At 38.6% G+C, this 144179-nt stretch overlaps 1 protein-coding gene across 2 annotated transcripts; it reads right to left on the bottom strand.

The window, feature by feature from the left end:
* Nucleotides 1-23657: 23657 nt before the first annotated feature.
* Nucleotides 23658-119619, bottom strand: HHIP (hedgehog interacting protein). 2 transcript variants are annotated; one of them, XM_060115801.1, is made up of 14 exons: nt 119334-119619; nt 113418-113610; nt 107362-107518; nt 106458-106659; nt 61657-61808; nt 61105-61278; nt 60133-60276; nt 56020-56141; nt 53619-53742; nt 52536-52666; nt 48295-48376; nt 34130-34278; nt 30176-30304; nt 23658-29357 (listed from the first exon to the last, which is right to left on the bottom strand). In XM_060115801.1, exons 1-14 carry the CDS (start codon nt 119610-119612, stop codon nt 29347-29349), a joined length of 2049 nt encoding a protein of 682 aa, XP_059971784.1. In that variant the 5' UTR covers nt 119613-119619; the 3' UTR covers nt 23658-29346. The 2 variants fall into 2 exon arrangements, with proteins under 2 accessions (XP_059971784.1, XP_059971775.1); XM_060115792.1 differs by lacking the exon at nt 23658-29357 and having other exon boundaries at nt 29437-30304.
* Nucleotides 119620-144179: the final 24560 nt, after the last annotated feature.

The following is a 144179-nucleotide window of genomic DNA, read 5'->3' as shown; positions in this document are numbered from 1 at the left end:
ACATAATTCTTGAATATTGAGTGGTAGGATTGTCTTTCATAACTCCTTTCAAAGTGTTTTATACATAGTAATTTAAACCTCACAAGTGGTCACTGGTAGATCATTTATCTACAAGTGTTGGCCAGTAAATTATTTATCCCAGAGATAGGAGATGGAATCGAAGATAAAACTAATGAAGTCTGGAGTCATAATTTTCTTACCAGAAGCAAATGTTTCTTCCCTCCAAATAGCCCTGGACGTTTAGAAAGAACTAGTAGGCATTTTCCTAATAGCATTTCCATTTAATCACAGACAAAGTAGAATCTAGAGTAGGCCTTGGCACGTGGAAAGTGTGTTTGGTGGCCTTACATCATAGAAACACATCTATCTGTAGTGTGCTGTAATCACACACTATTTCTGAGCCTGTGCATCACAGCTCTCATGTTTCCTCGGCCAAGTAGGCAGAGGGCAAGCCTACCCCTTCAAGTCACTGAGGAACTGATTGCTGTCATGACACATCCTTTGCTATCACTGGGGCCAAGCATGCATTGTAGAGCTTACTTGAGAATAGTACTTTGCTCCAAGCCTTTCTGGAGTGTTCCTTCTCAGCATGACTCATCAGGAAGTTTTCTCAGAAACTTAGGGGCTATCTGGGAGGTCCGGCCACTAATGATCTACCTGCTTATTCAGACAGGATATTTTCCCTTAGCCAACTAAAGAAATCCCTTTCATAAAGAGCCCTCCTGCTGAGCCTTTGCAGGATTAAGTGCCTAGTTGAGTGCCCTCTACCAGGGAAAGGTGGAATGGATTTGGTTTATTTCTTAGTTCTGTGGAATCCATTTTGAAAACTGTCAACCAAAGCAGATTAACAGAGCGATTACCATAAGCTATTTTGTGGATTTCGCCCATAGTTCTGAGGGCTTGAACTCAAGTCTTTCTTAGCTTGAATATCATGCATTTGAACAGTGAGGAGTAAAATGACCCATTTTGGTGCATCTTGACACTTTATTAAAATCAGGTCTAACGCTAACATAGTATGATTTTTTTTAAGGGAAGACTTATTGATAGAGGAGTTATTTTTTTCCCAAGGTCTCTCCATCTAGCAGGTTACCTGAGGTCTGTTTTATTTAATTCTTCCACTAAGTAGTGGTAGGACTTTTTTAAAAAATAAATAAATAATTACTTTTTGGCTGCGTTGGGTCTTCGCTGCTGCATGTGGGCTTTCTCTAGTTGTGGCGAGCGGGGGCTGCTCTTCGTTGCAGTGCATGGGCTTCTGATTGTGGTGGCTTCTCTTATTGCAGAGCATGGGCTCTAGGGGCACGAGCTTCAGTAGTTGTAGCATGCAGGCTTCAGTAGTTGTGGCCCACGGGCTTTGTTGCTCTGCGGCATGTGGGATCTTCCTGGACCAGGGCTCAAACCTGTGTCCCCTGCATTGGCAGGTGGATTCTCAACCACTGCACCACTAGGGAAGCCCTAAGTGACAGGACTTTTAAGCACTGTTGCAAATGTGTCCCAGAAAATTCTCTTGGAACAGAGAAATTAGAATTGTCAACATCCGATGCAGGTCAAGGGATTTAACTGGATTATGCCTCTGGGTTCCCATGATTACCTTGCTCTACATTTCTCCCTGTTATGCAGTTTATTTTTCCAGGCAAACAATGCGTTAAGAATGTTTTTCTTTTGGCATCATGTCTCAATTGCGGAATGATTTAGTCACAGATCATCGACTGAACCATCTGTGGTTTCCTGTTTTGGGGAAGAAAGAGGAATGCACTTTGGACTTTGAAATGACAAAGGATAGAATCTTTCATTGCCATCTAAAATGGCAAGGGAGGAGGATGCAGTGCTGGGACTGGTGGAAGAAAGTTGGGGTGTTGGAGCCTGAATAGAATGAAAATGCATGAAAGGAAATGAAAGGAATGATACTAGGATGTAGCAAACACTACAGTTGTAAGAGAAAGTCCATTGCTTATATGAATTAGAACCTTGTGGAATATTGGGTTCAAATTATGTTTTGCTTTAATTTTAACACTGAATAAGGGCCTTTTGGGCCCATGATTCATTGTAAGTGGCATTTGGGGTGATCCTGGCTAATTAAGCTAGTCAACATGCTTTAGAAATCATGTCATCAAATAGAAGTGGAAAATATTTTCCCAGCTATCTGAAAAATAAACCAGTGAAAAATGAAAAGGTCAAATTGCTATAATTTGACCTTTGGCTTTTGTTATGGGCAGTTGCGAATAGCATCACTTACTCTCAGATAACTGGAGCTTGAGTTACATGCAATAAGCCTTTGGAATTAAGTTGATGGGTGGTCTTTAGTGTGCTACTCTAGCACTTGGGTACCAATACTTAATATTCATGATTAAATCCAAGGAGAAAAATTCTTGAAATTGCAACCTCCTTTGGTGTTTGGCGAAGAATCTAGTTTCAGCCAAACTTTTCATTTAACCAACATGTTTTAACCTTCCTTAACAGAGAAGGAGTAAAGTTCCAAGTACAATGAAATGTTTACCTTTGGTTCACTTGCTGGAGAATGTGACAGGTTTGCAGATGTGTTTCTAATACTAAGATAAGGAACCTGTTTCTCTCTTTCTCCTGTAACACAAAACCTCACAAAAGCCTCTGTAGTGCAGATCCAGCTGTTGGGAAAGTTCAGGCACAGAAACTCCCCAAACATGTAATCTATTGTCTCCTTGCTCTGCCTATGAATGTCTGGCTTTCACAGACAGGTGCCCTTATTTATAAACTCCTCCTGTGAAGACAGCCAAAGGTCTGAGGTGTGCCTGTCAGGGTGAGTGATGGGTGCAGTACTGAGGGGACAATGGGTGGGACAGTCCCGAGTTGAAACCTGAGCTCTTCTAATCCCTCGGGGCAGGACACCTGGAAGCTCCTCCTGCCAGGTCCCCCTAACAGCCTTGGGTTTTGTCAGATATGGGAGGTGGTGAGAAGTAAACAAATAGAGGGGGGATGGGATGAAGGATGCTTGGGGAGTTTAATCCCAACCAGTGAACTTCAAAATGCCTCTCACAACTGAAAACAAAGCTCTCAGGGGTGGTTCTTTGATTTTCACTCGGGTGGCCCCTCCATGCTACAAGGCATGCCTTTGACCTACTACCCTGCCAGCCATGCTGCTCTTTCCTGCTTCTTTTACCCCTTGAAACTCTCCGGGCTGAATCCAGGGTGAGGTAGGGAAATACTTGAAAGAACGGCCAGTGTAAAGTCTTCTCAGTCTGCTGGGTAATCCCTTGGGTGGCTTTGGAAACATCTGTTGGATCTTTCACAAGGGCGATCCATCACCCATTGGTTTTTGTGCTTGTAAAATATGAAATACTCTTTTCTCTTTTATTTTGAATTTATGTTAGTACTCCTGGAATCCAAGAAGTGGTGCCTGATGGTTTAAGTAAAACATTATAATGACATGACTCAGTCTGCAGTTTGTCTTAAGAAAGGAAACTTAACTTAGGTACCATTAATAAACTAATCTTTTTTAAAATTTTTCTTTTAAAATTAAAAAAAATTTTAATTTTCAAATTAAAAAAAATTGAAATATAGTTGATTTACAATGTTTCAGGTTTACAGCAAGACGATTCAGTTTTATATATATGTGTGCATATATATATTCTTTTTCAGGTTCTTTTTTTTTTCAGGTTCTTTTCTATTATAGATTATTATAAGATATTGAATATAGTTCCCTGTGCTGTACAGTAGGTCCTTGTAAGCTAATCTTTTCTAAGTGGCAAAGCACTGTGTAAACAAGCTCATATGTTGTAGAAGAAAGGTTTGATAATTAGACACATTTGGTTTAAATTTCTGTTCCAGCATCTATTACATATAAATGACTTTGGACAAGTTGTTATACTTTGTGCGTTAGTTTCCTACCTCTGTAAGATGGGGTATACCCCACTGTCTCTCTTTAAGTGCTCTGATAGATGAGTCCATGAACAGTTACCCACGGAGCACTCATTCTGACACAGAGGGTGCCTCAGTGCATGCTAGCTCCCTCCTCTAACAATTTGCCATAGCACCTGTTTTAAAACAAGGATTAACTGTGAAGCAATGACTCCAAAAGGTTATCTCCTTGGTTGATTTTTTAATCACTGTAGAAGAAACTTCCCTGGATGCACCTGAGTTTTCTGCTCTTTTCACTGTCTCCTGGAAGAAATGTTGAGTACAGAAAGCAACAGTTAAAGACAGTGTTTGGTGAATGGGAAATGGATAGAAACAGAAGTGTCCTAATCAGGAAGACTTTTTTCCCCTGTTCTTAGAACTTTGGTTTTCCTCATTAAACCCATCTCTAGAGATATAATCATGGCTTTTCTCCACCCATGTGTCAGCCATTTATGAAGATATTTTTGCCTGTGTGATAGAAATCTAATTTCAGGGATAATAAAATAAGAATATTAGAGCTGGAAGAAATTATCCCTGTTATGAAAACAGAATGTCGATGGACCCAGAAGGGATTTGGGAACCTAGAGATGCCACACAGTGAGTTCGCGGCAGAGAAAGGATTAAAATCCAGATTATTGGATTTTTAATCCAAAGCCTTATATTTCCGGGCTTCATCATAACTGTTTTTTCTCTCAGTTGCTGCTCTTGGTTAACTGGAAAGAAGCAAGCCGATATTAAGAAAGTGGGGGCTTCCCTTCCCTGGTGGCGCAGTGGTTGAGAGTCCGCCTGCCGATGCAGGGGAGGCGGGTTCGTGCCCCGGTCCGGGAAGATCCCATATACCGCGGAGCGGATGGGCCCGTGAGCTATGGCCGCTGAGCCTGCGCGTCCAGAGCCTGTGCTCCGCAACGGGAGAGGCCACAGCAGTGAGAGGCCTGTGTACCGCAAAAAAAAAAAAAAAAAAAAAAAAAGGTGAACTTTTTTACTCGCCTTCAAATGATCTTCTAAGTGATTTGAAAGAGAAAAGGCAGGTGGATTCAAGTTGGAAAAAAGGAAAGAATCAAGAATGGCCTTTCCAGGTTGGAATCCCCACAGCAGTTTCGGTTTGGGGCAAATATTGGAATGTTGAACCTTGAGTTTATCATTTATTCTACTCATTAATGATCAGCACACTCACTGATTTGAAGAGCAACGAATTTATATGATTTGTGGGAAATCAGAGGAGTGTTTCTTAAAGCTGTGTAAGGAACCATCTTATACGGATTTGTTTTGATTGTTGAATGAAACTAAATCATAGTGAGATTTCTCAGGCTTTACAACCATGAATTAAAAATTAACAACCAGTCTCTCTGGCCAAAATCTTCTCCCTAACCTGTGTTCTGCATCTTGTTCCAAGAGCGGCACACCCTGCCAAGCATACCGGATACAGCATCCGCAGCGAGGATTGGAAAGGAGCATTTTGCCCTGAGTTTGAAGGTGTTATTTTTCCCATGGTTTGATTTGCCTGGCATTCTTTGCCTGACATTTTTTTTTTTCCTTTCCTTAGTTGCTGACGAAGTCTAGAGGGCGCTGAGGCTGGCTGGGTTTATTACTTTTGGCAGATGAATGGTGTGATGTGGCTTTACTTCCTATTTGCAGAGCCTTTCTAGAAACCTGGGCTCTGTTCTCTGGTGAGTCCTCCTTGTGGGCTTATATATATTAAAAAAAGAGAGAATGAAAATGCGAAAGGAGGAAAGGAATTTTAAAAAGCGGATTCTTAAAGAGAATGTGACCCCATGGGAAAGCAGGGGCAACAGAAGGGATGGAGCAGAAGCCGATCGTCAGCAGGTAGAAACTGCCTTTCTTTCCAGCACCTAATTTGTAGAATGTGCATGTGTCCAGTCTAACTCGTAGCCCGTTGTAGCTAATAATGACAATAACAAAAGCATCAATTACAAATGACACATGTGTGGCACGCCCCAGCTTACAGATGACTTTTTGCACACGTTATTTCATTTAAACAAAGAAAGTATGGAACACAAAGCAAAAGTTTTGAAGATTCGTAGTAAAACCCCGAGAGCTTGGGCCCCAGGATGATGAGCCAGCGAAGCACAGAGGAGGAAACGGTGGACCTGGCATCCGGTGTATGGTTTTTGCTCAGCTGAGACATTAAAGCCTTGGATAAGGCATGAGTCCCCGGGCCTGTTTTTCTCATCTTTAATATGATAAAATTATAGTAGATGATGTCTAGGAATCCTCCCAGCACTAATATTCTAATTCTACGAGCCATTTCTCTGGGTGGGGAGAAAATTTCATCTTAAACAAGGCACCATTTGAATGTTCCAAGGCTCCCTCTGCTCTTTGAGGAAGTCCCTTACTGCAGCCAGCAGTCTGTCCAAAGGTTTACACGTGGTTTACAAAACCATGATCTTTTTAAGCATGCAGCTAGCTTAAAAAAAAAAAAAAATTAGAGCTTTCATCACCACCATTTCTATTCTGAACTGAAAAATTCTCCCTGAAAAAAATGTAAATGGGAGTGTGTCCTGTACATATTGGGTAATGACCTCACAGTGTCGCAAGTCTAACAAAAGCAAGAATCCCTTATTGGATGCCATAAGCCAGCTCTTTTTTTAAAGTATCTTAATACAGTTCTTTTTTTGTTCAATTTTTTTATTGAAGTGTAGTTGATTTACAATATTGTGTTAGTTTCAGGTGTATAGCACAGTGATTCAGTCATACATATAGAGATATTTAACTATTCTTTCTCAGATTCTTTTCCCCTATAAGTAATTACAAAATATTGAGTAGAGTTCCCTGTGCTATACAGTAGGTCCTTGTTGGTTATCTGTTTTATATATAGTAGTGTGTATATGTTGATCCCAAACTCCTAATTTACCCTCCCCCCATCTTTGCCCTTTAAGCCAACTCTTCCTGAATGTAATTCTAAGTCAGAAAGATCTTCAGTCTGCACATATGAATCCTTGTTGTGTTACTTAAAAGGAAGTTTCTATACAGCCAGGCAAATACAGGAAAATGAAGAGCGAGCATGCAGACAAGGAAAGGAAAGGACACGTTAGCTGTTTTCAGCAATGATCTGGAGTGTGTGTGTGTGTGTGAATTAGGGAAGGTGGTAATGATTGAAAGAATGAGTGTTATAAATTCAGAGGGTTTAAACTTAAAATGATAGGAATCTTGCCTCCTTAACTTGGGACATATGATTCTTCTTCTGCACACTTGTCCTTTTCACATACGCCTTCAAAGGAGATCTTAAAACCAGTGAGAGCACACTCACTGTAGCATGAGAGAAAGAAGAGAAAATCCAATGAGAATATTGTCTTTAGTAGAATACCAGTTTCTGAGTTGGGCGTTTCTAGATTTATTTCTCCTTAGTTTCAAGAAAAATTTGTAGCTTGTCATTGGGAGCTGTATCTTTTTTTCCCGCACCTATTATGTTTTTTTTTTTTTTTTTTGCAAAAGTAGCTTTTTTGTTGTTCATTTTAAGGATTCTGTTTCATAAGCAAACATTTTTCAAGTAAACTTTTTATTTCGGAGTAGTTTTAGAATTATAGAAAAGATTTCTAAATATTTCGAAAACACAGAGATTTCCTAAATATCCCTCACCCTGTTTCCCTAGTGTTAATGTCTACATTGCCATGGTATGTTAGACAAAACTAAGAAATCAATATTGGGATATTAATATTAACTAAATTCCAGACTCTATAGATTCCACCTGTTTTTCCACTCATGTCCTATTTCTGTTTCAGAATCCAATCCAGAATCCCACAAGGCATTTAGCCCTCCATGTTTTATAGAGACAAACAGAAGGGTCTGGGGAAGACCCACAATGTGTTTAAGAGGTATTGCCTTTTATTCGGATTTTCCCCATTGTTCTGGAGGTGCTGTTGTACAGTGATTAGCTAGACTCTGCTTTTTTTTTTTAAAAAAAAATTAATTTTATTGAAGTAGAGTTGATTTACAATGTTGTGTTAATTTCTGCTGTACAGCAAAGTGATTCAGTTATACATACATATATACATTCTTTTTCGTATTCTTTACCATTATGGTTTATCACAGGCTATTAAATATAGTTCCCTGTGCTATACAATAGGCCCCTGTGGTTTATCCATTCCGTATATAATAGTTTGCACCTGCTAATCTCAAACTCCCACTCCATCTCTCCCTCACCCCTCTCCCCCTTGGCAACCACAAGCCTGTCCTCTATGTCTATGTAGACTCTGCTTTTCTGACCAAGCACTGATTGATCCCGAGGTGGCTTTGGTTGTTCTTCCTTGATAGTGCCACTTGCAAACCTCTATCAGAGCACTCATCAGGCTGGACTGCAATCTCACTGGCAGATACCGGGAGTTATTTAGCATTAAAACTACACCTGGGGCTGAGAAGAAATGCTGCCTGTTCAGATAATGTAGTTTGTTTCACATGGCTTTGGTGGCATTGAGTAAAGGAGTCTTGAGACCTTTGCTTATGGCTAGAACCTCAAACTATAAGCCCCATGAAGCAAGGGACTGTTTCTGTTTTGGTTACTACAGGCTTTCCAGGTCCATCTGGTGCCTGACCCAAAGTAAGCTCTTAATAAATACTTGTTGAATGAACAAATGCATGAGAAGGTAAGAAGCTGCAGAACTGAAGGAACACCAGCAGAGACAGGGAACACCACAGTTGGCAAAGGAAGCGCATTTGGCCCTCTGGGTCCCCACCCAGGCAGCCTTGGCAGTGAGGAGGAAGGAATCCTCCCGTGTGGGGGGCAGCTCCGAGTTCTTCAGCGGCTCTGAGTTGGAAGCCTCACTTCACTACATCATCCCTGGCTATATTTCAAAGATTAATGAACAGCGTCTTGTCAGGTTTAATATATTGCACTTGGGCAGTTTACTTTGACGACGTAATCATAAATTCCCTGAGCTGCGAATTACACCTTAAGGACTTAAATGAAGTTCTAGTGAGAACCAAAGAAACAGGAATCACCGTAAAATGTAAAAAGTGCCAGTTTTGAGAGAAAACTGTAAATTTTCTAGGACATTAGGTTTCAAAAGAAGGATTACACACAGACTAAACAAAGTAGAAGTCATAAAAATTTAAAGACACCACAAAACATAACAAAAATAAGATCCTTTTTAGTTATGACAGAATCCTAAAAGGAAACTTACACCAAATTATGCCACCCAAGCAGAGCCATTAATTAACCTAATGAGAAAATATCTTCCATTTCCATGGCCAAAGCATGTCAGGAAGACTTTGACATTTTAAAATAGGAAAAAAGAAAGAAAGAGAGAGAGAAAGAGAGAGAGAGGAGGGAGAGAAAGAGAAAGAAAGAGAGAGAGAGAGAGAGAGAGAGAGAAAGAAAAGGAAAGAAAGAGGGAAAAGAAGGAAGAAAGAAAGGAAGGAAGAAAGAAAGAAAAAAGGCAGTTGTGCCATTCTAAAAAAGCTTTAAATATTCACTTAACGGTTCAGGAAATCTGAGATACTTTGATAATATTCTCAATGACCCCTTTGGGAAATTTTTGCAATTGTTGCATAAATAAAATGTGGATTACAAAAACAGTATTGGGAAAAAGAAGTTGGAGTCAAGGGAACAATCAGGAAACTAAGGATCAGCGTCTTAAGTGGAAGCTTAGCCACTGACCTTTGGGCAGAGCTTCAGAAGATGAACTTGAGTAATGTGGAGAGAGATAGAGCAACGACCTCCCTTCAGCACTGCCCCTCCCAAACCTACATTGACCCGAGGAAAGACTCAAGCAAAGCATGGAGATAGAAAAGTATGTATTGTGAAACAAAACAATGACAACATAAAATTCCCCAAGCCACCCCCCTTTCTGTTTCCTAGTACATTTATTGGTTCTATGATTCATGTTGCTTACTTTACAACCAAAGTTGTTTTCTTTCTGGATTGCCATATTCCACCCCCTTTCTTCCTGGACCCCTCAATGCCCCAAATCTCTCTAACGGCTCTCAGTCTTGAGCCTAGTTATGAGCTCAGAGTGAGACCTGGGTAACTCACTGATGCCCTCTTTTTTCTGCCTGAGAAATGGAGACAATAATATTTCCCATATATTTCTCAGACGTTATTTTAAGGATTAGTGAGGTCACGTGGGTAGTGCTTTGAGGTCTTCAGATGAAAAGGGCTATAGGAGGCCAACATATTATTAGTCAGCTTTCTTCAATTGCTGTACATTCTTGTACTAGCATAGTTACAGTCGAGAAGGTATTAGTCTGGGCTTTATGTATTTCTCCCCAAGATTACTCTTAAAACTGAAATTGCAAAGTGGTCCCAGTTGTGAAAGTTGAAACCAGAGCAGGTATCGAAGGCTCTAGGCCTGATTCACAGGCATCCCGGGCAGTGCTTTGTGGCCTGGACAGGCTCCAGGTTCTACCTTCTCTGGTGACCTGAGGGGCAGCCTGCCTGCCCTTTGGCCCTTTCAGAAGTGATAGACAGTTAACAGAGTCCTGGCAGCCCTGGAAATTTTGCCTCAAGGTCTGAGGTCATAGATGTTTTTCCAGCCTATTCTGGGAAGGTAGTCTAATTCCTACCGCCAATCATTTCAGGAGGTCCTCCATTTGGCTGACTGCGTTCACATAGAAGAAATGAATCTTGAGTCCACCCTTTTCCAGTCTGACATATTACCGAGCCATCCACCCTCCTCACTTTAGGGATAACCCCAAGGCCACTGGAAATGTTCAAAGACGTGCTTAGGGCTTCCCTGGTGGCGCAGTGGTTGAGAGTCCGCCTGCCGATGCAGGGGACACGGGTTTGTGCCCCTCCAGGAAGATCCCACGTGCCGCAGAGCGGCTGGGCCCGTGAGCCATGGCCGCTGAGCCTGCGTGTCCGGAGGCTGTGCTCTGCAACAGGAGAGGCCACAACAGTGAGAGGCCCACGTATGCAAAAAAAAAAAAAAAAAAAGACGTGCCTAGACTTCAGGAACTCCGGTGCTCCTGGGCCTGGTGTCCATACCAGGGTATTAAGAGCTTGACTTTCAGGGTTTTGAACTTGGCCAAAGATCATATTATTGAAACAGAAGATCTTTAAATGAAGGTTGAAAGGATTAATCTTTTTAAATGTGAAAAAAGGCTGAGGATTTTTATATGGCAGTTGCAACTTGATGATAAGAGTGAAACATATTTGAAATGAATTTAAGTGCTAAAGTCTAGATTTGTGTTAAATACATCAAACTTATTGATTCTAGACTTGCTGATTGTTAGATCTAGTTTTGGAGACAGTGGCTAAAATTCTTTAGTTCACCTAAGTGAATCTTGAGAGTGCCTTCCTTCTCAGACTTCAGGATGCATCTGAATTTCCTGGAGGAAATTAAGACATTTAGTGCGGAGCATGACTGCAGAAATTTCTGATCTAGTAGGTCTGGGGTGAGAGCTGAGAATTTGCATTTTTCACAAGTTCCCAGGTGATGCTGGGTGCCGCTGGTCTGGGGACTATGCTTTGGGCATGAGCTATAGAATCTGGAGTCTAAACTAGACTCTTACTACACTATGTATGGTCTTGGACCAGGGTGTCAACATCACATAGAAGCTTGTTAGAAATGCAGAGTCTCAGGTCCCATTCCAGACCTATTGTATCTGAATCTGCATTTTATAAGATGTCCAGGTAATTAGTATGGACATGAAAGTTTGAGAAGCGCCACTCTCAAGCTCCCCATATATATTTGTTACTAGCCAGTAACCTGTGAATTGTTCTGCATTCTCAGGACACAAATCTCTCTGAGCCACATAACTTTCCATTTGAATACAGCTCTGCTTGAACATGACCAAGGACTTTAGGAGAATCAGCTTAGCACAATAGAAAGAAAACTCATCTCGCGCTCATGTTACATTAAAGAATTAATTGGGACCTATAAAAATGGCCAATGAACAAATTCTAATGGCTTCAGTACACAGACAAGCTTGCTTTTGCTGCAGGCACCAAAGCCCAAGGAGAGACTCTGTACTTCTGAAATCATCAATGGGGTGACTCCTTTTGAGCCAGACTCCCCTGAACCAGATGGGAGCTCATGAGTGTTCACCTTTTAGCTCTGTCGCACAATTCTATAGAGAAGAAATGTCAATGCCTCTCTTGGCCGGTCTAGCCGCAGCTCTCCCTGTGTGAAGACAGGTGTTCAACATCAAATAACACTGCCCCGGACCTGAGCAACCCAGAGAGAAATGTAAATGAAACTAAACAGTTATGATAAGAGCCAGTCGACCACCCGGTCCACCCTGCCCCCAACTCATCCCCTCCAACCCCCACCTCCCTTCTTTGCTCACAGAGCTGAAATGACAGGAGTGTCTTCATAATTTCAAATGCTGTTTGAAAAAACAAACTTCACAAACCTCAGAAATCAGGGCAGATAAATTGAAGGTCCTGGGCACAAAGGACTTCAGGCAGAAGAACCCATCAAACTATCCAGTGAAGGACACAGTTGGCAGATTACAGTTTACTAAATGGGAAGATTGGGCTACTCAGTCAAACATTTGGTGCATATTTCATGGGTTTGTTCTAGCAAGTCATTCACTCGAGAAGTATATACTCAGTGGTAGGGCCTATGGGGAAATATGAAAATGTAGCTCCTTGTAGGGGAAATAAATGTGAAGATAAAAAAGTAGAATGCAAGGTTGAGAGGGTTCAGGAAACCCAGCAGAGAATCTCACGGGGTGGGAGAGAATCATAGGGTACAAATCTCTGAGATAAGGAGACGTGGGCCATGGCAGTATGAGCAGAAATTGGTGACTTTGGTTGTGGCTGTACTGTCTCTTGAGGTCACTCCATTTTGATTTCCAATGGAAACCAAATTTCCAGCCACCATGTAAGCAGTTGGACAACCCTGGGGCCAATATGCTGTGAAAAAGCTAAAACTAGCCTCTGTGGAGAGACCACAAGGAATACAGGAAAAAGAGTGATGTTTAGCCAGGCCTGCTGGGGAAGCTCCAGTCACCTCCTGATTGCAACTGTACAAGAGCCTCTGAGCAGAAATCACACAGCTAAGCCTTTCCTCATTTCCTGTCCTAAAGAAACTTAGAGATATAATAAAATGTTTGCTTTTGCTTTATACCACTAAGCTTTGGAGTGATTTGTTGCCTAGTCATTGATAAACAGAAGTTAAGAAGGAAATGAACAGGTTGATGGCATAGAGAGTGACTGGGAACAAGAGCTACTTTAAACAGGGTGGGGAGGGGCACAGAAATTCCATCTCAGGAGGAAGATGTGAAGAGTTTGGAAGAGGGCAACACAGACAGAAGAAAACACCAAGACCTGAATGGGGGAAAGGTCTGGTCATGGTCACGGAGGCCAGATGGGCTGGAGTATTGGAAACAAAGTGAGGAATGAGGTTGGAAATGTAGGCAGGAGACAGTTATACAAGGTCTTGGAGGCACTGATAAGGAATTTGGGTTTTATGTTAAGTGCATTGGAAAGTCCTGGGGTGACTTAAGGCCACTAGCTAACCCCAATCCATACCCATTACTCCAGCTGCCTTGGTTCCAAGGCTTTCTCTCCACAGGCCACAGCTCCCTTCATGCATGATCATTAATCCAAATAATAAGCTTCCGCGTCCATTGGAAACCAAAATTCAGTGACTTCTAGAGACCATACATCCACAACCCCAATCATGAGTGTCTGTTCATACTGCCACAGCCCACGCATCCTCTTCTCTACAGGGTCTGGTTATTCTTGTACCACTAGCCCAAAGTGGGTGTGCATTCATTGTTTAGCTGAAAGTTGAATGAATGCCCAAATGTCAGGATAAATGGATGCTTCAACTCAACCCTTTTGTGAAACTAAAACACGTCCTTTGTGAAATGGTCTTTCCCCTTTGACCCACCCACTTTCTAAAGGATGTAGTAGTAACTACACAGCAGCAGTAGGAAGTCTCCCCTACCCGTTCTTCCTTTTAAGCTGACATTTCTCCCATGCTATTTAGTTCTCGTTTGAAAGACACAGACATTCTGAGCTCTACCTGTGTTCCCAACAGGGCCTGGACAAGTCTTCAGTAATTACTTATCAATGGATTGGTGGATTGTTGTGTTCTCAACACTATCCATGACACATCAGTGTCTCCTGGTCCTAATGTTAGGTTTTATTGTGTAATGAAAAGAGAGAATGTGTATGAAGGAAACCTCTCGATTTGTCCCCCCTCTCTCCCTTCCTCCCTCCTTCCATCTTCATTCTTTGATTTGTCTCCCATTATAGAAATGTAGGGCTAGGTTTATTTTGTTTTTGTTTTTTCTCAGACTCTGGTGATCAGACTTCCCTATCTCCCCTTCCACTTGCAGTCAGTATAGTACCTTGATATGTATCTTTTTTTGAAATCTAATATTGTAGGGGAATCAACAGGGGAAGCACATCACTATGAGCTCCTAAGTCAAAACAAGCAGAGGTGAACTACTACTTTGAAACAAACTTCTAAGAAACAAATCAAGTCATTTCTCACAGTAAAACAATGGACTAGAGAGGCCAGTCTTCACATATATCCATGCTGGGACAGAAAGTGGTAAAAAAATGTGAGTTCATGTCCAAAATGATATCACAATGCTTTTTATGAGGTAAATGCATAGACCCTCCACACCTGCTGTGTTGGATATTCAGCATGCCTTTGAAAAACCCTGTGGACTTTCTTTTTACCAAAGTTGGTAACGTAGTGAGTCAAGCTAGATAATGAGCAAACTTACCAACAAAGCACGATTGCACTGTAGTGTATTAAACTTATCATCAGAAATAAATGTTTGAAAACAAGATGAAAATAAATATTATTATTAACTTGGTAGTCACATTGTGGGAGGCAACCCAAATACCTAGAAGTGTGGAGTGATTAGGTCATAGGAATCTTAGTTTGTTTTCAAAAAAAGCAGATAGACAAATGGCAATAAACTCCATGTCCTCCTTCCCCTTTTCTCTTTACTAGAAACCACCAATGTGGTCTATTATTCCAAAGAGATACCAGGCCAGTGTGGTCTATCAGCTTGCTAGTAAGTTGTATTTACATCCATGAAACACCGTTTCCAAAGCACTTTCGCTATGTTATCTCTGATGTTTGCAAAAATGTGGCAGTTATCCCTATGCTCATTTTATCAGATATGAAATATTTATAGATGATAATTTCTTCCAAATGTTAGCCTTCCGGTGTCTGTTGAATATGACATTGGAAAGACCACTGATCAGTGACTGCTGAGTGTTGGACTCAGTTTTCACTGCTGGTCCTGCAACCCAACCAACATGCTATTATCCAGTCCAAATTATCTTGGGCCTCAAACTATGAACACAGATTAATTTACATAGTCATTGTGAATTCATAGTTGTCTAGTTAGGATAGCACACGACCTTGAGTTACATTATGAGGTCAAAGGGATATAAGAATGGCCGTATTGGCCCATCTTTCCCATATTCTTTGGCTGAGGCTCTTCCTGGAAGAATGCTGTTGCTCTCTTTGAGGCCATCCTTCAAGCTCAGGTATATTTCAACCTCAGTATCCATTTAGGGCTTTTCCTCTTGCTCATGCCCACCGGGAAAAGAAGACAACATTTAGCTTATCCTGTAATTTCTTATTCTACCCATTTGGAGGTTACTTTGGGAGGAGTTGGAATGATAAATAGAATTTCCTAAAATTTTGCTACTCAAAGAGGGGTCTGTGGGGGCAGTAACTTTGGAGTGACCTGGGGAGCTGATTAGAAATGCAGACTCTCAGGCTACACTTCATACTTAGTGAATCATAAACTGATTTTGCCAAGATTCCCCAGATACCTGGTAAGAAAGGACATTAAAGGTTTGAGAAGCACTGGCCCGAAAGACAGGGTACTACTTAACAGTGCTGGGGATTGGCGATCTGGGTCAGACACAGCATCTGAGTTAGAAGAAGTAAGCACATCCTCCATTCAGATATTCGGTGTTCTGGTGGTTTCGGTCGGTGATGCCTGATGTTCAAGGTTTTGGGCACTAGAGGGTGACATTGGGCTGCATGGCTAAGTGAGCAGGGCCTCTCTCCAGGAAGAATCTTGAAATGGGTATCTTGAAATGATGTACAATTAAATTTTTTTTTTTGGTCTCTCATATTAAATTTGGTCCAGTTACCAAATAATGACTGACATTTATTTAGCATGAACTATGTGCCCAGCACTCTGTCAGGGCGTTTACATGAATGGCCTCATTGAATCCTCAGAGGTACTATTATTGACCTACTTTAAAGATGAAGAAATTAGGGTTTCAGGAGGTCACGTTCATGGTCACAGAGCTGAGAAGTGACACGAAGTGATGGAGCATGCATCAGGCTGGGTCTGTCTGTCTGACCGTGAGCCTGAGGTCTGATCCTCCACCCTGCACTGCCTTCTCTTTACTCCTCTCAACAGCCCTCCAGGGCAGGCATCACAGTAACCAATGGTGATCCCTTTAAACAACTGAAATAGAAGAACAATGAATTAAATAAAAATTCTGTACATTTGTAATGCACTTTCTTTGTGAGGCAGGAGAGCACAAAGGTTATTGCACAGGCTCTAAAGTTATTCAGTCCGTTATGAAAGCCACTGGCTAGGGATGGTTATTGAGCACTTGAAATGTGGCTGCTGTGATGGAAGAAATGAATATTTAATTTGCTTACTTTTCATTAGCTTACCTTTAAAATCCGATACTTGATTACTGGAAAGCTTTTAAGTATGTTTGGAACACCTTGGGTGTGTGAATCTACTTTTTCAACTATCAAGTTTTTTCGTTAAAAATTTTGTATCTCAGATAAATTAGGAGGTTGGGATTAACATATACACACTACTATACATAAAACAGATAAGCAACCACTGTATAAGGACATAATTTATAGCACAGGGAACTATATTCAATATCTTGTAATAACCTATAATGGAAAAGAATCTGAAAAAGAATATACATATATAAAAAATGTATGGGCCTCCCTGGTGGCGCAGTGGTTAAGAGTCCGCCTGCCGATGCAGGGGATACGGGTTCGTGCCCCGGTCTGGGAGGATCCCATATGCCGCGGAGCGGCTGGGCCCGTGAGCCATGGCCGCTGGGCCTGCGCATCCGGAGCCTGTGCTCCGCAACGGGAGAGGCCACAACAGTGAGAGGCCCACATACCGCAAAAAAAGAAAAAAAAAAAAAAAAAAAAAAAGGTATAACTGTACAATGCTGTACACCTGAAACTAACACAATGTTGTAAATTAACTATACTTCAATAAAAAGAGAAAAAAAGATTAAAACAAATTTGTGTCTGAATGAAGATGTGCTGTAAGTGTAGTATACACACTGGTTTTCAAAGACAGTATACAAAAGGAATGTATTTATTAATATTTCATTAATAATTCATATACTGATTACACATTGAAATGACCATATTCTGGGTATGTGGAGATATATAAAATATATTATTAAAGTTAGTTTCACTTGTTTCTTTTCACTTTTTTAACGTGGCTACTAGAACGTTTGAAACGATGCATGTGGCTCACATAATCTTTCTATTGGACACTGATGCTCCAGAGCCAGATTATTGGGTTCAAACCTTACTCTACTGCTTAATAGCTGTGGGAACTCTGTGGCTTCCCATTTCATTTGTAAAATGGTGTAAAAGTACCTACCTTACATGGTCGTTGAGATGGTTATGACTCAGTATGTAAAGTGCTCACTGAGTGACAATTCTCCATGGGCCTTTTGTGTTTCTGCACCCCTGGTAAGAAGAAGCCCTGAAGGCCTTTGTTCTAAACTATCTTATCAAGGATGCTTGCATAGCAAACGGCCTTGGAAAATAGATGTAGCTTCTCCCTCTAGCTCAAAGTTCAGGTGCGTTTGCCTGCTGTCTATGATAAAAGATTTGGTCACCCTAAGCGCAAAGTTCCTCTTCTGAAACTCAACCCACTGCACGAGCAGGTACCATCTGGGCCTTTCTGCGTCACCCTGTGGGAACTGGAGCTCAGAGAACCAGTTACTGATCATGGCTATTGCTGTGAATAATAAACTGTGCATTGTCTGAACCAGGAGCCTCCTGTCTTCTGCCGGCATTCATGAAATTGTTGCAGGCTGACTTGTCTACTTCACCAAGTAGAGTGAAATTAACACCTGAAACTAACATAACATTGTTAGTCACCTATACTCCACTAAGTAGAGTGAAACTAACACAACATTGTTAATGGACTATACTCCAATATGAAATAAAAATTTAAAAAAACAAAATAAAACTCAGACCCTTCACAGTTTTGGACAGTACTTGGAATAGGTGCCGGGCACACAGCACCATGTAAGTGTTAGATTTTATTACTATTTTACTATTACTATTTTATTACCCCCTCTTACTTCCATTTAGTTTAGTTGAATCACTACCATCTTCTGCCTTTTATGTCTGCTTCCACTTAGGGAGAGAGATTTCCTCACTCTCCCTTTGGACCTCTGGCATTCCCATTGACTGTACCTTATCACTTACCCCTCATGGTGATGTCAGGTTGCATGTGGTCAAATTGTTAGAGCTGGAGTCTTATAGATCAGCCTAATGAATTTGATTTTCTCTCTCCAAATATTGTTTCTTATTTCTCCAAAATTCTTCTCTTCCAGGAGAGCTTTCTAGAACTAAGTATTAAGGCACAGAGTGGCAATTTATGCCCTCTGTTCCTCTGACTGTACTTCCTCTAATACAGAGGACAGTTTGGCACATGACAAGTGTCAGCCACCACCACTTCTCTCTACCAAAAATTTCATGTGTCTTGTGCTACTTCTTCACTTGTTTACACTCAGAGACGTGCAGACACACGAACACAGTGTGTAGTTTCCACATAGACATAATAGATTTTGACTGTACTATAAAAATACACCTAGAGTTAACAATTTTATTGGTTTCTGTCAAAGGCCAATGTAAAAAATTTTAGAGCAGAGTATGTATGTTATGCTATTTGGAATAAGCTACAGGATCAAAACAGAACAAAGTTAAAGGGAATGTGAAACATTTCATTGTGAATTATGTACAACGGATTATCACACAAACGCATTGCTAAAACGTTTTAACTGAACTCTCTGAATTGCCTTTAGCTCTGGTTTTTAAAGTAGACACCTACTTTGTATAATATAAAAAGACACCTTATTTTTATATTGGCAACAGAAATTTAAATTTAACTAAAATTAAATAAAATTAAACATTCAGTTGCTCAGCTTGATAGCTGTATGTGGCTCATGGCTACCATATTGGACAGTGCGGATATAGTACATTTCCATCACAGAAAGTTCCATTGAGGATTCCTGCTCTCAAATTACATGAATGTTGGAATCAGATGGTAAGTATTGTTCTTTAGCGAACAGCATTAAAAGTTGCATCCAAGGTATTTTGGACATAATTCTAGATATGTTTACAACTCTAAGTAACGTGATTATATCCTGGTTTTAAGATAAAGGCTCGAAACTTTAGCTATGAAAAAATTCAACACAACACAGAATTCATTTGCTATTGTGTCGAGGGTTATATCTTCATTTAAATCTATTTGCTCATAGTGATATTTTCCTTTTTAAATGTTTTCTCTTGCCCGAAATCTTCCACAGTTTTGTTATGACTACATACCATCTTGGCACAATTTACACAGCTTAAAACTAGCATGTATTTTATTTATGGTGCATACTGCTTTAGCAATCCAATTTAAGTTTACTCTGAACAGATAAATGAATTGCAGTGTACTTAAAAATATTGTGCTTGTTTGTGTGATTACGACGCTACTGCTGAAAATCACAGCAGCTGAGTAACAACAAGCAAGCAGCCCCAGCATCACAAGAATAACTGACTGCCAGGTACAAGTATTTACCCTGTGTTGTGTACATTCTACTCAACTAAGCACAAGCCTGATATGAAGGTATGGGACGTATCAGTTTTTCCTTTTTGGTGACAGAAAGCCATTATTTCCATCAAGTTTTTCCAATATTACTGTTCTGTCCTTAAAGTGAGAACAGCCTATAAACCATCCTTTAGATCTTTGCTCTTCAAAATGTGGCCCAGGAACCAGCATTAGCACCACTTGGGAGTTTGTTAGAGATATGGAATCTCAGGCACCCCCAGACCTACTGAATCAGATTCTGGGTTTTAGCAAATTCCCCAGGTGTTGGGAGGTACACTGAAGTTTGAAAAGCACTGCTTTAGACACCGAAAATGAGACCTCAGTACATTTGATGCCATTTCTGAGGCACAGTGTTATGGATTGAATTGTGCCCCCCCTCAAAATGCCTGTGTTGGAGTCCTAACCCCCTGTACCTCAGAATGTGTTCTTAGTTGGAGACAAGGTCTTTACAGAGGTAATGGAGTTAAAATTAGGTCGTTAGGGTGAGTTCTAATCCAATATGACTGGTGTCCTTATATGAGGTAATTGAGTTAAAATGAGGTCATTAGGGTGAGTCCTAATCCAATATGAATGGTGTCCTTATATAAAAGGGGGAACTTGGACACAGAAACATGTATGAAAAGAAGACTATGTGAAGACACAGGGAGAAGACGGCCGTCTACAAGCCAAGGAGAGAGGTCTTGGAAGGGGTCCTTCCCTCCCAGCCCTCGGAAGGAACCAACTCTGCCAGCACCTTGATTTCAGACTTCTAGCCTCCAGGATTATGAGACAATAAATTTCTGTTGTTTAAGCCACCCAGTCTGTGGTAATTTGTAAGGGCAATCCTAGTGGACACATGGTTACTCCTTCTTTTGTATCATGAATTGTCTGCCTTTTAGATGACATCTACCAGGCATTTGCCCTCTTGTATCTGCCCAGAATGTGGTATCTATCAGTCAAGTAGGGTGCCTACAACAGTCCTCTTGGGAACACAGATCATGGAAGGGACAATTATGTTTCTAACAGTTGCAAAACTAGATATTAAGGGCCCTGGAAGGAATGGCAGCCTCCCTTTAACCCTTTAACAGTGCGCTTCTTCAGCATGAAGAAAATAATGGCCATAGATCAGAGAGTGCTTTAGATATTTAGAGCAAGAGCTGCAGGAGACATGAAAGGATTATTCAAGAATGAACCATACTGGGATGGGAGGAACAGAAAAAGGTGATTTGGAGAACACATCAGGGCAAGCAACAAACCACCACAGAGGGCAGGAGGAGAGGAGGCTGGGAGACTGGAAAAAAAATGAGTAAGAGTGTCTTTTCTAATCATTTAGACACCTCAAATTCATGCAATGGAGTAGTTAATGGAGTCCTATCTAAGATTTGCAATTTCCAATCTGCAACTCACATGGATCCTGGGATTAGGAATATCTAATAACAATACCTATTACAGCTGGAAAGAACCTGTCTCTCATTTTACACATAAGGAAACTGAGTCCAGCTAATTAGTTGGAGAAACAAGCCCAGGATCCACATCTCACAGCCGTAGCCCAGGGCTCCTGCCGGCACACCTGGCGTACATGACATTTGGTAGCTGTAGATCATAGAACAGGGCATCTATGATCATCTAAATTGCTTTACACGAAGCACATGGATTTTGCATCAAGTAGTTTTCATTATAAGGCTACAAGTATGTCAGAGGGATCTGATGACATCTTATTAAATTACAAGAGTGAGCTCAAGTAGTTTCTAATGTGGGCATAGTCCCAAGAAGAATGAGTTTTATAGTCAAGGGCTACCCAGGCTTCTCTCTGCCTCTCCTGGCCTCCTCCTTTCCCCTTTTAAATTCTGTTTGTTTTAATCATAGAAAATGTTAGAGAGAAATCAAGCATAAATCAAATTATGAAAATATAGAAGAAGTATTGCATCCAAATTGTTTTTCTTTCTTTGATCCTTTCATTCCTTTGAATGATGGCAGAATTTAATCTCCAGAGAGAACTTTTCAGACCTCCATATAGAAAAAAATGTATTTTTTTCTGATGAGATACTCAATGTAGCTGCCATTTTAAGTTGTTCTTCCATTGGAAATAATACATTATACAATTCTAAAAAAGAAAAAAATGAGTGTAAAGAAGCAAGTTCATAGACTTCTCTCTCATATTAGCCGTCAGACTCCTGGACAAACTGGAAGCTGATAGGTTTAATAGTACAAATGTGCATTACGAAAATTCTTAGTGACAACAGTGGGAATAATGGCCTTTTCCATTGGTAGCTGCCTAAGTAATTGAAGGGTTATATATCAGGTTTGGCAGTGGGATCCCTCTGACTACATCTTGCTGTAATCACGTTGTGATTCTAGGCAGTGGTTCCTTAAGGTGTTCTCCTAAAGGAGATCTCCTCAAGTCCCTTTGTAATGCCACTCTGTTCTCTCTCTTCTCATCTGTGTCTAAGTCACTCATTAACATATGTATCAATCAGAATCTAAAAAAAGAAAACAGAAACCACTTTCGTGTTTACAACAAAGGGAATTTAATGCAGGGGATTGATCGTACTGGTGATGGCAGAGCTGAGAAGCCAATCAAGGGACAGTGAAGAAACCCAGAGAGATTATTAGCATCAGGAAAAAAACCCACTTCCATCTCTAGGCTGTTATATACATATTATTATTTTCCTTATGGCAAGTAGGCAGGAGCTGTTCTAAATCTGTCAGGGATTCTAAGCAGAAGGTATGTTCTCAGGAGATTTATAATCTGGTCGGAGACACTAGGCACGCACAGAAAACAGATTGTGATTAAGGGCTAAACCACAGGGACAGAGTCTCAGAACTGGAAAGGCAGTCGCTGAGGGAGAGAGACCTTTGGTGCTTCCTGGGCCATTGAGGAATGTGCTAAGGGACACTTTTCATGGTGTCACTTTGCTTAACACTCCAGAGAGTAACTTGAGTTTAGGGACTCTGTGAATTAGCATCTGTAACACGTTTTATTCTCTTAGAACAATCATCTCTTCTAGGGAAACAGCTTTTCCTCTCAATGAGTCAAAGAGATGTATTTGTTCAGGAAGGAAGGAGATCTAGATGAAAGCGTTTTGCTCTTCTAAAGAATGTTGGCAGATTTAAAATGCATGTTCAGGGGGCTTCCCTGGTGGCGCAGTGGTTGAGAGTCTGCCTGCTGATGCAGGGGACGCAGGTTCGTGCCCCGGTCCGGGAAGATCCCACATGCCACGGAGCGGCTGGGCCCATTAGCCATGGCCGCTGAGCCTGCACGTCGGGAGCCTGTGCTCCGCAACGGGAGAGGCCACAACAGTGAGAGGCCCGCGTACCGCAAAAAAAAAAAAAAAAAATTTACGTTCAAAATAACATAGTTGACCTTGTACAAATACTCTTGATACAGTTAACTGGAAGCAAAATGGCAAGGTCAACCAGGTTTTGTGGTATCTGCGATCACTTTTTTCATGTCTCTCCCCTTCTACGTGCCTCTTTCCTTCAATGTGGGCACTTAGGACTCTCAACCGCTCTTTTGCATTCTTCACTTATTAATTCTTACTTACTTGAAAGGATCAGATTTAAGTCATTTACAACTTGGAATACATTTAAGTCAATATTTGTACACAGTTAAGCTGACCCTTAACATTGGCCTGTATTTTGGGGAGTAATTTTAAAAATTAGAACATGAAAAATGACAAAAGGCAAGAATAGTTTGAACAAGTAGTTTGGGTACGGAATATTTAAAAATTAGTGTTTATATAGTCAGTATGGATACTTAGGGAAAACTTTAAAAAATTCCAAAATAAAAAAGAATTTTAAAATAGCACATGTACATCAGGTCATAAGATAAAGTTTAATACATTTGATCATGTTAAAGGACACAAAACACAGCCAATCTAACCAAATTTCAGGCATGCATATACATAAATATATTAAATTAAGAAAAGAAATTATACACTTAAACATCCTTTTCACCTAAAAATCATTAAATCCACAGATCAACAATAAAAACCAATTCTCTGCATTTATCACTTCAAGATACAATTGTTCTATTTTAAAGATAACACAAATACACTTGTTAGAATTTATATGCATTATACATATATTATATATTACATTGATAGTGTGTATACATATGTAGTGTTTGTACAGATAGATAAATATATATACATGGGTGTGTGCACACATACAGATACACACAGATGTACTTTAGGCCATCTGTACTATTATTGCTGGATTTTGATGTTAAACTGAATTGGAGCTGGATGGGTGTGATTATTATCTTTTGCTTCAAATGTGTTCATCATACCCATGGGGCTCACAATCCCCCATTATAAACATCCTTGCCTTTTCCATAGTACATAACCGTGCTGGGCACTTCAATAAATCTTTGTTGAATTATTGAATGGATGGATGGCTGAATAATAGATCAAGCAAAGAGTACTGAATATTATAATAACTTGGTTAAGTAAGTCAGATTAATTCAAATTTAGAAGGATTATCTGAGCCAATGACTTTGCATGTTACTTTTCAGAAGAACATTTACAGAAATTCCAACTAGTACATATATTAACTCTGCTCCCTTAAACGTGTACCTGCTTTAATTACTTGTGCCTCTTACTAATAGAAATCCAAGCAAGGTATCCCCTGTGAATAAGGTTATGGACAAATTGCCCAAACTGTCAACAATCTAAAGGAAAATGAACAACTGGGAAAAGCAAAACGTGTTAGAAGAATGAACAAGTTAACCATACTTTAAAACTGGATAAAATTAATCACAGATAAAGCCAGGAAAGACACAGGGGTTTCTGTACTGATTTGTTTTCTGCTTATTAATTATAATGATTTGATATTTTTTTCATTTTAATTAGGTGGGTTTCTTTTAAATAGTCTTCTTTAGCATGTCCTAGCGACATGCTAAAGTCACTCCAATTAAGCTCCCAAAATTCCATAGTACCTCTGTATCATTTATCTTGTTACTACATGGTTCTTGGTGAGATGCACGTCCAAAAATCTCCTATGAATATAATGAGATGTGGGAAATACCTGATACCTTATAAGGTTGTCAATTTGATTTCTCAATAATAGTATTATGAACAGAATGTATTAATGTGTTAATAGTATTAGGTTCTACAGTACATGAACTCCTAATTTATTCTATGAAAATCATGCTTCTGATTTTAAGAATATGAAGTAAAGAAATAGCCAACATACATTTGGGGCACAGACTACCAAATCTGATCACACGGTGTTCATGTGAATGGAAACTTTTGGCTAGTTATTTTTTAGTGCAAAGGGAAACGTACAACAATTAGTTTCTAACTGTGAAGATGAACCGTATTTTCTATTTAGCCATTATGAATTTCCCATTACTGTTAATGTTCCATTTTTTCTATCCTATGTGCTAAAAATGATTTTTTTAACTTAAAAGATTATAGTCAATTGAGATAACTCACCAAACATGTTTGTTAATTTGCTTGCATATGTACATATGTATTTTAAGTAATACATAATCTACATATGCAAAAAAAAAATCCTGACTGAAATGTGAGGTCTGTGTTTGTGATATACATGAGCTGTAACTTTAGAATTCATGTTGAGTTGGTACCTTTTTTTTTTCTTTTGGTATGTTTCTCTGTATTCTGACTTAAAAAAGCAGTGATAAGATTTAGGCCTAAGGCTTTATGTTAATACAAGGGATCATTATTTATTTTTTATTTTTTTTCAACCAACTTATAGATGACCTACACAAAAGAAAGCAAGGTAAATGATGGGTGTATCTTGGGCTCTCACTAATGAAGAATTGAAGAAAAGAGCTAACCTGATAAGTGAGTAAGTCTCTTCATAGCCACTAGGGAAACAACAACTATGATTGAAAAGAAAACAACACAACACCTTCTTACACTCTCATGAGTACATCATACTCCCTGAAATAGTTATTTTAAGACAATTTTCAAAACTTATATATGAGTAGCTATTTAAGAGAAAGAAGTGTTGAAGTTGGCTAGGATTAGTGTTTGGCAGGTTTTACGGTTTTGTTTTTAATATTTTTAATATCAAAATGCTTCTATTCTTAGGTTTCCCACCTTCTTTGTCATCATATTAATTATTAGAGGTATGACTGATTTGTGTTGGTGTGATGATGAGAAAGAAAGTAAGAGAGCAAACATCTATTTCTTTAGGATATTCTAATGAAGAACTTTCTAAACGTATTGCCAGTAGTCACATTAACAGGCCCACTAACTTCCTGTGGGTAATAAAGAAATAGGTACATTTTCTGGGCATGGAACTTTGGTCTGAGTTCTCTGCAAGTTCAAGTCTCAAGGGTGGGGAAAGAAGATTCTGAAGTCTCCATTGAGGAACTACTTATTTTTTCCTCATCAATTTCAGATAATCTTATTTAAAATAGACTCCACCGAGATGGTGGTTGCTTGAATAGGAAATAGCTACTAACTTTCCCTACTGTTAACTTGTGCTCTTGACTGGGGATATTCTTTTCAGCATCCAAGATGGAACCCCAGCTGAGCTGGGACATCCAGGCTGGGAGTCATTTACGCTTTTTGTTACTTCTTTCAACGATTTTAATAGGTCAGTCTAGTATGTTCATATTTGTCTATTGTTCTTTATGATATAGCATCTGAGCAAATGTGGTACTAGGAGAAGGTGTTTTCAGGAAAATAAAGAAAAGATCATAACCAGCAAAATCAATAGCAACCTGCCCCAGGGTATCTTTATTATGGGTGTACTGAAGACATGTCTGTTTAGTCAGAACCAATAGAAATAGAGAAGAGAGAAGTTAAGAGGCAGAGGGATACATGGGGGTGGGGAGGTAAAAAGACAGAGAAACAGAGAAAAAGAAATGTAGATATATCAGATAACGTTCTATAGAGACACCCAGAAACTCTAATTTATTGATCAGCTAACTACAAATGCCTATGATATACCTTAGTTTCCTCTTAAAAATTTAGGTTTGGTTTCTCTTTTATGTTTCCAAGCTAAAAAAGTTTAAATTAATGTGTTCTTTAAAAGTCCCTAGATGTAGCATCTAACCTTAAGTCCTAAACCTAGTAGGCTTCTTGTATAGTTTATGATTTGGAGATAAAAACAACATCACAACAATGTTAAAAATTATTAGTACATTATCATGTAATTATTTTCAAAGAAATAAATAGAGAAGAAGTGACTGCTCTGAAGTATGTAAATGAAAAGAGAATGTTTTCTCTTTAGGTTGTATGTATATGTTGCATGTGTAGGTAGGTTTCTTTGCTCTTTCTTTATGAGATAGTCTGTTAACCTGAGAAAACTTCTGAGTGTTCTTTGTGATAAAATACAAGGTATATTTTACAATAGCCACATTGAAAGGAAATTCCAAGAAGAAAGGTATGAATGGAAGCACTTTTTATCGTCACTCAAGTTTCTTAAATCTTCCCTTCCCACTTTAATGATGTGCCAATTCAGTTATCTTCTCATTACCTTAAATAACTAGCAAGAAAATGAAGTTCTATTAACCAGAACAAGAGTTTGCCAGAAGCAGTGGCAGAAAGTTTTTTCCCAACTCTTTACAACTACCGTAACTGCATTTCACATTAAATTGATACCCAAAGCTTAAGCTCTAGAATGGAAAAAGGGATAATAATCTACATTTTTCTGTTTCTTTATTTTATCTTTATCTCACACATTTGTATCCATACCAAGGACATTTACTTCCATTTTCTTCCATTTTGATTATGTGCTTTTTGAACTGAGTAGATGTTACCATTCGTGTGATGAAACAATCATTTTTCCCTAGCTCATACTTCTTAACCAATGCTTACTTGCCTCTCATCATGAATTAAGATCATTCTCCAGCCACATATTTTAAAAATCTACTTGAAGGGAAAGGTCACAGGATTTTTTGAAATGACCACTGAGTTTTAAAAAGGTAGCTATTAATTAGCCATTACTATTTACTTCTCTCCTAAGAACAGAGAGAAATGACTCCAATGACTGTCTTTGCTGGGGTTTAATATCCCTGGATCTTGTGATTTTCTTTTTAAAAGATTTTGATCTGTTATTCTAATGACTCACAATAGAAAAGGCAATGATACCTGGGGTACATATGTTTTTCTAAGTCATTTGAAACTCTTTCACTTGTGAAAGGTCTGTATAAAAAAAGCTGGGTCTGATCAATTTAATCTAGATATTTTTAAATAGGAGAACAAATGGCAATAGAACACCATTTCTTTTGGAAAAGATGGAAAGATTAAAGATGTAAGAAGAAATGCTGGGCGTTTTCAGATTTGGCTGAATATATAGCAGTATCCTTATTGTTTTCAGTGAAACTATGTACAGGAGAATGTGTAATAAAACTGCACAATTTGACAGATTTAGACAGCTGGCTCCCTCACAAGAAGTTCACATTTTGTGAATGTCACCCACGTTGAATAAGAGACGATGAGATGGTTAAGGTCCATTTACAAAAATGGTTGTCAGGACATTTTTTTTTTTTAATTGTAAAACTTTCTGTGATGGAATTCAGTAAAAGGGCTACGAAGAGAAAGCAAAGAGGACAAAAGACTGCTATTAACCTACAGATGTGGGCTAGTACAGGGTTCACTGCAAGATTTGTCACACTGTTGGGCCAATGAAGTGTTCGTGTGACTAGAAGGGACCACCCCTTTTCTGGGGTAAGAGGGCAATTTGGTCTCCATGCTCATTTAATCCTGAGACTTCTTTGAATAGACTGTCAATTGAAATCTAAATTGTGCAAAATTATGCATGCACTTTTTAATGCAGGCTATTGTTCACTAAGCACTGCACCAAGATTTGTCAACCCATTTCCATTGGGCATGAGGTCACTTGAAACTTAAGTAATCATATATGGAAGACAAGAGCAGAGTACTTAACCAACCTTTCTATGTTGTGGGTTTTCACTGTGCTTTATTTGCAGATCTCTCGCTTTAAAACAATAGACAGATATTAGTTACAAGATTTTGTTTATTTTTGAAATGGAGGCTCCTTTTCATAAAGCTAAGGAGCAGGTTTGGGAAGTCAGTCTGTGCTGTATAATCTGTCCTACTCTACAATTTAGATTCTGGAGGAACAGATGTTTAGAGAAGGGCAACCTATAGTAGGTGCCCACATGTCATGAGTCGATGTTTTTTCAGTGGGGCAAAGAGGCCTGATAATTTTGCTATCATCCAAACGTGGCAGGATGGCCTCAAAAACCATGAAGAAACACGTGTACCAGACTTTTAGCAGTTTAAGTTAGAATGTGGCATTTCTTGAAAAACCCGAACAGAACATTTGCAGGAAATTTATTCATAAATGAACCAGAGAGGATTTTCACTGAGTTCCGAAGGAACGTATACATTAAAAGTCATCTTTGGCAAGAATGATCATATTAAAAATTGGTACAAGTGACAGCTGACACAGGCAAGATTTGTTAAAAACGAGTGAACTCTTTTCCAGTGAGGCGATTCAGTGTGAAACCTGCAACATTCTCATCACATATACTCTGACAGTCTTGCTATGGTGGAAAGCACTTTACAAATGTTTAATGCTGGAATTTTGTAAGGAGTGGCTGTTTTCTTGCTTTCTCATCCGTCGGTAAGGATTACATGTTGGCACAAGGATACTTTGCTAGATTAGATCCTCAGCACATTAAAGACTGTTTGCTTTCTCACTTCCCTTCTTTCCAATTAAGTTGGTGAAAAATGTAACTTTAGTATTTTACAGGACAGGGCAAAGGTGTTTCATCTAGGTGATGTCTATATTATAAAAATAAAATAAAAAATATAAATATGTAACACAAACCCAGTGCCTATTGTTAAATAAACTATACAATAAAAGCAGACCTTTTAGGAAGATTGGTTTTAGACTTTGCCATTATGATTTAATTTGAAAACCATCTTGAAATTAAGCTAGAGTCACCAGATTTCTCTGCCAATAAAAAGATAAGTGCGTTGACATTCTGCAATTGGATACATTGATAAAAATGAAGATTACAATTTTATATCAAGTTGCCCTCTTAGAAATTCATCAGGGAGCTCTGAAACATTCTCTCATATTATAGTCCTTTAATATAAAAATATGGCCTTTAAAAATTCAATCCATCAGATTGCACAGTAATGTTTTAAAACTCCATTGAACTTGACTTTAGTGATTACAGACAGAAAATTCCTGGGAAGGCAAATAATCTCTTCCGGTGACATAAAAATTCTGTTATCAATTTACAATGGAATTTCTGGGGAAATTACTCTGCACAAGGAAATATATAGTTTAAAAACCCATCTGTTACGCAACCACGCTCATGGGGGTTGTGAGCATGTGTGCGTATGTGCATATGTGAACAAACATGCCTATATACACACACAGGGTCTGCACATTTCTGGAAATGACTTTTAAATTAGTCAAAGAAAATGAAATCACAGGAGTGTGTAGCAGGATAACAGTCGTTCTTTTTAATGACAGGATAAAAAATAAATGCCCATTGGAAAGGAATAGTCAAACAGTCCCAGAAACTATACAATGTAACTTGTTAGATCCAGCAAATAAGATGTCATGTCAATGATCTGATCAAGAATACCTGCCCTGGTCTCTCTGCGGAGGTTTCTGTCCACTTGTTCACACTGAGGACCAAGATATCCTTTTTTACAGAGGCACTTGTTGGGTCTAACACAGACACCACCGTGGCGACACACTGGCTCACATTTCGCTGGGAGAAAAAAAAGAGCAATAAAATCACACTCCATTCTGTAAGTCGGAAACAGCACTGAGTATGAGGCCAATAAATATCTGACGAGTAAGGGAACGGAGGGAAAGGAGGAGGAAGCCAGTCCCCAAATGATCCCAAAGTTAATAAGTACAAAGAGAGAAGGCTTTCAGACTTCTAGTTATTTGGGGGCCAGAATGCAACAGACAGTGGGAGACATTTTGAGAGAAGCGGATCATCCAGATCATGGGAAACAATTTCAATCCCTTGCAGAAATGACTTTATGGAAAACGAGGGTTTCAGTTCTTTAAAACCTCTGCTTCCCCAGGGCATCTCCAACACAGGGCCTGCCAAGTACCGCTCTGTTTCCATCCCTCTGGGGTAGGACCTCACAGTGGGAAGGGCGTGGCCAGAGAGAAAGGCCCAGTGGCTGGAGCATCACCAATGTAACATCAAGAAATGGACAGTTTTTTGGGCTGCCCTTGTGGTGCAGTGGTTAAGAATCCGCCTGCCAATGTAGGGAACATGGGTTCGAGCCCTGGTCCGGGAGGATCCCACATGCTGTGGAGCAGCTGGGCCCATGCGCCACAGCTGCTGAGCCTGCACTCTGGAGTCTGCGAGCCACAGCTGCTAAGCCCACGTGGCACAACTGCTGAGGCCTGCGCGCCTGGAGCCTGTGCTCCGCAATGGGAGAGGCCACCGCGATGGGAGGCCCGTGCACCGCGGCAGGGAGTGACCCCCACTTGCCGCAACTGGAGAAGGCCAGCCTGCAGCAGCGAAGATCCAACAGAGCCAAAAATAAATAAGTAAATTAATTAATTAAAAACAAAACAAAACTAGAGTTTAAAAAAAAAGAAAAGAAATGGTCAGTTTTTGATTTTGGCTGGAGGGAGGATCCACCACGTGGATTCCCTTGGATTCCTCCCTTTCCTTGTTCCCAGGGGGTGTAGTGCATATGCCCCTTTCTGATTACACCCTGAAGCCCCTTCTTGGGGTCAGTGCAGTTGCCCAGTGAAAGACATTCTGAGCAATCCTTTACAGGGCTGCTCTACAGAGCAGGATTGCTTCAGAAAAGAATGTTTACCACTATAATATAGGTAGGGAATGTAAAGATTTATTGCTAAAATGAGATGGAGACATAAAATTGGGTATATAACTTTTTTTTTTTTTTTTTTTTTTTTTTGGTGGTACGCGGGCCTCTCACTGTTGTGGCCTCTCCCGTTGTGGAGCACAGGCTCCGGACGCGCAGGCCCAGCTGCCATGGCTCACGGGCCCAGATGCTCTGTGGCATGTGGGCTCCTCCCGGACTGGGGCACGAACCCGTGTCCCCTGCATCGGCAGGCGGACTCCCAACCACTACGCCACCAGGGAAGCCCGGGTATATAACTTAATTGTCTCTTACTGATAGGATGAATCTGAGGTGTGCAGCCACTGTAGACAGAATCAAATTTCTTGAATACATGTCCTTATACTTTTAGGGGACAGAGTTATTTTAACCTTTTCCGGGGCGTTAATCAAAATCCAGGGGTCTGTGGCTGATATATGGGAAAGAAAGAACAGGGAGAAAATAGACCAAAATAGTCTTTTAAATTTGTGGGAGATGAGCAAACTATGTGAGTATATGAATAAAGTTCTTACTTGGGTCAAAAGTTCTTACTTGGGTCAAAAATACCACAAATATATTACTTTAATAAAATGGTTCTGGTTTCTCTTATATATTCAAAGTATTTAGTTGATTGAGTGGAAAGATTAAAGTACTTTATGACAGCCGTCCCAACATTTTTGGCACCAGGGACCAGTTTCGTGGAAGGCAATTTTTCCACAGACCGGGGGTGGGGTGGGTGGGGGATGTTTTCGGGATGATTCAAGTGCCTTACATTTATTGTGCACTTTATTTCTATTATTATTACATTGTAATACATAATGAAATAATTATATAACTCACCATGATGCAGAATCAGTGGGAGCCCTGAGCTTGTTTTCATTTGCCACTCACTGATAGGGTTTTGATATGAGTCTGCAAGCAATTGATTTCTTACGGTCTCCGTGCAGTCAGACCTCTCTGCTGATGATCATCTGTATTTGCAGCCGCTCCCCAGCACTAGCATCACCCCCTCAGGTCCACCTCAGATCATCAGGCATTAGATTCCCATAAGGAGCATGCAGCCTACATCCCTCGCATGCACAGTTAGTTCACAGTAGGGTTCATGCTCCTATGAGAATCTAATGCTGCCGCTGATCTGACAGGAGGCAGAGCTCAGGCGGTAACGCGAGTGATGCGGAGCGGCTGTAAATACAGATGAAGCTTCACTTGCTCACCCGCTGCTCACCTCCTACTGTGTGGCCCGGTCCCTAACAGGCCACAGACCGGTACTGGTACCGGTCTGTGGCCCGGGGATTGGGGACCCCTGCTTATAAACTTTCATTTATATCATATATCATTATTAATATCTATTATGGTATGTATTAAGCCACCTAGATTCAAAATTATGTTTACCCTCAGTTTAACATACTGTTACTAGCAGACACTCAATAAATATTTGTTATCTGATGATTTGAGGTGACTTAAAAGGTTAGGCAAAATATAAGTAAGGAATAAGACAGAATGGACACCACGTAAAAGCAGAGAGAATAGATATTGTCAAGCATAGAAGGAAGCAGAGGGAAGATATATCATCAGGAATTAGAATATTATTGCATTTAAACACTGATTCTCATTTTTTGGCCAACTAATGAAAAAGGAGACAGAATGGGTCAATAGAATGTAAGCATTTTTTTTTAAATAATGTAATTACTTAATTTCTGTTGAGTTTCAGTTATGATAGCTTTTTCCTAGATATGTAACCATGATATCAATCAATCACGTAATATTATTAGTGCTGAAGCAATTTAAGCTTAATTTAAAATGGATACTGTCTCTGTGACTTTAAATGTCTACTTTATTTGACAATATATGATGTAAACAAGGTATGGTTATAATTTTTTGAAACAAATACATGTTTAGAATAAAGAAAGAAGGCATTTATGAATTAAGGATACTGTTAAATATTAATATGGGACTTGAATTTTCTTTGGCAAGAGATACGTTAATATTTGAAATAGCAGAGATCAAAATCTTTTGCAAGTAATATGTATATGCTGGTTGTTGAAAATGTACTTTCAATATACACATCTTAAACTCTAGGTATCTAAATTAATCTAATTGTCTTACTTCACACCAAGTAGAATTTAAACACAATTACATGTATCTGTGGAAGTCGCAAGTTAAAGGATAGAATAACCTTGGGACGAATCTCATTTGCTTGCTGAGCAGCTGCACACACACCTGATGGTCCATAAGGCAGTGGCAAAAAGAATGGAAAAATCTCATCATATGCCTCTAGATAACTGCATTTTCCCCTTTTCTATAAATACACCCACTGAAAACCCCTGTTTTTAGCAGCTGCAGCAAGAAAGCAAGCAGCAAATTTAGGGAGGGCCTTTACGGAGTGTCTGGAAAGTGCTGGCACTCGGAAACGGCCTTTGCAAGCACCAGGTCATTGGCTGGTGTGAAAGCTCAAACCCAGGACTGAGAGTCCACAGGGATGATCTAGTTGGGCTGTTTTCATGTGTGACTTTGTGAAAGAACTCGATTATGTTTATGATTAACTTATATACGTGAACTGTTTCCATTAGTAAAATGGCAACGATTTCAGGTGCAAGTTCAGAAACAGACTGAGCATTACTATTGTAAACGGCTACAGTTTTGAACACTAGGTCATTCTAGAAGAAGTAACTAACGTTAAGTTCTTGCAGGCCCAATCTCCCCGGAACAGAAGGAACACTAACCGACTCTACACCAGTCCCCTTCCCATCCTGGACTGCAGCAGCACTTTCCTGTGGGCGCGCAGTAGCCGTTCCGACACAGCCGGGAGCACTCAGAGGTCAGGGTCTGGGCAGGCTGGACCGTGGCCCTGCATTCCTCAGGCATCAGAGGTCTGCATCAAAAGACAACCGTCAAAAGTGCATTTTGGTTGCAAGTCAATATTGAAATGAAATCTAGTGATTTCGTAGCTTGCAAAGCACGTCTCTTGCTTTCCAAAGAGAACTTTCTTTTATGCTACTCAGAGAGAAAGGTCGACAACTTTCTAAGAGGAGAAAATACACACCCATGAGGAAACAAACTAACAAACTAACCAGTTTTGAACCAAAGGGAACAGATCAAACATGGTAAGAAACTTTATCATGATCAAAATTCATTGATTAAAAATGTAATTACGTTACATAAATATTTTGGTAGCTAAGAATACCTAGCAATTACAGTTTAAAAAATAAAGATGAATAGATATTTTAAAGCTTTTTTTTCCCCTCAATATGCCAAAAGTTTTTAGGAATAGCACCTGAGATAGGTTTCACTTGTTATTGGCATATTTGGCAACATCACGAGGCTGAAGGCACTCATCAGAATGAACAGTTGTAGCCTAAAAAGCTTGGGAATCATTTTTTATTTCATTTTTACATTTCTTTTGAAATACTTTTTCCAGAATGACTGTTCTTAAAAGGACGTCATAACACATGTGTGTGTTTACTACTGACTCAAAGTTTAAACTCTATGCAAGGAATGATCTACATAGAGAGATTTTATATACATACATGTATATATGCACATATATATTTTTATAATTTGATTTTGTCCTGCTATGAAGAAAAAGAATGCTAATAGTGGCACACAAAAACATCTTATCTGTCATGTTAAAAGTCATAGACTTTGTTTTAATTGCTCTACAATTGCCATCATTTAGAGAGGGACCAAGATGCCTTCAGAAGATGGTTGTTATAGTTCTAAATGGTTTTGAATAAGAGGGTGTCTTTCAAGTTGTTTCATGCTGGAATCATGATCACACCTGCTCATTACCTAACCTTTGGGAAAAAATGTGCAGTGGTACTTTGCTATCAGTCACTGCTACCTGTGCCTTAGTGTGGTGAGAAAGCTCTTTTCAGTGAAGGAATGTAAGTAAACACTTCATCACCAGTCAAATCACCACCAGGAGGATGGGCAAATCAGTTGGAGTCCTTAAGTACCATAACAAAGAAGGTGATAATTATAGGTCAGAACCACCACAGAGGTAAATGATATAGCTTTCCAAGAGAAGCAAATAATTAGGCCCTGCAGACTCAGTTTTCTTGAGACAGGTTATCTTGTTATGCCCCTGTAGCAATATGAACAGTGATAATAATTTGGAGCTTGACCTCAGGCTGTTTCTACAATGACTCAAAACCATATTTAAAATATCTAATGACTTCTTTAGCTCCTCTCTCCAATAACATCCCATTCTCTGTTGAAAGCATTGTTTGGGGTTGACATATACACACTATTACATTTGAAATAGATAACCAACAAGGACCTACTGTATAGCACAGGGAACTCGGCTCAATATCCTATAATAACATAAATAGGAAAATAATTTGAAAAAAAATAGATACACGTATATGCATAACTGAATCCCTTTGCTGTACACCTGAAACTAACATAACATTGTTGATCAACCATACTCCAATATAAAATAAAAACTGAAAGAAATAAAATAAAAGAAAGTATTGTTTTGCAACTAACATGACAATTCAGAAAACTCCCTTAAATCTATTCAACCTCTTATTTAAATCTAGAAATGGTCAGCTTATGTGAAAGGTACTTAAGGCATTCCATATTTTCACTCAGAACACACCATCAATTATTTCCTATGTGCCCCCCAAGGGAGTCTTTCTGAGAGTAATGGCAGAGCGTGATAAGGTGAAGATGTTAAATGGATATGCCAAGGAAAGTGAGGGCATTACCTTGTCCTTCTTATTGTTGAATAGCCCAAGTCTGCCTATTTCTTCCACATATACAATTCTTATTTTGTTTGTGAGACGATGGTGGCATTTGTGACCATCAGAAGAGCAGTTTCTCAGTAGCCATGACGTTCTTCTGAGTCACAGGCCACCATCACTTACTGAGTGATAATCGGTAAACAGGTATTGTTTCCATTTTACAGGTAACTGAGATTCTGTTTACCCAATTCTATTTGTTACTCACTCGTTCACGCTCTTTCTGATTCATTCAAGAAAAGAGGCCCAGAAACAGAGTGTGTCAAGAATATGTTATGTGTTATATGCAATGCAAAAAAGGCAGGCACATAACTCACGTGCTACTTGATGATATGATTCATGCCTGAGCAGATGAATCTAAAGAGGAGAAGACACCATGTGGATTAAGAACGTAGGTGACTTCGATCAAACAACTACCATTGGAAGATGTTGCCTCTTTGAGGCAAAGTGTAGGGACATTGATTCATGTGCACTGGGAACAGATAAGGGGGGTGTGATGACACTGGGAACAGATAAGGGGGTATGACAAATAGAGATTCTCTGTGGAAGTTCAGTTCTTCAGGGCAGGGTATCTGATCCTTTTTAACCAGATGATCCTCCAATTAGACACTTTGTCTGATTTTCACCAAACATTCAAATGTGTGGAAACTCAGATTATGCAGGGAATTCTAAGTTGTTTTTTTTTTTTTTTTTTTGCCTAGGGTTGAGCAAATGCTTATCTATCGGTGGATGTGACTGCTTCATGCTTGGGCTTGTTTAGCTTATATAAAACTGTGTGGCTGTCGTATATAAACATTATGATGCCCTTAAATTTTTATTTAATTACCTAGGAAAATAATTTTTTTTTCTTTTATGAAGTGGACAACTAACATTCCTCACTTAGCATGTTAAATAAATCCTCTCTCTCTCTGTTATTCTATTGGGGAGCCTTGAACATGAAAATGTACATAAAACAGAGCCCATCACCTATAGGACTTCACTTCTCTTAAGGAATGAGCAATCTTATTTCTCCTTTCCCTTCCCCATTGAAATAAAAGCTTTCTGAGGGTGAAAACTATATAGTCAATCCTCTTCAAGTCTAGTCATTGACTCTGCCAGGTACTGTGCTCTTCATGGGGATAAGACAGAAACAAAACAGGGTCCTGATCTTCATGGAGACCACTGTGGGGAAGACAGACAAGCAGACACAAAAGTATGATCTTTGCTATGATACAGGTGCATATGAAGTATCACAGGAATACAGATGAAGGTGCAATTAATTTAGGATTGAGGGATGTTATAGAAAGATGATATTTAAACTACCGAAGTATTTTATCTCCTCAACTACTTATAGTCATAGGAGAGAGGAAAATACCATAGGCATTCAATAAATGTTTATTGAATTGAATGCATATAGTAGAAACTTTTTTCAAATCTGGAATATAACTTCCATGAAGACAAATATTTCCCTCTCTTCTCTTGTGTCTTTCCAGGACCCAGAAGAGTGTACAGCACATGGAAGATCCTTATTAAAAATCTGTTGAATGAATGAATGAATGAAACGAGTGGAATTTTAAAAGGGTGTTTGTTTCCTTAAAATGATACTGAGTGACAATATTAGGAATATATGGACTATTTAGGGGAGGAATATCATTAAAATCGAATCACTATACTTTTATATCACAAGCATAAAACTAAAAACACTCACTGTATTTCTATTGGCTAAACTAACTTGTATTAATTACAAGTATTTGTAATTACAAATTTGTAATATTGTATTACAAAATTCTTCCAAGGCATAGTTAAATTCATTTTAAATAAAGCATTTTTACACTAATTATAATCATAATAAATAAACAACAGGCTAAGAAGTAAGCATGACATAAAGAGATGGGGTTACTTTCTCCTCCAGCTGGGAATTAAGTCAACATATCAACATTCATTTTTCTCGTAATACATTTGTTAAAGTTTGACAAAGATTTTTGGTGATCCCAACCATCTCTTTCCTCGCCACTCATTCTTTGTTCTAGGGACATTTTTCTTTCCACTGAAAAGAGTAAGGTTCCTTTACATGGAATGAGGAGAAAGAAAAGGGAATAAAACAAGTAAAATTGAACTTTATTAATATTGTCACCTTGAAATAAACCATCTTGTATATTCCTAATTACTACATATACACACCTAGATGGGATCTAAACAAAAATCGAGGGTATATACTTGTGATAGATAAACTCATTTTTTATTCTTATTTTTATTACACTGGGAAATTGAGCATCTTAATGTAGGCCTAATAAAAATTACTTAAATGGTCTTGCTCTCCTTTTAAACAATTACTTTTTAAACTTTTGGACTCTTAGGTCTACTGAATGAAGTCTGAGATAGCTTTCAAAATAGAAAACTTACCCAAGAGGATATTCAGGTTTTTAATAAAGAATATATGGTGCCCATTTGTTGACAGTTATCCCCATAGTTCTCAAACTTAGTTTAAATTAGAAAAACACATTTTCTAACCCCTTTACATATGACAAATAATGAAACACTAAAGGGATAGTGTAGAAAACTGCCCAACATTTTTTAATGTATAAAGCATTGTTTTCAGAAATGTAAGACATTCTCTTAGAACCCTACGTTCGCTGGTTCTGTGTAGTAGCATAAAGCTTTAGATACTTTCTTGAAATAAAGGAGGAAGTTGAGAAGCCTGAGTAATTTATAACACACATTATACTGTGATGACTTTTTGTGAATAGCTAAGGCCAACAGTGAATGTCTCTGGGTAGTGGGATTAAAGAATGGTTTTAATTTTATGATACTTAGTGAATGAATCAGTCAATAAATGAGAAGTCTTCTGTGCATTTGCACGGAAGCACAAGGATAAATTCTGTCTTAGCAGGCCTGATCTTTGGAGTGAGTGTTACATAACTCGATCTATTGTGTCCTTTATGAAAAGTAAAGGGGTTCATTCTGAAATTTTTGTTAGGGGTTCAGATTTTAAATTCATGTTATTGTAAAACAAGGTACATCGATCATGAGTAATAATCTTTTTTTTTTTTTTTTTTTTTTTTTTTTTTAGTAACACTCTTTTATAAAACTCCTGACTCATTGGAAATTTCAGAAGATGTGCTAATTCTATAGCTTCTCATAGACAACAGTCTGCTTGAGGTGATTAAGGACATGATGTAAGAACTGTCTTATTCTTTTTTTTTTTTTGTCTTGTGGGATCTTAGTTCCCTGACCAGGGATTGAACCCAGGCCCTCAGCAGTGAGAGCTTGGAGTCCTAACCACTGCACCACCAGGATATTCCCTTATTCCTTTATCCATAGTCACATTGGGACACATGGAAAAGTGTTCCCTTGCAACTGTAACCTTTGCAAAACGATTCTTCTTCCATGCTTTTCCCTATTGTCATGAGGTAAGAAAAACTGATAAATCGAAATCCTCATCACTCAGTGTGGTCCCAGAGCAGCAGCCCCAGCAGGAGGTCATCTGAAATGCAGACTCTCAGGCCCTCCCCAGACGTACAGAATCAGAATCTGCACTTCAGTCAGTTTGTCAAGTGACTCACATGCATGTTCAAGTCTGAGAGGCCCCTTTCTTAATGAGGGCCATGCCCAGCCAAAAGTGGTTAATGGGGCCATGAATAAGTGTGGTCAGGAGCTTCCAAGTACAGAATATTCTGGGATCTTGTGATTGGATGGAGTACGGCCTCTACATGAGGGGGCAGCCTTCCTGTGCCACCACAGATTCTGTGGTTTCATGGATTTCCTCACTCGGTAAGCATTCGATATACAAGCCATAACCCATAACCACTCATTGCTCCTAAACCATTACTCAGCACTTTTGCCTCAAAAAAGTAAGAAAATGGGAAATTTCCCCCATTTGTATAGCTTGAGGCATAGGAATGAGCACTAGTGTATTAGTGCTATGTCATCTTTTAAACAATTCATTTTAGTGCCTTTCTCCAAGGTCAACATACAAACTATTTTTTCATTTAGTCTGGATAATTTTCTTCATTCTGGGTGTTCACTAAATGCTTCTTACTTATGTTGACAGTTCTCTTTTCAGGGTCAGTTTACCCATGAGGAGTAGAATTTTGGATTCTGACTACATATAACCATTTTTTAGTACCTGGTAAAACGATAAAACATCATACAAATTCAATTTTGCTCTGAGGAATCTTATACATTCATAATACAACCCTATTCCAGGTTGGAGAACAGAGAAAATGGAATCTGCTTCTGTGTAACCATGCAATATCAGTCTCACAGGACTTCGTGGCTGCAGAGATAGCAACACACATTTCCTAAGAATATTTTTCAAGTACCATTTGAGATATACCAAAAAATTAAACGTTTTAAGAGCTACTTGCTTTCATTTCATTCTTAAGGAATGCCTTCTTTGACATTATATCATATGTAAGCTGCTTAGAAAATTTTTTTTACATATGTCCTCAGTAACATATATAGAGTGAAGGAAAAGAAAACAAATTCAAGAATACCTCTGAACTTGTATACATTATGGGTCATATTAAACATTTTAAATTTGTACTGTATATTTCTAGAATTCAAATTTAGAATGGGAAAGGCAGTGCTTTATCTTATTTCTCAAATCACTGCATTTCTCTGTTCTGAAATACGCTGAACAGTGGGGCTGGGCCTCGGCTCTTTTCTCTGTGACCAAGGTTGCCTTCATTTTGAGGTCTCTGATTTAAATGCTGAGCACATGCTCACTCAGAAATAGTGTCGACTGGCTTTAATATGGCAGTTTGGGGTTGAGTAGGTGCTAAACTCAAAGAGGACAAAGGCAGTGGCAATTTGGTGGAGCTGTGAGTTGGACTGCCTAGTGTTAATGAAATTATTAGAACTTTCACAAATACCTGCTCAATTTTGTTCTATGGTTAAAGATGCAACCAGAATGAAAGCAGATAATGAAACCACTTACACTTTCCAGTAATTTCATATTAAACTTTATTCTCACGAGACGGGGCCAACCTTGGTATTCCCAAATTTAGAAGATCAGAACATGGACGAAGATATGAAATAGTTTTCATACAGCTAATTCCAGATGATCTGGAACTCTTTTCTAGCATAGCTTTCTTCTCAACTGGTCATTTTTCAGAAAAAGGGAGCCAGGCACCTGTGTTTCAGGCCTTATTAATCTCCCTATCCAAACATCACTACCACTGTACACAAGTATCTAAAAGGGTGTGTGCATCGCCTTCATTCAGCTTTATCAGCTTACCTCAGTTTATACATTGCCAGGCGAAGATTAGGAAATGAAAAGTTATGTATTTCCTTAAAAGGAAAACCTAGGAGAAATGACTAATGAAACCGGATGATGAGGTTGTCTGCTTTTAGGGAAAAAAGGACAAAGTCCAATTTTATTAAATTGCCTTAGGTGTTTCTTGTATTATGTTTGCAATGTCCTTAATTCAGAAACTGGTCCACTACAATTATTAGAAAAATAGGCATTTGCACTTTAATTCAGTGGACTTGTTCCTGAAAAATCTTGTATTCTAGAAAATCGCATACTAAAAATAATGCTTATGGGAAAAACAGAGTTGGGACAGACCCCTCGAGATCCATGCAACTCTGTAACTAAAGCACTAGCAAAAGTAAAACTTGGTACCTTGGGAGAGGGCAGCCCAGGGAGCAGGTGGGCAGTAGCTGGAGGAGAGATTTGCTCAGGGGAGATTGAAGCACACAAAACCAAAATGGTGATGGATGTGAGGCTTTGAACTCAGGAGGGAGTGAAACCTGCAGAGAACCACGCAAAGCTGGAGGAATGTCTCCTGGGGGAGGGAAACTCATTGTGGGCACTTATTTCTCATTTTAACAGTCAACTGAGAAGGTTCCTTCTGCCTGTACAGCAGCCAGGCTGAGGCCTTGTTCCCCCGTGGTAGAGCAGACTGGACCAAGAAGCCAACTCATGGTGAGTTTTACCCATTGCCTTCTGGACCATTATCTGGCAATTTGTAATGTACAATGTTCTGGCATAATTTTGTTGTCCCAAAGTGGCAATATTTATCTCAGATAATATTGTTCATGTTTTAGGTAATGTGTGCAATCTCCTGATTTAAGATAAAAATAAGCTCCTTAGAGGAAAGGACTAAATTCTCATGTATATTCTCCCTCCATAGCACATAATACAATATCTTGAACACAGGAGACAAGCCAAAGATACCTGCAGACTGATTAAATCTCATGACTTAATCTTGTATAACTGTACTTTGATATGATAGAAAAATAAAAACTGAAAAATTAGGGTACAATAAAAAGCCAATGCCATTGTTTCCTAATATAAAGAAGGAACCACATTCTGTTCAGAATTTTATGTCTAAAACCATTTTTTTAACTTAAAAACTTGATTCATAAGCCATAATTGATAAAAATGTTAGACACTAAATAAGAAATGTCTGCGACTGGGAAAATAGACATTTTAAGTAACACTTTGATTACAACATAATTCAGAATTCTTAAAGCCTATAGTATTTTTCTTTTAGAAGCCATCTAAAAAATAAATCTTTTTCCCACTTAAAAAACTGTAGATCTACTAGTGTTTTAATTTTATATTCTATGAAGGCAGAAATTTTAAATATCACTAAATGTTTTAAATGGGAAGTAAAATTTGAAATCATTTTCTGTCCTCTAAAATAGCACAAAAATGTCAGTTTAAATTCTCTTTAAAGACTATTAGGATGACAAATTCCCAAATTTTGATGTTACACCTTTTGATTCATTTGTCAATGTTGACAAAAACGAGTCATTTAAGCAACAGATTTTTTTAGCTCAACTAAAATGAATTAGTAAAAAAGTGATGCTAAGGTAGTTTTTTTTTTCTTTAAAAAGTATATCTTCCTCTAGAAACCATCTTTTTGCAAATTTGTGTGGCTGTTTTATGCAAGATTAAATCTGCCTTTATCTCGAGAACTGTAACATCTGATGATACACTGTCACAATAAAAGTAGACGATATTCAGAAGGTCTAATAATATCAGATTTCCACCATGTCCCAGGTGGGGGAGAAACATGGGTATTGAAAAGAAATGCTTTTAAGAGGCTCTTAACAAAATGAGGCTCTTTTTGAAGAATATATTTTTAATTATTCATATTCTCCATTTTATGCCTTTTTAACAAATGCCATTTATAAGTGGCAATTCAATCAAGTTTTCATAGCAATCTGTACAATTACTCTAGGAACTGATATTCCAACATTTAAAACTGATAATTTAAGAAAGACTATAATTAGTATAAAGCAGAAAATTCCCTTGAATGCTGTGGTCATATGTCACATCTTCAGAAAATAGGATATAAGCGTAAGAAGCTTTATAGTATAGACTTTTAAAATAGCATGGTCGTTTAGAGAAAATTTTTTCATAAATTATGGTATAATAATTTTGTGTATATTTTGAAATAGGTGATGGCTCTACATAGCCTTGTATGGAATACCTGAGTATGTTTAAGGGTGTTTGTGTGCGTATATACAGAAACACACAAATCTTGGTAAAATATGAATAAAATTCCAGTTACACTTAGGCCATTACCATATATTATGTATGCATGCTCATCCAGTCATTAGAAGTTTTGACTTTGATCTTATCTCATTCTTTTGCAATATATCTTTAAAATTTCAGATGGTATCTGACAGCATAGGGAGGATTTGTTCCCTAAAAATATTGTACACTACCACGTAAACTATAGCATATTAAGAATAAAATATAAGCTGGCACCTAAGTGTATACTCTTTATAGTTATTGGAAGTGTAGAAAAGTTATAGCAAAAGTGTGGACATGCTTCCTTGTCTTTTAGACTTCAAATCCACCATGCTGAATGAATTTTTATAGGGCATATACTTGTTCATGACCTCTAGTGTTAAGAAATTCTGTCATGTTTGAAAACTAGTCCCTCGTCGAGCCTGTGTCCCTGTTAATAGCTGAAAGGTCAATGGAGCTGCTAAACAGTTTGTATTACTGTCAGGGTGGCCATGAAAACACCGCCTGCAGCAAGAGGACTTGGCAGCTGGGTCAACAGGCACTGTGGGGATTTATCAACCTAGGGAGGCCACTTGCATAAAACTTTGACTGATGAATTGGGACTAGACTGGCTTATTGGGCTAAACCTTCTCCATTATGCATGGCTTTCTTTAGGATGGCAGAGCTGCCTGCTGGCTCCCTGAGACATATGCAAAGGATAAACAGAACCAATTTCCTCTCATGAAGTGATTTTTGAGAAGAAAAAAAAAAAAAAAGCACACTCCGGCATCCAGTAGACTAAGGAGTAGGATGAAGATATTAAATAAACAAATAAATAAACAAAGAGCAGTAAGTGGGGTCATCACAGGAGGGGCAGGGAGGAGACAGGAGGGCAGTTTTTGATGTTGGTCACACAAGAGTATGGGGACAGGACATTTCTGCAAGATGACCTCTGAAGCTGGGAATTTGCACTGTTAATTTATAGACCTCTTAAGGGAACGGGTTGTGTGACTTAGGGGGTTAACAGATAAGCAACGTGTTAAAATAGAGTAAGACTGGGTACACAGGAATTAAATTGACATGTTTAAGGATGATTCTATTTTACGAATTCCTGGAGAAATAACCCTGGAAACATTTCCAGGTCAGAAAAGGTCATTTAGTTTAAGTCCATCTGAAACAAAAATTAAAGAATCTTTTTCAGTAGTGTGAAAATATTTGTGTTCTATAAAACTAAAGCTTGGAAAGTTCAAAACTCTGTTAGAATTCTTTCATCTCCATCCCTCAGGAGCGTTTGTGTGATTCTGAAAAGATTTAACAAAGAGCAAGCCTCTAAGACATGACTTGGATATTCGAAAACTAGGTACTCAGGGCTCTTTAAAACTCCGTGGACACCTTAACCCCAATTTTGAAACTAACACTACCTCAAAAGTTGAGAGATCACCTGAAAATAATTCTTGAATGCATGGAATGAACACCAATGGTACTAAAGAATTGCATATGCTTTAAATACAATATTTACTTATCTTCACAGTGCTCTACAGAAATGAAGCAGAAGCAGAATGATTACCTGTACTTTACTGACAGGCGAAGGAGCACAGTATGGTGACACAATGCAGCATCCACACTAAGGAAGATTCAGAGACAAGACCGTGTGACGGCCTATGCTGCCAGGATAGACTTCCTCATCTTGACAGGCTTCAGATGGCTCTACTAAGTGAGACTGAAATGAGTGTCCAGCTCTTGTCCTCAATGCCTTGACATCTGCTGGCTGAAGGAGCATCCCAGACCAGGGCATGCAGAACCCAGTACTTGAGGCTTTGGGGGACCCAGCAAAGTGGCCCAGCAAGCTGAATGATTGACTGTACTGATTCGCCTAACTCCACTCTGCCATGAAACGAGACTCTTCCACTTCTGAAGGTATCCCTGTTCTAACAGGGAGGCAAAATTCCTCCCTTTTCTGCTTTTCCTTTAAAAACTCCTGAGTTCTAGTGAAGCCATAGAGAAAGCTGGTTGTATTCTCACAGAATTTTCATTTTTTTTGATTGCAAACAACGGCATTTGTTTTTTATAACAGGTTATCTTGCCATCCTTTTCTGAGAAGGATGCCCACCATAAATGATTTTAAACTTATGTAAATGATTAGGTAACATATGGCCTGAGACCAGATTGCCCTTACAGACTGAGCTGGTAATGCTGGGACCTCGCCTGCCTTTGTCAAAATGACCAAAGAATATTACATATCGTTTCAAAACTCCCTCATTTTTCTTATATGTGAGTGTGTGTGTGTAGGAAAAAAAGAGAAAAAACATAAATCTTATGGTGTATAGGAATGTAACTTCTATGATACATAATACAGAATATAAAAATTTTATGATTTGTAGTTATTCTCTTTTAGAGTCATGAGTCAACTGAATGTTTGAAATTCATTCTGAAGACATTATTCTAACAAGTCTGGGGCTCTTTCACAAGAATACAGTTAATCTAAGATTTTAATTTGAGTTAGTTTTTTTGATGTAACAAGAAATGTCTGTGTATTATTTTTTTTCCGTTGATGAGGCTCTTTCTTCAATCTCTCCCTCAAACATTTTAGGAAAACAGTTGTGCTCTGAAGCAGACATCCTGAACACAGCTAGGTTAGTAATTAGCTCGTGTTTCCAAAATAATCCCGTTCACATATACTAAAAAGTGTCTGCTTATATAGAACTTCCACTCATCTGGGCAGAACTACTATAATAACAAACGTTGGCATCCAAATCGAAACAGCATGAGGCTTCCAACAAATGTTTATGAAAACATTTGTTTTCTTATACTCAGTTTAATTTTGAAATGTATGCCTGGGCCTGTGTACAAGGACTGTGTCTCTGGGACTCTGTTAATCCCCCCACCTTCTGAAAACCAAACACACATCTTAACCCTGGCCGCACGCATGGCACGACTCACCAGAAACAGGCACCATAATGAGAAGTCAGGCCTTTCAGGTATGTCACTCTGAGACCACCCTACGAGAGGAGGCCCCATGATCACAAAGCCAAGGTCCCTTATGGCAGTCCTGGTAATTAGACACTAATAATGGACTGAAGGTGTAAAATTCACCTCAACTCACCACCAACAGACTAAACAATCCAGAGGAAGAGAGAAACATTTCTGTGAGAAGCAGTGAGAATTAATAACACGACCAGAAAGCTTGCAAAAGCACATCAACTTTGACAAATATAATGGAATAACAATGGCTATTTTGAAACTAATGGCAATAGATCTGAGTGAAATCATAGACCTCATTCTGAATCGTTAGAATGCTATTTTATGAATTAACACTGGTTTGATTTTTGTTCTTAATATTGCCACCTTCAACAATCACCGAAGTGTCTGATATTTTGTTTTTCATTCATTACTTTGCTTCTCACAGAAGAACACTGGTTTCACACTCAAGGAAGAAAAGAACCCTTACAGTGTGTAGATGGGTACTTCTCTTACTGTGAAAGAAAATGTGGACTGTTAAATAGAGAAGGAAAACTGTCATTATCACTGTGTGATAATTGGGTGTATGTGATGCCTTCTATCACAGAGAGATCATTTTTGGTCTCTTCTGGTTCTGCAGCACCAATGTCAACCTATATTTTTCTCAGGACAGATAGTGTTTTAGGGTATGGAAAAAAGACAAAAATCTCCATTTGTTAGTCAGTGAATTTTTCAGAAAAACATACACCATTTATAACCTACAAATATTTTTAAAGTGGAATTAAATGAATGCTCTTAGTAAACTTTTCAGATTATTGGAATTTTTTCTCCTAAAAGGGACTTGAAGTTTGGGAATTTAAATTTGCAAATGGGCTCATGAAGCTAAGTTAGCATAGAAAGAATTAGAACTTCACAGCATGGCGAAGCTAGGGTCTGACTACTACTGCCATTCCACAGTAGTCGTATTTGTGAGGATACTTAAGTCCTATAATAATTGTTTCTAAAATTATGGCTAATATCTATTTGACAGTATATAATTTTAGCAGCTTCTGAGAGTTCTGATTTTATCCATGAAGTTAACAACTGACTAGTGATGACTCAAGATAATTTGAAAGTTGTGTGTGTGTTGAAGTTGGGTGGGTGGGTAGAGAAGAGCAGGAGAGGGATAATTATATTCTTTAAAGGATTAAAACATTCACATCTTCCTTTTGCTGAAATAAATAACAAAGTATTTCTTCAGTTTTCATTTGTTTAGTCACAGAAGCTGTGAGCATCCAGTTATAAAATGAGCCTCCAATGTTGAGCTGCCGAAATAACTTATCCTGATTACCTAACAAAAGTTGTACTAAGCATACTAAGGTCTGCCAGAATGTTCCTGGTTTTCTCGAAAGGGAAGGAGGGTTTATTGCTTCCAGCAAGAGAGCGGAAGCCGCTGCCTCATACATCAGGCTCCTCCTCGGACATTTAAGTGAGGACCCTGATTCCACAAATATAATGCTGCTTTCAGATGACAACAAAGATGCCATGAACGTGATCGAAATAAGGCCTTTAAAGTTCAGGGTGTTCAAGTCTAGGCCTCAGAGACTGGAACTGAGGGTCTCTCAGGAGAGCACTTAGCAGATGGACAGGGTGGAAATGTTCATTTTGTTGAGGGCTAATTGCAATTCCATCACTAATTTGAATGCACTGGAATAACTAAGAGAATATTACTTGACTTAACAGAATATTAAAAAAAACTCACCTTTTGGGATCTACAATTTTGTAGAGTTTTCCATTGTGAGTCTGGGTCATACTTTTACTACTTGATAGGATGTAAACTTCACCTATGAAGAGAGAAATACAATGTTAATTCACAGTATTACAAAGTCTTACCTTCTTTTGCCTAGCAGATTATTATATATATATAATATGTATGTATGTGTATGTAGGTATGTGTATGTATATACATATATTATATATTCATACATCCACAGAAGATCACTTGCCTGAGTGCATGCAAATTCTGGTCACTTCTCCCCACATCTCACTATTACTCCAGGGCGAGCAGATATTAATCTCTCACCTGGAAGATGGCAACAGCCTCCTAACTGATCTCCCTGCTCCTACTCTTATTCTTCTATGTTTATTCTCAACATACCAGCCACAGGGATTCCTTAAAAGGCAAGTTAGATCATATAAATTGGATCACACTCCTCTGTTTCAATACCCTCCAATGGCACCTAATCTCTCTCCCAGCAAAGGTAAGTCCTGACAGTGGCCGACAATGTTCCCCCTTACTGCTCTGACCCCATCTGCAATGTTTCTAGCCTCACCTCCTGACTTTGGACATGCAAGGCAGGTTCCTGTCCCAGCCTCCTGTCTCAGGCCCCTGGTGTCCCAGGCTCCTCCTGCCTCAGCATCTGTCCCAGGTCCTATCTCAGGCTCCTGTCAGTAGACCACCACTAGATGCATTGTTCCCCTTTCAGGTCTGTGCTTAGATATCATCTTTCTTGACTGTTCTATTTAAAAGTACACTTGTCCCAACTCTTAGCCATCTCTATCCCTCTTTACAACTAGATTTTTCCTCCTAAGCGCTTATTACCAACTAATGTACTATATATATATATATATATATATATATATATATATATATATTTTTTTTTTTTTTTTTTTTTTTTTTTTTTTTGCGGTATGCGGGCCTCGCACTGTTGTGGCCTCTCCCGTTGCGGAGCACAGGCTCCGGATGCGCAGGCTCAGCGGCCATGGCTCACGGGCCCAGCTGCTCCATGGCATGTGGGATCCTCCTGGACCGGGGCATGATCCCGTGTCCCCTGCATTGGCAGGCGGACTCTCAACCACTGTGCCACCAGGGAAGCCCTACAATATATTTTTTAAAAATTATTTTTAGGGCCTCCCTGGTGGCGCAAGTGGTTGAGAGTCCGCCTGCCGATGCAGGGGATACGGGTTCGTGCCCCGGTCTGGGAGGATCCCATATGCCGCGGAGCGGCTGGGCCCGTGAGCCATGGCCGCTGAGCCTGCGCGTCCGGAGCCTGCGCGTCCGGAGCCTGTGCTCCGCAGCGGGGGAGGCCACAACAGTGAGAGGCCCGCATACCGCAAAAAAAAAAAAAAAAAAAAAAAAAAAAAAAAAAATTATTTTTATTGTCCTCCTTTAGGATGTAAATTTCATGAAAACAGTTTAGATTGTTACCTCTTTATCTGCTCCTGTATCCCCAACTCCTAGAGTAGAGCTTTGCACAGAATAGGTGCTCAATAAATAGTTGTAGAATGAGTGTGGAATGGCAAGTTTTATCTTGATTTATTCCACCCAAGATTCAAAGGTTTGGTTACCAAGTTGTTACTGTTAATTGATAATTTGAGGCCAGATGGCATTGGGTACTCCTTTTTAATATTTAGCTTTTTAAACAAAATATATTAAAATAAATAGCTGGGGGGAGAGAGAGAGAGAGACCCTTGTGCTCAATCCCAGCTCCATGTCTCTGATTCCTGACGCCAGGCTGTGTTCCTGAAAATGAACTACAACAGAAGGAGTACCCTCTTAGGAGAGAACCGCTCTCGTTTATTACCACTCCTTCCATATAATTCAATATATAGAACTGATCACATGAATAGGGCATTAGAAGCTGTATTTATGATTATATGTTTATAAGGCTTTAACCTTTATATTTGGTTCTTATTCATGAAATAGGTCTTGATTTAGTCTATATTTCTCTTTTCTACTTTATTATTGTGTATTAAGCACACCCTACTGCTTTCTCACTTCTGGGAAGGATGTTATGGGATTTACATTAAAAACACAGACACAACAGAAAAAATTAAAATGATGTTAAAAGGCAAAGGAATGTAAGTTAAAAATATCATATTTATTCCAAGTACTTTATGGAGTTTACCGCATTTAGTCCTTACAACAAACCCATCCTAGTTTTATAGTTAAAAACACACACACACGTAGAAAAAATACTCTCAACACTTTTTGTTTCAAAAAATGAAAGCTCTAACTCACTTTCTTATATGGCTCTTAATTAAAAACCAAAGAGTTTTGCATTAAAGAGTGAAAGTATATTTATTTTTAATTATGAAATATACGCTATGTTGTGGCTTTTGGACAGTAAGAACTGTATATGCTTCATTTCTTGGTTCTCCTCCCAACACTGTATTAAGTGTGGACAGATATTTGGATATTTTAATGGGGGTGATGCTAATAGCATGAATGATGGTGAGTGACTGGCAGTAAGGTCTGGGGAAATCAAAATGATTCATCAAAATGATTCCAAATACTCATCTCTAACTCTGCCACAAACAATGTGACCCTAATTTATATTTTAAAATCAGAGTTTGCCAATGACGTTTAAATTACAATTACAGAAGATTTAAGCTAGAAAAGGTATCCTTCTGGTTCATTTGAATGGGGTAGGAGAATTTCAAGGGAAAATTAAATGCAAGATGCTTTCAATACTAGAACAAGAAAAAGATAGATTGGACTTCTCTTCTTTGAATCCTTATATTCCTGCGGCTTTGAAATCTGTGTGCTGTGTTTCAGGAAACTTGTCTGAGTCCCTTGGTAACCTAAGTGAATGGCATGGATGTATTTCTGAAGAATTCTCTGTTTGATGTAGGAAAACCAAATCTGCGTGTTTAGAGTAAATAATTCTGATTTAGGGACTTCCCTGGTGGCGCAGTAGTTAAGAATCTGCCTGCCAGTGCAGGGGACACGAGTTCGAGCCCTGGTCCAGGAATATCCCACGTGCCGCGGAGCTACTAAGCCTGTGCACCACAACTACTGAGCCTGCACTCTAGAGCCTGCAAGCCACAACTACTGAGCCTGCGAGCCTAGAGCCCACGCTCTGCAACAGGAGAAGCCACTGCAATGAGAAGCCTGCACACCGCAATGAAGAGTAGCCCCTGCTCGCCACAACTAGAGAAAGCCCGCATGCAGTAACAAAGACCCAACACAGCCAAAAATATAAATAAATAAATTTATTTAAAAAGTTAAAAAAATATTAATAATTCTGATATAGATAGAAGCACAACTTTTCTTAATATCTAGAAATTTATCCCCAAGGCTAAAGGAGCATGGTAGCCATAGTTTGTTTAGATATTATTCTTTAAAGGGAATCATTATGAAAACTACATTTATCTCTGAAATTTAAAATTGGTGGCATTTCACCCTTTGATTGGTAACATTCCAATATCAACTTCTTTTTGCTTGTTAAGCTGTATACATTTTGATAACATACCAACAAATAAATTGTGTGTTATCCTGGAGATTATCAATGAGAAGATAATTTCCATTCTGTTGGAAAGAAGATCTACAAAGTCAGATTATCTTGCACAAATTTCATGCCTCAATGGGCAAAACAATAAGGGATAAAGTGAGATTCAGGGGCTTCCCTGGTGGCACAGTGGTTGAGAGTCCGCCTGCCGATGTAGGGGACACGGGTTCGTGGCCTGGTCCGGGAGGATCCCACATGCCGCGGAGCGGTTGGGCCCGTGAGCCATGGCCGCTGGGCCTGTGCATCCGGAGCCTGTGCTCCGCAACGGGAGAGGCCACAGCAGTGAGAGGCCCGAGTACCACAAAAAAAAAAAAAAAAAAAGTGAGATTCAGATTACAACAAATTTTAATTTATTCCAAGAGACATGGATAAGTGCAAAGGTTCAGATAGAGAATATAAACAAATGACTTAGCTGCATCAAAAATATCAGTAGACATTTAAAATTTTCTCTGTCTTCAAGACTCAAAAATTCTCTTTTGTTCCTGACTCCCATTTTTCTGCTTTATTACTTTCATATTTCTGGGGGGGAGGAATATGATTTAAAGACCCCCAGAGAAAGTTTATTGGAAGAGAATACTGAATTGGTCATCTTTGCTGTAGGTTGCATTTCCAACAAATGTAGGATGAGATTGTTATACTTATTTTTCAGAGCAGAACAGAGCCTCTTGGGCAAAGATTGAGAATGAAACAACAGAAAAAGTTTGTACAGTACCTAATTCATCTTCTCCAAATCCCAAAATGTGACCTGAAAAGTAACCTCTACAGGAACCACCGTTGCCAAGACAGAGTGGTTTTTCTTGCCATTGCTTGGTCACAGGACTTTGCTGGAGGGTTAAGAAATTCCTACAACAAAACATACCAGAAACCTACGATGAAAATATGCTTTTGCCTAAAAAACACAATAAAATGTTTAAAATAAAACTCATAATAAATAATTGTTGTGCCACAGACCTGGCTTCTAAAGGGAAAAGTAATATAGCCCATAATGTGTGTGAATACGCCGAAATTCCCATGTGAAGAGAAAGTACTTAAGATGATATTTTGTTTGGAGATGGGGTCCTAAAAGTACCTGAGTCTGAGAAAAGCCCTCCCCTTCATCCAGAGAATGATACTTCCTCTCCAGGACTAGATTCCATGCTGTGCTATTAATCAGAGAGAGGGATGGGGGAAGATCATGGGGTCAGTACTCTTTTTTAGTTCCTTTCAGCGACCAAGCATATCAGCTCTGCCATATGCCTGAATGCCAGTGACTTGGGGAACAAGATTCTTATTTTGGGTTTCATCACAGAGTTTCTTATAATTATCCACAATGTGACCTCTAAACTTTAGGCTAAAATTTAATTTTGAAGCATTCCTATGAATAGAGACAAATTAAGGTCTGTTGCCAAAAGTCCCAAAAGTTTGGCAAAAGCAAAACTTCTTAGCCTTCCAGATAATTTTTAAAATATTTATACAACTCACGTAAAACCACAGTTTTCAATTTACTCATGATCATGGTAAATTTATGTTAAGGATGAAGGGAAGACTCTAAATAATATGAAATGTCTATCTGAAGACCTCTCTGCTCTTAAAAATTATTTTATGAATTTGATCAAGTATGTTTAAAAAGCATCTTTTAGGAAGTTCTTGAATTATCCCACCAAACATGGTGGAACTAAAAGTAAATAATAATATTTATGTGTGTCCCACACCTGATTTCCAAAGGGAGGCAATCATTTGAATATTTTATGATGGTTTGCCCAATAATAAATGATATGTCATTTGATCTATCAAACTGTGGTATCAGGAAACCTACCCATTACGATCTCCAAACACGTAGCTTCCATAGAGTCTTTCCGACTGGCAGCCTCGGTAAACAAACCCACCAACCAAAGGACCATTACTGAATGGCTTGAATTCTAAAAGTGATGGCTCACTTTCTGGAAATAAAAAAAACATAACATTAGATCAAATGAAATGTATTTTCATAAAGGAAAGGTAATGTAGGCCACACCACAATTATTACAGTAATTTAACTCTGAAATGTGTTCCATGATGCATAAGATGGATCCTTGTTGTAGATATTTAGTGAAAATAATTACCCCTTTTGCTTAAATATAATGTAATTAAATATAATGTAAAGGGCTTCCACGCATAGCGGAATGAAATAAAAATGCTCTGCAAATGCTTGTTGTTATTATAACTGCCAAGACGTATAAAATTTTCAATGACATTAGAATCTGGATATTTTGCAAAATCATGGACTTTAGAACTAAAATACTTAAAAAAATACTTAATTTTTTTAATATTGAATTTTTTGTAGAAATGCTTTTGCATATGCCTACTAAACTGAGCCAGACCTCTCAAATTTTATAAAATGTATAAATGTTCAAGCTTTAAAGAAAATAAAGGTATGGTACATAAAAGGTCTTCAAGACCACATTTGTTGCATATTTTAAAACACTGTCACTTAGTCCAGTAATATCTTCATTTAAAATGTTTTAAGAGTTTTTTTTATAGAGTCATGTGGTTAGCAAAGTCTATTTCAGTCATTCCTTCAGAATTACATGTGGATAGACATGTATCTCAGTCTTTCCAGGCATGTTATTATGTACTTGAATACAGGGATGCCAGTTGCAATGGATAAGATAAAGTCAGCTGCAAATTAATCTGAAAATTGCTTATTATGTACTTAAATAAGTCACTATCAACAGGAAGTATTTTAGGCAAAAGCTTCTGTGGAAAGACAGTAATTCTAAAGTCCTCCCCCCTCCCCATGTGATTATGGTGAATACGATATTATAAAAAGTAGAACAGATATGTTTTTTAAAAAAAGGATACTGAGAGGCAGCGTAACTGAAAGACTAAGGTCATGAACTCTGGAGTCAGGTTCAAATCCAGATCCTGTCACTTTACGTTGTGTGACAGTCAACCTTTCTGTGTCTCAGTTCCCTCATTTGTACAATGTGGCCAATAAGAGTGCCTACCACATAGGGTTTCTCTGTAAATGAAATGACTGAAGTTTGCAAAGTGCTTACTGCAGGAGCTGGCAGGTAGTAAGCATTGTGGATGTGGCTCTTTGGTTTTTTTTTCCTGATTTATTGAGGTACAGTTAACAAATAAAATTATATATGTATGTGCATATATATATATGTGTGTGTGTATATATATATACACATTGTAAAAGGATTCTGTGGCTGTGTGTTTAATACATAAATGTAAGGCCATCAATATTATAACCAGTTTCAGCTGAACCCCAATTAATGTGATTGCAGAATTTAATCTACAAATATAACCAAAATTCCCACAAGCTAGTGACTCATTAGTTTTTTTTCTAACCACATTATTCTTTGGTTTGGCTTTTATAAGATGCACACACACATACATGAATACCTGAAAAAAAATAAAGTAAAATAACTGAATACCACATGAACCAACACAGCTGCTTCATTCCTGGTACTAAGTAAATAACCATATTGAATGAATAAATAGAAGAAGCAATCAATTTAATAATCTTCATCTACTATATTCCCTGAATCATAATCATATTTGATACGTTGTTTCCTCTAAAAGGAGCATATACAAAAACACTGAAAAATATTAACTTTATATTTTAATATGTATCTCTAAATACTCTAGTAATCATGCTATTAAGAATAAGTTTAAGATCTAAACATTCCATCTTCATGACTTGGGTAAATAAGTCATGTTTTTATAAGTCTATTACTTTGTTTTCTCTAAAATAAACACCTTTAAAAAATACATTCTTATTTGAAACACTTATAATTTTCCTAATTGCTGAGACTCGTATGTTGGGTATTGAGAAATTTCTTACCTTCAGCACTTGTTTTTTTCCTCTGTATATAAGATGTTAAGACAAGTTCTCCCTTATATATTAAATAAATAGAAGGTATTCATCTCGATTCTCAGATGAGCAAAATATAAACTGCTAACTTTTGAAGGTCCATTAAATTTTTGGACCTACAGAGCACCATTCAATCCATGGGAAAGGTAATTACCCACATGGAACCCCTAGAGCTTGTAAGAGTCACTGGACCTTTAAAAAGTGAGCAATTGACGCCCTCATCATGGTTAGGCCAGTATTTTGATGCTTTCCCAAATGCTCATTTTGCAGAAATCCTTTTCTCTTCAATTAATATATTAAAATAAAACAAAGCCCAAACTAAAGCCAAATCAACAAATTATGCTCTACTTACCATAATCTTTTCCCTTAATTATCTGTAGGATTCTGGCTGATGATCTGTTCTTTCCATTGGAGTCTGAGCAAAGTATTGTTAAGTTGATGTTTATGTCAGTGGGGTGTCGATCCACAGCACATCTGTGACAAAATGGGGGTGATACCCATGAATTCCAACCGGGGTATCTTCTAAGCTCAGACCAGAGATTCCTGACATAGGAATCCTTTGTGGGCTGGCAAGGATCCTATGGGCGATTTAGTTTGGAACCTCTAAAAACCACCAAAGGAAACATCCTGTTTGCTGACTTTGCTGAAGTTTAATGATCTCTGGAGTATATTTCTTAATTTCTCTTGGTATCTACCTCCATTATGAATGTGCACACTGACTCAGAACATTTGTGAGTCTGTTGTTAAGGAATAGCACATGTGTAATACACTGGTAGAGTATAAGAGTAAGAATGGGGGCACCATCAATTCACATCTGCAACACGTGCTACAGAACACTTGGTCCCCAACTTAATGATGACTCAGCTTTATGATGCTGTGGAAGCAGTACACATTCAGTAGAAACCATACTTCCAATTGTGAATTTTCATCTTTTCCTGGGCTAATGACGTGGTACCATACTCTCTCGTGATGCTGGGCAGTGGCAGCTGCAGCTCCCGGTCAGCCACTCCATCACGAGGGGAAACAACGATACACTGACACCGATTCCACATCCCTGCAACCATTCTGCTTTCCACTTTCAGTACAGTACTCAATAAATGACATGAGATATTCAACATCCAATAGGCTCTGTGTTAGAAGATTGTGCCCAACTGTAGGCCGGTGTGAGTGTTCTGAGCACGTTTAAGGTGGGCTAGACTAAGCTATGAGGCTCGGTAGGTGAGGACCATTAAGTGCATTTTCGACTTAACGGTATTTTCAACTGATAATGGCTTCATCAGGACTTAACCCCATCATAAGTCACGGATAACCTGTAATAGTTATAGTACTGGTTTTGTGTTTCTTACATAGAATCACTACGTTCTAAAGTGCGGGCTGCTCTAATGAAGGAAAGCATGCACTCCAATTCAAGGAATAAAATAAAGCTGATCCCCACAACCACTGAGGTCTTTCACGTGGACTCTGACTTTGTGTTCACGCCCCCAATCTGGGGCCAGAATATTTCTGTGACTTAAGCCACTGACTGTAAAGTCCATGGGAACAGGAACCACTTCCGACCTCTTTATCACTGTATTTATACTCCTTAGTTCAAACCCAGGAATATAAGAGGGGCTCAATATTTGTTGAATGTTTAAGTCAATGAGTGACTAGGTATGGGGAGTTTGGGTTGGGGGAAGAATGAAGTTGGATAACATTTTTGAAGTTCTCACAAATTTGGAAAACAGTCTTGCACTGTTTTTAGGTTTCCCAAGCTTGGCATTATTGACATTTGGGGCCAGATATTTCTCTCTTTTGTGGGGGAAGAGGGGTTTGTTCTGAGCACTACAGGATATTTAGCGGCATCTTTGACCTCCATACACTCGATGGCAGTAACATGATCTCCTCCTTCCAATTTGTGAAAACCAAAAATGCTTCTAGATATTGCCAAATGTCCTCTGGGGGTAAAATCATCCCACTGAGAATCATTGTTTTAGGCCAATAAAATACACTAATGACAAAAACAAATTCATTGGGGCTATTAAATAAATTACAAAATTAAAATAAAAATCTGAGAGTAGATTCTGGAGCTTAAGAGACATAAGAGTCACATGCAGCAATTATTTAAGCAACAACAACAGTGAAACAAAACCTGTTGGCTCCAAATGATCCTATTCATAGTAGCCTGACCTGCCAAAGGTGGGTTAGTGGTTCTGTGGCCGCAGTCACTTTCTTGTCCTCATTAATTCAAAGATTCGCAGAATACAACGTCTGGCAGGGATCCTGACACAGACCTGCTGTGACTTAAGGTGGAACCAAGTCCATACAGGGTGAGAAATTTTTCCTGTACTGCTTTTTTTTTTTTGCAGTATGTGGGCCTCTCACTGTTGTGTCCTCTCCCGTTGCGGAGCACAGTCTCCGGATGCACACGCTCAGCGGCCATGGCTCACGGGCCCAGCCGCTCCGCGGCATGTGGGATCCTCCCGGACCGGGGCACAAACCCGTGTCCCCTGCATCGGCAGGCAGACTCTCAACCACTGTGCCACCAGGGAAGCCCCTGTACTGCTTTTCTTTTGAAAATGGAGAAACTCTGACCAAAAAAGCTTTGTGTTTCTAACAAAGAAAGAGCAAAGAGACCTTTGGCCAGGTCTCCCAAAGGTGGACTTGCTGGAGACCATGAGGTCTAGCTCTGACTGAATATCAAATCCACCAAGAACCACTTGGCCTTTTTAACCTTTAGTCTCATATAAAAAAAGAGCGCAGACAGTGAAACTTCTCAGTATGATACTATAAGGGTGGATCCATGTCATTATACATGTGTCCAAACCCATAGGATGTACAACCCTAGGAGGGAACCCTATGTAAACTATGGTCTTTGAGTGGTAATAATGTGTCAGTGTAGGGTCATCAATTGTAACAAATGGTCCACTTGGGTGGGGGAGGCTATGTATGTGAGGAGGCAGGGAAATCTCTGTGCTTTCTGCTCCATTTTGCTGTGAACTGAAAACTGATCTAAAGATTCAAGTCTTTAAAAAAAGGCAGGGGGAGGTTCCTGATGCCAGCTACCTCAGAGTGGTGGCTGACAGTTATCAATCAGATGATGGGCACATGATACGTGGTTTGCTACTCTGCGCCAAGGTGCTTAATAAGAGCCAGCTTTACTTTTAGCCAATAATGATTTTAGTTTCCTTTCTGCTTTATTAAGTCCTCCTTTGCTTGAAATACTCTTGGAGGGAGGCAGACCGTTCAGCCCTCTATCACGGGAAGAGGTAAGACTCCACAGCACAGGCATCCTGCCGCACGTAAGGGCTGTAAGGCACCTCGCCCTGTGTTTTCACACTGAGGGTCGGGACCCCCCGGGAAGGTTACATGAAGGCTCCAGTGGGATTGTGGTGACTCAGGCTGCTTGACTTCAAAGTGCTGCTTTGTGGTGGTATCTGCCGGTTCTGAGCTCTAGGAATGGAATGTGACAGTTTCATCCACTTCCTGAACCCACCTTAAGTAGTCCCTGTCGCCCAGATTTTAAGATCTGCTGAGATGCCAAAAAGGAAATGAACTGTAGACTTGGACTTTGATGGAAGGGAGATGAAGAGCAGGAGGGATTATAAAAAGAAAAAGTTCGAGAAATACTCACCTTGCATGTAGTGCACACTCAATAAATATTAAATAGCGATAATAACTAGTAAATGAATAAATGTGGCCAGATACCCCTTAGTATGAATAACAGACCACAGATTAGATAAAGCTTTCATCATAGAATTGCTATATTACAATTCTTAGCATTTTTCAAGTATACCCCAAATGTCTCATTCTACATTCTTCTTAGCGGTCCTTTCTTTATGACTCATTGTAGTAAACAGTCAATCTGAATTCCTTCAGTATTTGTAATTTCTTTCAAGTAAAAAAATGCTAACATGTAGCTCAATTCCTTCCAAATGACACCGTGTCATCATCGGTTAAGTGAAGCTATGATAATAAGAACCATAATTTATTTAAAGTCCATCACGTGTGTCAGATACTCTATTGGATTCTTCACGTATAGATCTGTATTTAATCATTACAGCATCCTTGCAAGGTGGCTATTACCATCCTCATTTAATGTATTTATAAGGAAATTAACATTTAGAGCGGTTTAAGGAGACCAAGTTTATCATCTGAATAATATTATCTGAATTGCTCAGATTAAAGTCTTCATCATGACACCTGTCCACCAGTGTTTATCCAATAATAACTCTCCAAAATGTTAAGGCGATATTTCTCTGTGAACTTGTCCTCTGCCTTGTCTAATCTGCCTTCTCCATCTGCTTCACACATTAACAGAAGAAAGAGGGCAAAATACTGGGTAAGATAATGAACCGGTGTAATTTTAGAGGCATAACCTTGGATACCACTCTTGGCTGCTCCGCACCCGGAAACCCTCTTTCTTTCCCCACTTTGTGAATCCCGGCCCTGCTGTAGGGCAGGAGAGAGGACGGGCTTGTGTTCTCACCTGCCTGGATCGTGGAGGCCATGGGCAAACACTTCCGGGGGCTGGTTGGTGCTGTTGAAGTGCGGGTTGCTCTTGGGTATGGAATAAGGCACGTGGCACATGGCAGTATCCACGTCCAGACGGAGCACGGAACCTGTGAAGTCGCTGAGGAATCGGAGGACAACGTAAGTGCTTTCCGTTTTTGTTACGTATTGCGCCTGCACTCAGTGCTGGGAAGTTGCCCTACGGCTACAAAACCACCCCCCGCCCCCCATTTGACACAAAATTATTAAAGTTCCAAATTCCATATCGTGGGAAATGAAACCAGGGGCAGTTTGCCTTCAGACACGTGGCAACACCGGGACAGCTCGACGGTGGCTGAAGCCTGCAGCATTGGTGGTGCGCTGCTTTTGGCATCCGTCCTCTAAACTGATTTTTTTTTTTTTTTGCCAAACCACATATTTAACGTCCCACAGGAAGCTCCACTGGACAATGTTGGTCCATTAGGTAGAGTGTCGAAGGCAGCAGGGATGTGCAGGGCAACTACTGCACAAACCCCACAGCAGGAACTCGTTTCAGGACATCTCAGTAGAGCGACTTTCAAAAATATTATAACAGCATATTTATTTGAATTCCTCTTGATTTTTTTTTTTTTTTTTTAATGTGCTACGCAGGCCTCTCACTGTTGTGGCCTCTCCCGTTGCGGAGCACAGGCTCTGGACGTGCAGGCTCAGCGGCCATGGCTCACGAGCCCAGCCGCTCCGTGGCATGTGGGACTTTCCCGGGGCACGAACCCGTGTCCCCTGCATCGGCAGGTGGACTCTCAACCACTGTGCCACCAGGGAAGCCCCCTCTCCATGTTTTAAATGCAGATGCTGATAATAAAATTTGAATATTTAACCGAGGTGATATAATTCAAAGACATAAGTGATATAACTCACTGAAAACATTTTACCATCAAGGGGCATCTGTTTCTTTGTTTTATTTTTTTACCTTAACCCATCCATTTCTTCCATATCATCCAGAGTGATCATCCCATCACCGAGGATGATGTACAGAAAGCTGTCAGGACCAAAGAGCAGCTGTCCTCCCAGATGCTTTCTGTGGAGTTCTGCGACTTCAAGAAATACTCTGGCTGTTCTCAAATCCACTTGATGGGGATTTTTTCTAGGTGGTGGGGAGGAAACAAACCATGATTGGGAAAGATGTAAGGTGAACCCACAGAAAGTAAATAGGGCACAAAGGGGGAAGCAAACACGTGGCATGTAAATAAGCAAACATACTGAAACTGTAGCCAATAAAAATTACTGAAAAATGACGTTAGTCTCTAGGCTTCCGAAGTGGCATTTAAGTTGAAAGAGAATTGTGGAAAAGTGCCAAAGCTACCAGTTTTTGCAATTTTCCTTAAAGACACACACAGGATTTTAAGCCAGATGGAGATTGGGGTTTAATGATTGCCACCTGATGGTTAATTATTTGTAAATTCTAAACAAAAAATTATAAAGAGATAATGAGAAAATAAGATTAAATGTCTTTTAGTGGTACCTGGATACTGTGTATTCCACAACTCTGAGAATATGGTCATGAGGCCCCATAGCCCACCGTTCTTGGTTGGTGGTATAAGACACATAGAGCTTTCCATTTTTCTTGTAATTGGGATGGAATGCAAGGCTTAGCAGTCCTCTTTCATCTCCTCCCTGCAGTCAAATGAAAAACACAAAGAATTGTGAAGTTAATTATGTTCTTTATTGTGTTTCAACTGGAACCCCCAAAAGAGTCTCTTTCTTTCTCCTGGATAATCTTTGCCCAAACTCTTTTCTTTTCTTCCTTGCCTACTGCACAAAAAGGATTATAAAACATTTCACTTTGCGGAACTCTTTAAGGGTTAGAACAAGACAATTGTCTTGTGTGGTTATCTATACACAGGACCCTTACACCACTTTTGTCAAGTGATTTGTGTATGTAATCTGGGGAAGCTAGGAAGACAAGTTTAAGTGCTGTGAAGAATTCTTTGCTGGGTTACTAGGTTGCTTGTAGTTCACAGAAGACAAATAAAAAGGTTCATAATCAGCAGTGACTTCTAATCCAAGTCTCCAAAACCTAAAACACAGTGTGGGCTGCCAACTCCCACTGTCTTGGCAATCTGTTTAGAAAACAGTTAAATTGCTTGTGTAATATGTAAACCTTTGTTTTACCCTGGAGGCATCTACATCAGTTGTCACAACCGTGGTGGTCTGTTCATCATAGCTAGGTAATAAGCAGCCTTGGCCTCTCTACATCGAAATGAGGTATTTTTACATATATCCCTTTGCTGCCTAGAGTTTTTTTCCTTATAGAAAAATGGAGAAGTGAAAGGAGAGCTAAAAGCCAGGGCTGGGATGGGGGTGGGAAAAATCCTAGAGAGGAAAGGAGACACTAGGAAATAAAAGAAAAATCCCAAACAACCTTCTTTTGTTATTGTATGAATGTCAAGAATTGTATACATTGGGCATGCCAAATGCTGTAACAATTAAAACATCATCGTGTGCTTAAATAGAAAGGCATTTTATCTTTATTTTCTGCTAATTCAGCTCGATGAAACTCAATATGGTCTTAGCATTTGTTTTATCCCACAAGTAGTCTAGGAATTTCTATAATGAAATCAAAGTATCTAAAATTATCTAGATCAGAGACTTCAAGTTCAGATTCTGGTGAGCCAGGGATCACTTCCTCTGTACTCTGCTGAGTTATGCACAACGGCGAAAAACGTGGCAGAAATTGAATGTTGCGAATGCCGTTAGGACATCACCTTATACACGCTGTTTCATTCAACAGCACAACATTCTTATGGCAAAAAGCTGTAAGTTACTCCTTAGAAGTGTTAGAGGGAAAAAAGTCTAATGCTGCCATTTCTTCACAAGGCTGTGCTCAATCACGGAAGCGCTCTCTGCCTCTGTCCCCCAGGATAGCATGTGTTACTAACAAAGCACAGAACTGTTTGTAGTTTGTGTGCTCCAAGGATTTGTGAATTTAAAGCTTTAGGCATAAAAGTTCACTTTTAATAAACACCGTTTGTTTTATTTCTCAGATTAGAGAAAAACTGCTTTCAGAGGTATGCCATCCAAAGTGGAAAACATCCAAACTTTGAGTGTGTAAATAATAAAGTGGATGCAAATATCCCAGACCTACCAAAGTATTATTCAAATGTCAAAAAAGGCAGCCTCTTCATTTGCATATCACGATATGATTAATTTTAAGCTCAATAACAAGCTCGCAGAAGGGTAAGTCTTTATGACTAGTATTTATGAATGAGCCTTGGTGTTTTGGGTTTTCTTGTTATGATGATTTTAATACTGACTCAACATTGCTGTTTTTCTTCTTATATCTTCAGCAAATAAACATCTCTTGCCTTTCTTATGAGATATTGAAAACAGGGATGTGTAACTAAGATTCGATTGTAGAAAAGCCACTGCACATGTAAACCTCCTTGATAGATGTATAAGGAGGCCTGGGGGGATTTAGTTTGTGATTAATTCCTCTCTGCATATATTTCCCTCTAAAGCTGTGAATGCAGGGTAAGTACTGCAAACCCACTTCACAAATGTTTGCGTTCCACTATAAGAAGCTTTTGTTGAAAGTAGTTCTTTTGTAGTTTTTAATCAAATCATCTGAAAGACAACTTGAGCTGGCTAGCAACATAGTTTAAAACTGTGCTAGTTGCTTTTTGGGAATTAGGAACATAGAATTCATGCACTGTAGAGAGACAGATGGGAAAAGAGATTGAAATAAATCCACAAGTGATAGAAGACAGTCGTTTACGTTAAAGATTCACCTATCACGCGAATGAATTTAGAGGGGCATCACTGACTTTTATTAAAGGGTCAAATATGGGGCCTCCCTGGTGGCGCAGTGGTTGAGAGTCCGCCTGCCGATGCAGGGGACACGGGTTCGTGCCCCGATCCCGGAGGATCCCACATGCCGCGGAGCGGCTGGGCCCGCGAGCCATGGCCGCGGAGCCTGTGTGTCCGGAGCCTGTGCTCCGCAACGGGAGAGGCCACAGCAGTGAGAGGCCCGCGTACAGCAAAAAAAAAAAAAAAAAAAAGGGTCAAATATGGCAACAGAATGAGACAACTGAATGACAAGAATATAAATCAAAAAAGTCATTTTAAAATGTCCTGAATTTTTCAGGTTATAGGATTTACATTTGTGTAATCATTACATGTGATTTCATTTTTTTAAAGTCAACTTCCAGGTGTGAAGTAGTGTTCTGGGTGGTTTAGAAACATGACTCATGACTCAAATCATTTCAGAGAAATACTCACTTTCATAGCTATATTGATGAAAAAATTTAACATTCTATGTAAATATCCTAGAGTGTCTCTCGAAACTAGCTTTTAAAATTATCTCGTATAACACAACTCTTAAATGCTCAGAGATTGGGAAGGAAGGATATATGACTGCTGTCAGGAGATTTAGCTTGAATTAGCCTGCAGAGTTATGCTGTCCATTTAAAGTATGTTACTGACAAATCATAAAGATGGAGAAGTATGTCCAAAATGTTTTCCTTAGTCATGTGAGAAGCAGCAATGTGTCCAAATATTCACATTATACTTTGTACTTTGTTACTAATACCGATAGCTTTGTGTACACATCATGCTTCTGGGAGTATACATCACTGCCTGAACCAAATGGGCAACAAGTAATTTACAAGCAATATTTTAGAGTTTCCTCCGTTTGGCTAAAGCTTTTTTTCTTTTTTTTTCCAAAGAAGGTTTAACTTTGGACCAGGGTCAGAGGCCATAATGCCAGAACCACTACTAGATTTGAGGCTTCCAGACCCTCTGTGGTTGCTTCAACCATAGTCTTCACTGGCACATTGCCGCCTGACAGCCTGAGTGTTGCCCCTGGAGTCAGGATTGGACCAGCAGCCCAGCTCTCCCAGGCTCAGCAGAAAGCCCTTGTGTCAATGTTAGACTGTCTTCTTATTCCTTCCCATCCTTTCCCCTCATTATGTGTAGCTTTATGGATTTGAAACCATGCCCTCCTTCCAGAAATGTCAAATTACTGACTTGTTTCTGCTGAGCATTTGGGGAGAATGAACCTCTAGTGAATTTAATTCGTTCAGCCAACCTGTCTTAAAAAGGAGACAGACACATTTGTAGAATGGCAAATGGAAGATCCGCGGTGTGGGGAGCCACACCTTTCAAAAAGACACTGACTTCTGACATCATACTTTTGAAAACTGTTAACCCAATGTCCAAAGTGTTGTCTTTAGTCATGTGAGAAGCAGCAATGTGTCCAAATATTCACATTATACTTTGTACTTCATTACTAATACCAATAGCTTTGTGTGCACATCGTGCTTCTGGGAGCGTATTTCACTGCCTGAACCAAATGGGCAACAAGTAATTTACAAGCAATACTTTAGGGTTTCCTCTGTTTGCGTAATGCTTTTTTTCTTTTTTTTTCCAAGCTCACTGACTGAAGCCTCAACCAAGCATCATCGTAGGCTACCATGAGCCCCTGTCTTCCCCATGCTCAGTCCTCTCAATACCACATCAACTTCTGGACAGCCCCTCACCAAGCACCAATGACTCCTCAAAATCAGGTAGCTGAATGATTTGAAAATAATGTCCCTATACACTTTGGAACCTTGAGATTAACCCATGTTTCAGAGTAAATCATAAAACCCTCCTTAGAGACTTTTAATAAGTAGTTAACTGCCGTTCTAATTCTCATTCAGCTCTCAGGAACAATTTCACAGGGTCAGCAGAAAAGAGACAAAAACCCAAAACAAAGAGTATTGATGACTTTCACGTAAGTACAAGATCTAGTCCTATAGATTTGAGATAAACTCTTCCCTGGTGAACACATGGAAGTTCTAACCAATTGACTACGAATATTCCTCTTTGAAGAAAATGAAGCATCTATTGAAAAACACAGAGAATCATAAGGTGGTTCTAACAAGAAGTATGTTTTTCTTTTTTAAGAGAAATTGTGGGGCATGGCCTTTCATTATGATATTTTAAAGAAAACACTCTGGTGTGTTCATACTTTCAATGTGGTTAAAGTTAATTTTTTTCTGACTTCCAACTTCTTTAAAATTTGCCTTAATATATATACATTTTCATTCCTGTGCCTTCATATTTCATATATGGCAATTGACTTGTGTATTCTAGGAAACAGGACTGGGCAGCACTGAGCTGGGAGCATCATTTCTCATTTTTCCATAGTTTGCTAGGTTACCCTTTGGCAAGTGACTGGCTTCAAGTTCAGTGATCTATACAACAGCCTTATGGTATAGAGAAAGCAAGGAAACATAGATTAAAGTAAATAATGCACTGCTAAATTAAAGATATTCCTTGTTACCCCCTTGTCAAAACAATTGTGTATTTAACATTCATTCGACAAATATATATATATATATATATATATATATATATATATATATATACACATATCTATATATACACACACACACACATATATATATATATATATATTTTTGCGGTATGCGGGCCTCTCACTGTTGTGGCCTCTCCCGTTGCGGAGCACAGGCTCCAGACGTGCAGGCTCAGCAGCCATGGCTCACGGGCCCAGCCGCTCCGTGGCATGTGGGATCTTCCCGGACCGGGACACGAACCTGTGTCCCCTGCATCAGCAGGCGGACTCTCAACCACTGTGCCACCAGGGAAGCCCATTTGACAAATATTTATTGAATACTTACTAGGTGTTAGGCATTGTACTTGGCACCAGGGATAAGACAATCAGTGAGAACCAATTCCTGCCTTCCAGGAACTTACCCATGGAAGCAGATAACAAAGTGAGTTTCAGTTGTTTCATTCCTCCCATAACTTCTTTATGATGCTGATTTGGGGTGAGGGTATTTAAACAGTGCTACACTATTAGAAATATGTATGGCCCAAACACAAGTATTAAGGATAGTAAATACCTACTCTGGGTAACTTCTGACATAGTATCACTGAGGTTTCTCCACTCTAAAACTTGGTAAGAAAAAGAAAAAAAATCTTGGTTTTATAACAGATAAATTATTAATTGTCATTTATTAATTGTCATTTACACATCTATGTTTCACTGGCACACTCTCAGGAAAGGAACAAGGGGACTTGGAGACCAATGTGGGCCCCTCCTCATGCAAACCTCTGCTTCTTAGACTGGAATCTTTTGCTGTTTAGAAATGACAAATAGGTTTGTTTGAGAATTATTAGCTCAGCTAGAATAGCAGGTGTATTGGTTTTCTCTTGCTGCTATAAAAATCACCATGAACTTAGTGGCTCAAAACGATCCAAATATATTATTTTAAAATTTGTAAGTTAGAATCAAACATGGGTCTTACTGGGCTGAAATAAATGTGTTTGCAGGGCTGTGTTTCTATCTGGAGGCTCTAGGGGAGAATCCATTTCCTGTCCCTTCCAGCTTCTAGAAGCCATCTGGCACTCCTTGGTTGATGTCCTCCTCCCTCCATCTTCAAAGCCAATAACAGCAGGATGAATCCTTCTCATACCTCATCACTTTGACCTCTGCTCCCCCTTCCACTTTTAAGAATTTGTGATGACTTTGAACCCACCCAGATAATTCAGTATAATCTTAATTCCAGTGCAACCTCAATTCCCCTTTGCCATGTAAAGTAACATATTCACAGGTTCTGGAGATTAGGATGAGGACATCTTTGGGGGAGGGGCATTTCCTGCCTACCACATGGCTATTTTAATCTATTTTTTTAAAGGATCCAAAGCAATGATTACTTGAGCCATCTTGGCCATGCCCTGCTGTGAGCACCCTGAAACAGGAGGCTGGTGAAATTCACCTGTACATTCACAGAGAGAGATACCTAAGGAGAGCGCTTTCACAGCAAGCGCTCTCCCTCAGCTGTGAGTATTGCAAGAACAACCAACACCCTTCAGAGTGAAATGAAAGCACTTTTCAGAATGGAGGAGGAGAAGGCAGAGACCATCTGTTAACATGTGGGTATAGATGAATTCCGTCAAGAGCAAAACTCCTGTGTTAATCACAGGATGCAAAGAAGGTAAAATTCAATGTGGCCAAACCATTTCCATGCAATGGAGGATTTTAAACTCACTAAAACTGTGTTATTTTGCTTTGTTCATAAGTTTTGGAACACACTGTAGGGGATTCATTTTTCCAACAACTCCTGGAAAAGATGAGAAGCATTGCTTTTCAATAGTTCCAAAAGTCTAATTTGGTCTCAGAAAGTTGTCAATCCCCTGAGGCCCCTGACTTAGTTTATGGGAGGGACTGCATGATGTGGTCTGTGCTATACCAAAAAATGTACTTGGTCTTTGGCCCTGGATCTTGGCACAGAGCTCCTAAAACCATTGGAATTTCCTGAGTGAAAGGAGTGTCTTTTGTACTTCATAATGAGCCCTGTCAACCTTACCTGAGTTTATGCTAATGAAGGGACTCTTGGTGGGCTCCCAGATAGCTTCAAAATGGGGGCTGGTAGCCAGAGGAACCAAAAAATGTGATTGAAGGATTGGAGCTTTCAGTCCTACCCACCAACCTCCAGGGAGGGGTGACGGACGGGAGGTTGAATTCAATCATCAATGGCCATTATTTCATCAATCATAGCTGCCTAAGAAGCCTCCATAAAACCTTAAACAATGGAGTCTGGAGAGCTCCCACGTTGGTCAACACATTGAGGTGCTGGAGGGCGTGGAAGTGCTGGAGGTGCCCAGAGAGGGCATGGAAGCTCCATGTCCCCCTAACTCCCATACCTTGCCCTGTGCATCTCTTCCATCCAACTGCTCCAGAGTTATAGCTTTTATAACAAACCTGTAATAGTAAGTAAAGCAGTTTGCTGAGTTCTGTGAGTCTTTCTATGAGTTATTGAGCCTGACGGGGAGCTTGTGGGAAGCAGAAATGTGGGTAGCGTGGGCACCCCGTTTGTAGCTGGTACCTGTAAGGGAGACAGTCTTGTAGGACTGAGCCCATAATCTGTGGAGTCTGGGTTAACTCCAGATAGTGTCAGAATTGAACTGAGTGGTTGGACACCCAGTTGGTACTGGAGAATTGGTTGATGTGAGGAAAACAAAACAAAACACCTCTGTCATTTGGTGTCATAAAACACTCCAGAAAAAATCCAAGAGGTTCTTTAGCCCATCCTCCTTTCTAGGGAGAAGGAGGTCATGGTCAACTCTATTGAAGAAGTTGAAGTTAGACTTGGAATAATTTGGTAGTCTTCCTGCCATTCAAATTTTACTTTGGAAATGAACATTTTTATAAAATATCTTGTGCCATTTTATTACTCACTCTTTTGGCTTTTCTTACCTTCACTGTTCTCTGAGCATGAAACCAGCCACAATATACTGAGGACCTATCACTCATAGTACTAATTCTCCCCTTTTCTTTAACATTTCCTCTATTTTTCCACATTTGACTTTTATTTTAAGTAAGTCTGTAACTTCTTCTAATTACTCTTTTGGTTTCCTGATAACTGAACGCTCTTCACGGCATTGTCTTGTCTCTTTAAGGCCTCTTCTCTGCTTAATTGTATTTATCCACTGTTCTAGTTCTTTAGGAAAGTATTTATAATTTTCAAATGCTGGCAGGACCCATGCTTACCTCGACCATATCCACCTGACAAAGAGGTCTGTCCTGCTTCAAATGAATTTGGAGAGCTGCTAGGAGATACCCAGCAATTCAGAGCTTTTAGGAAGTGTTTTATGGGGTGTATAACTTCTGGTATGCAACAATTGGTCCATGTTAAATCTACATTTGGGATTGTACAATTTATCTTCTGAAGGTAGCAAATGCAAAAACAGACTAGAAAAGTACAAATGAGAGGATAAAAGACATCCTAGATGGAGACCGGCTATCTCAAAGTCACAGTACCCTCTTCAACAATTCTCTTCCCCACTCTTTTCAAGCATAAACAAAATAAATCAGTCACATAGGGTTTAAGTTATGACCTACACAGAGGGAAGATACTAGAAGCGGTTATTTTCTAGAATTTACAGCTTCCCAGCTGCTTCTTATTCCAGGTACTAATATTCTTTTGACATCTCATGCCTATGGGGAAAAAAGTATATACACATTCAGTTACATATGTAAAAACTGTTATGGTCACAATAATTTATGTATGGGTGTACATGATTTATTTTATACAAACTTTATATTTGTCAAATTGAATCAACATTCATGTTTCTATTTTTCCCTAGGCTTTTTACCATTTGAACTGTGATATTTGATACAGGAGGGCACATTAGAGAATGGATCGACTTGTCCCTCCTTTTACATTGTTCCAGGCAGCAGATAGCTGCTGTAGAACCTTTAATATATGCTGTCCAATGAATCCAATATGGTATCAGGGAATGGCTTGAGCACTAAGGACTATTTGGCTCAATATATGTCAAGTGTTAATAATATCTGTCATGTTCCAAAGTTCAGTTCTCCAAAACATCTTCTCTAAAAGAAAACAATGTTTCAATAAAACTAAACAGTGTGGAACATCTATTTGAAATGATTACAAAATACTAAAGCTACAAAAAGTATAATAAACTCTTCTTAAAAACAAAATCCTAAACCAGTTTGCAAGGCAGAAATAGAGACACAGATGTAGAGAACAAACGTATGGACACCAAGGGGGGAAAGCGGGGTTGGGGGGTGGTGGTGGTGGGATGAATTGGGAGATTGGGATTGACATAGATACACTAATATGCATAAAATGGATAACTAATAAGAACCTACTGTATAAAACAATAAATAAAATTCAAAACAAAAACAAAATCCTAGCACTAAGCACTTTTCTGAGGAAGGAAATGTATAGAGACGTTGGCAACACTTAAAGAAAGCAAAGCTCTTATGCTATATGTTTAGGGTACCTGAAAACAAATTAACAAAAGTTTGACAAAAACTACAAGAATATTCATGGAATTAAAAATGAATTAAAATGATAATTTAAAAAGACTGTAGCTACCTTAAACTCTTCTATTGCACCCTACAGGTTTAATACTTGCTGGACCTTAGATTTTTAAAAGTACACGTTTCCTGTATAAAACAGGGTATTCAAATATCTTGTAATAAACTAAAATGGAAAATACTCTGAAAAATATTATATATAGAGATATAAAAATTATATGTATATAACTGAATCACTTTGCTGTATACCTTAAGTTAACACTATATTGTAAATCAACTACACTTCAAATAAATAAATAAATAAATAAATTTAAAAACACACATTTTTAGACTGAATTATAAATGAGTAAAATATTGGGCAGCTACATTATTAGTCACAGCAAAATGTCAGATATGTAAATTAGGAACTAGACCAATTCTCCACTAGACTGTAAGCTTCTTAAAGGCAGGGACTTCCTCTTGGTATTTCTAGTGTCTTACAAAGTAAGACAAAGTGTCTTACAGTGGAAGCCTTGTCATAAAAGGTAACACGTATTGAGCTCGTACTATGTGCCAGAAACCACGCTAAGTAATTTGCAAGCATTATCTTGTTTAAACTTTATAACAACTCTAGAGTTTAATACTATTTTATTATTATCTTTATTTTCTGGATAGGGACACAGAGGCATGAGGATTTGAGTAACTTGCTCCAAATGTGCAACTAGAAGAGGCAAAGCAGAGATTATCTGATTGGAGGAGAAATAATGTAAACTGTTATGTTCTACCACCTCACCAAATATTTCCTAAATGAAAATATGAACAAGTGCAAAATAGATCGTATTCCCTCATCAGCACCCATTGTTCATGGACAGAGGCAGTACTGAAACAGTCTTACTTAAGTTTACAAAGCTGTGCAGGAGAATAAAATGAAGCTTATATATCAGTTATTTTAACACAAAGGTTCATTTAGGCTTAAGGCAATGTGCTGATAAACCGACTATCTGGGGAAAATATCCTGACTTATGTACATTTCCATGGTGTAAATACTCTTGCCATGGCCAATTTCAAACTGGCAACTTGATGTCTGACTCTGGTGTGTGAAGAGGTGAGCACAATTAGCTCTGGTAAACCCTGGACCACCACTGTAGGACATTTCTATTCTCCTTCAAGGCTCTTTTATTCTTTTCCCCACTAGTATTGTGCTGTTATCTTTTATCTCCTGCTTTACAATTTTATCAAACCTATTCCTTTCAATGCGAAGCACTCAAATCTTTTTGTGAATTGAAACGGGGTTCAAAATATTAAATAAATCATTAATTTAAGATGAAGGAGGAGGTACTTTTTTTTTTTTACTGGATTTTAGATGAAACTATACGTAAAAACTAGCATACCACCAAAAAATAGAGTAGAACGCTCAACAATCCTTTCAAGGAGTTTACTTGGTTATTTCAGGGGCAAGAAAGGCAAAGGAAAACTCCCTGGTAAAAATCTCTCCTCCCTCTCATAAAGTTGCTCAGATAATCGAAGAAGACAATAAATGCAAAATTCCAATGTGCAATTTGAATGGAAGATACAGCTATTACAATGGACAGAGAGGTAAGAGCCATCCTCAAACTCAATTGATCCATAAAACAGTCAGATATTGGAAGTGAATGTGATTTTGAAGTAGAGAATGTGTAGCCCTACATTTGAATCAGATGAGGAATGCATTTAAATTATGTAGAGGGGTATTATCTTGCCGGCTACCATCTGAAGAACTTTTGGACTTCAGAAAATTGCAGGCATGGAAAGGCACAGTTATACTTATATTTAGCACCAGGCTTACCACATAGTTTTGATAAAGATCTGTCTATATCTTTTAAGAAGATTTAGATGGTATGTGTTACCAGTGGCTTATTAATGAATGATTTGCAAGACTCGAGGTAATCTGAATTTTTATCCTAGCATTGAAACATACATATTTGGCTACTGTAGGAATCTTACTTTTTTTTTTCAGTTAAAAATATATATAGTGTTTGTATACTCTGAAGTTAAACATAAAGTGATTTCTTTAGTAAACAAGCAAAAGGAATGGGAGAAACAAATTAACCCCAATATTTGTTCTCTAATAATACAGATGGCAAGTCACAATATTTTCTCCCCTCTAAAAACAAACTCTAAGTAAAAATGCACTTCCAAGATTTATGATAGAAAAATATGCATTCTTGATATTGACAAACAGCTGGGAAAATTACCTCAGAGCAATATTACAGATAAAAGACACTGAATTTAGACACAAATTTGAATATCCAGTTATGACCTAAGCATCTAAAAATTCAAACAGTATGTGAGAGTATGTATATCCATTAAAAAATATACACATAAAAATATTAAAAATATACATATCCCCAAAGATTTGATTATGCTACAAATAAAGGAAATATTTGTTTATGTTTGGGGAGCTTCAATTTTTACTTATCTCACTCCCTCAAGGATTCCTTCTTAGAATTATTCTTAAAGTGTAAATATTTTTTAAAAATTATTAAGTTGACAAATATTGGGCAAGCCTTGTTAGAAAAGCAACTAATTCCTCTGGAACAAGGAAGACGATTTAGAAAATACCTTAACTCCTTCAAACCCCAAAACTGTATTTTACTTAATGGGTAAGAAGAAGTGTCGTTCTATTGTCTCAAAGCTTGGAAGTATCTTTCTTAGAATGACTTGGTCTGTCATAAAGAAAAATAATTTTTCATAGCTTATTATTTTTATTTTATTATTATTTTTTTGCGGTATGTGGGCCTCTCACTGTTGTGGCCTCTCCCGTTGCGGAGCACAGGCTCCGGACGCACAGGCTCAGCGGCCATGGCTCACGGGCCCAGCCGCTCCGCAGCATGTGGGATCTTCCCGGACTGGGGCACAAACCCATGTCCCCTGCATCGGCAGGCGGACTCTCAACCACTGCACCACCAGGGAAGACTTTTCATAGTTTATTAATAAAGATCTAACAGAAGTAAGGATTACTAACTTTTATAAGAAAAAATAAGAAAAAGAGTAAAAATTTTAATGAAATTATTAGAAATATTAAATTTTCATATTGAAAGCTAAAGAAATAAAATGGACTCATATGACTTCATTTACCATCTTTAAAGCTAAAATCTTTGTGGCATAAAGTCTGACCATTTTATTTTAAACATTAAACCCAAGGCTATAAAGCATGTTTCCTTGATATTTTCATCTGATTTATACCTTTGTAGTCTGAAAAATCTTTTGTCTCCTGTCAGAAAATGGAAGATTCAGGTTCCTTTCAATGAAAGAAAAAAAATCACAATATTAAGGATTAATGCGTCACTCTAGCTAAGGGTACAAAATTGTTTTAAATGAATTTGACCTCTTGCTTTTATAAAGTTTGTTTTTTATGACGTGTGGCTAATATGATGGTCATGCAGCTAAAAGCATTATCTTCACATCATTATATAGAAATACAACACTAGGATACTTGAGTTTCCTAGTCATGTTTCACTGCTCTTTGCCATTATATATTTCCTATTGTTACTCGAAAGAACTCAAATTGACTTATATGAGAACAAACATTAAACAATTAAGTAAGATTATTGCTTTGAAAAGAAACCTTGAAAAAACCCCTAAGAGTTTAGACCACCAAGGAGCACTAATAAATTTAAGAAAATATGAGGTTTCCTCTATGTGACTTCTCTTGAAAAGTTATGCAATAGATTGCTTCAACTTCAAGGTCATATAAAAATTATGGTACTTTTGAAATTACTTTCTGAGTAGAGTTTGCATTTACATGATTTAGATGTCAATTAAACTTGCAATTTACCAAAATAATAAAATGAAATTCTTTGAATCTGATATTTTCATTCATCACTATTTTACAAAATGATCAAATTCTAGCAACAGAGCAACATTAAAAAACGATCACTCCAAACCTTCATTTTTACATTAAAAAATCATTCTTACTCCGAAATATCATTAGTTACAAATCAACATTTAGTAAACAAACACTTGCTATGCCTCAGATATCCAAATTAAGCAACTTTTTTTGAAACTTGATATATTACATATTTATAGTAATTCTGAATAAAAGTAATTAATATATATTTCTGGAAAAATGCATCTTGAATATTAAATTAGGTAACAATTTAAAATATAAATTTTTGCCGTTCCATGTTTTCTATAATCAGGAAAACATGACACTATATGGCATTAAGTGTGGGAACTATATATTACAGATATCTGAAAAATCTGAAGCCCAGATTAAAGATATGAAAGTAATTATAAAATCAGAATAGGATTTATGAAGAAAGACTAAAGGGAGGGCCGGTATTCCTTAAGTTCACAAAAGAAAAAAATCTGAGTGCCCATAACTTGCTTCAAATACATGAAGATTTATTCTAAGGAGGACAGTGTCTAGCTGTTCACCTTTCCCAGGGAAGTTCCACCAGTAGGACCATTTTCAGTGCAAAAGAAGCTCTGTTCCCTATAATTCTTAATATAATGGAAAATTTGCTTTACATATTTAGGGATAATATAATTTTGTACCAAAAGGCAAAATTTGAGGAAACTTCTGATATTCAAATTGCCTGAATTAGTGTTCTTAGTGAACTGAGGGAAGAGCCAAACAGGAAAAAGAGCAGAGTTTTCTAATATGTTTATAATTCAACATTTGCAGCAATGTGGACAAAACCGATGACACACTAATTGCCCCGTTTTCATTCACAGAATCACCATGCAGAGACTAGTTCCTGGTTCTCAAACATGGGGCAAATGAAGTGTTTATAAAGGTTCCACTTTCCCAACTGCCAGCGCCCCCCCACCATCATCCATAGCGTGGTTACCATTTATCCTCACTCACTACACAGCTTTGCTCTCAGATTCCAGCACTCCACTCAATCATCAGGGGGCAAATATGGTGAGCCAGTTGCTCCCAGGTCATTAGGCATCAAATTCCTATTCGTTGGTGTCGAGGATGGGCCCAGGGGTTTAGACAGCCAATGTCTGCAACTTGCCTCTTCCACTTGTTAGCTTTTTACATGAGAAAGTTACTCAGTTGACTCACCTTCAGAACAGGGACATTTGCTATCTCAAAAGTTGTTGGGAGGTAGTTAATTGAAAGAGTGTAGAGTGGGCCCTGACACAAGATGATGTTCATCAAAAGTCATCCAATGTTACTATATGCCATGGCCAGCTATTGCATTCTAGTTGGGGAAAGAGTCTTTAGACAAGTAAGCCTACAAACAAATGCATAATTAAATGTTGGAGAGGACTAAGAAGAAAAGAATAGGGTGTTATTGGAATGCATATCAGGGGGAATCCAATTTAGACTAGGGGAGTCAGGGAAGGCCTCTCTGAAGACATGCATTCAAGTTGAGACTTCAAGAGCCAGACAATGAAAGGGAAGAAAATTCCAAGGAAAGAAAGAATAGCATCTCCCAGAGAGACACTTCATTAATATTGGGTATAATTCTTTGGGAAAAGGGAAATGTAAGGAAAGAGTACAAAAGTACACACACTCTTCCATTCCTGCTCTCTGACCATGAAGTTTTAGGGATCTGAGGTCATGGATGAATAGAGTGAAATAAAGGTGGGTCTTTAATATGAGAGCTGGGTTTGAATCCCTGCTTTGTGACTTACAAGCTGTTTGACTTTGGGGTAGTAATTTAACACACTTGAACTTCAGGTTTTTTTTTTTTTCTATTGTAAATGAATTATAACTTCTACTTCATCAGGTTTCCTTTTTTAATGAAAAATACAATAAAAATTTTAAGTTACTAACACTCAACTGGTCCATATTAGCTGCTCACTAATTAGCTTTTTTCTTCCTCATCGTGAGGGATGGAGCTTGTAGTTCATGTACACGACAGTAGGCAACAGAGTGCTATCCTTAAATGTAAGGAAGGATTGAGAGTTTAGGATTATATCCAGGGATGAATAATCATTTATTCATTCATCAATTATTCTAACAGAGCTATAACCTCAAACCAAAATGTACAATATAAGATCAGCTGTAAAAGAAATAATTCGATTATTCTTCCTAAGCACTTATAGTTTTTTTCATCTTGATAGGGAAAACTGTCTTTTCTGTCTTGATGGTTTCAGGTGGAAAACTACGGTTGGGTAAAATGTTTGGTTTGTTTCTCATTTGATGGCATGTGTGACAAAGTGACTTTCAGGGTGAGGACCTTGGAAAGGGCATCGCTGATGGCCTTTGGTTTTCTTATGTGTGGCATCTGCAGTAAAGCTGCTTGTTTTACTGTACATTTGTAATTATGTGAAATCAAATTAAGGAACCAATTTTAAAAGGCCATCTTTATATAGGAAAACTAAATCTACATACTTATTTAATTACATAAATAAAGATACTTAATGTTTGTATTTATATATAACGTGTGAATATAAAAAAAGAAAACACAAACACATTAGCAAAAACTACATAGATACTTTAAGAATCATCATATGGTTAAAAAAGCAAATTTCCAGAAGCAGCAGTTCATCAGCCGAATTATGGACACAAACATCAGCAATATCCACAAACTGCCTTGTTCTGCTCTTTCTTAAATATTTCCAGACACAAAATATATTGCCTTTTATGTTACACCTATAAGCCTGCAGAGTGGGAATCAGGAAATGTGAAATTACCAATCAAAATTAATATGCATAATATAAAACCTTTTAAGGATTTTTTTCTTACACTTATAGCCAAAATGTAAGGCCATGTTGATGTGAATATTAGAAATCCAAGTATCCAGAAACCCACATTTTATCACTGTAAAAATGATAAAGGAAGTCATTTCTTTTATTGGAAAATGGGTAATCTTTTCATTGTGTGATAAACAGCAGACTATCACAGATACATGTGAGATTGTCTGGAGAACTCTCAAATATACAAGGAACATTCTTTTGTATAATACCACACATGATCCTAGAGTAGTCTAGAAGCAGGAAATGGCCCGAGACAGAACTGCCCTTACTGATGCTGGAGTGCCTTTGGCATCCATCCTTTGCTGTTGAGCTGCTGAAAACACAGATCAAGCTAAGTTTTCTTTGAATCAAGTAATTTCCTGATATAAATCTAAACGGAGGTAAGAAAACCACGGACAGGATAAAGGACAGCTCATTTTTCTTCTTCGGCTATGAGAGGTTTTTGTTTCTGTTGGCTGTGTCTGATGGTAAGAAGAACCTTACCCCACTTCCTACTCACAGGTTTGTAAAAAGCTCATCTGATCATTTAACTTTGCTTCCTTAAAACAATAACAAAACAAAACTTTCTGACTCTCATTACCTAAAAAATAAGTTCAAGGGATTAGACAGGGAACACAAGACCCTTACAAGACAGCCTTAACCTCTTTTTCCAGCCTCAGCTTCTGCCATGCTATCTCAATGCTACCTAGGTTTTCACATCCTGATGCCTTTGCAGGTGGTTATTTCTTCTGCTTGGAAGACCATCCCCATCTAGTTGCTGGGGAAGAACTTATAGATCTTTTAAGACCCAGCTCCAGCTCTTCTGCAGTCTACTCTGATCCCAGAGCATGCTTCTCTCTTTTTCTTCCTAGCACCTTCTACATATTGCTAGGACACCATATCACTAGCCTATTATGTGGTGTTGATTGTACTTACCAGGCTCCCTACTCCATAAAGAAGAAATCTTGAATGGAAATCAAATCTGATTATTCTTTGACTGTATCCCAACACTCAACCCAATGGCTGACACCTAATAGGCACTCAAATAGTTGGCTGTATGAATAAAAGACTATAAGACCTATAGCTCCATCTCATGTACTACATATATCTTTGCCCCATGCTCTTCTAAGGCTCAATTTTATCAAATAAATCATTTAAGAGGATTTATCTCGAAAAGGTATTAGAGTAAAGCCTCAGTAAAAATAGAAAGTTAACTTCCACTTGGTATTAGTAGAACAAAGGAGCATATTGCTAAAATTTACATTGGATGGTTATGAAAAGCCTTTCTCTAATTGCAACTAGTAATGGTCTATAAAATATTACTCTAAAATTGTTCTTCGAGTTGTAGAATTATCCAAGCAGTCGTTCAGACAAAAATACAAGGTAATTATTTCCCATTACGAGTTTAAGAAATTGTGTGCTTTTCTATCATGCTGGTTTTCATGATAAATGTGTAAAAGAGAACTGATGATAATATAGTGGTCCTAGAATTACTTCCTAGAATTAATTTCACTAGAAAACATCAGGTAAAGTATTAAGGGATAATGCCAGACAATTTGTTTTTCTTTATAACTACTGGTCTAGAGCTTTAGAGCTTCAGAGCAAAAACACTAATAAAAGTCAGTCATCATTATGATGTCATTCTCATAATTTCCTTAGAAATAAACCAGCAAGTACAAAAAATATTTATAATGTACGACATCATCTATGTGCCTTTCCATTGCTTAAACTTTGGGTTATATTTAGTGAGGTTTCCTGTTTGTTATAAAGAATGTCTTCTAGATGAAACAAAATACATTACTAAAAGCCCTCTGAAGTCAAACTATCTTTGTGAATTGCATGTGTGCAGGAGTGGCTTAAACGCTATGGACTAAGTTTAAATTGTATGACCTAATCCAACAACTTATAAAAATATTTTTTTCATTTTTGTGACCCTAACTCTTTGGAAGATATTTATCTGTCATTGAAATGGCTTAAGTATCTAAAAGAGGCTCCTAAATGATATCTGCCTACTGGTATGGCATGGGCCTTAGATGACATTTATAACATACCAAACTTGTTGGAGAAATAAGTGCGCCAATGACATTTATAGTTATAGGTTTTGGTGCTCTTACTTTAAACCCATAAAATGTCTATGGCCTTTAACCACATCCAATTTATGAGTAAGGACAACTTACACAGAATAGGAGACACAGGAGAATTGAGAAGTTTTGTGTATATGAGAAAGAATTCCCAACTCTTCCACTTCTGCATACAGCTTCTTAGATGACGCATTTCCTCATTTCTCCCATTCTGCAACTGTTTCATCTGGCAGAGTTAATTAATGTCTACCCACTTGACACAGTATCTTTGACATTTAACATGCTCCCCATGACATGTGTCTTTTGGTGTGCGAAATGGACTTGGAGAAACAACAGAACAAAAGAGCCTCAGGTTTCTTCAAATACATCAGACGGGCATAACCCTTCTCCATAAGTTCTAATATTTAGACTCCCAATTTGTTTTGGCAGAAGAATCAAACTTCCCATTCATCTAAGATAAGGAAAGCCTTATCTCACCACAGGTGAGCCTTTTCCCCAAGATTTGCAGGAATAATGCATTTTCACCTGTTGGCTGCTTGGGACTTCAAAAAAAGAATCTCCAATTAATTCTACAGAAGGACATTCTGTCAACCAACATCAAACGGACTCTTCAAGCAAGCCACACTAAACTTCCTCTACAATCATATTGCTCCAGGCCAAATCAAGCTTAGCTTCTTTTTCTGCTTCAACAAGATGTTCCAGGGTTGACCCATACTTGGGAACAGAGGCGGATGGGAGCAGGAACATGATCTGAGTCTAGCTTTGTGTTAGTTTATTATGGAATGCTCAGTGGACAGAGCAGAGTTGCAAATCAGTGCTGATTCTGGAGCAAAATTTCCTCAAATGTTCACAGGTTGGTTTTTGGATGGTTATTGCACAGTTGCTAGAGTCAGACAGACAGGAATTTGAATCTTAGTTCTGCCAGTTTCTAGATATATATCATTGAGAAGATTATTAACTTTTCTGCACATGAATTTCTTACCTATAAAATAGGAATAAAAATACCCAGATTATAGGACTATTAAAAACACCCAGAACAAAAGAAGTGTACCTTAAAAAGTCTCTGAAATAGAGTGAAACTTCAAAATGGTACATCCCTTTCCCTATCAAGTTAAAAGGTGCATGTAAATAGAGTATAAGGTATCATATTCAACTTTGATAATGCTGAAGTGGCCTATAGACCAATAACAAAAAGATTCCAAAAAGTTACTAGGCACCTGGAACACCAAAAGCACTCAGCAGATCAAATGACTTTTATAGCTTTATGGACGGGAGATAATTCCCGATTGTGTGAAGAAGGAAGACATCAAAGCATCAGTTTAATCTAGGGCTACTCCACATCTAGGGCCAAAGAACTGGGAGATGCTCACTGATTCTTGAGCATATCTAATACATTTTCTTGGTTCTTACTTGTAGGAGACTGAAATATCCTCCTTGAGGTTGGTAGAAATTAATCATTAAGTATGTACTTGTTTACAGTCAATGCACTAATGTTTACTCTAAACTCTTCTACTTCTAGGTAGAAGACTGGTTGTATAAGAGATGGATTTGCTCCACATTCAGGCCCTTGATGTGTCTGACAAGTACCATTTGTGGGATTGTACTTTATAGTGAGCAGCAGCCCTTCTCCTCCACCCCAAAACACTCTACTTCTATGAAAGCCATGCTTATGACAAGGTAGCTTTCCTGGGCAGGACACATGAAGAGAATATTATTAGGCTATCCAAGGAGTTACTGCACGGATGGCTGATGCCTAGACAGACAGACACAAGCAGGATTACCCACTACATTATTCAGTCAAAACCAATGAATGATAAAGGGACTGACTGAATATAACCATCTATAGAGTGACAAAGCTGTGGTATATTAGCAAAGAATAAATCACCCTTGCCCTGAAGACTTGATCGCTTATCTTAAGCCAATCCGTCATGGAGCCTAAAAGATAAAGAGTGATGCCTTGAACAGGAATGATTTGGAAAGAAATCCAGGCTAAGTATCTTTCTTTTCAGTGTTTATGCTTTCATACGTATTCTGAGAAACTTTTTGTCCCTGTGACTGCGGAGGCCCGACTAAGGTCTTCTAGGGAAGCTCTGACAACTACATGAGCTGCTTTGCTGAGTGTTGTGGCCTTAGGGCGAGGCAGCAAATAGCAAATAGCTCTACATTCTCACTTCTTTGTCCTCTTCTTTGCACTCAGAGTCACTCACATCTTTAATAACTTTTTAGTAGTCTCTATTAAGTCTATACCTTAATAGTCTAAGTTGTTATTTAAAACTTTATTTCTAAATACAATTTATTATGGATAAGCAGAGAGCAAAAGGCTTCCCGATAATTCCTTCTAGAAACATTTCCTATTTTCCCTTTGTTTTCAATATTTCAAACACATCTTTAATCCTCCATTTCTTCCCCATCCTAAGTCCAATAGCACCTTTAATCCCCCAAACACTACTCTTTTGAAAGATAATGACTTAATATACTCAGGCTCACAAGATAACAAAATATTATATTTTAACAAGTCCTTTTCCTTGAATAACTTTTATGCTGTTTCTACTGATTTCTTTCAGTTTTTTTTTTTGACTGCAACATTTCCCCAAGGACTGCTTCTCACTAATTTCCTGGCTCTGAAAAAATTCCTTTTCTTTAAGCTCGGTGTCATAATAATACTTCTCTGAGCCTCCAGGGAGAATACGGAACTTAATTATATTATGGCCACTGTACTTTGGTGGCTCAGCCACACTTATTTCTTAACCAATTCATATGCTACCGAAGGCGAAACCAAGAGTAACCTCTCTTTATGCTTCAGCAACAAGCTGTTCCAAGAAAGCCGTTGTTTATAGTATTGAGAAACTGTTCCTCCAAGCCACATCCCAGTGTAATGTTCAGTTGGCAAAAAGAAGGTTGTATGTTGTTCAACAGGGAAATCTGCCTCATTCGACCACCCAAGAGGGCAGCAAAAATAAGTCACCTAGCAAAGGTGGTCTTTTATACAAAGGTCAAACAGAACTTTACTGGAAACTCTGGGTGGACTGGAAAGTCCTGGCTTAATATAGTGACCTGCATAATTTACCATGTGCTCACATGTTACTGTTTAAGTAAAGCTTATTGTAAGATCAATGCATGCTCCATTATGCTTTTTCTTTAAAAAAAAAAGTGATTAAAAAGGAATAAAAATGAAACAAGATGGCTTGTGTAAGATATTGCTTCCAAATCCTGGACACAACCCTTGATCAGCTCCCTTCTTACTCCCGTTTTCATTTTTTTGTTTGTTTTTTTTCCTTCTTCTTTTATTGGCCTTTGTCTATAGTGACAAAGTGACAATAAGAGAAGAGGACTGGGGCTTCCCTGGTGGCGCAGTGGTTGAGAGTCTGCCTGCTGATGCAGGGGACGCGGGTTCGTGCCCCGGTCCGAGAGGATCCCACGTGCCGCAGAGCGGCTGGGCCCGTGAGCCATGGCCGCTGAGCCTGCACGTCCGGAGCCTGTGCTCCGCAACGGGAGAGGCCACAACAGTGAGAGGCCCGCATACCGCAAAAAAAAAAAAAAAAGAAGAGGACTGAACGGAGGAGAAGATACTATGGAAGTAGAATAGAAAAAGAAGGAGGCTCGGTTATCATGTTGTTTATATCAGGCACAAAATATCAAGTTCAAGTTAACTGATATTCCCTCAATTTTTAAAATATTTTGTTTTTAGTTATTTTGTTGCCATCATCAAGGTCATTTTTATGTCTATTTTACGATAATGAGTGAGTTAATGATCAGCCATGGTATAATTAAGGAAATTTGGTAATTTTAAAATTTATAAAGCTTAGGGTGACTATATGTCCTAGTTTGCCTGGACACAGTTCTGGTCTATGTTCTAATAAAACTCTCCTTTCACTCGCAGAGGTATCCCAGTTTGGATGATAAATTAAATGGTCATGCTTAATTTAATATGTACTTCAATTATTGAGCATGTGCGGAGGAAGAAAATTTGGAAAGTATACTTTTAGATGAAAACATCAGCTCTTTGTACTGCAAATAGTGCCACCAAAGTCTGGTATACGGGAAGATGTTATCAGTAGAGTCCCTGTCCCTCAGGAGAGACAATGTCAGTGAAAGGTGGTTAGTACTACAGTAAAGGGTGTGACTTACGAAGAGTGCTCTTGGGCTATTCTGCATAGGGCAGAAGGCTGCAGTTATATACAGGCAGACCTCGGAGATACTGCAGGTTTGGTTCCAGACCACCACAATAAAGCAAAAATCACAATAAAGCCAGTCACACAATTTTTTTGGTTTCCCTGTGTGTATAAAAGTTATGTGTACACTATACTAGAATCTATTAAGTGTGCAATAGCATTCTGTCTTAAACAGCAATGTACATACCTTAATTTTAAAATATTTTATTGCTAAAGAGTGCTAACCATCATATCTTAGCCTTCAGTCAGTCGTAGAAGTAACATCAAAGATCACTGATCACAGATCACTATAACAAATATAATCAAAATGAAAAAGTTGGAAATATTGTAAGCATTACCAAAATGTGACAGAGAGACACGAAGTGAGCAAATGCTATTGGAAAAATGCGGCCGAGAGACCTGCTCCACGCAGGGCTGCCACAAACCTTCAATTTGTAAAAACGCTGTTATTTGTTAAACGCAATAAAGCGAAGTGAAACAAAATGAGTTGTGCCTGTATAGGCAAGGTTGCACTGTTAATGGCAGGAAGCAGCAGTGTATCCAGGGAGTCAAGATAATGGGTTGGGATTTGAGGTATATATATAAGCCCCAGGTGTGCCAATGACTAATGGGAATCCTACCTAAGTCATTTAGAGTAGAAAGCTACAGAATGCAATCAAAAACACCTATACCATATTCTTTTCACTAGTTCCAAATACAGAACTCTCAAAAATAGTTCTTTGTAATGACGTCCTAAAAAATCAAAGCCCTGGAAATATAAACCACACAAAAAAATTGGGATTCGAGATAAGGCTAAAATGTGCATTTAGAGAAACGTGTTTTTTCAAGATATCCCTGATTTTGTTAAAACATAATTGTGTAAATGAATGTAGTGTCTTCAAAGATTGAAAGCAGCTTAACTTCTAAGAGAGGAGTGTATTGAGAATAACTAATTGACCACCTAAATCCAGGGTCAGCAACTTTTTCTTAATGGGTCATATAGTGAATATTTAAGCCTTTGAGGGCCGTGTAGTCTCTCTGTGGCAATTACTCAAGTCTGAAGTTGTAGCACAAATGTAGCCATGGATACTACATAAAGAAATGGTGTGGCTATGTTCCCATAAAACTTTATTTATAAAAACAGGCAGCAGGCCAGATTTGGTCTGTAGTTTGCCAACCCCTAATCTAAGTCATTACCACATAGTATGTCTTAAGTACACTTTACTCTGGCCCGCCAGTGGTATAATATCCACATATGTAGAGGAAGTTGGTATAATTTATTAATGCTTTAAATTCAATTATTTAACTATAATCTTAATTTCCAAACACCAACCATTACAACCACAGTGATCTTTTGTTAATTCTTTAACATTACTAAAACAAAAAGAAAATGATGTAATTAGCTCCTGTTTTTTTAACCATGGATCAACTTTTATACTTAAACTCCTCATAAATATAATCACACTTATTCTTTATTTCTTCTACAAAAATTAAGACTAAAGTAAATAGCACTTGCTCTGGTCATTCTGATCTGAGGTTCTTTATTTTAAAAAGAAAGTGAGAAACATTGAATTGCATATCAATCATCTAAGCAAATTAAGAAGGTTTCAAAATTTTTGGACAGGAACATAAAATCCTATGATCTGACAATAGAGCTTGATTCTGGAAGTTACTACTTTAATGTGGGACAGATTACAAAATCAGAAATTTGTTTTCAGTGTCTAAACTCTCTCAGGTTCTCCCTTTCTTTTTCTCTTTTTAAAACTATTTCTTCTTCTCTGAACCCAAAGATTCCCAAGCTTTGTCACCACCAAAACCTGCATTTGAGAAAAGAGCTGAAATTTGTTCCCACTAAACCAAAAAGACTGGTAAGGATAACAGTCAGCTTTCTCAGGGACATCTGAATTTTAACAAAAATCAAGCTAGTAAAAATCTGACTGATAATCTTTAAAAAATATATTTCACACATCCTTGCTTTTGTAAATACAGTTTTAACATTTTCTTAACATCTTAATGTTCTCCTTTAAAAAAATGATCTCCTCTGTATTCTGTTTTCACACATTGAGATTGTTTTCCTGAAGATAACTCTAATTATCAACAACGCTAATGCTGCCCTTCCATGTCTCTCTTTCCTTAGGAAACTCCATTTAACTGAAATATCGAGAAGACAATGCAATTCTCTTTTTACACTTTGATATTGGGGGATGTTTCGAAAGAGATAAATCTAACCCAAGGTGAATAGTTTGGCAACAAGAACTGCCATGTAGAACTTCACTTTGCATTCATGGAGAAACACCGCATTTCCTTTAAGAGCACCTGAACAAGAGACAGGTATCGCCACCCTGACCTGAATCTGCTGGTCGTGCTGTCTAGCCTTCAGGGAATGTATAAAGTTTTTTTCTGCCCTGCAAATGTGCTGCTTTCCTATCCTGCTCTCAGGCTCCACTTCTCAGTAAATCAGCCTCTAGGGTGCTCTGTGTGTCCTTCATATTTCTAATCCACTGTCCACTGTCACTCAGAAAAGTGAACATTCTGGGAAAACTAACAGCAAAACACCAGCCTTTTTAACTAATGAAGATTAATTTTATATTATAATTCAATGTCAACATGGCTCCATGTAGCTAACCAAATTCAAACAAATGATTTTGTTTTTCCAGGCTCTCGTTTCCTCAACTGTGAAATGAAAGAGCTAGGTTGAATGATTCCAAAGGTTCCTTGACTTCGAAAGTTTTATGATTTTTTGACTAAAGCACATGGCACTCAGTGACAGATATTTTCTTGGAAGCTCAGAAGCCATTTTTGCTTAATTATGCTTTCCCAGCTCTGTCCCTAAAAGTCGATGTTGAACTCACCGCCAGACAAATGATATGCTAAATCACAGTGCTGTGATCTAAGGGGTCCAGGATTTCTCCTAGGCAGTTCTGAAATCCAAAAAGCTTTGATAAGCAAAAGCTCTTTTATAAGTTTTGTGTAAAATTTATTTGCCCACAAACTAGATCTGAACTGTTGGGAAGAAGTTTACAGTCTTTCTTTAGTCCACTCAGTTTGAATATTCAGATTTTTCTGCATATATATTAATATATTTTTTACATGTTGCTATCCCAGACTCCATCAGGGTTGTTAGATAAAATAGATAAAATGTAATATGTGAACCATATTGACTAAGTATAAATCTGGAAATCCCTGAATTCTGAAACTTATCTAGCTTCAAGGGTTTCATGTAAAGGGTGATGAGAGATGATAAACCTGAGGTACTTCTAATGATGACCTGAAATCTACAGTATTTCAAATTTTGCATCTAAGAATAAATGGTTCTTGGCATTATTTATATGTTTTTTTGTGATACGTTCATGTAAATTCTTTGAAAACTGATCATTTTCACCATGTATCTTTTAAATTATTAATCAAAATATATAGTTAAGAAACTAATACAACATTGTAAATCAATGATACTTCAATAAAATAAATTTAAAAGTATTCAGTTAATAAGAAGTCCTCATTCCCTGTTATAAATAGAAATTTTATGCATTTTAGTATTTTTCAGGTCAATATTAGGAATATCTCATAAGAAAAAAGTGAATAAGTAAATGGGGAGATGTTTGAACTTACTTCGAAAGTAAACCCGGAATACAAATCCAAAGGCCCTCATTTCCTCCGTCTTTCTCTCCTTCTAATTCTATAAATCTCTATCTTCATGTTTACAATCAATTCATTGTATTCCATCAACATATAAAGACAGAATTTCCGGACTTTCCCCAGTTCCCCTGGCTCAAATAGAAGAAATCCAATAAACATTAACTCGATGAATGAATCGGTCAATGAATGGATGACACACCTATAGCCATCTCCCCCACGTGGAGCAGAGCCATGTTATTATTGCAGATCCATAAAACACAGGGAAAACATTCAGTAAGTTCCTACACAGAGAACTTCGAAAAACAGATTATTCCTTTGAGCTGAATTCCACAACTCTGTCGCCCTTTGGATCAAACAGTAGGTAGCTTTATTACCATCTCTGGGTAACAGTCCTCTAGCTGGATTCCACCTGAACCTTCTATGGGTGAAAAGCCAGTTTCAAAGAAAAATACCTTCCCATCATTTGACATAATCAAATGGCAGAATGAAAAGTCTGACAAGGGGTCAGGGTGATGAAATAAAGCAGAAGGGTCAAGTCATTGCCACTTTCTACATAAGCAAATTAAACACTGGTTTTAGAAAGAGTGGTTATGACAGACAATGGTATAATATATGCTAAGGAAAACAAGTTAATTTTTTTAGTGAGGGATAATGAGGGCATAGGCATGTTTTTAGGCAGAGAAAAGTCTGTCATATACTTATGTAATACTATTCCTGTTTAAAATTCAGATATATAAGACAAACTAGTTTTTTTCCATTAAAAAGAAATTAACTTTTAATTTTTGAATGCTTATTGCATGTAGTTAGCATTAGTTTGAAGAACATGTTTAAATATGACAAAGGCTTTTAATAAGAAAACAAAAAAAGATTTTCCTAATGTTAGAGATAAAACCATGCACATTCTTGGGTAGTCAGGATTTGTGTTTTTCAAACTTTCTCTTGCTTTCATTTAAGTGAGTAAACAAGAACAGTTTTTTTTTTTTTTCTGGTACGTGGGCCTCTTACTGTTGTGGTCTCTCTCGTTGTGGATCACAGGCTCCGGACACACAGGCTCAGCGGCCATGGCTCACGGGCCTAGCCGCTCCGTGGCATGTGGGATCTTGCCAGACCGGGGCACGAACCCGTGTCCCCTGCATCAGCAGGCTGACTCTCAACCACTGCGCCACCAGGGAAGCCCAATAACAGATTTTAATGTGCTTATTAAATACCTAGCAAAGGCATACTAACGGACTCATGAGAATATTCAGAGTATATAAAAAAAGAATGACAATATTACTCTTTAAGTAGTCTACAGCACATTAATCACACCATTATGACTAAAGACAAATTAAAACACGTCATACTTGTTTACCAAAATTAATTAAATTGCACAAAATGAGCTCAACATCATTGGAAAGAAAACGTGAACTTTAGAGCCATGGGGTGCAAAATATTCCAAAGTTACATGTTGCCAAAATACAAAACACTATCATCAAATGTTTCATATTCTCTATTTAAGCATTTTGAAGGCAGTCCCTACACGCTTCTGGAATTCTTGCAGGCTTGGATGAAAACTCTACGGTGACTCACTAATAAATATGATTAATGGATGAAACTGAAATAGAAATTTCACAAAAGCCTTTCAAAATAAGGACAGGACTGTGGGTTGTATAGATGTGTTTCTTATGGGGCCTCAGCTATCCTGTTTTGGAGATGGGTCATTTTCTGTGATTTAAAAGCTATTAAGTTAGTCTTTTGGGCCTCATTGTTTCTGCTGATTTAGCAATGCTTCCTGATGCATATTTTATTGGTATATCAAACCAAGGTATCTTGATCTATGTGTCTTAAAAATAAACATAGACATAAGCAAGAAATTAGTATTATGTGAACAATAAGAAAGTACCACCTACTTAGGTATCTTGTACCAACAGAAAGCTTTAGTTGGGCTGCTTTACAACCCTTGAATGTCCTTGAAATATGACCCAGAGGAAAGCCCAGTAATCAGAAGCATGGGGAGGAAGGAAGGCAGGATTGAATATTATAAGCCTGGACTCTGATTCAGAGTAGCCTTCTTAGCCCAATGAGTAGTGGATGTCTGTTGTGTAGACTGCCCAGAATCCACTCCCTCCTCCTCTGGTAAAAGTACTCCTATTTTCCTTTGGGGTATTACCCCTTCCACACTTGGGGCGTAGTGCTTTGGACTGTCCTGATCTCTGCCCCTGGCTCCAGAGATGGGCACATGACCCAGGCCAGGCCAACCATGGTAGCACATGACTCGCCTCAGAGTGGGTGTGGGTCCTAAGGCTGGAGTATCATTTAGGGAACTTTTGATGGAACTCTTATGGGAAAGCAGCTCTTGTTCCCCTGGATTTGCTAAACTGGAAGGACATGAGCCTGGAACTACCACAATCTGTGCCACAGGAAGAAAGCCTGGCAAAGAATAAAGCTAACACAGGGGAAAGCAAAGCCGGGAGTTGTTTTGTTTTTTGATTAAGCCCATTGGAATTGAGTTTCTGTTTTCCCTAGGATCTTCTCCCTTTGCATTCATTTTTAAGTTCTTTCTGGATTCAGTTCTTGAGCTGCCTTGCCCTCCAGAAAAGGAGAAGCTCCCAGATCCCCTACAAGGGGAAGTAGGGTGGTCACAGCAGCCTAAAGAAGGCAGCCGGTTACACGAGAGCCTAATACATCCCTGGGGGCTGGCCAGAACTGTCCTTGCTGTCTACTCTAGGAAGAAACTCAGGATCCCTGAGTATACAAGACCCTTTATGGGAGCTGTCTCTTGCCTCAGTTTACATGTCTAGTCCCATCTCAATCCTTTCATGATGTTTCCTGCATGAAAGCCTCATCCCTCTTTTCTGCCCATACCCTTAAAGAGTCATTCCTTACGTGAGGTGCCACCATCCTCAGATGGATGGAGTTCCCTGTTCTTTCCCCTGGAATCTCCCATACTCAGCTCAGACTTTTGTTATAGCCTGTACTAGGTAATTTTTTCTGTTTCCTCTCCCTTGTTAACTTGAGTTTCTCAGATCTCTATTGCTTTTCCCTCCCACCATACATTCCTTTTGGTCAGAGCACCCTGATTCTCCTTTGCGGAACTACCTTCCACACACCAGGTCTTGTGTTTTTTGGCCGGGTTCCAGAGATGGGCCCTGTTCAGTATCTAACACATGAATGTGTCTTCTGGTCCATGTTCAATGGTAATCGAATGGCAAGTCTCCAGGCAATAATAAAGCAGAACAGGCTGTAACGGTCAAAACCGTCAAGATACTTCCACGCAGAATTTTTGACAAAACAAAACAAAGATAAGCACACACACAAAGAAAAAAATGCCCAGCCATATCTCAGTAGGAGCATACATGATGACAAACAAATGCTTTTGGTAGGATTAAAACAAGCAAACAGCCTAAGATAGTTTGAATTTTAGTGTCATAATGTGCCATAACTATTGCTTCCAAATTCATTTCAAAATTGTGAGTTTGATGGCCATTTTCTCAGCTAAACTCTTCTTAGGGTTATCAACAAGTTACATCTACATCCTGCCTGACTGTTACTTTACTGTTGCTACTACTCCCACATCCAAAGATAAACAACTGGGGTGGGGTAGGAGGAAGAGGACCTTCTGTGCTGAAGTTTTTGGAAGCACGTGCCTATGTATTCCCACCAGTTTAAAATTTTCTTCACCATTTAAAGACTGCTCCCTGTCTCTTGACAACTTCTTCACCGCTGAGTTTTTCTCCTGGGTGGCATTTAACTATATTTAAAACTTACATCTTGTTTATATACGCTCTTGAGCCAGAACCTTTGGTTTACAGGAAAGAATTTGCTGATCTCTTTCCTTCGCCACTAAAAAACTACTGAAGTTACACTAATTGCTTCTACGACTGCATATCGCTGGACTCCTCAAAGGGCTGACATCACATGCAAAGCTTAGACCACTTGGCTTTGCTTATGTTACAATCTGACATATAAATCAGAGAGATTATAGAAATATTCTACATTTAGTCTATGTATTTAAATACCTAAACATTGTCTAATTAAAAATTAGGTGTATAATTTTTTTGGAAAAAGCTTATCTTTAGCAATATTTCATTCAGCCAGTGTTCTATTATATATGTGTGTATGTATATACATACATACTTACATGTATGTATAATACACTTATAAACAATAAAACTGAGTAATGAGGTACTTTGCTTTAGGAAAGAATTAAAAATACTGGTCTCTTCAATGTCATCCAAAACTAATGGGAAAAGAAGAAAAATTAGACATTCATGGAACTAAAACATAGACATCTGGGTCTACATAACTTATGCCATGATCATTAACAAGAAATTAATGATCACTTTGTATTTTATATCCTGTAAAAGAGCATTATTTTCCAATGTTTTCAGTATAAGACAGCCAAAGAAGGATATATTTTTTTTCATCTAAAACTGAATCTAAATTCCTACATTTGATAATTTTGATGTAATTATCCTCCCAAAGTACAATAAAAACTTTCTCATAATGGAGACAACACAAAAATTGACAAGACTTGTTTTCAATAACTAAATATATCATGAAAAAAAATGTATTCTGATGCAATATCTTCAATCATCCTTAATGGCTCTTATAAATTTTCAAGTGCCACGATAAATTCAAATTAGCAAAATTACAGGGATTAAATTTTCTACAGTGTTTCCCAAATGTCACCCAAGGCAGTCATAATTTAACTATGAGTCCATTTTGAACTCATTTATATTTCAACTCATTAAATGTTTGGTATTTAAAAGTCAATTGTAGAAATAAAAAGGTGTCCTGGAATGCTTCATTGGGAAGTTTAGCAACAAATATGTGGTTAACACCATCTTATCGGCACAGGAGAGGCCTCCTTTTTCATAAGATATCCAACAATGTGACTAAATGCCTCCTAGAAATTTAGAATTAGAAATGCAAAGGTTAGATAAAGTTAAAGGTCATCCCCCTACAGGCAAGAGGGGGCCAGCTCCCTACCAAGTTTCTAGCAGACTTGCTTCCCTAGGGCACATCATAAAAGTAATTTACTGACAACTCACCTTACCAGGGGTCATTTGGGGCCTCAAGTCTTCTGGAATTCACTTTTAAGAAGCATGATTAAGTGGGGACAACTATTGGCCTTAAAGTATTTATGCTGAGAACAAATGTGTCGGAATTAAATCCTTTGTGTGTGGTGGTTTCAGACTTAAAAATGATGTGTGCCCTGATGAAAAGCACATATATTCTATTCACCAAATTAAATCTTAGAATGAATACTGGTTAATTGATTTATTAGGTTTAAAACAAATACTCCAGAAATCCAAATAGACAACACAGCCTAATAAAATGGAGAATGTATTTACCAAGTTAGTTAAATCCTTTTCAGTCTTTTCTAGTCCAGTTTTCTCTCACAGTGGAGGAAAAATGTATTCACGTTATTTCAAAGAAAAATGAAGATGCTATTTAAACCAAACCAGGAAAGTTGACTTATTGCAAAGTTTTTGCAAGAAAAAGCGATTTCCCGATTAAAACAAATCTCCTTCTTTGAGTGTTTCTGATAATTTTGACATGAAATATTTGGTTTAATATTAGGTAGAGAGGGCTTTTCCACATTAAAAAAATTACTAAAGGTGAAAATATGTGTGCATTAGACAAAATTAAAACAGATTATCTGACACTGTGTGTGGGATACAGCTCTAATCTATGCAGTGCATGGAAGTGAAGCTGGTACTTTGAATCGCCCAGCACACATCTTGGTAATAACAAGGGATGAGGCATACGATTTCAAGGAACACCCACAATGAAAATTATTCTTTCTAAACAGAGAATTGTTTTGGAATACGTTAGGTTAATTGGCACCATGGGATTTCGTTCAAGGAAACACAGAGCACTGAAATCCTTACACGTGCAAGTAAAATGATGGAGCGTACCCTCTTTCCCTTTTCAATTTTTCACATCTAGTTACTCTGTACACAACCAAATTAACTTCTGTAGATTCACACGCAGGTAGAAAAGGAGCCAATTTTTTTTGTTTTTTGTTTGTTGCCAGCTTAATTTACAGCATGAAAGACTGATTAGTTAAATAAGGTTCCATTGGCATAAACAAAAAAGAAACTCACTGACTATATCTGGGAATATTCTACTTTGGAGAGTGAATTATGGATATTTTAGAAGTCAAGTCATTATTTTATTTTATTTATTTTATTTTTATTTTTTAGGTCATTATTTTATCATTTAAATAGTTAGAAATTCCCTACAATAATATTTGTGTATCCTCCTTATTAGAAGGCCATAGTTTTGTATTCCATCATTATTTTAATATTCTCTGACTTAAGGATACCTGGATTTTGGCCTCTGGTATACTAAATCCAATTATAATTACCCTTTTAAAAAATAATCACCTGACCCCCTTCCTCTATGTAAATGTACATTTCCCGAGGAGGAACGTGTGTGTGAGTACACAGATAGTCTTTAGTTGTGGTTACCATTTTCATGAATTAACATTTACGACTGGTATAGAGTGAGCCCCCTTCTTTATATTAAATACCATAACTGATATTTTCCTGTAATTCACAACCTTTCACCAGAACCAATTAAATGTCCTATGTTGCTCACGTACTGAGTTTTTAAATCTGCACTTTAAAACTATGGGAAAGAATGTATACCTTCGGTAAACACCATGTGTAAAAATGCTTACCTTTAATAGGGTAAATTTCTAAATATTTCTCCAAGTGTTGACGCACTGACAGTTGGAAATGAAAGGAAGCTCAGCTATTACTGATTTGCTCATTTTACAGAGAAAAATTGAGGCTCAAGTGGTCAATGACTTGCCCATTGGCACAAAGCACTTTCAGAGCAGAACTAGTATCAGGAGTCAGTATTCTTCTCTCCGTCCCTCCTTCCACTCCTGCCCCGCCTCGCCGGCTATCTCTACACCGCTGCTATTGATCTTGTTGAAAAGGGCTTAAGTCATTGCGGCAGCTTCTCTTTGTTGTGGAGCATGGGCTCTAGGCGCGCGAGCTTCAGTAGTTGTCGCTCACAGGCTCAGTAGTTGTAGCTCGCGGGCTCCAGAGCGCAGGCTCAGTAGTTGTGGTGTACGGGCTTAGTTGCTCCGCGGCAATGTGGGATTTTCCCGGACCAGGGCTTGAACCCATGTCCCCTGCATTGGCAGGCGGATTCTTAACCACTGCACCACCAATGAGAGGCCCGCGCACCGCAACAAAGAGTGGCCACTGCTCGTTGCAGCTAGAGAAAGCCCACGCACAGCAACGAAGACCCAACGCAGCCAAAAATAAATAAATAAAATAAATAAATTTATTTAAAAAAAAAAAAGGCTTAAGTCAGACCATGTCAGTCTTCTGTTCAAAATCCTCCAGTGATTCCCCCTTTCACTCACAGGAAAAGCCAAAGACCTTAGGAGAGCATGTAAGACCCTGCATCATCTGATGCACACCTTCCACCCCACCAGCACCACATAGGCGCTCTGCAATCTTATCTCCTATGATGACTCTCCTCTTCTGTCACTCAGCTCCATGGTATGTCCTCCCCAGCACACCAAGTACTGCCCACTTCAAGGTCATGATGTATCCTTACCTTCGAACCCAGGTTTGAAAACTTACCACCCTGTTATCCCTACACATTAAAGACATCATGCTTCCATTAACTGGAACCTGAAGTCTCACTTCATGCTGAGTTATGCAGCTTTTAAAAATTAACTGGAGTGATGGTGACCTTCCAGAAAGGTGAGTGCACCTATTTGTCAGTGTGGTAGGATGCCCAGTGGGCTCTGCCTGTGTTTCTGTATCAGTGCAAAGGAAAAAAATCAGAGTAAAGCAAAGTGAGCCCCGTGCTCTCTGAGCCTGGGCAATGGTGGAGTTGCCAATGCCTGAGCCACACTGACCACTTCTCTTTACCATAATTTTCTTGGAAAATGTTGGAGACTTGCACTGCTTTCTATTTCGCAGAATTTTAGAGCTAGAAAAGACCTAAGGTATCATTTAGCCTAGTCCTCTGATTTTGAAGATGAAGACATAGAGAATCACAGAAGGTTAAGCAGATTGCTCCAAATCACACAACCACTGGCCAACTCCATGCATGAGCGCCATAGCCACTCAGAGATTAGTTCTCACACGTACCCAACTGAGGTGGGATGTTACAGGAAAGAGACACAGGAGGGAACAAAAGCATTGACATTTTGATGCTGTCGCCAAAGTTTTAATACTTACAAGGGAAGAAGCTCACCTAGTTAGTCATGCCCATAAGCCTTTTTTGGTTGTTTTTCTTTCTTTGTTTCGTTTCCCTGCTTTTATGCAGAAGTTTTATATGTATTGACATTTAATCAAAGTCAAAATCTTAAAATACACACACACACACAACCTTCCTTGGACAAGAAGACATTGTCTTTAGGTTGCAATGAAGGAACTTATGCAATTAAAGAACTATGCCAACTATTGGGTAAATCTTTTTGGAGCTGCCTACATTACTGCAAGTCACAAAATCCTAACTAAGATCAGCCCCAGGGTAGTGCGCGTGGAAACCCTGGGCGTAAATATATTATTAATGTCACGGGGTCAACCTGGTCTTCCAAACTCCTGGAGATTTAAACAGAAGCTTTACCAGTGGTACCGGGTAACACCACAGACTAGGTAAGAGACAGAATGAGCTACGTGGCTTTTTCAACCTCAGGTCACAGGCTTGAGTCCAGTCTAGGCCAGTTGATAACTTATGACAGATGTTTGGTGACCTGTGTGGGAAGGGAGTTAGTTCAAGTTTTGTTTCCCTTTTCCTGAACAGGTGTGTTCACATCCATCCACAAAGATGTTTGTACTGTGGGAATCTCATCATCAAATCTTTCGTAGAAAGGCTAAGAATTTAATGGGAATTAAATTCGGTTATCTTTTTATCCTCTTAAGGGTTAGTGCTCTCCTAATTTTTTCCAACCTCAAGCATCTTCCCTTTGCTCTCTGTACATAGTCTTTTCTTTTTTTAAGGAATTCTTCTGAACAGTTTCAAACTGTTGGCTAAGAGTTCTTAGAACAGATGTGTTTTCCCTATCTAGAAATAGCCTGAGGACAGATGTCATTTTATTTAACTGTGTGATCCATTTGGATCAAAGGTGCTTTAGGATAAGAGGTTGGTTTGGAAACAGCTTATTAGAATTTTTTTTTTTTTAAGTACAGAATTTAGTTACTCTTAAAGAGAAAGCCAGAATATTCAATATTTGAATATTTGGAAGGAATATTCTTTTCTCAAGAATTTTGTGACAATATATAAACCTTTAAGATCCTTTGTCATCATGCTTTATTTTTATATTAGTTTCAGCTTATTGGGTTCAGTTTTACAAGCAGATTAAATATAATGTCAACCGCAAGCAACCATGGTATTAGTTTAGATCAAATTTATTGATGTTCTCTTTTTCTGTTTTTGTGCTACTACATATATGTATGACAGAATAATTAGCTCATATTTTTTGTCTTAAACAAATAATTATTTTTTACAGATTTTGTGTGATTTGAAATTTAGGCCTCTGGAACTGCACAACATTTTAAAATGAGTAAATGGATGAATTTAAAATTAGTTGTATACAACATGCCCAGAGAGAGTAAAATGAAAATTCACTAGGAAAAAGAGTCAAATTTTACTCCTTTTGGATGGTAATTCCCAAAAGCCACTGTGGCCATATATATTGTCACCTAGTATCACAAAGAAAAGCTGGGATAGAAAATGACATGATTTAGAAAAAGATGTTCTCGAACTTTTCTCATTATAACACATTACAGAATGGTCTCAATAATAGCATTTCCAAGGATGATTTTAATTTCTAGACAGTGACCCAGTTTTTCAAAATGTCTTCAGTTCTGGCCACTTTGATATTATGATAGTTCAACATAATTGCAGACTTTCAGACTTCAAAAACAAAACAAAACAAAACTAAATGTCAATTGGCGAATACTACCAACAAATAAATTAAAATGTATTATAGTAATTGATAACATATTTACGTACATATTTATTTTACATAAGTATTATATATTATATACAAAAATCTCTCTATATATTTAGTATATAAATGTAAAGATGAAAGAAGTCTGTTAAAAGGCAAATGCTACATAAACAAACTCCCCAAATTGGTCTTAGGTAAGAAGACAAATCAAGGAGCAAACATGCTTACAGATTTAGGAAGCTTTCTGTAAAATACTGAGTTGATGTGATAGGAAAAGGGTCTACTGCAGCCTGGGGTCTGTGAGGGAGGTAACTGAGATCATTTCATTTATATATTCTCGCACCTGACCTCTAGCACGTTTCATGATAAATTAACTAATGTCTGTTATGTTGTTTAATTCTGAAAACTTCCTTTAAACTTCTCTCTTCCCTGACCTCATCTGCTTCTTTTACAAAAATATTTTGTTGAGTAATACACTCTTTGTATCATGACATTACATGTTAATTTCAGAGCAACTTTGCCCAATTGCTCCCCTCCCAAATCCTGAGATTCTAAATCTGTGCTTTGAGCAATTGTTGCTGGTGGGCAAAAATATGTGCTTTCTTAGTTTTCAGTCTCAGTATATTTCCTTTGCAAATCCTACAATTTATTAACTCTATGGCAGAGTGACACAAACCATGTTCCAAAATAAACACACAAAAAGACCTACATTACTATAATATCCAGGTTGATAAAAACTACTCTGAAAGCAAGGAAATGCTGAGGAAGCTTGCTGCTGTACTCATGGGTCAGCTGCTTTGTGCTTAATCATCGTCAGGCATGTGCTGTGAGAAACTCCAGACCTGGGGGGCTTTGCATAATGAGGTAGGTAGCAATGCCCTACACCTAATGCCAAGAGGTGATGATCTAAAACTGAAGATGTTCTCTTCCTCCAGTTATACATTTTGATAAAAAATATATTCTAGGTTTATCTTTTTGAATGGAAGTAAACCCACGTACATACATCAGTATAACTTTGTTTCCATAAGACTGCCATATAATTTTGGTGCAAATGCTAACACTCTCATGGAATTTCCATAAATTGTCATCTAATCCCATATGAGGGGGGCTGTTAAATACTACAGACTATAGTTAACTGTGGCCACAGGAGCTTGTAAGTCATTCTGAGGGCTGGGCATCTTTTCCTTTCCTTCCTCTTCTTTTCATGTTAGTGTAATAGATGCTGATAACAGCTAATGCTTACAAAGTACTTCGGATTCATGTGAGATTGTACACGTAAAGTCGTAGGTGCAACCTTTTGTCATCTCTATTCTACAGATGAAGAAACCAAGCCTAGAGGTTAAATAATTTGTCCAGAGTCAAACAACCAGCACGTGGCATGAATGCAGTGACTAGCACCCAAGTCTGTATGATTGACATTAGATCTAGGCCCTCAGCCTCCCCACTGACCTGCGAGCCAGGATGAGCAGCAATGAGCATGTCTACACCAACCGTCATCCATCTCTGCTTCTTAAACATGCTACCCAATCTTTCCTCCTGTGCAGGGGCTGCTGATCAAAAGCACAGTGCAGCACAGCACCGTGGTTGACAGCATGGCGTCCGACAACTGCCTTGAAAATCCGGCTCTACTACTGGCTCTGTGGTGTTCTCTCGGGCAGTTTCCTTAATTTCTGGGCCTCAGTCTCTTCATCTGTGAAATGGGTTATGCATACCTGCCTCACAGGGTTACCAGAAGGATTACAGAGGTACTCTATGTAATGGCTTGGCAAAGTAAGGGCTTAAAAGAATGGTGGTTATGATTAGTAAGAGAGAAGACTAGAGTACAGTAAGTCCCCTACATATGAACCTTCAAGTTGCGAATTTTGAAAGATGCAAACAGGCGTTCCATCAACATCAGGCGTGAGTGAAATTGCCGCTTGCCCTCCGTCTCCTATTGCTGACGACCCTTCAGCTCTATCCTCTCCCACCTCCTCTCCCTCCTCCAGTCATAACTCTTCTTGCCTGTTCACTCAATGCCAGACCCTGTATGCCAGCTGTTGTACTGTACTACTGTACTTTTCAAGGTATTGTATTGTAAGATTAAAAATGTTTTCTTTATTATTTGTTTTTTACATGTTATTTGTGTGTAAAGTACTATAAACCAATTACAGTACAGTATATAGAGCCGATTGTGTTATTTGGGTACCTAGACTAACTCTGTTGGACTTAAGAACAAGTTGGACTTAATGAACGCACTCTCGGAACAGGACTCGTTTGTATGTAGGGGACTTACTGTATTCTTGCTAACAACATGGCTGGCTTGAAGACTATCTTTAGTACTGGGAAAGAAAAGCTATTGACTGTCTCTAAAAGGGAGTACTGTGCTACCTTCTACTACTTAGAGGCAGTTTTGGGACACCTGTGATTTCCTTTTCATTAGATAATAGAGCCACTGGAAAGTCGTGCCAACTGGTATCACCAGCAGCCCTTCTCTGTTCTCTTTCTAGTCAGATACAGTGAGGTGATGGCTGCCACGTCCAGACAGATGCTTTTGAAAGATGGCAGTGACCTTCTCTAGGGTGCAGATTTCTTGGTTTTTCACTTGTTTTAAATGATTACCATAGGACTTCTGAGATTTATAGGCTCTATTTCCTTTGCCCTTCAAGTCTTAGATAAATATAAAGACATTCATGTAAAAGCTTTCCTCACCTCAGCTGTGACTTACGGGGCCTAAAATGTAGGAGAAAGCAGGTCTTTCTTTACTCAACTGGAGGGACCCTGCATACTGCAGTTTTGACTTCAGTAAAAAAAAAAAATGATGCATGCTGGAGAGTACTTTATAGATTAAACCAGTTTATACTGGCATACACCATATCTGTGTCCATTGACATTTATTAAAATGCTTTATCAGTAGAATTGCAAATGCCAAAGTAAAAAAGTAAGAGCACCAGATATGAAATTAGCTTAACCAAATGAAATTACATTGAGATTATTTCACATGACCAAGGGACAAAAAAAAATTTCTCTGTGGACTTTTGTATTAGATTTAAAATGAGATTAGACTTATTTAAAAATTGAAAACAACATTTATCTCAGAGTACAGGGCATTCTGATGTAGGATCAGCAACACTCAATAAAATAAATTTGGGTTTAATGCCACATCATTACTACCTTGATATATTTATAAAAAAAAACAAAAACACAGTAAAAAATTTTACTTGCGGATCTATATTTTAATGGTTTGGAACCAGAATTTTAAACTACCCCCAAAAGAAGGAATTTAAAAGTTTTTTTCTGAGGGAAGACTCTTCAATTAGCTTTCTACCACTTTTAGAATGAATTTATCTAATGGTTATTTCTACCACTACAGCAATTCTCTTTCAGATGAGATTTAATAAATTCTAATGCAGTAGTTTGATAGGTCACAAACTTAAAAATATCACATATACAAAAAATTCCAGAATGGTGACTCTTCTATTGTAATATTTATCAAATATATTAAATATATTGCTGTTTCCTTTCAACCGAACACACACTTTCTTTCAACCTAAATCATGCTTTAAAGCAGAGTTCTAACAATTTTCCTGAGGAAGCATTTGATATGGGACCCAATCACTGACACATACATGTGTACGTGTGTGCACACATGCATGCTATGTTTCCAACATCAGTTCTGAAAGGTAAATTGCTTCTCATTTACGTTCTGACTCATTCCACTTGAAAAAAAATACGCTAACATTGCATGGGCTGCCATAAGATCACCAGTTAAAGACAGAGGAAAATGTAAAAGGAAGGGTCTCTGACAAACTTCAGAAAAGTAGGACATCAATCCCAATGGGATGATGAGCAATGGAATTCACTAAACTTTCACTGCTCATAATTATGCCTGTGATTTACAAGCATGTGAAATCAGAGGCTGCCCGGCCGGGTCCTGCCCCGGCACACACTGCGTCCTCCTCCACATGCTCTTGTGGCTCCTGGGCACCTGGGCCACTGTCTATCAAGAGCCCCAGCATCAATGGGCTCAGTCACCCGGACAATCAGCAGCTTTCAGCCTTACGTCCTCTCCTCCCCCGGTAAAAGGACTGCTTCGAAAAGCATCTTTTGAAATGAGGATCCAAGCAGATAGAGAGGGACAGGAGCCCAGGCACACTTGTTCCAATGATCGACAAGTCTTTAGCTCTGTCTGCTGCGGGTGCGAGCCTCTTGGTCCTCTGACTGCCCCCTGAGAACTGGGGTGCAGAGAACGGTGTGTGTCGGCTTCCCTGGGGGGTCCACCCTGTAGGTGACAGGCGCAGGCTTGTCTTAACTGCCACACACATGCAAAGCTAAGGCTGACTTTCAGATCCTTGGTGGTCAGGGGAAGTCTGGTAAGATTAGACTAGAGTAACTTCTGGTGTAACAAGGGTTTTCAGATATAAGAGCAAACTACATATTTTAGGAACAGGAATGAGAACAGTTTTGCCAACTATCTGAATATCAAATTCCCAAAAGGAACAAAAATAGGAAAATGTAATAGGTAAAGCAATTGTCCAATTAGAATGAATTGTTGAGTTTTTTTGGAGCACAGGCTCCGGACGCGCAGGCTCAGCAGCCATGGCTCACGGGCCCAGCCGCTCCGTGGCATGTGGGATCTTCCAGGACCAGGGCACGAACCCGTGTCCCCTACATCAGCAGGCGGACTCTCAACCACTGCGCCACCAGGGAAGCCCAATTGTTGAGATTTTTAAGTGTCATTTTCCGAAACTTTCTATCAAGAATCTTACAATGCTGACAGAGTTAACTACTCATCTCCTCCCTCAGAGTGGACAAGTAATATGTGTAAGTCAGTTAAATGACAGAAGGTACAGGACAATGACAACTGGTGTCCAACCATTGGCTCTCAGTGGTCATTTCAGTAATATGACTTGGCCATGGATGGGCAGAGAAAATGTGTCTCATTCCTTATTCAACTGATCCAGGGGTCTGGCTCAGTCTAGACCAGTGCTTCTGAAATTCCCTGTAAAAGCTTTAAAAATGTACCAATGCCCGAGTCCTAACTCTACATATTCTGATTTAATTTGGGCAGTAGAATTTTCTAAAGCTCCCAGGTGGTTCTACTCTGCAGCCATTTTTGAAAACCACTGGTCTATCATCCTCAAGGACTTCAAGTGGATGAGGCTGGTTCTAGTACTTCCAGAAGTTCTGACTAGTAATTCAGATATAAGCTCAATTTAAAGATTTCAAATCACCAGGATCTTGGAATTTCCCTCTTTGGGAAAAACAACATCAACAACAAACAAGGTATATGCCCTCCCCCCGACACTAGACATACAAAATGAAGATTTTAAAGTTTGCTCACCAGTTGGACACTTGAGCCATTCTTCATAGCATCAGTATGAGTGGTCAGCTTGTACAGTGCACTAGCACCAAAGATCTAGCAAACCACTATCTAGCTTTAAAACCTATTTTTGACTTACTCTTGGCAATTTCACAAAGCTCAGTCTTCTAGGATTTGAGCTGTTGTGAATGGAATCACCTCTTCCTAAATGGCAGTTTAAATTCATATGGCATAGAGTTTACTCCATTAATCCAACTCCATAATTTATTTTCTGTAGCAGAAAGAAGTCAATTCTTTAGTGGGTGCTTTGCATTTTTGCATAAAACTTTTGCTCAGTGAAACTTATTTACACACACAGGGTACTGAAATCTCCTATAATCTGGGTGTTAGATAAAAACCAGATGCCATATTTTTAGCTTCAGTCAGGACCCATTTAGGGAGGAGTTTTCCAAGTTCCCCAAATGACTGGCTCTTTGCTGGTGGTATCAGAATCAGGGCTGGTAGAGATTTAAGGAGATCAACCAAGTCCAGCTTTTTGCCACAAAAAGGCCAGTCCTTAACCAGGTGACAGATATCCCTGTCAATTCTTAATTGACAATTAGCAGAAAAGGAATTCCAAATTCCCTTATAGCCAGCACTAGCTTTTAGAAACTCTTATAATCAAGAGTTCCTTTTGATGTCTGATTTAATATACTCATACTGGTCATGAATTAATACCATGGGGGGATCATCACTGTGGTTTGTCCTGTATTTATTTCAAACGTACCAAGGTTGGGTTTCATATACATTATTAATTCTGTAGTTTGAAAATTGCAATCAATACTTTATTCCCTCTCTTAGGATTTTTAAAACTAAAAGACTAGAGAAGTGATATGCATAATAATTTATGAAAATTCCTATTTGCATTATTAATGCAAAATGATCACTGACAAACACAGAATACACTAACTGTACACTAACATGAACAACTAACTATTCACATATCAAGAAGCCTGAACAATGACTGTGAAGTAGCTGTGATAATGTTTTCCCTTCAGAAGTCTCTGCGGGGCATACCACAAAAATCAATGGCATAATCCTAATCAACTCATGAATGTGTTGGCATCCACCCCATCAAACCAACAGTAGCCACTTCTAACACTTCCAATCTGTGACTTGTGACAGGAGTTCCTTGGAGACTGAGATAAAGGACAGTTGTTGTATAAGCTACTCGAAGTGATAAGGATGTGGTCTTGTTACTCCCTTATCAGTATACACTCAAATATCCATGTGATAGATTCCTATCTTATTGATATCACTAGTGCCAAATGCTAAGGGAATCCAAAACATGCACTTTGAAATACGTCTTTAATGTAGAAATATGTATTCTATCAATACATATGTAGAAGAATGGATTTGGAAGTTTATTTGAAGCCCCAGAAGCCCTGCAGCTCTCCTAGGAAAGGTAGGCCAAAACGGGTTCTGCAGAATTCCTAGAGGCCTGCAGAACGTACTGCAGAATCATGGCACTGTCATAACCGAGTTCGTATAATTTTACTGCATGATGAGATGTCTCAAAGTCAGAGAAGACACACTTTCATTCATATCCCAATGAATGGGTGTAAATGAAGCGGGCGTTTGAAGTAACTCTAATTAGAAGCAGGGCATTCTTTAGGCAGTTAAATTGAAGTAGAAACAAGAACATCAGTTTTTTCCTTCTTACAACAAAATTTTCAAGTATTCTGAGCCCATTTCTTTCACCTACATTTTATCATACACAGATTTTTAATACCAACATTTTAAGTAAAATAGTATTTGAAAACTATGTATTATTCTCTCAAATACCCAGAGAGATATTAACTTTTAGAGCAAATTGGCAATGTGTATTGTGGCATATGTCCTTCAACTCAGTAATGCTCTTTCTATCAGTGAATTTTAAAGAAATCATCCATGATCAGGTTAAATAATATATACAAGGGTGATAAATAACATTATTTACAATGATAAAAGGAAAATACTGGGGTTCTTCCTAAATATCTCATAATAAGGAAATGGAACACTCAAAAAAGATAAAAAACTAAGTTTTTGAGAAAAGTTTCCAAATCTGGTAACATACTCATGACATGCTGTTAGGTGAAAAAAGAAGGCTAAAAAGATGTATATATGGTTTGATTTCAATTTTATTTTAACACTTCTTAGGAAAAAAGCTATAAGAAAACATGTTCTTCTTCTGTTTCCACATTTATTAATATGGACCTGTGTTACTTTTGTAGTCAGGAAAAATTCATTTAATTTTAATATAAAAACTGGAAGAAAGTATATCAAAATGTTAATAGTGATATTCTTTAATTGATGGGATGATAGGTGATTTTTTAAATACTTTACTTTCCCCAATTTTTTATTTTATAGAGAGCATGTTTAACTTTCAAGGCAAGTAAAACACTTGTAGTGAGTAATGCACTTGCTGCTGCAGCTTTATTCCTTCCTCATGAGGTACCCCTTGCAACGAGTTCTCAGAACACATTTCAGAATGTATTTATTGAACTCTGATGTGCAAAACACTAATGCTTTATTTTAAGAGACTTTGGAATATTTGCTGTGAATTGTACTGAAAAATTTTATTGGGAGAAAGTTGAAACTACTGATTGAAACAGCTTTTCCAAATGATCTGTGTCTTGGTGCCAAAGTTCTTTTCCTTAAAGGACCACAAGTACCATAAAAAACTTCTCCTATGCAGTATGTCTTGGTGATGCTGCCACAACATGGCCTTGAGGCTGGGTGGTCCCAACAATAGGTATTCTCTGTGCTCTAACTGAGTCACCCTAATTATTTCATGTGGTAGATATTGAATAGATAGATGTTGAATATATTTATATTTTTTTCTGATTCGTTTCTGCTGGTTTTGATGTTCTTACCTTTGAATAGAGCTTAACAAAGCAAAGAGGGGCTTATTTCGATATGAGTAGCAGAGTATAAATCCTCCTTTGATTTTTTTTTTCCAGTTTCGAAAAAGATAACCGGTTCTTCCCCAATCATACTTAATTCGTTTCATTCTAAAACAGTCATGAGCTGTTAAATGTCTTAATTTAGAATGCCACAATTGGCCTTATAGCTTAGTACTGCTAATACTGTACTGGGTTACTCTCTTGTGAAATAAACTTGACAATAACTTTATTTATATACCTACTAGATTATTTTAACATGAGAATTCAAATTGGAGAAGTGGGAAAGAAGGCAATAGATGTGCTTATATATTATAAAGGTGGCTAATTATAGATAAAAATATCTGACTTACCTGTAAAAATATTGTACAGGGAAATCACAGTATAAATAGCATTTTTTTATGACACAGACTCGAACACAGATGTGGTAAAAGAATGATTTGCAATTGCCAAAGTAACCCAAAGACCTCTTTGTTTCTGCTAGCAAATGCTGATATACAATTCTAACGCCTGTTAAACAATATTTAAACAAATACTTTATAAAACCAATAATTAAGTATGTAAATTACATAGGGAAACCATGTCAAAAATATCAATCTGATTGCACTGCTTAATAGTCACCAAATAACATTAAAAATTTAATGTCATTGTCCCGATTTAGTTGCCATAATTATTGTTCCCTTATGTTGTCTCCTTATTTTCTCCTATATTATTTCTTTTATTACAAAGAAGTACCTTTAGTGAGGAGAACACTAAAATAAAATTAACATAGCCAGAGCAAAGATAAATAAAATTTAAAAAGCCAACCTTTATTCCACTTTGAACAAGTTTGTGAATGTCCAAATAAGGCTCCTTGAAAATTTCTCCTTCAGGGGTAAGTATCTTCACGTAACCTTCTTTTTCCAGAATGAAGAGACGGTGTGAGCCATCCCCACTATGCAGGGCGCCGACGGGCTGGCGCAGCCCACTCACAACCTCCTGAATACAGAAGCAGTTGTGTTTGTGCTTTCTAAACAAATTAAAGAAAACCAGTAAGCTTTTCTTGAGATGAAGGAGGTAAGGGATGCACTTAGCATCCTTTTCAAAATATATTTCCTCTAGGAATCAATGGTTTTGATAATCATGAAGGGCTGCTAACCCAAGGTCACACTCTGATTCTTTTAAATTCTTTTCAATGAAAAAAAAAAAAAAAACCAAAAAAGCCTTCTATTAGGAAGTAAAGGAGAGAATCAAAACACATATGTATTTTAAAATTTCACAAGCTCACTATCTCATCTTTCAGTGACTCTAATTAAAACTGACTTTACTCACAATAATTAAACCTTACAGAAAGGCACTCAGAGAGAAAGTTCTAAGATCTATTTATAAAACTCTGATTTGCTACTACTAATTGTGCTGAATGTTTCCACAGTGCCATAAGCTAACAACTATCATAAAATTCAAGTTTAAAACTATACTCATAAAATTCCCATGAATCAGAGAGAAGCCAAGCTCATAACAGAAGATTAGTAGTCTCAGCATTAAAAGTATTTAAGTGAATATGATTTTAGAGAAGCAAACTACCAAAAAGAAAACAAAAAGCATCTGGAGGATATAGCTGCTGGACATGAGCATAGCCAGTTGACTCATTGTTAAAACCACAAGACTTGTCGGGTTTTTTCTTTTTTTTTTCTTTTTTTTTTAAGATTAAAGAACATTTATCTTTATGAACCTGCTGATCTCTTCCACTTTGTCATATTCTTCCATCTGGTCCAAGTAGTTAGATGCTGGTCCTCTGATTTGTTTTCTTGGAAAATCTGGAAAGCACAAGCCACCATCTTTTCTTGCATAGTAAAAGCAAAACTCATCAGCAGTAGTTTGAAGGAAACCTTTAAAAATGTAAAAGGACGCCTTAGAAATATTTAGTGTCATGATAAAAACAGCACATTTGAAAGACAAAATATAGGTAAAGAATTTTTTAGGAACTATATGAATATTCTAGGGAAATATATAGACAAAAACCAAAAGGTAAGAAGAACATATTTTTTGGCTTGGGATTTCCATTTCTTTTTTAACCAAAATTTAAAAATTGCAGTAAAAGTGAAATGATATTGTATTGGATGTCTTAAAAGGCTCATATGAAACAGAATTGATATGAACACAGCATTAATCTTGTTATTGCGTTGACTCTATTTTCAAGCCTCCCTGGTTACCGTATGTTGTACTTTCAAGCTCATCTGATTACTATTCAGCACTTTTCTCCCACAGTACTATTCCTAAGAAGAACAAATTGCGATCAGGAAAGAGATAGACCATCGGGAGGCAGTTTGGCTCATTTTACAATTCTTATTGTATTGTCACTCATATATGATTAAATAATAAATTAGCTACTATCCCAAGGTCATTCATTATATGCTACAGTAAATGACTGACTCCCTGCATTGATCAAGCAATGAATTGATGCCAGTAACAGAGGCTCTATATTCAAATGTGTTGGTGCCTTTTTCTTGCTCACTTACTGGAGACAATGATTATTTTATAATACAAAAATTTTCTTTAAGATATCCTTTCAATATTCTCAAGCAGAATAGCTGACACACTACCCCTCAATGAAAAAATATTAAAACGAGCCAATACAAAAATGCAGAGTAGACTTAAAAGGATGTGAAAGACCTTTTTTTTCATTTCTTACGTAGTAAGAATTTTTATCAAATAAAAAGTTGAATAAGAAAGAAGGTCCTATTACAAAAAAAAATTTTGACATTTATTTTACAATTTGAATTAATAAGGTAGGTTTTTATTGGGGGAGGGCATATTAATTAATCAGATTCACTTCCATATTCTGATGATTTTGCTATTAAAATATGATGTTGCTATCAGAGTTGACTTTATATGATGTCCAAAATTCCTGCTTCTGGTTTCATACCTTTAATTATGCTCAAGGTCTTGATTTTTACCTAACAAATTAGATTATTATACTCCCAATCAGTTTTGTAACAAAGGCACCTGGTAACTCAGGTGAGGTTTAGAAGTTGTATAATGGATGCAAGTTTGCAAGGATTTGCAAGAACAAGAATTTGGGGACAACCAAGTGAGGCACATCAATGGAACATGAAAGACCCTAAAAAGTTGATTTTCTGTGAGCTTGACCTAGGTCCCCTCAAACCTAAAGCTAATCTTGGAATCCGTGGGTCCCAGATGGTTAAAATATAATATACATTTTGACCTAACTTTTGGGTGAAATGGATCACCCCTAAATTTCTGAGACAAACTCTTCAAGGCCAATATCTGACTCAACTACTGGGAAACATCTTGTCTTCGGGAAACTGGCAAGTAAAAGCAGATGTCCTTGGGAGTGTGTGTGTGTGTGTTGTTGGGGAGGTGGGCAGAACTGGGAAGGAGGCAAGGAGGCTGTCAGCTGGGGAGGAGGCCATCTTTCTTTGAAAAAATCCAGGGATTAGAAATTGGGGAGAGCAATGACGGCTGCAACAGCTTTTACTCATCTTCCGCAATTCACTGTTTGCAAAAGATAACTTTTCTCCTCCATTCTTTAATGGCTAAGCATCAGATGAAAACTGCCTGGTAGTGTGAAATAATTCTGTTTGAGGTAAAAAGAAGAGAAGGAAAACTGAGTTGCTAAATCAGACTTTTCACAGTTTGGGGCTAGAAGTTTTGGGGGGCTAGGTGTTTTATATATAAATATATAGAGATATATAGATATCTACATATCTATATATATTTACCTTCATGCAGGGAGTTCTCCATGTCAATCTGATGCATGCAGGAAGACTGTCATACTACGGATCTATTTATAACTGAATGTGTGAAAGAGAACTTTTGTTTTAATGTGATTATTTGCCTGCAGGGGTCACAGAAAAATTCCAAAGTGCAATTCAGAGGAAATTTTGAGTTTGCTTTTTTAAAAAAAATCTGTTTTCCAGCATTACAGTCTGCAAACCAATACCATCTTAAGGGGAAATTAATGAACAATGCCGGTGGCTAATTCCATTTTATAAGGAATTATTAGCTGGGGACAAACATGAGGAAATGAGAAATCATTTTCGAATGGAACATCTGAAGATGAATGAGTACAGATTCATAAACTCTGTCGCTCCAGAGATACTATGCTCTCTTAGCAAATTAAACAAAACAAAACAAAACAAAACCAGAATGTTAACAATGAATTATTCTGAGCTTTTTACAGTATTGAGACAAACTGAACAATCTAAGTGGGAAGAAGGGAGCCAACTCAGAAGACTTTTGCATAAAAATCCGGGCATTTTTCTGACAATGATGTTACTTTGAATGGAAACATCTAATACTTTTGTTAGTACTTTACCTTAAATGACCCGATTTTATAAGCAGGGATGAGTAAGATATATTTTCCTGTGAAGAACTCAAAGAGATCTGGTTTCAGGACATGGGGCTAACATTTATTGTCAGGGAAGATATAATTTACTGAATGGTACCCTTCTGTTTGGAAGGAAACACTGAAGAGCATTTTACTGAAGGTGTGCAGCTCACCCTGGATCATCATAATATGATGAAGCCCACTAACAATGGAAGTACACTGATGATTCCAGCAGCTGTAATTTTTTTATAACTCCTGATAATTTATCAAATGTTTTGGAACTGTAACTCTTCTCCTGGATCATAAACCCAGTCCCACTATACCACAAAGCACCCTATAAAATACTGACATGTAAATAAATATTCTCTGTGCAGTTTTCTAAGCTCTAGTTTTTCTCTGAGCATGTATGCTACAGAAAAGTTATTTTTTCCTCAGTATATATGCTGTTCATCATGATAAGGAAAAAATGAAAAAACCCTACCATCTGTAAGGCTTGCACTAGAGAGCATTTTCTAGCAGAGGGAGTAGACATTGGTGTATTCATATATCCGCTCTGGTTTGCTCTCTTGGGCACTGATGAGACACACGTGTAAGATATCTGACTCGGTCAGGAGTGGCTGTGGACTCAAGAAACTCAGTAGAATCAAATTCTTGACCTTGGCCTCTTTAGCAATGGGATTAAACCAATTGAACTAATTGTGCACAGACAGATACTTCACACTACCATAACCTACAGATGAGATATCATGGTCCAAGAGTGATAAAAATCACTATGATAACAAGTATAAAGGGAGAAGCAAGGCCCAGAGATGTCCTTTCCTATCCTTTCCACAGAGGGTAGTTATTAGGTCATCGTTTAGTGAACAGCAAAGCATCTCCTCTGTTCCTCGTAATTCAGGCAAAAGACCCATGGTATTGAGAATAGAGTTCCTGTGTTTTTTTTTTTTTAATGAAATTTGGGTATTTTTTTAAGAAGTTTTAAGAGTTTATCTCCCTAAGTAAAGTCACAACAGGAGAATATTATGATTAATAAAACTCTAGTGTATCCTCACTGTAGTGATTTTTAACTTCCTTTTTTCATTTTTGTGGAAATAAGCAGACCATGAATGTTTCTGAATTAAAGTTTCTAGAGAGTAGCTGTCTTTCAGGTATACGTGTATCCCAAAATGAGTGGCACTTTCTTAAAGCCAAGAGGGTGAAGCAAAGGGATAGACCGTTTATGTGTTTAATTCTTTACGTATTGGGCAGTGGGGGAAGAAAGGAAGATGTCTCTAGAATTATTTTCTCTCTTTCAACCCCTTTCAGCAGTTCCCTTCTCTTAGCAAACTACAACCCTTAAGGTCCCTTCCTCTTCATGTTTTTGATTTGCAGAAAGATGAGGCTAACAATGAGGATAGTAAAAAAATAAAAATAAAAGAATCACGAAGTAGCTGTTTTTTACAAATTTGAACTCCGGAGAAAGGCAATCCATGTCATTAAATAGACTTAAGAAGGTGAAATTATTACAAATTTTGAGCAATTTCTGAAAAACGAGTGTTCTAGAATTCTAAAGAGCCTTCTCTGCTGGGGGCCAGGGCTGTGGGGAGGATTATCATCTGATTCATCATACTTTAGAAAATGGTAACCTACGTGCCAAGGATCAGTCTGGCTAACAAATTGATCAACCTAAGTAACACAAAGAGTGTGTTATTACAGCTCACTTTTGGGACAAGTATTTAGAGCAATTATTAGCATTTGATGGATGCAGAGGAAGCCCCCTCTGCTCGTTGCTAAAGACTGCTGGCCTGGCCCTGAAAAGTACCCTTGCTGCTCCAGCCACCACTGGAGTGGAGCTTTCATCTGGTTATCTTTCAAGGCAGCCTGGGTGGCCACCAAAAGCACTTGACATCTTGATGCACTTCAGCAGTTTTACATATATACAAACTTTGTAGAAAAATAAATTTGTCATTCGTCACCACATATGTTGATCTGGGGAGTGAGGTGCTTGCAGCTCTGGCTCCTGAGTTGTTTGCTGTGCTCTCTCTTTCAGTGGATATTGCTTTTTTTTGTTTGTTCTGGAAGCTAAAATACCTTCAAATATAGGAAGCACCTTACACATGAGTCTCTAAATCCAGCCTAGTGGTATTTATCGCAAGTAGATAAAGGTAGATAAAAATGTCCACTGTCAATACCATTTTCAATTTATAGTGGTAAAGGCAAACCTTCCAGACTGGAAATTTGCAGCAAAACTTTATGGGACCTAATCTGTTATCGCTTCTCGGCAGGCCATCTAGGCAACCGTGACCTATTCTACTTTGCTTTGGGGAATGTGATAAAGAGAAAGAAACAGCTGGTTTAAGGAAAGCCTTAGAAACATGGCTATAGTTTAAAAAAACAATAATAATATTTTCACATTGAATGGGTTTAGATACTTGTTATGGTACACCAAAGGAAGCAAGCAACCCTAGTCAAAATGTTTTCTTAGGCTATTAAGAGAGCTCTATAAAAAATACAAAAATCTACACTTTTCTGGGTCAGAGAAAAAAGTAAAATGTGCATGGCAGTTAAAAAAAATTCTCCAAGTGCATCCTACAGTTCTTAAAGTTTGTCTTGTCCTTCAGTGCCATTGAGTTTTATAAACTGTTAGTTTCAGTAGATTTGTTTGTGTGTGACACTGCCTAACTAAACAGAATCGGTCTCGTTAAATTCGGTTCTACCTCTATGTTGATTCTTCCAACCTAAAGCAACAACCACCAAGGTTTACAAGCTTCTGATGGTAAAATTAATCAATGCCCAAGAGCCTATATGTTTATTAGGGTCCAAAAGATGATAGTGACCAGGTATATCTGGGACATTATAAGCATAAGAACTTGAAATTCTTTTAGCCTATCACTTTCTCATAGTACAAGTTTGGTTACGGCCTTTAACTTCTCCTGAGGCTCAGTTTTCCTCATCTGTCAAATGGAAATGACCAGACCTTTCCTATCTACCTCACAGGGTTTATGAGGAGCAAATTAGTCATTATATATGAAAGTGCTTTGTAAGGTGTTACTTTTGGGGGCCTTTATTTAAGGAACTACCTTAAAAGTCGGTGGACAATCTGCACTTATGTAGCAGCTGTGTAGAAGGGGAAGCTGTCTTGATATCAGCGCTGATGACTAACGACACCAACAAGAAATTTGTGCTGATAATCCAGAGTGTGTCAAGATTACCAGCTGTATTATCCATTTAACAAGAAATGTTAAACACTTCAACAAAACAATGTATTGTTTGTAGGCTGAAATGACAGCAGCAATTTTAGCAGCAATCAAAGGTTCCAAGTTTGGAACAGTTCATTATGAGGTAAAAATAGATACTTTGAAAGGCAGATACATGTTACACTCTCCTAAGCAAGCATTTAGGAACAGGTATCTTGGAAAGCTATTCTGCAGGAGTTGATTTAATGTATCTATTTTTACCTGGAACATGGCCTCGGCAAGTGTAAAAGAATTCTTTGCAATAGTCTTTGCAGAGCAGGGGAAGGGCCAGGTCTCTTTCCAAGGATTCTGTCTCAGGTGAGAGGAACAGGCTCTGAGAATGTGGAGAGCAAAGTGCACATTTGACTTCCTCCAGTAACTTCCCGCATTCTGTGTTGTTGGTAACAGAAAACATCTGAAAGCCATAAATCAGAAACAAACTTCTTTTTATTCCATGAAGTTAGGTTTAGTTATGTTTTTTGGTCATCATGGAAAGAGAAAAGTGTCATTTAGCTTTTGTCTGCAAAGAATCACCAAGTCACAATACAGTATGCCTTTATAAGGACACAAGTGCAGTCTCTTGGGTTGGGATGGGAGGGCAAAGGGTAGGGATGCACAGACATGCTTCTTACTCTTGCAAATCCAAGTCTGTTTATCTGTCCTTCAGGTGTGAAAAATTAGATGACAATTATGTATAGATTCTTTAACCCTTTTTCTTACTCTGCCTCAAAGTATACACTGACTGATAATTTAACTTTAAAACTCCAAATACCTTTATCCAACGGTATGTAAAGCAACTTTTAAGACATGGCTTATTTGTGTCTTGGGTAAAAATCTATTTCACTTCTGAAATTCCTAACGACATTCTCAAAGATATTACTTGCATTACATTGTTCTCATTTTAATTAATTTTCAATATACAGATTGCATAGGGAAAGTTTTCTAAAGTGGGGGGAAATATCGCCCTTTCATGTTCTATAAAAATAATACCTGAAGCTGAGTCAAACAGGTTTAAGACCAATTTTTATTATTCATTGTATTTTAGCCAGGAAAAATTTTCTAACTAGTTCCTCAGGTATGTTATATACATGAAAAACACAAGAGTTTAATAAAAGTGATTTTGTATAGTATTTAGTGAGTTTCAATGAAAAAGGGCATACTTTTATCTTTGTTTATACAGTATTATTATGTTTTTATATCAATAAGACTAATTTGAGAGTTACTGATTCATTGAGGTTAGTAATTTGCAGATAAAATAGGTTTCAGTGTCTAGTACTAACTTTAAGAACCTGACTTCAGGACCTCCTCTAATAAATATAGAATATCAGCACAATATTTGAGATGTGAAATGTAGTGCTGTCTAAATTAAGCATTGATTTTTCATATTAAAAAAACACCATATGGTGTTAAAAAACACCATAATGGGATTGAATTTTATGTTTTCCCAGTTTATATAACTATGTTTATACTTAATTATTTCTTTAGAACTAAGAACTGAAATTAACATTTTAAACTCTAGATCACTGCTTAAAGCAAATATTTCATTCTTAAGTTGAGATTCTAATTTGAGTAAATTGAGTGAATCATATGGCTTCTATTTTTTAGGATAAAGATACTCTAAGTGATCACAAAATTTGGATCTGAAAGAGCAAAGCAACTAAAAAAAATTGTTGAATACAAGGTATGCTGAAATTTAAAAAGTCCAATAGAAGCTACCCTGTTTTGGAAAAAAAATATATGTGTATAAATATGATGAGTCGTAACTATCTACAATATTCAGAAAAGTTATTATTAATCACAATTATGTTTGCATTTTGGTTTTTATCAATTTATTTAAATGACAATAGCTTAAATGGTTAAAGTTTTCTAAGGGGAAACATACACCAGACACTTAGAATTTGCATTCCAAGAATGTTTTAAATGTCTTTTGTTGTCCATACTCTGGCAGACCTCACCAGATCTATTCAATATTAATACTGTTCAACTTTGTTCTGTTTGTTTATCATACAGCAGTCCACTAAGAACAAAACAACTGCAGGATGCTGAAGCCACCGCTTTTGCTGGCTGAAAAACTGGAATGTAATTACCTTTGGTTTTATGGAGAACATGCATGCTTCAATTTTTTTATAGCTGAAACAAAATGATCCCCATATACTCTCCCAGCTGCTATCCAGGAAGAGCTTGATTTTAGGGCCTCAAGAATTTTGTCTTTTACAATTTTTGGAATGTGTCCTGGCCACAAAATCTCTCATCAAAAGTGCAGAAATAGGATTCAATAAATTATCTGAAATCAAGTCTAATATTATTCTTTGTAAAGTTTCATGCTGTTCCAACCCGGCAGGATGGTAACATTTTGCTCTGTGTGAGGTCTGCAGTGTAAATACCTATTTGAAGATAGATAGAGCCATCATTCTGGCTTTGGTTTCAATGAACCAATAGTCTTACTGAAGTCAATTAAACTGACTCAGCCCAAGCTGCAGCGCTGTTTTAGACAGATGAGTGCTGCTGTGTGTAGGGTATTTTTTTCTTCTTTTTTGCCTAAGTGTCTGTGTCTATACAGGCCCTTAACTTTATGTCTGACAATGTCATCAATCTTAGGAAGAAATTTAAGCTAATATCCTGTTTCAATTTTTAAAAGCCATATACGAAACCATCAAATTATAGCGGTTTAAACTAAATATACTTTGGAAATCATGTAAAACTTCGAATCATTATTACAGTGTGCCTAGTAATGATTGTGGCTGTGGCTGACTAATTTATAACATCTGGCAGGTCATCCTCTAATCTTCAGCCACATGCAAGTAAAATCCATACAAGGAAGGTAAGATAAATCCTGGAATACACAGTGAAGCGTGGCCTACAACTACAGTTTATCAACAAATAGTAAAATGGGTGACAGAGACCTTCTGTATTTCCCTTTATTTATCAAGTAACTAAAGAGAGAGGATAAAAAGGCACCCACATGGGTTCGATGAGGGGCAAAAGGAGAAAATACGGGACAGTATATTAAGATGATGCCTTAAGATCACTTGGTACACAAAAAGTTATTTCTAAAACTCATATGCCTACAAGGTTGTTCAGCTGTTGGGTAGAACACATGCGTCTCTGGACTGTAGTGCTGGATTATGTCATTAAAGAGTTCAGTTTCAATTTTAGGCTAATATGTAAATAGATCATTGTACTAAGGCAGCTGTTAAAGGGACCCCAGGATGAGTTATTTGTTTAGTTGGATGTGTTCAACAATAGCCTTTGTCCCTGAAAGAGCCAGAGCAAACAAATGATTGTAAAAGGGCACACTTGAAAACAATTACTTTTCACCCATTCCTTGACAGCTTTGGCTGTGAAACCACCCAAGGTAGAGAGAGCTTCTATGCCTCTGTGGCTACAAGTTAAGTTTTAGAAATGGGGGTATTTCAGTTGGTTGCAGATTCAATTTGGCTAATGGGAATTAGATCCTTTTAGCATCTTGTATTTAGGAGCTGCAAAAATATTGCTAAGACAATATAACTTCCTAGATATTGGCAGTACTTATTTGTAACAGTAGTTAACCATCTTGTTACAGTACAGAAAACTATGAAAATATACAAAGAAATGAAAATATAGAATAACTTAGAAGAATAATACCATGGCTAAAGAACTGAACTCAATTACATTCAATGGTTCATTACATATTAAAGAAAATGGGTTAGCCTGGAAACTGGACTTAATCGTACAGCTAAGCATGATCAATATTCTATCCAGTTTGCTACTATCTATTTGTCTATGAAGTTTCTTCACTTAGGAAAAAGCTACTCCTGTAGTTTCTTGAAAAGTTGCAGAAACCTTTCTGGGGAAAATTTTATTTTTTCATGAACAAAAAAAGGGCCCTTTCAAATAGCCATCATCTCTCCTGCACACACATTATGAAATAAGACCCTAACATATATTATAAGCCAGGAAGGCTTAGGGGGAAAAAAAGGGAAACACTGAAGTTTATTATAAAATAACATGTTTTAAAAACTATTAAAACTTGAGAACTAACATGGGTCAAGAATTCATATGCATAACTATATCAAATCCCTGATTGGAACAATTTGAGTATTGTTGGCTTATAAACCACTCGTAATGGAACCAGCAAAGTCTAGTGTACCAGATTTAATTCAGACACATTTTCCAAATGAGTAGGGGTTTGTTGGAGATTGGAAGCACATAAAATGGAAAGGAATGTGGATAGCTAACGTGGCAGAATGATTCCTAAAGAATGATTTCTTAAAAAAAAATTTATATAATTTCTCTTAAGGGTTATAACTCCCCTCAGTCTCAGGTCCACCCACCCCCGCCCCCAGCTCCCCACTACATTTAGTTAAGAAAAAGTTTTCACTCCTCCTGTACCTGGAAGAGTTCAGTATTGCAGGGGTCTGAGGATCATTGGTATATTCATAGCGTATATCGCACACGGGGAGGCTTAATGCCAAATATTTCGAATCCTTTCTCTCAATTTCCTGGTTCCGTCCGGCTCCTGGTAAAAACCCTGGAGCTGATGTGAATGTAGCGATTTTGTACTTTAATTCAATTACAACACAGGAGCTTAATGACATTGTTTGGAACAAAATGCGGGAATATCTGTTCCCTGAATCTCAGACTACTGCTGCATGTGGTAAGAATAAAGAGAGAGTTACAGCTGAAAACCTGCAGCAAGACAGTACTCACTCAGCTGGGAATAGAGGGAGTTGGACAAATGCTCCCTCAAAAGGCATGAACATTTGGACAGAGCTGGGGACTGAAAGAGAATGATGTTCTCTAGTTTCACCCATTAGTGAACCAACTAACAAACACAATGGTGTTGTTGTTATTCTTTTGCCATAAGCAACAGGACTCTGTGTGTGGGCAGCAGTTTAGTGGGGAAGAGGATAAGTCGACCCCTTTTTGTCCTATTGATTTTTTCCTATTTGCATGACTTGAGCAAATTAAATGATGCAATATGGCTTTTTGTTACAAAACAAAGTGAGAGATACCACCCAGACACATATGTTGATTCGTAGGAGCTGTTTACATGAGAATAGAGTGAAATCTACCGTGAACTGAGCATAAAAATTAGATTCAGCCTGGGTTTTTTTTTTTTTTTAATGCCTGGGCCAGCAAGACTGAAGCACAAGTTTTCCAAGAGTCTCTCAGACCTTGACAACTGCAGTGCTGTAACAGAGGAATTATTAATTAAACCTAAACTGGGGGAAGGGGGGGCAAAGACACCTGATTGTTTATTTCACGCGCAGGGATTGTTAATGACTGATCCCCGGGAGTCTTTCCTTGGAATGCAGTCGAGAACACACATTACTGCAACCCAGGGCAAGAAAGATGTTGCAAACTCAAATATAAGTATGTCTTTACACCCAACCAACACTATTTTCATATTTGTTTAAACTTATTAACATCGGGAAAATGTAAATGCCATTACCCCTAAAACAAGTTTCTGGAGAAGATCTTCCTAGACAACTAACTACCATTGAAAACCCGAATTTATAATGTTACAAAACGTGACAGGAGGAGAATCGCCTCGGTTTTACGTGATAAACATGCCCCAGCAAAATCTTTCGCCAATTTTGGGGTTCTAAACTGGAGTACCAGGAGTTCCTTTTCGCTCTTTAACTATTGTAATGCAAGACACCCCCCCCACAACGGGTCTGGGGATCATAAACCAACCGTGCTTCAACATCCTTTACGATTCAATCCTCTCTCTAACCGAGCACGTGGAGAAACTGCACAAATCTTTTTACCCTAGAAAAATAAACCAGAAACCACAGCCACCTTCATTTACAGCTTTACCGCAACCAATGCCCGATTCGATCCAAAACACACCGTTAATCGCGATTCTTATAAAATATTTACCCAGCCCAGAATGCGGGTACCACATAAGCTTCTCTTTTCTGAGACAGGCAGTTTTGCACAGCATCCCGACCGGAGACTCTTGGGGGCAGGAGAGGTATCTGCGCATCCCAGAGGAACACACAACGAATCACGCTAGCGCTTTAGAAAAGTTATCGAAAAGAACTCCCCAGAGAAGTTTCGCCCCTCTTCCAGTCACCAGCATTGCCGATGACACAAGGCACCCCACCCAGCCAGTATGCCAGTCTCGCAGCTGCGAGGCGGGTGCGTGCCTACCTTGCTATCCAGACGCCCCAGCCCGGGGCTGTCACTCCGCAGGCAGCAGGACAGCCGAGGGTAGAAGCCACCGCACAGCATCTCTCCCCCACTCAGCAGCTCCAGCTGGGACATCATCCGCCTATCTCTCCTTTTCAGGCGCTTCGGAGGGCTCCCATTCAGGCACCTTCTCCTCCTCGCTCCGCTCCCTTCGCTTCTTTCCCCAAACTTAGCATCTCCTTCAAAGAAGCCCAGAGCCACGGCTAACAGCAGCAGCTTAAAAGAGAGCATCTTCAGCATCGCCTGCCCCGCGCGGCAGGGGCTGGGCGCGGGAGGATGGGGGGGGAAGGCCACTGCCCAGCAGGGGCACTAGGGCGCAGCTCCAGGAGGAGGCTGCGGGGCGGCAGGACACTCGAGAGGCAGAGAGAGGGGGCGCGGGCGAGAAGATGCAGAGCGATGCAACTTGGCAAAAAATAAAAGACGAGGCGATGGGCCCAATGCCTCAGGGGAGCCCGAGGACCGAGATAAAGTGCGGTTGACACCGTTTGCGGTGGTGCCAGTGTCAGCTGGGTGGGGGGCTTTCTGGTGCGGCTGAGGAGTGGGAAGAGGGGAAGGAGTTGGAAGAGGAGGAGGTAGAAGAGGAGAAGACGGCCACAGAGGTTCACTTGTCCGTGTAACGGGAGTTGTTTAGGTGAGACAGTAGTGGCAGGAACAGAAACGGCGGCGGCGGCGGCGGGGCAGGCGGAGGCAGGGCCAGCGCTGGGCTCTAGATGATGCTGAGGTCTCCTCTGCCGGCGGCTGCAGCTTCTCACACAGCCTCTCATGTTTCGTTCCCTCTTTTCTTCTTCTTTTTAACTAGCGCGCGGGGAGGTGCTGCCACCGCGCGCCCCTTGACGTCACCGCTGCTCGCGCGCCCCCGCCCGGGTTGGGGGGAGGGGAGGGGGCGGCCCCGGCGGCCTCCGGGGTGCGGTGGGGAGGGGCCGCGGGCCGCGGCGGCGGCGGCGGCGGCGGCGGCGGCGGCGGCGGCGGGCGGCGGGCGGCGGGCGGCGGGCGGCGGGCGGAGGGGGAGGGCCCGGCGGAGTCCTCGGAGCCAGCCTGGAGGGCGCGGGACGCCGCGCGCCCGCTTGGCCGCGCCGTCCGGGTGGGGGCGTGCACGGCCCTGGTGCCCCCGGCCGGCCCGCCTGGGACTGGGGCGCGGCCCGGTGGCTCCCCGCCCGCTGCTCGCTCCTCGCGCAGCCCCTCCGTGCGACCCCGGGCGTGAGGCGGCCGCGCTGAGGAGCCGAGAGAAAGTGAGTAAGAGAGGGCTGCGGGAGGCGAGAAGGGATGGGACCCTTCCAGGGCCTCCCCTGCCCCGGTCCCGGTCCGCGCCTCTCCCGGGAGGGAGGATGAGCCGTGTGGGCTGGAGTTGGCGGGAGGGAGCTCTCCGGCCCCTTTCCCTCCCCTGGCCCGCTTGGACTCCCCAGACCCCGGTGATTTCCAAAGTGAAGCTCGAGCCGGTAAAAATCTTCCTCCTGGGGGTCTGACTGAGAGGCGGGGGGAGCAGCCCAGATGCTGCAAGCCGCTGAGTACGTGGAGGTGGTTTGAAGACTATGCCGAGAAGATGTAGCCATCCTTGCCTAAGTCCCGCGCGCTCTTGGAGTGGCACAAGCGCGTGTGCGTGAGGTGGGGTGTCGGGGCCTCCTGAAAGGGTTGCTCTCGCCTGGGTCCTGGGCGGGCTGGCCCCGGACGCCCCGTTCGAGGGCCCCACCTGTGCCCTGGAACTTAGCCGGGCCCCGCTGGTGCCTCCCCGGGGAATGCAGGAACGCAGGTTCCCCTGCCCCAGGTGGAGGAACTGAGAAGAAGCTGGCCTTGGAATCAGCATTCATTTTAAATGGAAAAAAATAAAAATCCTGGGGAGAGTTCCGCAGGGGTGTAAACACAGAGGCATCACCTCTGGAGGAAAAATTAGTAGTGGGTTTGCAGGCGTCGATGAGGGGGATGCGCTACGTATCCCCGGTACCTAAATCAGTTAAATCGCTCCCCCCACCCCCGCTAGACAAAGTCTGCGCAAAGAAGGTGTTTCTAAAGTGATTTGTGCCTTATCAAGAGTGGTGACTTGGCATTGGCTGGATCCCCGCAAGTTGACATCAAGAGGAGTCTCTATGGGGCTGCATCACAAAATGTGCTTTCTGCCCACTTGAGTATTTAACAGGGGAGCTGACTTTCTGGTAGCTGCGTTCTGAAGAGGAGATAAGGCCGTTTTCTCATTTTGGCAATGGAGGAACGTTCACCATATTTGGATTTGCTTCACTCTTCAGGCACAGATTTCACCAAGCTAATGTAAAAGTTGGTGACCGTGGGTGTGGATAGCTGATTAAACTAATTATTGTTAAAGTGATCGCAGTGGCTAGATAAGGCTTCTGCCCTTTTCTCTTCCTGGGCCCGGATTTACTAGTGGAGCTAGGTTTTTCCCAAAAGAGGTGACAGATTAGAATAGCTGAGGAGAATCTGCTGAGATATTCAGTCCAGACCTGAGCTCATGGTAGGGCCCCTATGACTTACTTAACGTTTCTCCCAGGGGCCGTGGTATACACAAGACTTCTGTATGTTTGTGATCGCAAATGCTTCTTCTGATCCCACAGAGTGCTTTATCTGACATTCTTCCTGCTTTGAAGACTTTTTAATATAAAGAAAATCATAGAGCTATAAAGACTTTAAGACTTTAAACTCTCATTTAATAAACAAATCTATAAATGAATCCCATCGAGATTATATCACTTGTACAATCTCATCTAATTAGGTAGTTTACAAACCAGGGACCCAATCTAGGTTGCTTTCCACTATCTAAAGCTTTATTCCCAAACACCAGTTTTATGTTGTTTATCCAAAATTAAAAAATCCTTAAAAAATTCCATTTCACTGCTATGAGCTCCCATCCCAAGTGATGAATTCATCTTAGTTTTGGAACAGGCCTTCCTTATGGTTCGTACTTCAAGACTAAGGACATTTAAAGGTAAATTAATTTTGGTTTTAAAAAATTATGCAGATGTTATAAACTGTGACCCTAAGTTAAAGATATAGAGTTTATGAACGATTATTGAAATGAGACAGACTTGTTCCTTCTTGATCCATGGGAGCTAGAATGGATCCCATCTACTCTTCGTCACGACAGTCCATAAATCGGGTCACTGATGAGTTAGCTGCATTTATTTTCAGCGCCACTGATAGAATTTCCAAATAGTCACTACGCAGTGTTATACAAGTGAACTAACTTCCGATTCGTTTTTTGCAGAGGGAAATTGCAAAGCTCATCTACAGCCAGATCGACAGCATATTTTCTTTTAGGAATCAAGAATCAACACTGGGCTATTTCCTAAGATTAAACCATGAAAGCCCACTTGGAGGCTGCATGGCCATCTGCACACTTGAACCTGAAAAATGGACTTTTTCAATCAGGGAGATCTCCTTCAGCTAAATCATCAGAAGTGGTGAGAAGAAAAGACCCCTACCCGACCAACCTCCTCCAGACAAATTAAATCAGTCTAGCAAGGAATGGAGCTGTACAAGGGTGGCCAGAACACCATCTTCTGCTTGCACCATCACTGAGCCGTCCCTCTAGGACTGCCATCTACATGCCGGTTGCACCCAGGGCAAGGCATCCAGCTGCGTCAGGGAATGGGAGCTGAAGGCCTGCTCCACTTACCAAGCTGAGTTTATTGGTGCATGGCCGTGTCTGCCCAGATGATGTGGCTCCTTTTTCTAATCTGCACCAATGCACCCTGTATGGGCTAGTGGCATGTCTGACCACCCCACTCCCATATCCCAGTCCTACCCGGAATTCTATTCCTTACCTCGGATGTATTCAAGATTTTCATGAACAAATTAGGTTTCTTGCAAAAGATGAAATATTTGACCCAAATTGAAATTAATTTCATAGGTAAAGCTAAAAAATATTACCATAGATGTGAATTATGTATGTATATATGCATATATAAACAGTCATGTAGATATACATGTCTGTGTATCAGAAGTTAGCAAAACTTAAATTTGGTAAATGTTTAAAATAAAACTTTTGGATATTCGAATTGGTTTTATATACGGATTTCTGGACTTCACAGAAATATGTGCTATTTAATTCTATTTCAACAAACATATTAAGCACCAGCCACTGTGCTAAGCGATGTGTACCCAGTAATGAAAAGTAGTACAAACACCCTGCCTCTAGGTAGCTAATAATCTAGTAAGGAAGACAATCTAGTAAGATCACAAGTAAACTTATGATTGAATAATTACGGTAAAGGCTATGAAAGAAATGCAAAGATGGAGAATAACAAGGCACATCGATTTCAGATTAAGTGACTGGAAAAAGCCTCTCTGTGAAAATGACATTTCAGCTGGGACCCAAGGATGCGCTGGAAGGAGTGTATGAAGTGACTCCTCCCTGCCTTCTAAAGTACAGAAAAAAGAATGAAATCATGCCATGTGCAGCAACAGGGATGGACCTAGAGATGATCATACTAAGTGAAGTAAGTCAGACAGAGAGAAAGATAAATATCATATGATACCACTTATATGTGGAATCTAGAAAATAATACAAATGAACTTATTTACAAAACAGAAATAGACTCACAGACATAGAAAACAAATTTGTGGTTATCAATGGGGAAAAGGGGGGAGGGATAAATTAGGAATTTGGGATTAACAGATACACACTACTATATATGAAATAGATAAACAGCAAGAACCTACTATATAGCACAGGGAGCTATATTCAATATCTTGTAATAACCTCTAATGGAAAATAATATGAAAAAGAATATATATATATATATATACACATATATTTGTGTATAGCTGAATCACTTTGCTGTACGCCCAAACCTAACAACACTCTAAATCAACTACAATTAAAAAAATTAAAGTACAGAAACAATTGAATTCAGAATAGAATATGATACATTTAAGGGAAAGCACAGATAACAAAGAAAGCACAGATAACTAAGGAGAAGCTACAGGCCAAACTCATAGGGTAGTTTATAGACTCTAGGAAATTAATGAAGTTATAATCATGCATTTGTCATTTCCTTTTGCAAGTACCTTATCCTCATTGATCTTTGTCTCTTTAAATCCTGGCTTTTCACTCAACTTCTAGGGATTTTAGTTCGAATGGCGTTTCAGCCATTGATTCTCACCTAATCAACACTTATTTTCTTTGTTTTCATTTGTGCATTGTTAACAAGAATTGAGGTTTTTTTCTTCATCCTGGGAGTTGAATATCCATGCAATTGTGAACTCCATGTGGGCAGGAATTACATTTCCTTCTTGGTCACTCCAGTACAATCTCGACAGCCTCGTTCAGTCGCATGGTATAGTGCCGACCTCTCGATAAATGCTGCTGACTATCCAATCCTGTTTGAATTAATACTTTTTAAAGGTTTTAAATAGAGGAAACATTTGCATTATAAAAATGTTTAATTGTTAAACAGAAGAGAAGACACACTTAAAGTGCACTCTCACCAAGGAATTTCAGGAGACATTGTTACCAAAGTGTGAGTCCACCAAGGAAGAGCAGCCAATAAAGCTAAAGAATAAATACACATCCTTTAAAAACTAAAGACTGGTTACAGTTCAGGTATGCTGATGACAATGGTAGGGGTGCTTGTAGGGGTTTTTCTATAGTTATTCAGTCTTTCTTTCAAAAGTTGGCACCTGCTGGGTGCCAGATCCTGTTCTGGGTGCTGGGGACACATCAGAGAGCAAAATTTCTTTCATGGAGCTCGTGTTCCACTGGAGAGACAGATAACAAGTAGCTTTAGAGTAGACCAGAAGACGAGTGCTGTAGAGAAAGGGGGTCAAGGGGAAAGTGTGCAGGGGTTGAGAGAAATAGTAATTTTATATATAGTTGGCCCTCCGTATCTCCAGGTTCTGCATCTGGGGATTCCACTAATTGCCATTGAAAATATTTTTAAGAAATTCCAGAAAGTTCCAAAAAGCAAAACTTGAAGTTGCCATGCTGGCAACTATATAGCATTTACATTATACTGAGTATTATAAGTAATGTTTGTGGGAGGATATGCAAATAAATGCCATTTTGTATAAAGGATTTGAGAATCTATGGATTTTGGTATCCAGGCATCCTGGAACCAAGCCCCTGTGGATACCAGGGGCGACTGTACATTGTCAGGAAAGGAGTCTCCTGAGGTACGGGCAGAGACTGGGGCATAGATACTTGGACAGAAGCTTGAAGCAGTGAGCCTCTGCTCACTTACAAACATGCATGCGAATGTCTGTAAGCACAGGGAACAGCAAGTCAAAGGCCATAAAGCAAGCATGCTTGGTATGTTTAAGGATTAGCAGAGAGACCAATGCAGCTGGAGCCGAGCGGGTGACAGAGGAAATGACAAGAAATGAGGGCAGACAAGTAGCCGGCGTCCCACACTGCATAGGATTTTATAAACTGTGTTACAGACTTTGGCTTTTCCTCGGAATGAAATGGTTATCACTCTGGGGTCTTGTCAGAAATAAAGAAATTCTATTAATTAATTAATTATTAAATAAAGAGTAGCTATTTCCTATTTCCACAGAGCAAATTAAATATAAGGAATTAGTTAAATGGGTCTTGGGAAACTGAAAAAGGGAAAAAAGATTATTGAAGTAAAATAGCGACTTCAGGAAGCAGCTCCCATCCCTGGGAATTGGGGAACAAGGGGAGTCGGGGTTACCAAAACCTAGAAGCTGACTAAAGAGCCCTGGTGGAACTGTGGAGACGCAGTCGTTGCCCAACTGGTGTGGATACCTCCCAGACGGTGACATGAAGTTGATTATGGGCATGCTGGGAGAAAACAAGACTGGAACCAACTGCCACTGACAGGATGCATTAGTTTCCTAGGGCTGCCATAGCAAAGTACCACAGACTAAGGGGCTTAAAGCAACAGAAATGTATCCTCTCACAGTTCTGGTGGCCAGAGGTCTGAAATCAAAGCATGGGCAGGGTTGGCTCCTTCTGAGGGAGAATCTGTTCTGGGCTTCTCCCCTAGTTCTGGTAAGCTCGGGAGTTCTTTTCTTGGTTTGTAGATGGCGTTCTCCCTGTGTCTTCACATCATATTCCCTCCAAGCATGTCTGTCTCTGCGTCCATATTTCCCCCTTTCATAAGGACACCCGTCATGTTGGATTAAGGTCTACTTCATCTTAACTCATGCAACTGCCAACACCTTATTTTCAGTTAAGGTCACATTCAGAGGTACTGGGGGTTAGGACTTTAACATCTATTAGGGGGACACAATTTAATTCATAACATAAGGGGTCATCGCTGGGGTGATACAGACAGGAATGGCAAGGAAGGAGGAAGGAACAAGTCCCTTCTCTCACCATTTTGCCTTCCAGCCTCCCTCCTGTGCCTTGTCTTAGGTCAGGCTGCCAATAAACAGAGCTCAAGGCAGAGATCCTTGGCCAAGTAATTTATTGAAAGAGTAGTCTTAGGGAAGGAGGGTGAGGGAGGCAGGATAAGGCAAGAGAACAAAACTAAGTAAGGATGTAAGCTGGAGACTACCTTCAGTCTGATCCCACAGGGGCCTCTAGAGCATGAATTGCACCACAGAATTGGTCCCAACTTGAGGCAACGGTGAAGTGGGGTGGAATGATTTTTTTTAACCCATGTATCGGTTATTATTTGTAGGTTGCCCCCTAGGGAGGCATAAGCCCCCAGGTAGACAGGTCCCATTCTGCCAAGAACAATGCTCTGGAGAAGCGGCAGCTGTGAACTCTAGTAGCCTATGTTTTTCAAGGAATTTGTCCATTTCATCTGTTGACGTAAAGTTCTTCATGATATTGCCTTGTTATCCTTTCATTCTATAGAATCTGTAGTATTGTTACTTCTCTTATTCCTAATATTGACAGTTTGTGTCTTCTGTCTTATTTCCTGATCAATGTGGCTGTAGGTTTATCAATTTTATTGGTTTTCTCAAAGAACCAGTTCTTGGTTTCATTAATTTTCTCAACTGTTTTTCTGTTTTTTATTTAGTTGATTGCCCTTCTGATCTTTACTGTTTACTCTTTTCTGCTTACTTTCGGTTTAATTTGCTCTGATTTAGCCAGTTTCTTACAATGGAGCCCAAGGTCATTAATTTGGGACCTTCCTCTTTTTCTAATGTAGGCATTTAGCAATATACATTTCCCCCATAGTACTGCTTTTAGCCACATCCTACAAAATCTGAAACGTTGTGATTTCAATTTCAATCAGTTCAAAGTACTTTCTAATTTCCCCTTTGAGTTCTTCTTGACCAACAGGTTATTTAGAAGTGTCCAGTTGCTTGGGGATTTTTAAAAAGCCTTTCTGTTGTGGATTCTAATTCAATTCCATTGTAGTCAGAGAGCATAATCGCTTAAAATTTTTTGAGAGTTTTTCTGGGTAGGAAAATGGTCTATCTTGGTAAACATTCTGTGTACAATTTTGCTGTTGTTGGGTGGAGTGTTCTATAAATGTTGATTAGGTTGATTTGTTAGATAGTGTTGTTCAGTCTTCCATCTTATTGAGTTTCAGTCACTTGTTCTATCAGTTATTGAGAGAGGAATAAATATTGACAGTTCTGAATGTATTAGTGATTGTCCTGTTCCTTCTTGCAGTTCTTTCAGTCTTTGTTTCCCTTTCATTTTGAAGCTCTGTTAACTGAGCACATAAGCATTTAGGACTGTTGTGTCTTCTGCATGAACTGTTCCTTTTGTCATTATGAAATGTCTTTCTTTACCCTTGGTAATAATCTTTGCTCCAAAATCTACTTTCTTATTAATATAACCACTCTTTCTTTCTTTTGATTAGTGTTAACATATTTTCTCCCATCCTTTTACTGTTGATTTATTTCTGTCTTTATATTTAAAGTGCATCAATCATAGGTAGCATATAGTTGGGTTTTGCTTATTTTTGTCAATGTGATAACCTATGACTTTTAATTGAGGTGTTTAGATCCTTTCCATTTGATGTGATTACTGATCCAGTTGGGTTTAAGGGTCATCACCAGTTGTTTTTTCAATTGTCCCATCTATTTTTTGTTCTTTTTATTTGTTTACTCTTCTTTTGGATTGAGTATTTAATTTATGCCATTTTCTTTTCTTTGTTATTGGCTTATTAGCTATAACTTTTATCTCTTCTGGTGCTTACTTTAGAGTTGGAGTATTTTTAGCTTATCATAGTGTATCTTCAGTTGATATTACACCACTTCATGTGTAGTATAAAAACCTTAACAATATACTTTTATTTTCCCCTCCCAGACTTTGTGCATATGCTCCACATATATTATAAATCTCAGTATGTATTTCTATTTTTTCTTTGAATGGATATTTCCTTTTTAAACGTAAAAATAGGAATAAAAGCCTTTTATATTTACCCACATAATTACCATTCCTGGTGCTCTTTTTTCCTTAGCATAGATCCAGATTTCTTTTTTTCTTTGATAGCTCTTTATTTTGTTTTTTAAAAATAAATTATTGGAGTATAATTGCTTTACATTGTTGTGTTAGTTTCTGCTGTAAGACAAAGTGAATCAGATACACATATACTTATATCCCCATATATCTTTCCTCTTGTGTCTCCCTCCCATCCTCCCTAACCCACCCCTCTAAGTGGTCACAAAGCAGGGAGCTGATCTCCCTGTGCTATGCGGCTGCTTCCCACTAGCTATTTTACATTTGGTAGTGTATATATGTCCATGCCACTCTCTCACTTCGTCCCAGCTTACCCTTCCCCCTCCCTGTGTCCTCAAGTCCATTCTCTACATCTGTGTCTTTATTCCTGTCCTTCCTCTAGGTTCTTCAGAACCATTTTTTTTAATATTCCATATATATGTGCTAGCATACAGTATTTGTTTTTCTCCTTCTGCCTTACTTCACTCTGTATGACAGACTCTAGGTCCATCCACCTCACTACAAATAACTCAATTTCATTTCTTTTTATGGCTGAGTAATATTTCATTGTATATATGTGCCACATCTTCTTTATCCATTCATCAGTCAATGGACACTTAGGTTGATTCCATATCCTGGCTATTATAAATAGTGCTGCAATGAACATTGTGGTACATGCTTCTTTTTGAATTATGGTTTTCTCAAGGTATATGCCCAGTAGTGGGATTGCTGGGTCATATGGTAGTTCTAGTTTTAGTTTTTTAAGGAACCTCTATGCTGTTCTCCATGGTGGCTGTATCAATTTACATTCCCACCAACAGTGCAAGAGGGTTGCCTTTCCTCCACACCCTCTCCAGCATTTATTGTTTGTAGATTTTTTGATGATGGCTAATCTGACCAGTGTGAGGTGATACCTCATTGTAGTTTTCATTTGCCTTTCTCTAATGATTAGTGATGTTGAGCATCCTTTCATGTTTTTGTTGTGAATCAGGATATCTTCTTTGGAGAAATGTCTATTTAGATCTTCTGCCCATTTTTGGATAGGGTTGTTTGTTATTTTGATACTGAGCTGCATGAGCTGCTTGTATATTTTGGAGACTAATCCTTTGTCAGTTGCTTTGTTTGCAAATATTTTCTCCCATTCTGAGGGCTGTCTTTTCATCTTGTTTATGGTTTCCTTTGCTGTGCAAAACATTTTAAGTTTCATTAGAACCCATTAGTTTATTTTTGGTTTTATTTTCATTTCTCCAGGATGTGGGTCAAGAAAGATCTTGCTGTGATTTGTCATAGAGTGTTCTGCCTATCTTTTCCTCTAAGAGTGTTATAGTGTCTGGCCTTATATTTAGATCTTTAATCCATTTTGAGTTTATTTTTGTATACGGTGCTAGGGAGTGCTCTAATTTCATTATTTTACATGGAGCTGTCCAGTTTACACAGCACCACTTACTGAAGAGGCTGTCTTTTCTCCATTGTATATTCTTGCCTCCTTTGTCAAAGATAAGGTGACCCTATGTGGGTGGGTTTATCTCTGGGTATTCTATCCTGTTCTACTGATCTATATTTCTGTTTTTCTACCAGTACCATTCTGTCTTGATGACTGTAGCTTTGTAGTATAGTCTGAAGTCAGGGAGCCTGATTCCTCTGAGAACGAAATACTGAGAACGAAAAAAAGCTCTGTTTTTCGTTCTCAGTATTGCTTTGGCTATTTGGAGTCTTTTGTGCTTCCATAAAAATTGTGAAATTTTTGTTGTAGTTCTGTGAAAAATGCCATTGGTAGTTTGATAGGGATTGCATTGAATCTGTAGATTGCTTTGGGTAGTATAGTCATTTTTACAATGTTGATTCTTCCAATCCAAGAACATGGTATATCTCTCCATCTGTTTGTATCATCTTTGATTTCTTTTACCAGCATCCGATAATTTTCTGCATGCAGGTTTTTTGTCTCCTTAGGTAGGTTTATTCCTAGGTATTTTATTCTTTTTGTTACAGTGGTAAATGGGAGTGTTTCCTTAATTTCTCTTTCAGATTTTTCATCATTAGTGTATAGGAATGCAAGATTTCTGTGGATTAATTTTGTATCCTGCAACTTTACCAAATTCATTGATTAGTTCTAGTAGTTTTCTGGTAGCATCTTTAGGATTCTCTATGTATAGTATCATGTCATCTGAAAACAGTGACAGCTTTACTTCTTCTTTTCCAATTTGGATTCCTTTTATTTCCTTTTCATCTCTGGCTGCTGTGGCTAAAAGTTCCAAAACTATGTTGAATAATGTGGTGAGAGTGGGCAACCTTTTCTGGTTCCTGATCTTAGTGGAAATGCTTTCAGTTTTTCACCTTGAGAATGATGTTAGCTGTGGGTTTGTCATATATGGCCTTTATTATGTTGAGGTAAGTCCCATCTATGCCTACTTTCTGGAGAGTTTTTATCATAAATGGGTGTTGAATTTTGTCAAAAGCTTTTTCTGTATCTATTTAATTATCATATAGTTTTTATCCTCCAATTTATTAATATAGTGTATCACATTGATTGACCTGCATATATTGAAGAATCCTTGCCTTCCTGGGATAAACCCCACTTGATCATGGTATATGATCCTTTAAATGCACTGTTGGATTCTGTTTCCTAGTATTTTGTGATGATTTTTGCCTCTATGTTCATCAGTGATATTGGTCTGTAGTTGTTTTTCTTTGTGATACCTTTGTCTGGTTTTGATATCAGGGTGATGGTGGCCTCATAGAATGAGTTTGAGAATGTTCCTCCCTTGGCTACATTTTGGACGAGTTTGAGAAGGTGTTAGCTCTTCTCTAAATGTTTTATAGAATTTGCCTTTGAAGCCATCTGGTCCTGGTCTTTTGTTTATTGGAAGATTTTTAATCGCAGTTTCCATTTCAGTGCTTGTGATTGGTCTGTTTATATTTTCTATTTCTTCCTGGTTCAGTGCCAGAAGGTTGTGCGTTTCTAAGAATTTGTTCATTTCTTCCAGGTTGTCAATTTTTTTTGCATGTAGTTGCTTGTAGTAATTTCTCATGATCCTTTGTATTTCTGCAGTGTCATTGTTATTTCTCTTTTTTCGTTTCTAATTCTGTTGATCTTAGTCTTCTCCCTTTTTTTTCTTGAGTCTGGCTAATGGTTTATCAATTTTTTTTTATCTTCTCAAAGAACCAGGTTTTAGTTTTATTGATCTTTGCTATCATTTCCTTCATTTCCTTTTCATTTATTTCTGATCTGATCTTTATGATTTCTTTCCTCTGCTAACTTTGGGGTTTTTTTGTTCTTCTTTCTCTAATTGCTTTAGGTGTAAGGTTACCTTGTTTATTTGAGATGTTTCTTGTTTCTTGAAGTCAGATTGTATTGCTATAAACTTCCTTCTTAGAATTGCTTTGTCTGCATCCCGTAGGTTTTGGGTTGTCGTTTTTTCATTGTCATTTGTTTCTAGGTATTTTTTGATTTCATTTCTTTCATTTCTTCAGTGATCTCTTGGTTATTTAGCAGCGTGTTGTTTAGCCTCCATGTGTTTGTATTTTTTACAGTTTTTTTTCCTGTAATTGATATCTAGTCTCATAGTGTTGTGGTCAGAAAAGGTACTTGATATGATTTTAATTTTCTTAAATTTACCAAGGCTTGATTTGTGACCCAAGATATGATCTATCCTGGAGAATATTCCATGAGCACTGAGAAGAAAGTGTATTCTGTTGTTTTTAGATAGAGTGTCCTATAAATATCAATTAAGTCCGTCTTGTTTAATGTGTCTTTTAAAGCTTATGTTTCCTTATTTATTTTCATTTTGGATGATCTGTCCATTGGTGAATGTGGGGTGTTAAAGTCTCCTACTATGATTGTGTTACTGTCAATTTCCCTGTTTATGGCTGTTAGCCATAAGAATTGAGGTGCTCCTACGTTGGGTGCATAAATATTTACAATTGTTATATCTTCTTGGTTTGATCTCTTAATCATTATGTAGTGTCCTTCTTTGTCTCTTGTAGTAGTCTTTGTTTTAAAGTCTATTTTGTCTGATATGAGAATTGTTACTCCAGCTTTCTTTTGATTTGCACTTGCATGGAATATCATTTTTGATCCCCATTTTCAGTCTGTATTTGACCCTAGGTCTGAAGTGGGTCTCTTGTAGACAGCATATGTACATGTCTTGTTTTTGTATCCATTCAGCCAGTCTATGTCTTTTGGTTGGAGCACTTCATCCATTTACATTTAAGGTAATTATCAATATGTATGTTCCTGTTCCCATTCCTTAATTGTTTGGGGTTTTTTTGTAGGTCTTTTCCTTCTCTTGTGTTTCCTGCCTAGAGAAGTCCCTTTAGCATTTGTTGTGAAGCTGGATTCGTTATGCTGAATTCTCCTAGCTTTTGTTTGTCTGTAAAGGTTTTAATTTCTCTGTCGAATCTGAATGAGATCCTTCCTGGGTAGAGTAATCTTGGTTGTAGGTTTTCCCGTTTCATCACTTTAAATATGTCCTGCCACTCCCTTCTGGCTTGCAGAGTTTCTGCTGAAAGATCAGCTGTTAACCTTATGGGGATTCCCTTGTATGTTATTTGCTGCTTTTTCCTTGTTCCATTTAATATTTTTTCTTTGTATTTAATTTTTGATAGTTTGATTACTATGTGTCTTGGCATGTTTCTCCTTGGATTTGTCCTGTATGGGATTCTCTGTGTTTCCTGGAGTTGACTGACTATTTCCTTTCCCATATTTGGGAAGTTTTCAACTATAATCTCTTCAAATATTTTCTCAGTCCCTTTCTTTTTCTCTTCTTCTGGGATCCCTATAATTTGGATGTTGGTGCATTCATTGTTGTCCCAGGGGTCTCTAAGACTGTCCTCAATTCTTTTCATTCTTTTTCCTTTATTCTGCTGTGCAGTAGTTATTTCCACTATTTTATCTTCCAGGTCGCTTATCCGTTCTTTTGTCTCAATTATTCTGCTACTGATTCCTTCTAGGGAATTTTTAATTTCCTTTATTGTGTTGTTCATCATTGTTTGTTTGCTCTTTAGTTCTTCTAGGTCCTTGTTAAACGTTTCTTGTATTTTCTCCAATTCTATTTCCAAGATTTTAGATATCTTTACTATCATTACTCTGAATTCTTTTTCAGATAGACTGTCTATTTTCTCTTCATTTGTTTGGTCTAGTGGGTTTTTACCTTGCTCCTTCACCTGCTGCATATTTTTCTGTCTTCTCATTTTGCTTAACTTACTGTGTTTGGGGTCTCCTTTTTCTAGGCCGCAGGTTCGTAGTTCCTATTGTTTTTGGTGTCTTCCCCCAGTGGGTAAAGTTGGTTCAGTGGGTTGTGTAGGCTTCCTGGTGGAGGGGACTGGTTCCTGTTTTCTGGTGAATGAGTTTGGATCTTGTATTTCTGGTGGGCAGGACCACATCCAGTGGTGTGTTTTGGGATGTCTGTGAACTTATTATTTTAAGCAGCCTGTCTGCTAGTGGGAGGGGTTGTGTTCCTGTCTTGCTTGTTTGGCATGGAGTGTCCAGCACTGGAGCTTGCTGGTCATTGAATGGAGTTGGGTCTTAGCATTGAGATGGAGATCTCTGGGCCAGCTCTCGCCAATTGATATTATGTGGGTCCTGGAGGTCTCTGGTGGTCCAATGTACTGAACTTGGCTCTCCCACCTCAGAGGCTTAGGCCTGACACCTGGCCAGAACAGCAAGACCCTGTTGGCCACATGGCTGCACTGTTCATAGGAATGCAATTTAGTGCAGCCACTACTGAAAACAGTATGGAGGGTTCTGAGCCATTTCTTGGGAGTGTGTTTGTAATGAACAGCTGTAGGGAGAGAGGTAATGTTTCTCCTTCAGACAAACAGGAAGCTTGCTAACCTCTCATTTTAAAGGCAGTGGAGTCCTCAAACTCAGTGTTCCTCAGTGTAATACAACCAAGTACATGCATAGCACCCAACTGAATCCCTCTGTGTCATCCCAGTGGTAACTCCAGATTTCTATCTGGTATGATTTTTCTTCTGACTGAAGAACATATGTTAACAGTTCTTGTAGTCTTGTGTTAAGATTCTGAGTGTGATGATTCAGCTTTGATATGTCTGACAAAATCTTTTTTTGCCTTTGTTTTCGAGAGACATTTTTGCTGGGTATAGAATTTTAGGTTGACAGGGTTGCTGCTGTTGTTGTTTCCCTAGTACTTTAAAGATGTTGCTCTACTGGCTTAACTGTATTTTTCCAAAGAGAACTTGGTATCATTCTTATTTTGTTCTTTGGTGTATAATGTGCCTTATTTCTCTGATTGTCTCATTTTCCCTTTATTGGTGTGTATACGTCTTTTAATTCTATTATGCTTTGGTATAATTTTCTTCATGTTTCTTGTGCTTGGGGTTTTTTGAGCTTTTTGGATTTGTAGGTTTACAGATTCATCAAATTTGGAACATTTCTGGCCATTATGTCTTTAATATTTCCTCTCCCCACCTCCTTTGGTGACTCTAATTACATATCTATTAATCAACTTGAAAGTTTCCCACAGTCCACTGAAGCTCTCTTAATTTTTTTCTTTTTTAGTCTTTATTTTCTCTGTATTTTATTTTAGTTTCTATACCGTCAAGTTCACTAATCTTTAATTCTGCAATGTCTAATCTGTTCTATCTTATCTCAGGTATTTTCTATTTCAATCATTGCATTTTTCATCTTGAAAAGTTTGATTTGCATCCTTTAAAAATCTTTCAAGTCTGTACCTTACATTCTTAAACATATGGAATATAGTTACCATAACTGTTTTAATGTCCTAATCCGACAATTCTACCATCCATGCTGATTCTGGAACTGTGTTTGTTCATTGATTTTTTGCCTATTATGGCTTATATTATCCTATTTCTTTGTAAGCCTGATAATTTTTTAATTAAATTCAAAACCTCGTGATTTTTACTTTGTTAGATGCTTAATATTACATTCTTATAAATATTCTTGAACTTTGCCCTGAAGTTTGGTTAAATCACTTGGTAACAGTTTGATCTTTTCAAGCCTCCTGTTAAACCTTGTTAGGTGAAACCAGAACCACCTTTAATCTAAGACTAATTTCTTCCACTACGGAGGTGATACCATTGTAAATACTCTGCCTGATTTTCCTTGAATTATGATGTTTTCCCTCTGGCTGTTTGGAACATGAACTATTATTGGACCTGTCTGAGCTCTGAGTATCTGCTCCTTTCAAGTGGTTCTTTCCCTTTCTTCAGATAATTTCTCCACAGGCCTATGCTACTAAATATGAAAACTTGAGGGGGTATTGCCCGTGGATCTCCATAGCTCTTTCTCTGTACAGCTGTCTTTCCCCACGACTCTGCTTTTTTAACTCTGGCTCTTGGCCTCACTAGACTCCATGTGTCTCTCCTCGACTCAAGGTTACTGCCTGGTTCTATTTGGATTCCCTTTCTTTGCACTGCAGCCTGGAAAATATGTCTGGGCAGTAAGCTGGGACTGTCACAGGGCTCACCTTGTTTGTTTTCTCTCTCTCTGGGACCAATGTCCTCTGCTTACTGAGTTGATGTGCAATGCCTGAAAACTTTGTCTAGTTTTTTTGTCAGCTTTGTTAAAATAATATAATATTAACTGTTTAGTTGTTTCAGGAAGGGTGGTCTAAATGGTCCCTCTTACTCCATCTTGGCTAGAAGCCGAAGTCTTTGCTTTTTTTTTTTTTTTTTTTTTTTGGTGATATTTTGGATAACTAATTCAATTTCTTTAAAATTATAGGATATAACCTATACTTGGTGACTGTTTTTATTTCTTTTCAGTTTCTTCTTGTCAGCCAGTGATCATGTTGTTCTGCCTCCTTGGACCTACTGCTTCATATAATCTACACCCTCACAAAGTAGTTGGCAGGGTTTTTTTTCTGTTTTTGCCCTTCATTATGAGTAGTGATCCTAATGAATTCTATTCACATTTCCTTTTGTTATATCAAGCCCTTTCCTCTCTGTCCACCCGCTTTTGTTTCTAGAGCAGTACTCAGGCCTTCTTCCCTCCTCTGCATTACTCTGGGGAACCCTGACTCTCAGAATGTTTTCCTTCTCCTGCTCGGACAGCAACAGTTACTTCTTTTGTTTATGCTAGACAGTGTGTTAATTTTATTTGGAAAACACACAAAAAACCCTTCTTCTACTTTTTTTTTTTTTTTTTTTTTTTTTTTTTGCCTAGAGGGTAACACCTGGTTGCCATGTATTCTGAATATATGGATGGGGAAATTGGCAGCAGGCTTTCAATAACTGCTCCTGTTTTCAGCCCTGTGTGGTACCCTGCTGCTTATCACACCTGGCATCCTGAGTCGATCACCCTCCCACCTCTGAAAGGCAGGATGGCTCCCTGCTTAGCAGCAGCCCCTCCATATTTCTTCTGGGCTGTGCCTTTTCCTGGCTTGCCTTATTGAGCTGCACTCTTCCACTCACTTTCCACCCTCTAGAACTGTGTTGAAACAGTTCGTCCATTGATAAACTCCCTCTTGTTCTTTTCACTGCTCTGTGCTTACCCCTCTTCTTTCAACTGGTGTATTCTTCTTTTAATGGGATCTGAGGAACCAGAGGAGATAAATTCATATGCTCAGTTTGTAATCTTGACCTGACACCAGTTGCTATTTAGTTACTAAAGCCAAGGATTTTTTTTCTTGAGCTTACATTTAATTTTTTAATTCACACTGTTGACCAATTCCTTTTCCTGAAACCATGTCTTTCCTTGTTTCAGTAACTCCAATCTCTACTGATTTTTCTCTTATTTCTCTGGATATTACTCCTCTGTCTTCACTTTCTCTCTACATCTCTTTACATGTTTTTATATCCCGGATTTATATGCTTGAGCTTCTTCTCTGCTTACTGTAACTATTGAACATTTGCACATGGATATATACCTGTGTCTCAAACTCAGCACACCCCAAACCAAACTTGCCATCTTCACTCTGGTATCGGCTCCTCCATCCACCTGTACCTCCTTGATGAACAGAACTTCTGTGCCTCTAACCACCAAGATAGAAATTTAGACACCATCTCTACTCCCTTTTCAGATTCAGTTGGCCATCACGCCTTGCCTGTAACATCTCCTAAATAGTGTTCAGATTTACTCACTTCTTTCTATTCTCTCAATTATCGTTTCTTTTATTCCTATCATTTATAATTTTTATTATAGAAAAATTTAAACACAGTAAAATGTACCTGCCACTCAGGGTCATCAATTACCAACATTTGGCTAATTTTGTTTTATCATCCCCCTGCCCCCCCATTTTCTTCTCCATTATTTTAAAACACATTCCAGAGGTCATATCATTTCATCTGTAAAAATTTCACTGTGTCTTTCTAAAAGGAAAAGATATTTGAAAACATAGGCACAAAATCTTTATCTTCATAAAATAATAATTCCTTAAAATATATTCATATATCCAGTAAGTATTTATGTTTCCTTGTTGTCTCATAATTTTTTGTTTTTACAGTAGATTGGTTCAAATCTGGAACTAAGCAGGAACCACATGATGTATTTGGTTGCTATGATGTAACTGATTCCTTTAGTTTAGAGGTTCCGCCTCCCTTTTTGTTTTCTCTTCTCCTTTATTTATTGACTAAATCAGGTCATTTGTCCTGTAGAATCTCCCACATTGTAGATTTTTCTGGTTATGTCCTCATGGTGTCATTAAAGATGCTTCTCTATTCCTGTGTTTTCTGGAAACTCATATTTAGATCTAGAAGCTTCGTTAGAATTTTTGTAAAAATCGGGATTCCCTGGCAGTCCAGTGGTTAGGACTATGTGCTTTCACTGCCGGGGCCCTGGTTCAACCCCTAGTTGGAGAACTAAGATCCCACAAGCTGTGCAGCATGGCGGAAAAAAAAAAAAAAAAGAATTTTTGTAAGAAAAATCCATAGATAACTCCTATATCATCATATCAGGGGGCATATAACGTATAATGTATGGTTGTTTTTCTTTTTGTAATGATATGATTTTTCAGTGGCTTAGTGTGTTATTCTTCTAATCCATTCATTTAAAAAATCTCTATAACCTCTCACTTAGTGGTTATAACAGCTATTGACTATCATTGCCTAGGTCTGTTATTATTAGGGACCTATATTTCTTACCAGCTTTACTGCAACAACCTCTTAAGATTGCCACTATAATTTTTTCCCCTAACTTGACCCCATTATGCACACTGCCACCAAATGGATTTTTGCATACCACAAATCATTTCATATGATTTCCCTGCATAAAATTCTTCAGTGGATTCTTACTGAATTCAGAACAAAATCCAAATTCTATAGCAAAGATATACGAGAGTCTTTATCATTTGGTCCCTGCTTACCTGCTGTTATTTGCTTTATATTTATAAATGCTTGAAACTTTCTAAAATAGAATTCTTCTTGAGGTAGACAAAGTTACAAGATGTTGGTTTAACACATATGGGAAATGAGGGATGAGCTGCTGCACTGCTGATATACAGGCAGATGGCAGGATTATTTTCATAACAGAAAATAAGTTTTGAAGAACCAGAGCATCTTAATATTTCACAATATATGTAAATCAAATCATTATTCTGTATACCTTAAACTTATAAAGTGCTGTCTGTCAATTATCTCTCAATAAAGCTGGGAAAAACACTTATAAATAAAGAAAAAAATAATAAACCCGGGTCTTTGACCACATCAACAATGATAATGTGGCATCTCAAGGCCGTGACCAAGGGTGTTGACTTTAGGGCAAGAAACCCAGGGAAGGGATATAGGAGAAGGGAACAATGGGTTTTGGAAGAAAGAATAGTTATATTTTTTCCCAGCTTTACTGAGGTAAAAATTAACAAAAATTCTGTATGTATTAAGGTGTACCATGTGATGGTTTCATATACATAGTTACCGGTTTTTGCCTTTTTTTTTTTTTTTTGGTGTGGTGAGTAAAGTTACATTTTAAAATGTATTGTTTATAAATTTGCCAGAAAAGTATATTGTTTGCCTCGGTTGTGTTACCATTTCAAGCTTCCTTCCCATGATATTTCTCTTCAGGTTATTATGTAGATGTAAATAACTATGATTTAATTAATTAACTCATGAAATCAAATTATAATTTTATAATGAATTTTTTATCCTCATCTCCATGTTTTATTTCAGTTCATGTTTAATAAAAATCTCCCAAGAAATATATATTGTAACATCATAATGTTTACTCATCATGATAAATTTACTAACATCCATACATTTATTCTCTACATCTGTGTCTCCATTTCTGCTTTGTAAATAAGATCGTCTATACCAATTTTTTCATACTCCACATATATGTGTTAATATACGATACTTATTTTTCTCTTTCTGACTTACTTCACTCTGCGTGACAGTCTCTAGGTCCATCCACATCTTTACAAATGACCCAATTTAATTCTTTTTTATGGCTGAGTAATATTCCATTGTATACATGTACCACATTTTCTTTATCCATTCCTCTGTTGATGGACATTTAGGTTGTTTCCATGTCCTGGATATTGTAAGTAGTGCTGCAATGAACATTGGGGTGCATGTGTCTTTTTGAATTATGGTTTTCTCTGGGCATATGCCCAGTAATGGGATTGCTGGGTCACATGGTAGTTCTATTTTTAGTTTTTTTTTTTTTTTTTTTTTGCCATACACGGGCCTCTCACTGTTTTGGCCTCTCCCGTTGCAGAGCACGGGCTCCGGATGTGCAGGCTTAGCGGCCATGGCTCACGGGCCCAGCCGCTCCGCAGCATGTGGGATCCTCCTGGACTGGGGCACGAACCCATGTCCCCTGCATTGGCAGGCGGACTCTCAACCACTGCACCACCAGGGAAGCCCTCGCCTGGCCTCTTTTATGCGGCCAGCCCCACAACTCACATGTGTCCCTGAGTCTCCAAGACTCTGTTGATGCACCATTGAACATCCATGACACTGATTTGCAATCTGCATAATGACTGGAGTTGGTGTCAGTGAGAGGGGCTGAACTGGGATGGAGATCCCTTGGGCCCCAACAATAGGAGTCACTCTTGTAGATTTCTCATGAAGGCGGGGAGGTGTGTCTCATGAAATTGAGTCTTGTCAATTGAGATTTATTTTGAAAAAATAGTCTTATTTAATGGTAGTGACTTAAATTGTTATTTTTATAGTCCATGCTAGATTTTTTTTTCTTTAGGATTTGCCAATTTCTTATAATACCTGAATCAGTTGCAGTGGTATAATTTGCTAATACATTTTCCTTCGATGGAATTGGAAGGGTGAGCTAATGGGACCAGAGGGTGTGCAGAAATGGTACCTAATTATAAAATAATGGAAAACAGTCTGCATAATGAAATCACCTCATAAACAGAACAATCACAACTGAGATGATTCAGTAATTAATGATTACATCAAGTAAATTAACTTGTTTGTATCTCAACCCTACATAAATGATGTGAGAAAGTATAATACCTTAACTATGTAAACAATTAATAAATATGGAAGACATTATAAATTCACAGAATTGAAAGCCCACACAGCTATAGAATTAATTACTTTTGTGTGCGTTAGGTGTTTTGGAAACTAAGCATTAATTTTCTGGCTTTGACTCAAATCAAGACCACCCTGTAGGAAAGTTTAGTTCCTCAGTGAGTACCTATTTATCATTTAGCGGAATGTTTGGCAACTAAGCCACCAAAACAACATATGCAAATGAATGTTTACTAATGATTGAATGAAAACATGCTCTATTTCTGAATGTGCTTAATTCAAGAGTAATGTAAAAATACAAAGACTTTTTTATTCAAAACAGGCTACCTTAATTAAGATGCAGAATTAATCTTCAAAATACTGAGCTGTTTACAATTTTGGCAATTTGACAATCTGGCAAACATTTCTTTGAAAATGTGAGCGACAAGTACAATATGACTCTAGTTAGATCAAACCTAAATATATGATTATTTAAACATTTTCAAATAAACATTTAAAACTTTATTTATCTTATAAATAATTGTTCTGGAGAAAGTGTTATGTTATAAAACTTTTATTGTGTAATTTAAAATGTGAATTTGCAGTAGTCTTGTGGTTATTTGGCCTGGAAGGGGACAGATATTTGTGAAAGAATGTTCTGACAGACTAAAACAAAACCTTAGCATTTAAATTTTAGGACCAAAGAAATCATTACATCTAAGGCAACAATATATCTGATTTGATAGAACATGATATAGTTAAAAAATTATTTGTGTGGTGTGGTTTGAGACTACAAATTCTTCCTTATTCAAAAATCCATGAACTGCATGTATCATTTTATTTTCAAAATGGATGGTTTACTTGTAAAGAAATTCTTCAGTTCTTTATTAGAAATACATCTAAATTTTATGTCTTGCCCAAGGGCATGAAATTCTGCAAACATTTTCATTAATTAATAGTTGTGAACACCTGGGCATTTATAGACATTACTGATATTTTTACATGTATAAATTTAGAATAAATGTTGGATATAAGAGAAGGATTTTTAACTTTAAGATCTATTTGTATTTCATAAGACCATAGGTTCCACAAGAGTCAATGTTTTGCTGTTTTGGTTTGTTTACCTTAAATAAAATATGATTTTTCTATTTAAAACATCTGAAAAATATATTCTCAAATATCAACTAGTTCTTGAAATATATTTGGATAGTTATGAGTGTAAATTAACCCAAATATCAGGATTCCATTTCCTTTAAAACAGACGATTTTTTTTTTTCCTTTTTGGTAAAGGGATGGAAAATTGTGGGTTTATTCTTGGGAGCATGAATCCAAAACATATTAAGCCAGACTTTATTTTCCCTTGAAAAATAATTCTGTCCTAATTACCACATGTGCATTGTTTATTGCCTTTAAAGAATGACTTAACATGATTAATAAGCAAGCACCTGAGAAAGAATAGTCTTATTTTCATCCAGAAAAAGTGAGAGGTTCTGTGTGTGAGACCACCCCAAAGGCCAGCACTACACTGGACGATAGTCCTAAAATAAAGTCTTCACTCACAGTTAGGGAAAGAAACTTTCAAAAATTTATTGAGGTAGAGCTTCAAGATGGCGGAAGAGTAAGATGCGGAGATCACCTTCCTCCCCACAAATACATCAGAAATACATCTACACGTGGAACAACTCCTACAGAACACCTACTTAACGCTGGCAGAAGACCTCAGACCTCCCCAAAGGCAAGAAACTCCCCACGTATCTGGGTAGGGCAAAAGAAAAAAGAATAAATAGAGACAAAAGAATAGGGACGGTACCTGCGCCAGTGGGAGGGAGCCGTGAAGGAGGGAAGGTTTCCACACACTAGGAGCCCCTTAGTGGGCGGAGACTTGGGGTGGCAGAGGGGGGAGCTTCAAAGCTGCGGAGGAGAGAGCTTCGAAGCCGTGGAGGAGAGCGCAGCCACAGGGGGGCAGAGGGCAAAGCGGAGAGATTCCCGCACAGAGGATCGGTGCCAACTGGCACTCACCAGCCCGAGAGGCTTGTCTGCTCGCCCGCCGGGGCGGGCGGGGCTGGGAGCTGAGGCTCGGGCTTTGGTCGGAGTGCAGGGAGAGGACTGGGGTTGGCGGCGTGAACACAGCCTGAAGGGGTTAGTGTGCCACAGCTGGCCGGGAGGGAGTCCGGGGAAAAAGTCTGGACCTGCCGAAGAGGCAAGAGACTTTTTCTTCCCTCTTTGTTTCCTGATGCGTGAGGAGAGGGGATTCAGAGCGCTGCTTAAAGGAGCTCCAGAGACGGGGCGAGCCGCGGCTAAAAGCGCGGACCCCAGAGACGGGCATGAGACGCTAAGGTCGCTGCTGCAGCCACCAAGAAGCCTGTGTGTGAGCACAGGTCACTATCCACACCTCCCTTCCGGGGAGCCTATGCAGCCTGCCACTGCCAGGGTCCTGGGATCCAGGGACAATTTCCCCGGGAGAACGCATGGCGCACCTCAGGCTGGTGCAACGTCACGCTGGCCTCTGTTGCTGCAGGCTCACCCCACATCCGTACCCCTCCCTGCCCCCGGCCTGAGTGAGCCAGAGCCCCCTAATCAGTTGCTACTTTAACCCCCTCCTGTTGGGGCAAAGAAGAGATGCCAGAGGGTGACCTACATACACAGGCAGGGCCAAATCCAAAGCTGAATCCCAGGAACTGTGCAAACAAAAAAGAGAAAGGGAAATTTCTCCATGCAGCCTCAGGAACAGCGGATTAAATCCCCACAAAAAACTTGATGTACCCTGCATCTGTGGAATACCTAAATAGACAATGAATCATCCCAAATTGAGGAGGTGGACTTTGGGAGCAACGATATATATATATTTTTTTTTCCCTTTTTCTCTTTTTGTGAGTGTGTGTGCGAATGCTTCTGTGTGTGATTTTGTCTGTATAGCTTTGCTTTTACCATTTGTCCTAGGGTTCTTTCTGTCCGTTTTTTTTTTTTTTTAAGTATAGTTTTCAGCATTTGTTATCATTGGTGGATTTGTTTTTTGGTTTGTTGTTCTTTCTTTTTTAAAATTACTTAAAAATTTTTTTTAATAATTATTTTTTGGTTTTTATTTTAATAATTTTTAAAAATCTTAT

The sequence above is a fragment of the Mesoplodon densirostris genome, chromosome 1, assembly GCF_025265405.1.
Source record: "Mesoplodon densirostris isolate mMesDen1 chromosome 1, mMesDen1 primary haplotype, whole genome shotgun sequence".
Lineage (NCBI taxonomy): Eukaryota > Metazoa > Chordata > Mammalia > Artiodactyla > Ziphiidae > Mesoplodon > Mesoplodon densirostris.
The sequence above is the reverse complement of the archived record's forward strand: the minus strand, read 5'-3'. Positions and strand labels throughout refer to the sequence as shown.

Coding starts and splice junctions, on each gene's coding strand:
- HHIP (XM_060115792.1), bottom strand. CDS start 119,612: ATGCTGAAGATGCTCTCTTTTAAGCTGCTGCTGTTAGCCGTGGCTCTG. Junction 56,142..60,132: donor GGCCTCCACGATCCAGGCAG/GTGAGAACACAA, acceptor ATTTTGTCACAG/ATGTGCTGTGGATCGACACC. Junction 34,279..48,294: donor AAAATTGTAGATCCCAAAAG/GTGAGTTTTTTT, acceptor CTTTTGATGCAG/ACCTCTGATGCCTGAGGAAT.